The sequence below is a fragment of the Oryzias latipes genome, chromosome 6 (assembly GCF_002234675.1).
Source record: "Oryzias latipes chromosome 6, ASM223467v1".
Taxonomy (NCBI): Eukaryota; Metazoa; Chordata; class Actinopteri; order Beloniformes; family Adrianichthyidae; genus Oryzias; species Oryzias latipes.
In genome coordinates, this window is record NC_019864.2 from 23,257,229 (window position 1) to 23,379,124 (window position 121,896).

Here is a 121,896-nt window from a genome sequence, read left to right on the forward strand (position 1 = left end):
TTGGAATCTCATAATTTTCTGAGAAGAAGCTAAATGTACAATAATGCTGCATGAACATGAAAATTGCAAAAACAAGAGAAAGGATTTCATTTCTTTTATATTAGGTTTAAGGCCTGTGTACTAAAGCCATGCTCAGATTTGTTTTGTGGAAAATACATAGTTTTAAGGTTCTAATGATGTACTTTGTGTGTTTGTGCCAAATCTTTTTCGTTTTTCAACCTGTCACTTTTTCCTAAATGTTAAAATAGTGCATTCTTCTCTGAAAGAATCTGTGCATCCATGTCAACCGTGAGAAAAAGTTAACCAAAAACAATAAAGAAAGAGTATTGCTCTTTGCAGAATTTGTAATGTAATATTCATATTTACAATATGCAGAAATGATAAGGAAATTGTCTAGGACTTGGACTGTACATAAAATCCATTGCCTCTAGTTGGAAAAATACTTGGGGAATTTACATCATCCAATGAAAGACGTTTGATTATGTTGTTGCTTAACTTGTTTTTACACATATTCTCAGCCCCATTATGAAGATTAAAGCTATTTTAAGAACTTTTACTCATTCATATTTTTAGGTTAAACATTTTATAAGTAAAGCAAGTGTTTTTTTAAGAAGGAGAAAACAAATACAACAAAAAATATATATATTTTATATAATGTTGTCATTGAGATATAGTTTTACTAGCTCGTGTCACAATGTGGTGTGACTAGAGTGGCCTGGTTAACATAGGAGGCAGATGACCTTAAAGTTCAGGGACAGGTCTTTTTTATTTTTTTATTTTATCCACAGCTCACCCACACTCATCCTCCTTCACACTGAGCTCCTTCACTTTCATGGGCTCCAGTTAATTGGCTGGCCACGCCCAGGAAGGAAGCCACTTTAACCAAACAATAAAGAAAATATACAACAAAAGATAGAAATGTCTGGTAAATTATACATTTAAAGTCCTGTAAACAAAGACAAAATAAATAAACAAACAACTCAAATCATTAAAACCAGGAGGTATACAAAGAAATCCAAATCCTTTCCACTTCCTGTGCCCAACTCCTAAACAGGAAGTGAAGGCCTTGGCCACCATTTTATTCTTTGGGCACCAGGAAGAGAAGGTGAGAAACATGACAAAATCAAACAAGTCTAAACATTTGGTGGTTGTGTTTTACATACATGATGTGTCTAGAAGTGATGAGCTATGACAGACAGGTGACAGGTAGATACAACTACTTTGTCACAACTTGATTTAAATCATCAGTATATCTATGTCTGTGTCTGCATTGAAGAAAAGAATGCCTTTGCAATTAAGGTACCAGCTGTTTCCGGTATTGTTAGAACAAAAAAAGAATCAGTTGGAGCACATAAGTATACAACATGTGTAAGCAGGGGTGAGGGTGTGTAATATTTGCTGTATGTGAAGTAAAGCCGTTAGTAGCAATATAGGATGGGCAGTAGACAGGGACAGTTTTGAACCTGCGAAAGGAAACCGAAAAACATAAATCTTTACATTTGTCATCACAATTACATTATTTTATACCAGAATGAGGAAAAAACCTAACCAGTTGTCATCAAGTTAAACTGGCCATATCATTCAAAAATATTAATATGCATCTAAAGGTTAAAGATGTGAGTGTCAGAAACTGCATTTTTGTTGTCATTTGGTTAAATGAACTTATACCTTTTGAAAAAATAGCATTTTAATTCGATTTAGTGTTTTGCTTTGGGCATGGTCTGTATCTTACCACGTCCTTTTCATGCATGACTAACTTTTTGATTTTTTTTTTTACCCTATTATGGGTTCAAATTTATGTTTCTGAACAAATGTAATCTTTATTTTTTTAACCTCCATACCGTTTTAGCTCTACTTTGCATCTTTTGTTTATACTTTATGTTCTTACCAAGCTTAAGTATTTTTACTACCTGTTGTTTGTTTTTGACCAACTGTAACCCAACCCACACAATACATTTAAGACTAATTTTGAACTGTTGTCAAAAGCTAATTTATTGCGTAGCCTACCGGTACATGTTTATGAAGAAAAAATCATAAAAAATTCAAATCTCAGCTTTTTAAAAGACCAAAATCAATCCAGGACACTGACTTTAGTTTTCTCAATGATTTCTGTGCTTAAAGCTTTATTTTTGAATCATACAATCATCCATCTCAATCAAAAACAGTTATTTTGCAGACTTTCATAAACTCAGTTTAAGGAGAAAGAATGTGGTTTGATGAAGGGATGTAGTGGGTTTCATCATTCCTTTATTGCCCTAGCAGACTCAGGAGCAGAGTCACTTGTGTGCAGTAAAAACACGCTCGACACCTGCTGGGATGTTGACTTAAAATCTTTATCACCAATATCTAATCGCTGAGCTTCTCTGGCTGATAAATGGGCTCATGTTGGAATTTTTCCCCTCTAACTAAAAGACAAGCAGCACACAGGTGTGTGTGCGTGTGTGTGTGTGTGTGTGTGTGTGTGAGTGAGAGGGAAAGGACGTGCGAGGACGTGTGCATTTATTCACTTATGGCTGGTGAGGTTAATGCTTAAGCAGGTGTTAGAGTTTGAAACTGGATGTAAATAATGGGGCCATGAGCCTGAATGTAAAGACTGAGATTTTATCCAATAATAATAAATAATTGGAAGAGAACATTTGTTGTTGCAGGACATGAAAAGCTATTGCAAATACGGTAAACACAACTCAGGCCAGGCTCTTGTTTGGTGTGTTGTTATTTGAATGGATTTGGTGAGACACACTTTTCCATTTCTGTTTGTTTTCCCAACTTGTCGAGAAATAACCCCTCTCATTGAACTGACGTGATTTCCTTCAACGTGGGCTTAAAACTTTTTCAGATCATCAAGAAACCAGCTTTTAAAAGGGGTCCTAGGTTTATCAACTAACCCATATCTAGATATTGATCTTTCATAAACTTCAAAGCATCTAAAATGTATTATTTCCCTCATTTAATCCCACAAAGTAAAATGAACAAATTGTTTTCTATGACAAAGAGTGCATAAGCTAAAAAAGAAAAAGAAAAGAGGAGTTAGTATAATGTTCTTCTGATGAGTCCATCTGAGTGTTTTTCCATGAGAGCTGTCACTGCAGAAAGCTTTAACTTACAGCTGTTCATCAACACATTACAGGAGACACCTCACTGGGTTGAACAGTACCTTCAGAACATGAAACGGAGATTCTGGATCATAATGACTGATGGAGAGATGTGGCAGTTTCTTTGAAAATAGACAATGATGTTTAAGGCCTCAGATGCATTAAAAAGCATTATATTTACCAAATCCCCCCCCCCCCACTATAAAGTGCACTCGAAAGCCTTAATTTTTTTTTTTTTTTTTTCTGATGTTGAAGCAATCCTTCGAGGTACACAGTGCTCTGTCAAAATGTCAGTCTGGTTTTTTTTTAACGAGTTACTAAGAAGGTTCAGAGTTAATGTAAATACACTAACATGGCAAATGTGTAGTTAGTGTCAGACTGTTTTTTTACACATTTCAAGCAAGGTTGGGAGTTACAGGTATTGTAAACATGCAAACAAGGCGTGTCACACGCAAGAATCACTGTGAACGCAGTTAATAAAGTCTGACTGATTTTTCTCTGACTATTTTGTCACGCTTCATGTGCCTTAAATACGACTAAAATATGAAAATACACCATTTAATGACAGTGTAGCCTATTATCCAATACTCCGTCTTGTAGAGAATATGGTACCTCCAAGTAAAACTAAAGACTTTTCTAGTAGATTTTTTACAGAAACGTCTTGCATGCAACCACTCTTTTTCAAGAAAGAAAAATACATTTATATTATTCAGTGGATATTAACACTAGTGCAAACATCTGAAATATTGATTCCAGCTGATTTATACGTTTATCGAACAGCAGATATATTGGAAAGTATTGGTTAGAGTTAGTAGATCCAGATAAGGAAAACTCCATTCAAAACTACAGCCACGAATGAAAAATTGAGTTATTTTTTTATTTTTTCTTGTCGAATGTTGATACCATAAAAATGTGGGAAATGACATTTAATTGTAATAAGTTAGTCTTGAGGTCACTACAGAAATGCTGATGCAGCTTGTAAGCTTCAGTCAGTGTTGTGAGTAAATCTATGTTCAGAATGTTGAAGTCAACAAACACTCCAACAGATTTTTAACAGAAATCTAAAGAGCAGAGCAGCAGTAGAATCATCTGCAAAAGAAGGAAGAAAAATTTGTCAAAGTCTAAAAATAAATATCATTTAGATGCAACGGAGCAGCAGTGATTGATTATCCTACAGGTCATGTCATGACAATAAGAGACGCAGGAAGAACCTTGGTGATGGTTGAGGACATCTGTTTTAATTGACGAATCAGGATTTTAAGGCTATCTTCTTTTCGTGAATCTGCATTTCATGTTCTCCATGTTATATACCCATGTACTTGAAACATGTTTGTTGATATTTATGTGCTGCAACACTTTGGAAAAGTAAAAACGTATTTTTGTCATGAAAATGTGCTGAGAAGAACCCAAATGCAGAAAAATTGCTAGAAGGAAACTTAAAGCCTTTAATGAATTAAGTGAAACGTACGTTTAACCATTAAAATAAATTTTAAGAAGTGTATCATTACATAAAAAATTTAAATGAGTCACTGAAACAATGGAATTAATATGTCAAGGGGACTAACTAATCAAAACCAAAATGCCAACTTGTCCCAAAAATCTGACAAATTGAACAAACAAAACCCAAAAAAGTGAACCAAAAACACTCGTCAGGAAGAATGACCAAGAAAGTGCTTTGAAAACAAACTCAACTTCAGATACATTAAAACAGAAATGAGGGGAAAAAATTACTAAAAATCCCTGGCAAACAGTCCAGTAATTCTAAATGAATTCTGTTACACAAAAACAGGATAAAGGAATCTAAAAATGTTGAATTATCCAGCCATGAAACAATTTAAAAGTGCCTAAAAACTTAAAATTTTACACCTTTTTCTAATAAACCTTTATCTTAAGCTGCAAGGCAAACAATAGCTTTGAATTTAACTGTTCATTTTTGACAGCTGCTGTTTACTCCATCGCTGTTCTTCAATATTAGACCCGATCGCTATAATACTTGAACAGCCAAAGAGGATTTCTAGGCGTTCAAAAGCATCTTTACAACAATGCTGCTTGAATTTGTAGCCAAGAAAACAAATTAAGGTTTAAGAAAAACCAATAAAATGGGGAAAGAAATTAGAAAAAATGTAACAACAATGAGAAAAATATACCTAAAAATATTATTTTTAGTTTAACCCTTGTGCTATCTTAGATGATAAACTGAGGCAGGCCAGGTGAGTACACACACACACACCTACATGCACACGCAAACACACACAAGTACCTGCAAATGGTGGGTAGATAGGAGGTTTGACTGAACAATAGATGCAAGGCACATTCAGCAGAAGCAAAGAGGACAGCAGAGCAGACACATGCAGATAGTAGCTGACCTGTAAAAAAGAGATAGAGGTGCCGGACCTCCTGCAAACAAGGCCACACAGGATCAACCACATTTTGCTAATGTGCTTTTGTTTGTTCAGAGGGGTTGTAATAGTGGGTCTGTGCTGTTAATCTTCTTTTTTTTTATCAACTGTTGGACATATATTCTCTTCCACCACTGTTTGTGTGTTTGTTTTGCTTTTTGGTTGTTTTTCTAAGACCTGATCCTGTCCGGAATAAAACAGGCAGGCTTGTCGACTGGTTGACCGGTTCATGCTTTTTGCAGGCAGCACTAATCTCTCTTTTAGTGGACTGAGAGGGTGAAATGAGCGGTAAGAACCCTCTCTGTCAGCTTTAACCTGCCAGCAAAAAGAAAAAGTCATAATTACAGGACTCGTTCCGACTGGATTCAAATAAAGCTTTCTAGCCGGGCCCCTATAGACACTCTCTATTACACACACATTCAACTTCAGTAAAGAGGCACTAATCAATCAGAGGGTCCCTTTCTGCAGCTTCATTGGTCCCTCAGTCTGAAAGAGGGACTGACAACCCTCAACCTCCCAGCATTGTCGCACGAGACTGATTAGGCTTCTGACTGGTTACCTCAGCCACCAGAGGGTTAAAGGGTCCCCGTTTGAAATGGACGACCACAGAAAAGTTGTGGACACCTGCTTTTTAAAGGGATGCTTGTCTGTGCGGTTCTGTCCTCCCTTTTTTGTTATCGCAATTTGAGGGCACCACATGGGGAGAAGGGGAGAGCCGTTTGAGAGAGTGGAGAAAGGGGGCAAGAGGGGTGGTGCGTGCACGAGTGTGTGGCTTAAGTTTTTGAAGGGGGTGCTTGGCTGCAGGCCTAAAGCTGGAACAAAGAGGAGACACTCTTTACATGCATAGCCAGACAGAGTAAACTGGTCAGCAGTGCTGCCAGCAAGGCGAGGCATACAGGACACAAAACAGGAATTCAAGAGCAGCTCCACCGTCGACCTGCTCCGCCCTCCAAACGTCCCATCTTCTCTTGTTTTACTGATTAGGAAATGCACTGGACGCCATGCTTGTGGTGCATTCGAAAACACAGGCTGCTCAGATTTTATTGTGTTTGCCTTTAGTATGGAGCTGGGAGGCCACGGGTAAACGGAAGTTATGTTTGCAAACACCCACAGGGAGAACAAATATGGGCAATTAGTGCATCAACGGTGGGGCAGGTGTGAGGGTAGGAGGACAGAAATCATTGGTAAAATTGCAAAATCCAGGGATGTCCTCGTACTGGGTCTGTGTATATACTATGTACTATGTTAGCTTATACAAAGTAGGCCCCTTGGAAATAAGACAAAAATTCTTACCCCATTGCCAGATTTTTTTTAAATATGCAAAAAGAAGATTGGTCTTACCAAGAATTCTTAATTTTAAAAAAATTGTCATGTTTTCTTTGACTAAGATTATTTTACTGTTGGAAAAACCTTATTGATAACATTATTTTTCTTGCAAGACCAAACATAAGAAAATTTTTCTTGAAATAAGGGTCTTTGTCTCGCCTAAAGCACCTCAATGTTATCAGAAGTCAAAAGTTTGGCAAAGTATTCAAGACCCACTCCAATGACAGCATTATTAACATGTTCTTGCTGCATTTTTCTGACGATGGAGGACACATGTTAAGAATGTTAAGCTTGACATTGCATTTCTGAGTAAAATCGTTGGGAATCAGGAACACGTGAAAATATTTCATTTAAAAAAGCTTGTTGCTGTTATGTAGATCCGACGACGGCAAGCCACAAGTTTTCTCCTCTGCTCTATTTTGATGCATCCACATATATGACTAAATCCATCTAGTCTACATTTTCCTCATCCGTGTTGGCATGTGGCTCAAACGGCTGAATAGCCCTAATATCGCTCGCTATTTTTGTTGCACCTGTAATATTAGGTGGGGGTTTTGAGGGGCTGTGAGCTAGAAGGAAGGAGTGTAAACAAAGGGATGATGGGAAGTAGGGGCAGGCTTACTCTGCGCCAACAGTGCTGCCCACAACTCAGGTAAATTTCTAAACTCCTGCTGCTCTGCAAAAAAATGACAGAGATTGTTTGATTTGCACAATCATAATTAAAAGACAACTGGGAAACGCTTTTAAAATAAATCAAAAGATGACTGAATTACCAAAAACAGAAATTAAAGTTTAATCATTTCTGCCCTGTCATTAGAGTTTTTATAGCAGCTTATTCTTCCTTTCTTTCTTTCTTTTTTTAACTGATAATAATGCATCCTGAAGGAATGGCTGGGTTCTTTTATTTTCTAGGCTACAAAAGTCCAGGAATATTTTGTTTGGAGACGAAAAAGAGAAACTGAATAACTTGTTTTTGCTCTGGTTCAGGGATGGAGCAATGCCCTGAAGGTACTTCCAGCTCACTCAAAGATTTATGATCACATGTTAAAGGCTCCAAACATTTACTTTAAGGACGTAAAATTCTGCTTCAGTTAAGTTTAAAAAAAAAAAAAAAAAAAGGCCAGTGGGTTTTATTTTATGTTTTTTGTTTTTTGCCCCATTCAGTTTTTAGCTCGTTTTGCTCTTTACAGAGTAAAGCCACTCAGTCAACAAGGGACAAAAACTAACTCTAACAAAAAGTCTGAGGGCGTTGAACCACGCTGCCATCACCGGGTTCCCTTCCATACAGACTCTGCTGGTGACTGGTAAATGCCACTCTCAGTCTTTCTCTTCTCCTGACTCGTTCCTTTTCACTCCTTCTTTCCCCAGCCCTCAATGGATGTTAAGTATTGTGAATTCTAATGGGAGGCGGTGAGTCAGTCAGGATACTAAAAAAGGAGACCAAGCCTTTGGCCAGATCAAAATAATTAACTCTGGGGGTCACAAGCTCATGAAACAAAATGCAGGCTGAAAGGATTCCTTAAATGGTGCTCACTAATCCTCCCTCTACCTTGTTTCAGGGAGGGGACACAACTCTCTATATATTGATACTCACACATTTGTGTAAATATATTTGTGTACATATATTTGTATTTGAATAGTTTCTGACTCAACAGTTTAAGAAGGTGTTGAATAGTGAGAGGAGGAACTAAAGGGAGGAACTAAAGGTTTCATACCTATGAGGAGAACCACAGATGCTATATTTTCTTTGAGGATCTTGATGTGGAAGTGCAGAGAATTTGTAGATCTAGAGAAAACCTAAAAGGGTACCAACAGAGAAGCTGTGGTTTGTATTAGGAACTCTGAAGTTTGCAGAGATGTACGTTATTCAGGACATGCATCAACTGTAAGACAGTGGAGAGGTGTGCTTCAAGTGTGTCAGTGTCAAAAAGAATGAGAAGAAAGCTGAAAGCTGTGGTGAGAGCAGCCATGTTGTTTGTGTAGAGCAGGGGTCGGGAACCTATGGCTCGCGAGCCATATATGGCTCTTTTGATGGTCACATGTGGCTCGCAGACAAATCTTCAATTTTTTTTTATTCATCAGACCAGTCCTTCTCGGGCGCAATGCGATGCCAGAGGCGCGCAGTAGTAGCGGTGCTTGGAGAGAAGGATCTGCGCCAGCATTATCACTTTACTATTATCTATTATTTCACAGAGTTTGTACCACCCGGAAACCTGTGAATTGCCGTGCCTAAAACTGCGCGCTCCCGTCTCTGAGAAAGAGCGCGCAGTAGCGGGGACGGGATGTGTGAGGGAGAAAGCAGAGGGTGGGGGTGAGGGGTTGTGGGCACGGCCAGTAGGTGAATCGCGCAGGGATTGTAAAAACGTAAAACCTGCTGCCCGTCACTCACTGCAGCGTGTGAGTGTGTGTTTGGCTCCCCGTCTGCATGTGATCAGTCTGTCTCACATCTAAAGAACATTCAGACCTACGATCACGTTTAAAGTCTCAACGCCTGCATGAAGCAGAAACTCACCACGTATCAACCAGACTAGACCATCAGCAGAACTACCACGAGAAATACTCATCATTTAGTAGCAACAGCATAACGATATTATTAAAAAGAATCCACAGACTTATTGTACTTTAGAAGTGTTGAAATTACATCAAATGCACACATTCACTTGTATATTTAGTTTTAAACATATTGTCGCGGCTTGAGTTTAACTGGGTGGCTGTTGGGCCGTGTTATAAGTTCTGGAGTTCAATGAACGCATCATGCAGTGATCTGATTGGCCCCCAGTTCTGTCGCTCAGCCTGTTGTTAGGTAGTTTGGACCAATGGGGTTCAGCTATGGGCCGAATAAGGGAAATGGGAGGGCTGGAGCGGGAGCAGGAGAATATAAAGTTAGGAGAAGCGCTCTCGTCTCGGCGGGAGAGATCCAGGAGTTGCTGAATTAATTTACGTTATTTGTTACAGCCAGCATTAACCAGAATAAAGAACCTTAAAAGAGGTTAAGTCTCAGTGTGGGAAAAGGACACCACATTATTGTATGGCTCTTTCGAAATTACATTTCAAAATATGTGGCGTTTATGGCTCTCTTGGCCAAAAAGGTTCCCGACCCCTGGTATGAATCCATCAGAGGAGCAGCTCATGTTATAGTTCATGAGATAAATGCAGGGAAGCAGATGAAGATGGTTTGGACATGTTCAGAGGAGGGATAGTGACTATATTTGTAAAATGATGCTCAGGTTGGAGCTACCAGGAAAATGCCTAGAAGAAGACCAAAGAAGAGGTTTGTGGATGTAATGAAGGAGGACATGGGGGTGGTTGGTGTGAGTCAGGAGGATGCAAAGGAGACTGTTATGGAGATGGATGGTTTGCTCTAGTAACTTCTAAAAGGGGGCACCCAAAAGACAAAGAAATATTTAAACATCTCTTCCCCAAAATACCAACTTGAAGGTGAATACATTAACTTTAATGGCCTAAACAATAGCATTTATAATTTTGTCTTTAGTTTTTGTTGTCGTTGAACTTCAGATTTGGATCTTTTCCTTGCAGTATAACTCAAATCCAAAGTGTTTCAGTTTTATCAAAATGCCACAATCTTTGTTTGTTAGACACAGTCAGTGGTGTTCTTTTGGATACTGGACATTTGTCTGTAGCAACTTTTCTTCTAAAGTGATTAAACTTTTGAGATTCTGTCCACATTTATATTGATTTTTTGGATAGTTTTTTAGACACCATAAGAATAATCCATAAAGCCATTTTCCACTTTGTCTTTGCATTTGGGCTGATGGGTCTCTTGAAGTTTAGCTGGGGGTGCAACAACAACTTTTATTGTTTGTGTACGCGCTGCCACGTTAATGTCATGGAGGGGTTTGAGAGTTCGAGCGATACTTGGAGCTAAGCTGTAGGGATGATGCCCTTGGTAGGGTCTCCCAAGCCAGACAGGTCTTTAGTGATGAGCCTGACAAAGACCGGTTCAGAAGCCTATATGGTTAAAATTCTTAACCTCTCTAGGATGGACATCACCAGGGCCCCACTGTGGAGCCAGACCTTGGGTTGATCTGGTCCATGTTGAAGTGACGATGTGTGATCACTCCCCCATGTGTCCACAACCTGCAGGAGAGCTCAAAATGGGCTTGGAGGTCAAATGCTGGTACCTTGGTGACCCAACCCCTGGGGCTTTTGTGACTAATTTATCTTTTGGGACTTGGAGTGACCCTTTAGAAATGAGGTGAGAACTTGAAGTAGAGTTGCTGCACCTCTAGATGGCTTGGGCATCTGCTTCAGATACCTCATGGACACTTTACTGAGGAGGTGTTCCAGGCATGCTCCATTGGGTGGAGACCCCAGGAAAGATCCAGAACATGCCAGAGACCCTACATCTCTTGGCTAGCCTGAGTTAAGTTAAAATTAAAGTCCCATTAACTGTCATGCACCCACGTGTGTTAAATTTGTTCTCTGCATTTGACCCATCCCCTGGGGAGAATGGGGGATTTGAATTTCCAGTCACAGGGCAGACACTCTGAGCAGAAGAAGATGGATGGATGGATGGAATTTTTTATCAAAACATCAGTTAGAAGTGCTGCAATTCTGTGTTGCAAACCTTAACTGTGTTTCTGGAATTCTCTAGAATTCTCTTTCATAACCCGCACATTTATAGCTAGTTAGGTCAATGACCTGCAAACATGTAAATGACTTGAATTCTAATTTTCCAGTGCAGTGGTGTATTCACTGGTACATGAAGGAGATATTGACAAAGTGAATCATCACAAATATTGAACAAAACTGAGGATAATATTTGTGACAATAATGACAAACAAGTTGAGAAGCACCTGGGTTACCAGCACTCAAACACCTGCACTTAATGTCTTTTTTGATTCTAAGTCTGCAAGTACTTTCATGTTTCTATTCAGCCTTCACACACAAACCTGCCATGACCAGAGGCGAGTGTACACTCTACTCTGTCACAATAAAGAAGTTGAATCTATTGTGCCTTGCAGAGATTTTCAAAAGTCGTATAAAAGGAAAATATCTAAGTGTCCCACTGTCTGTCTGAATCAGACAATTGGGGATTGAAGCCTGTGATCTAAAGCTGAGGGCCAGGCATGTTGGAGTCTGATGAAACTGTGTTTTGACACTAAGGACAAGTTCCCCAGGGGCAAGCTCCAGCCTGCCGAGGACACTGTATGCATTTGTGTACAGGGAGGGGATGGAACTTGTAAAGAAGAAAGTTTTTCAAAGGAAGAAGTGCAACCTTTTGACATGTAGACAATGATGCACAAGAACCTGTGCTTACCCAAAGTATGAAGACATCACAACTCATTGTTGAGTGAAGGAATGCACCTGATCTAAAGTGAGGCGTCGATAAAAGATATTTAAACACAAGATGAAAGTGTACAAAGACCACCTTTTATTTTTGTGGGAGCTAAATTTGTTTTTTTTATTCAGGATCTCATAAAAAAGATGCTGCGTTATTCCCTTCAAACTTTCGAATGAAGTGTTTAGATCAATCCTGATTTGATTTAGCACAGTACATCTGAAAACAATAGGCTAGGGAAACATGTTAAATCTGCAGCATTTTAAAAGCTTTTTAGCTTTTTGCCATTGAGGTTTCTGAACTTTTTTAAATTTAAAATCCTGTTGGACAGTAATTTGTTTTAAAATTAGCTGTTTCGGCTGTAATGAAAGCTCTTCCGATGATGTTTCAGCACATTAAATATTTATTGCAGTAGGAAAAAAACTGTTCTTAGTTTAATCATTAGCAAAATTTTAGAAAGTCCCACTCTGATCGTTTGTTAATGCACTTTCTTCCCAGTTGTCTTTTTAATAATGATTATGCAATTTTTATCCAAAATTAAAAAAAGACCTGCGTTGTTTAGTTTCTGCAGAGCGGCAGGAAATTTGCCCCTGAGTTGTGGGCGGGACTGCTGGCGCCTAGTAAGCCTGTACTATTTCCCATCATCCCTTTGTTTATACTCACTCCCGCAAACTTACAGCCCAACCTAAATATTGCTGGTGCTACAAAAATGACGAGCAAAATTGGAGCTATTCAGCTACAGTTTTGAGTCAGATACCATCTTAGACGAGTAGAACAACGGCGTACATGAATCTAGCCGTCTACAAGTGGATGCACCAGAATGGAGCAGAGCAGGGAGTTTTTGGCTTGCCGGCTGTAGCACTTACATCACAGCGACAAATTTCTTCCAGCTGCGTTTTTCATCCTGATTCGCAATGATCTAAATAAAGAAATAGACAGAAATGTGATTTTAAGCTTAATTTTCATAATATATGTCCTTTGTTATGACAAAAATGCTGGTAGGATGCCATAAAACACCATTTTCATCAGATTGGGTCTTAAATTCATTGATTAACAATATTAGACTCTTTTTCTAAAATCACAGATATTCGCCAGCGTTTTTCGCCACGTTTTTTGTGTTCACACCCAGGCGATTTTCGCTGACGATGAGTGGAGTGAACATGCAATTTCATTCCCTGACATTAGATGGTGCTTAATGTAAAACAGAAATACTCCTGTACACAAGGTGGCGCTGCGCAACTTTACGCTTCTTAAAGTCGCTTTTCACTCAGAAGAAGAGAGCAAGTATTTACGCGCTTGTCAGAATCAAACAAAGAAAACATGAATATTTCAAGCACCAGTAGCTCCAACTGGTGCTTGGTTCGGGGATGTTTTAGAATGTCCGTCATTATTGCTTCGCGGCTGTGTAGACGCTACTTGGCGTCTATCTTCTTCGCTGGTATGTGTGCTCAGCAAGGCAGTTTTGTGTTTGAGCGCCCCCAAGTTGTGTTTTACTGTAACTTCAGAAGCTCCAGACACGTGAGCAAAAGCGCCATTCTCATTGGTCGAGTAGATTTCGACGCGACGCGTCGAAAAAAAAAAACGAACCCGAGGCGTTTTTTTTTTTTGACGCTTTAACGCGTGGCGTTTTTTCGCGTCGGTGTGCACACTCTCGTTGGTGCCCTTTGTTTAGTCACGAGGCGTTAAACGTCGGTGAAAATCGCCGGCGAAATTCGTCCCGGTGTGAACAGGCCTTTAAGTTCTATGCAAGCGGTCCACTCCAGGCCACGTACAGGCTGCAGTCTGTCTGAACCATCATTACAGTCCTTAAGTAAGAATAAGCTTTGTGTCACAGGCTCCTGCAGCATCCAGTTTAACCCAGCACAATTAGCACATCCGTTAGACAAGAATTACCCTGTAAAATGAGAATGCTCCTCACAGAAGAGGAAGGAGAGATGGAGTTGAAAAAAGAGGGTAAGTTGGAGAAAGGGGGAGAGGGGAGAAAAAAAAGGGAGGACGGGGAGAGATTAAAATTGTTTGAATTGAGTCCACGCTTGCCCCATTCATTTGGTATTCTGCTCAAATCAGGGCTTTTGTTCAGCCCCGCGTAAAGTAGTGTCAATCATCTCGACCCGTTTTTGTAGAATGGGGAAATTTATTATGAATTTGCTCCAGCAAATAATGAGGACTACCCCCTGCCTGCTCTCCCTTTTCCCTTCTCATTCGCCCCCTCAAGCTACCTCTCTTCACTCTCCCTTGTCTCCGCCCCCATATCAATGCTGCAGAATAGGCAATAGAGACTGAAGTTAGCAATCTCTGGACCACTCGCACTCTGGACCCACATCAAAGTGACAGAGACGTCCAATCAGATTTGTCTTACAGGCATTACATGATGAATATGGTGCAGCCAAAGCACAAAAGCGCCTTTGTGTCTCCTCCAAGCAGAGACTATTCACAGCTCGCCACAGCCAGCCAGAGTGGAAGTAAATGGCCAAAAGGGCCCAAGCCAAAAAAAAAAGCACCCAAACTTGTGGAGCACAATGGCCCATGCAAATCACAACTCCGCCACCTCCACCCAACCACACATCCCCACCTCTTCCACCCCGGGCTTGGTGGTTCTTCTTCTGCTGGGTCGTCTGAAGTTTAAAGCCTATTCACAACCGCAGAGAAGTTTCAGCTAAAAGTGCTGAGCTGCATCCACTCAAACTCCTGTTTTGTAGTTTGATTAAAAAGAAAAAGATTTTTGTCTTTTAGAGGAACTGTAGAAAAACAAGGGTCCAATGATTTACTTTTTTGTTCAGAAAGTAAAAGTGAAAATTCCAGTGTACTTCAACTGTAAGGAGGATTTCACACAGGAGCGACTCTCGGCCAGTTGTTTGTTCTAACTACATTTCTTAATCTAAGCTGGCATAGAAAACCTTAGACGTAGTGACATTCTACCTCAATTGCTATTGGTATGAAGCTCATTGAGACGACTATTGTTGTAATATTGGTCTGTATCAATAAAAGTGAATTGAATTGAATTTAGCAGATAATAAAAACATTAAGCTAGAGGGAAACGGGTTGCATTTGCAGCATTTTCCAAAATAAAAGCTCTTTGCCATTGATGATTTTAAAACTTCTAATTATGTTGTAAAAAGTGAGGACTGGTAAAAAAACAGATACTAATAAAAAAAAACGGAGTTACAGAGTGAAAATATGGATGTGGATAAGCACGTAGGGTCATTCGGCAACTGGACACATTCAAATTATTTCCAATTTGTTAAAAACAAAGGCAAAAATATTTCAGTTAAGTGCAAGTTTTGTCCAGGAGATGAACTGCTTTCCACTGCCCTAGTGTCATAGAGCAACCTGTCTATAAACTATGTAGGCTACTATATAATTTACATTTTGTGGTGAAATTCAGGAGGGGATGCCAAAAAAAAAACCTGTTTGCCGTTGGGTAGCATCTATGTTTTATTTAGTGGATTTTGCAAGGCTATCCTGTTTGAAGTAGCTTTATTCCCTTGAGAATTTTGATGTGAGTGGAAAACAAAAAAAGTAAAGTGACGAGTAGTGAATTACTTTTTGAATTACGTAATAAGTCAAGTAGTTTAATTACAATTTTATCCAGTAACTAAAGTAAAGTAATCAATTACTCTTTAAAAGTAACTTACCCAAACCTGGTCCTGGAAAATGACTGTTTTTGTTAAAGTTATGGCTAGAAACTGCATAATTAAAAGGCCACTGTGGGACTTTAATATTGACCCTACCAGTCAAATACATATGAAACTAAATACATTTACATATTCAATTGTTCTTACTTCATCTTGCAAACTTAAAATACAGAAAAACATCGAATTTAAAACATGAAATTAATGGAAGTAGTTTCTATGAAAAGCCTTGTGGAAAAAATAGTAAAATGTGGATTTTTATTTTTGATAAGGTGAAGGGCAATGTTGCTCTTCAGCAGAAGTGCTGCAACAGACCACTCTGCATGAAACTGAGTGCATGAGAGCATGAAACTATGCATGAAAAGGTGATCAAGAAAATCTACTTGTCCAGTGGGGATCAAATTATAATAGTTTTATTATAGGAAAAGAAATATATAAAAAAGATTAAGTATCTAACATTAATTTCCATGTCAGTCTAGCATGTTTACACATCAACTCTTCCCAGATACTTTGATGAATTTCAACGTATTCATAATGAGACTTTTAGAAAGTTATTTCCTGACCTTTTATTTATTTTTTAAGACACAATAAACTAATCCTTCGTTTTTATGTTTACCAGGAAAATGCTTAAAAATCCAAAGATAAGAAACAGTTAATTAAGTCAAGCTTTTGTGATTCTGGAATATTTTAGCCCTGTACACCCTCTTGGCCCTCAAAAAGGAGGGTTAAGAGGTACGGCCAAAGGGAATCGTGACTCATTTTTCTGTCAACATGGCCAGCCGAACTGCCACACTCCCACACTCCTGTGTGTGTGTTTGTGTGCGTGCATCCGTGCGTGTTTGGATGTGCGCGTGTCTATGTGTGTGCGTGGATGTGTGTTCAGAGAGGCAGTACACCAATCTCAACCTGTCAAATGAAACGAATCAATCCTCATATTTTTATGTCAGAATGGTTCTGGCACAATCCCTCTGATTCAGCTGAACTTTTTTTTAGCACAGTCTTAGTATTTGTAAAGAACTTTCACCCCATTTGACTTTTAGACTCCTTAAGTAAGCAGTGGTAGTTTGTTAGGTTGATACTATTTGTGTTCAATATTTTGCTCTGTTTGACAGAGCTTTGGTGGAGAATTGCGCAAATTTACTTATAATAAACGACATACAAATCTCACATCAACAGATCTCAACATATGTTTTAAATTTTCAATTTTAATTGATTCATGTAAAGAAAATTATATTGTATTATTTCAAAATATAACTCTTTTCTGTGTTGTAAATGACTCATAACTTTTTTCTTATATACATTCGGGTTCAGCTTTGTTTTGTTTTTGTGCATGGGTAAAAAATTATTTGAGAGAAAACAATGAAAACCGGTTATTTCTGAATAATTTATCCTTCATCCACAGCTGCTGCAGCACCTGTTACAGGTAGAGCATGCATGGTTTATGCAACCAAATCTACCAGACATTCTGAGTGTTTGTTTTTAGTTTCACCTTGTTCTAAAGCAGTCAGCTTGATACAGAATTAACTTGTATTGAAGCCTGTAAATCCCTTAAAAGTCCCAGGTAAAACTAGCTTGTGTCTGTTAAATTAATAAAATGTAGTCAGGTTTACCACAATGGATTTCAGCTACTTTTCTGAAAAGTAAAAAGTATTTGAAAATTTATATCCATCACAGAAAATAGTCTGGACAAGTATTAACACCACTTTTTGAACTCTACTTGTTTGTTGACCAGCATCTATTTACCTTAAAAAAAACTTTTAAAAAAACTGAAAGTGAAGAGGAAAATGTTTGACTTCCTAGGTTTTCGTTCAGCGCAGCTCAAACAAACACTGGGCTTTCTTATGTTCACGCAGCATGGGCTGATTCTGATTATGCAGAGCAACAGATGACCTCGCGGCACTCCCGTCTCGGCCAGTTTTATTGCATGCGCACTTGACGTCTCCATTGTTTACGCATAGAGCATGGCTTTGCGCACGAAAAGCTGCTTGTGATTGATATTCAGCTACGCTATAATTAACATCGCCCCTGTGTATTGTGAAGCCAAAAATTGCCCATGCACAAAATGACATGAATAAATCCAGTCTTGATCGTGCTCCTCCCCTTTACGGCACAGGGGAGAATGGGGAATTCATCTTAAGGGGACACGAGACAAACGCTTATTTTCACTTTGCGCCCTGGCCTCCGGCTGACATTGAACAACGCTTGAAGCAGCATTTCAATTGAGTGATAAAGGAGCAGCGGGGGATTTTTGCGCTCTACATTGATTTGTCTTTTTTGGGTCTCTGTGGCGTTGGAGGCAATAATGCAGAGGGTAATTAATGTCATTTATCACTTGTTTGATTTTGTCACTGCCTCCACCTGACAGGCTGACATGGGCGAGCCACCAACCAATGGGAGTGCCTGGGCCTTTGTTGTGGAGCGCAGGCACGTGGCTCACACCTGCAACCTGGTGGGTGGGACCGAGGTGGAGAAAGTGATGGAAACACAAAAAAGTACATTTCCCCTCTTTGAGTCTTTCAGTTTTCCAAATTTCTGTCGTGAGACTCCAAAGGAGCAACTTCAGTATCTCGTTCCCAAATTTCTTCTACTCTAAGGGAGCACTGGATGAAATGAAACCCATTACTTCTTGTTCTGCCTCGCTGAATTTGGCATCAATGTTTATTTACAATAGAAGATCTTCCATAATTCGCATAATGAGGCGCAAAGTTTCATACAATGGTGCGCACAATGGGGAGCACAGCACCCCATTTCGCAGGAGATGGGCTTTTTCTTTTGCCTATGTGCGTTTTGAAAAACACAGTCGGGGATACAACTAGTCAACAATCCCAGGTTTTATTTAGATTGATCTCAATCGGGCAGCGAGAATTGTGAGCTGCAGTATTGTCTTCTTGCTGAATCTCCCCGGACTATATTTCAAAGTGTCCACCCTTGGAGTAAATTGACGCCCCCCCCCCCCCCCCCCCCCCCCCGCGCTCCGGGCACTCCGGGATTGGCTAAAGGCAGAGTTTGCAAAGGAAACAAAGCGACGCATGAAATGCAATATTAATCCCCCCCCCCCCCCACCACCACCACCACCACCCTGCACCCAGACAAAGCTCTGCAGAAGATGGACGTTAATAATGGTTATTGAGCGTCCTCCCAGCTGCACTATGTTCTCCATGTGCGCAGCGGAGCTGGGAAAAGGTCACGAGAAGGCGTTGAATGGAGAAGCTCCCTACTTTGCTCAATTACCGCCGCGACAAACACACCCGTGCCGCACGCGCACAATGCACTCCCAACCATACGAATGTCCAAGAAGCAAGCTGCAGCAAAAGCAGATAATATAAATAGATTCGTCTTTATTTATAAAACTCGGTTTACACAAAATATATCTGTTAAAATCAAATATGTACAGGCTACAAGGACAAGTGCATACATTAATAAATGTCTCTTTACCATCTATCAAAACAAAACTACTGTCACAGGTTTATAGCCTCGATATTGCTGCAATCACATGCCTGACGCAGATCAGCTCACTTCCAGCTGGCTGTCCGCTCAAAACACTGTCTGAAAGTGGCAATAAAACTTGATTTGTTTGACTCAGTGTACAAAAAACATGACTTCGTGTTAACCCGCTCGCTATATGATACAGTTTTTGTAATGTTCTTCAATGTTCACCACGAGAAAGTTGTGTTTACGCGTCATCTGAATAAGGCAGTGCGGGAAACTCTGACAAATCCCGAGAAACTTCTGAGGAGGTGCTTCTGCAGCGCCTGCAGCTCCTTTCTAGTTAATTGCACTTATTCAAACATGAAATCAGCAGTTCTTTTCTTCCAGCGTTTTTTCTGAGTCCAGCTTCGTCTCCTTGTGGAGTTTAGAGATGAGTCCGCGCTCATATGCAACAGATGCCCTCTTCTTTCTCCTGCTCTGGCGCACTCAAACCCTTCTTCTCACTTTTGGTTTGCTCCTGCAGAAGCAGTCCCAGTCAGAGAGAGAGGTAACTGATCAGTGAGCACAGACAACGAGACTGAAGTCTTTTATCCGCATCTCTGAAAGCTCTCATGCGCTTTTACGCACAGATGCTGGTGTTGTTTGGACGTTGACAGCATCAGTACCTGTCAAACCAGGTCGTAAAGTCCAACAGTTCCTGTTCTTCAGAGCTCAGAGGCTCATAGCCACCTTCGTCTGATGAGTAGGTGGAATGAGGCGACTCCGGGTCGGCTGAGTAGCTGTTGGAGAGGGTCGGGGATGGCAGTCCGCACTGAAATGCGGCCGAAACGGCGTCATGCTCATCAAGAAGTTGCTGTAAAGCCCTGATGTACTCCACCGCGGACCTCAGAGTCTCCACTTTGCTCATCTTCTTGTTGGCAGCGCCGTTGGGCACGTGTTGACGCAGCGTCTGGAAACCCATGTTGACCTGTTTGACCCGGTTCCTCTCCCTTTCGTTTCGTCTGGCAACTGCCACGGGTTGCTGCTGTGGGATGGAGTAGCCAAGACCGTTGAAGCTCAGGCGCCGCTTGCATCTGAGGAGTTCCGGAGAGCTGGAGCGCTGTCTCTTCAGCACCTTGGTTTTACTCTGGTAGCCTGCAGCGCTGGAGTCCGGGAGAACTGCGGACACTGCGTCCTGGGCCGGGGCGTGCAGGCTGAGGGTGGCGTGTCTTTCGCTTAGTCCAAAGGTAAATGCTGTCTGCGTGGTGGTGATGGTCGCAGTTTCCATCTCTCAGATTTTTCCGACTTGATGGATGCAGGGGGTGCGCGCAGCCTCAGTAGGGGAAAGAAGAGGAGGAAGAGCAGGAGTGCTTGGCAGTGTACAGCTCTCGTGTCCTTCGCGTGGGGACCGTGTGGCCAACTCTAGTCCAAGTCTCTCTTGACTGCTTACTCCACGAGCCGATCTGACCCAAACTTTGGCAGCACTCCTCTTTTTCAACACGCGCCCCAACACACACCCCACCCACCCTCTTTTCTTTCATTTTTCTTTTTTTTTTTTTTTTTGAGAGACGCACACTTCGTTGCGAGGCCCCGCCCCCGCTGTGTGATTCTTCTGCACGCCGACTCCCCCGGGCCAGGCGCGTGGCTCAGGGAGCTCAATAAACAATCCTTTCACTGCGCCGGGAGCACGCGCTGGGCTCATTTACATTCCAATGCCTCCAACTTGAAACCCCATTGGTCGATTCAAACGCCCTGCAACCGTGCGAGAAGAAAGGGAGAGGAAAGAATCCAGGAAAAAAAGGAGAGAAAGAAAAACTGAATGGTTTGGTTCTTTGAAATGCCTTTTGAGGCGGACAATGTACTCCTGGCAAGTCTTCAAATTATCACTCTTCCTCCTCGTCCTTCTTTCTCCTCCAGGTCTTTGCAGTCGCAAATACCAAGGACGCTCCCCGCTGTATCCAGGCTACCGATTCACAGAGGAAAATAAACTCCAAGCGTGTCTCTGAACGGACAGTAATTGGCAATTATGAAGCGCGCGCAGGGACGCAATTCATGTAAACGAGTGGTAGTTTATATGGGTGCTGCACTCCACGCGTAATCGGTGTTTAGTTTGTTTGTCTTAAGAAAGTCGTCCAAACCTGGATCTGAAGTGTCAGAATTTCAGCACCACCTCACCGTGGACAGTGGAAAGAACTTCACAGCATATTTTCTCAATCAATGAAAACATTCTATTGCATCCCATCTTTTTTCTTTTACTTTTTTTTGCGCATTTCCTGGTATTTCAATGATGCACTTTTGGCTAAAACTTTGCTTGAATCCAAAAAGTAACAAGTCAACAAGTCAGGACGGAGATCTAAAAATAAGCAAAAACACAAAAAATGCAGCTTTTGTGACATCTAGTGGTTACATGTTGTTACTACATAATGCATTTATTCATTTACGCATACTATGGGACTTCATCGGAAACAAAACTGGAAGTTACAAAATCACTTGACTTAAATAAAAAAAGTTTACAGAGACATCAATAATGAGCAAAGTACAACTGATTAAAAAGAGATAAAGTCAAAGAATTTATATGTGAAAGCAAATTCTCACATATCCACACAACTAATTTTATAAGTGTATATTGTGTTTCTCATTTTACCAATTTTTTAAATGAATTGTATTCTACCTTAATCTGCTTTTACTGTTTTGTTTTGTAACAATTCTGCAGTGCAGTATTATAAATTTTCTCTTCATAACTGCTCCTGTTAGTTTCTCAAATAGTTGGTTATTTATTTTCTTTTTTTTAAAGGATATTCAGTTTTTTATTGTTAATAGAATGTATTTTGTAAACTGTCAACCTTTTTTTTAGCTTTCACAAATTCTATTTAATGTTTGAAGTTTAACACATCTTAAACTTATTGTAATTTCAGAATATAAACTTCTTATTAATGAATACATGAATTGCCTTCATTGCCATTGGAACATATAATGAAAGAAAGGCAAAATGTTGTTGTTTCTCTTTCGGCTTTTCCCATCAGGGGTCGCCACAGCGAACGAGTCGCATGGTATACTTGGCAATGTTTTACGCCGGATGCCCTTCCTGACGCAACCCTCTCAAAGCAACCGGGCTTGGGACCGGCACAGAGGAAAGGCAAAATACTTGAAGATAAATACAGCCATGGCCAAAAAAATGCATCTTCTGCAGTGGGGGACGTAGCATTTTGGGGGCCCCAGGCGAACAATAACGTGGGGCCTTGTATTCATTTTTTTTTTAACCTTAGAGTAACAACAATTAACTTCCTTACTGGTCCACTTTTAGACAGTGTGAAGAATCAAAATTTAATAAGAACTGAAAAACCGAAATCCAATTTAAATGCAACAGAAATCTGTATTTCATTACAGTAAACCCTTGTTTTTCGCGGGGGTTACGTTCCAAAAAGAACCCGTGATAGGCAAAATCCGTGAAGTAGAAACCTTTGTTTTTTCTTACAATTATTATACAATTAAATACTCTATTATACATTGAAAAGAAAGAACAAACCATTTTACAAGCTTAAGCATTTGTTTAACAAATAAAAGTACTTTAGAAACAAATAACTTCTGTACTGTACTGTCAAATAATAATTTTAATCATCGATGTGAACAGAAGGCTTCAAATCGCGGAGATTAGCCCTGCCCACCACGACCCGAGTATTTGGATTAAACCGGAGAAAATTTAAAATGATTATGAAAAAAATACAAAGTACAGTGGAACAAATAGTGACTCAGGTTTATTTCACTGCTCTTCAGACTGATGCTCTGCATCTTGACTCCTCTGCAGTGTTTTCTCCTTTTGAAGCCCGCGGTGCAGGTGTGTTTGATCGGGAGAAGAACATGATGATTGACAGTTGTTGTCGCTCTTTTTCTATGGGTTTTAGAGAAACTCGAAATTGCAAGATGATTTGCACGTACGTGTTGTAAATTTGGCGAGCTGATTTACGTACGTGTACATATTAAACTGCAGCATTATTGACGCGCAGATAGAGAAGAAGCGGAGTGACTTTTTAGCCAATCAGAATGCAGAACACAATACACGATGCAAATCCGTGAAGTAGCGAAACCGTGAAAAGTAAACCGTGTTATAGCAAGGGATCACTGTATATTATATACAGTATATACATCTTTGCAGTCAGAGCAAAACATGAAATGATGGACGCCTATTGAACTGCAATAACAACCACTGATGTTTTGCTCAAATATTTAGAACAATAAAAAGAAGGGAAAGTAAAAAACATATATAATCAAACACTAAAGGAGTTCTTGTTTAACTGATTAGCTTATCATGAACAAAAGTGGAGATTGTTCTTGTATTTTTACTTTTCCTGAATATAGATGAGCTGAAATATGAGCAGATGTCCTGTGAAACATAAAAAAGAGGAGTTGGATTTTTGAAAACCTGTTTTTCTGAATATAAAATGTCCAGGTATTAAATAAAACATTAGGAACTAAATTAAATATCACCTGAGATGTTTTTCTAATTGTGTATTAAAAGGAAATTTGGTGCAAAACTTACAGTAAAAATTGTTTTTCTGCCTCTTTCTGTCTATTCAGCGCAGCTTCACATCAGATCAGAAATAATATGACCTATCATAAAAGGGGGACGTGGAATTAAAATGTCTTAAATGTATACAAATAATAATAATAATAAGCTTCACATTATTAGCATACGCTGAGTAAACTAAAGGACCAATCAACCTGACTTCACTCAGTATTGCGTCATATCTCGTGCAGCATAGCTCACAGTCTCGCGCTGAAATTAAACAGGAAGCCTGCTAAACAAAGCGATTTTAAAGTTAAAATTTATTAAAATGATTAGAATCAAACTTCTAAATTGCATTTATGGAACAGGTTAGTGTGAACACATATTTATTTTACTATCAGTAGGCTTTACATCTTAGCAACAGGTGAGGAAGGCAACAGGTGAAGAACTGTCTGTCACCTGCCTGTCCCCAGACCACACCCCCGCCTAAAAGCTCAAGAACCGATCCCAAACCCGCCAAAATTATGTCCATCCACCTATAGCAATTTTGCCAGCAAAATCAGGATGAAAACCTCTCCATTGAGCTGGAAACCACCCAGTCTGGCAATGCTGACTCTGCTCAGTTGACAGGAATATACCATTGCTATAGAAGGACGGGGGAGGACCAAACACTTTTACATGATCAATCTTATGCCAGTTGAGGGATTTTGGGTGTTTTTTATGACTAAATAATGATGGACGTAAAATGTATTTTACGACATTTTATTAAATGTTCTGCTCAGGGGCCTTGAGAGTTGGGGGGGCCCCAGGTGATCGCCTATCTTTGCCTAATGGTAAGTCCGCCCCTGGTCTTCTGCTCTCTCTGGGATGGGTGGGAAAAAAGACCCCACTACAAAAAAAAAAAGCACAAACAGGTAGAACAAGACATTGTATGGAATGGAAGGGCCAGGTATGGGGGGCCCTTTGACACACCCTTCTTGAGGCTGCTGCCACATTGTTTTACGTGGAAATAATTCCTTTAGACTTACTTGGTATTAAAAAGTTTCAACATGTTCTGTAGGCATAAGAGCTACTATGTCTATTTATAAATATAATTGAATCATTTACATGTTTGAGGATGTATGCATATATTTTCCAATTATTTCATGACTAATTATCCTGAGTTTGAAAAATCTTTATGTAGAAGTATCTTTCTGTAGTTCTATTTGTTTTTGATTGATTGAAAATAAAACCATTTCTAAGCCCAAATTTCCGGCGTTTCCGACAGCACGCGAAGGCAACGCGGCACATGTGGTCAGTGAATATAAAACCCGAGAAACCTATCGTTTCAAAACACTGTTTACAGAAAACAAACAAAGTGTTGATTCATTCCTTTTCTACCGTTTTCTCCCTTTTGGGGTCACGGGGCTGCCAGAGCCTATGATCCTGGCCACTCGTGGGCGAAGGCAGGGGGGGGGGGGGGGGGGGGGCACCCTGGACTGTTCGCCAGTCTGTCGCAGACAAACAGACGAAAACAAGTGTTTTTGTGTGTAAATAAACAAAAGCAACACATTTCTTAAGTATGTCGGCACTGTGTGTGTTAAATATGTCAGCGGTTTTAGGCGCTCCCGACTTTAATAATCCGGTTTTATGGCTCGGTCAGACTACTGCGTCTTGATGAGGAAGTGTTGCCAGACTACGTGACTCTTGGACAAACATGCGCTGTCGCCCTTCGGCACACGCCCAAATGCACTGAAGCTGTTCGGAAATATTTGCTCACTATTTGGGCTGTAAAAACCACGTAAAGCTCTATTTTTGTGTCTTATATCTCAGAATTATGATGTCACCTGTCCTTTAGCCCCGAACGTTACAAGGAACAGGTGCTTCCGAATAAAATGATCCGTTAGGGGGCGTCGAACATTGAAATGTATTGGGGGGGGGCTGCTTAATTGTTGAACTTACTTTTGGAAAAAAAAAAGGGGGAGGATGGGAGTGAGTTGTCCAAAATATAGATAAAAAATGAGTTGTTTGGTGGGTTAGGTAAGCAGTTTTGACGTGAAGTCATTCTTTACGACCCAGACCCCGCCCTCCCGCGGCGGGTGTCAACCGCAGGGTTCAGGAGTTCTTTCAGATATCAGTCGTCAGGTTCCCCCGAGGAGGTGTCTCTGTTCTCCTCTCTGTGTTCAGTGTTTGCTCCAGGTGGACCTCTTCTTCCAGGATGTCTCCGTCCACGTCCCCCCGCTTCTTCACGGAGAGGGAGGTGGCCCGCCACTGCTCCAAGGACTCCTGCTGGGTGCTGCTGGGGACCCGGGTGTATGACGTGACCGCCTTCCTGCGGATGCACCCGGGCGGGGAGGCGCTGATACGCAGCCGCTCTGGGAAAGACATAAGCCGGGTGATGGAGGGTCCCCCGCACCGGCACTCGGAGAACGCGCGGCGGTGGATGGAGCAGTACTACATCGGGGAGCTGGACAGGGAAAGCGGCGCGCATGAGGCACAGGTGAGCCTGACATCACCTGTAGCGCGTGGACAAACAAACAGGACACCCTTTCTTGTCACTTTTCTAGAGCTTTAATAAGGGTTTAATTAAAAGTTTTCTTATTTGTCTTCACAGAATTGTGTAATTCTAAGTATTTAGAAGCCAGATCACGCTCCCTGACATGTTTTTGTGAGAGCGCTGTGCGTAATGGACTTGGTGTTCAGTTGCTGCACTCAGGCTCTTTGAGTAACAGGTGTATTGTTGAGTGTCAGTTGACTTAAGGTGTTTTCTGTGCGCCATCAAACAAGCCTGCGTGCTCCTCCTCCTCCACCTGTATTGATCCTATGGGAGGAGAACGGGGAGCTGATGGAGATAGAGATGGAGGCTGCTTGTGAAATGTTCTGTGTGGAGGTGGGAAGCAGCAAAGCCGGGGTGGGGCTCACAGGTGAAAAGGTTGGGGATGAATGGGCGTGGAGGGCCGTGCCACACAAATAGGTGTGCAGAGGTGGGGGAGATGGGGATGGAGAGGGGAAACAGGTTTGTCCTGATGGAGGGTCATGACAGGCAAAATTGGTGAGAAACTGGAAACTTTCCAGCTCTTTTTTGTCACATAAAGCCACACCCATTGGAGCTGTTCCTACACGTGTTTGTTGCTCGGAGTTTGAGAGGAGAGTTTGCATAAATCTCCTGCTCAGAGAGCAATATTTACATGCCTGCCCTCTCTCAAACCTGCCTCTCTGGAAAGGAGCCTCAGCTGCTGAAACTGAAAAAAAAAGACAAATTCTAAATTGATTTGTTTTCACCGAATGAGCGGAAGGTGTTGGAGGCGGTTCCAGCGTCACACAGACCTTTGCACATCTTTTTTGAGCTGATGTCACGGCTATAAAAAGCTCCTCTTTGTACGTTCATTTCATTTGACTTTATTCTTTTGTCATGTTTTCTTCCCTCATAAAAGCAAATTAGGGGGAAAAATAAAAGACTGGTATTTGTTGGTGTATAACAAATGAACAAATCCTGAACAAGCTGCTTTTGTCATTAAAAGAAAATAAATCTTAGATAACCCTTCAACAAACTCACAAAGTGATTGAGAAGTTGTTTTCTTGCCTTCAAAGCAGTGATTAGTTCACTCTGACCTTCACAGAACTTTGTCACACTTTCACTGAATGTTAAACTCTGCCTCCGTTTTCTTTAATGATTAGTTTGACGGTGTAAATGTGTTCTTCTCAAGTCACTCCTCTGTGCCCTTGAATGGCTTTTTAATTGTTTTTTCGGCTGCATAGATTGTGGTATTGTGCTAAATGTTGTGGAAAGGATATAAGTTTTTATCTAGGCAGCTCAGCAGCATATCGCACGACTATAATAAGTTCTCAGAAGTGGCAGATTTTCACTCTCAGCAGCAGCTGAGTAAAATTCTGTTTAAGTTTGTTGTCATGCAAAGTGGTGTATAAACAATCACCCCTTATTTCTTTATTGGCATATGTATTTATTTCCAGGAAGTTTTTTTTAACTTGTTTTAATATAAAATCTTGTCCTTTTTTGCTGATAAGTGTGCTGATCCCAATCATATTGGGCGACACTCAAAAATGCATAAACTTCCGGGTGTAACAGAGATAATGCAGAAGGTCTTTGAGCTTTGATAGAAACTACCTGGGGAATCTAATGAAGTTTTAGTTTGAAATATAGCATATTTAGATTATTATTTAATCAAAATAAAGTTGTTGGGTGAAACTTTGAAGATATTTTCCTTCATCAGGTTTTACGTGTTAAACTTGTACTTTAGTCTCATTACAAGCATTTCTTTTTTGGATAGTAACGCAACAATACAGACGTCTCAATTCTAGTTTTTGTCTTTTTTGTTATCCATGTCAACATTTAATCAAATGTCCACCTGTTAAAATCTCAGCATCCTCTTCATGCTTATATTGCAGAGACACACAGTTGCTTTTGACTGATTAAAAAGTGATTTTGTGTCGGTTTCACTTTTTTAACAACTCCAGGAATAAAAAAGGAGAGAATCCGTACTTTTTGGGTCAATACTTTCAATCCAGATTAAGATGATCAAAATAATCACACCGCACAGGAAAGGCTTCACCAAAATGCAGTTTAAGAAAATATATTAAAAAAACCTTAAATTACTTTTTAGATTCTCAATGTATCCATTTCCTGCAATGCAACATTCAAATTTGTTTATTTATTTCTTTGATTTTATTTTTAAATTTGGATCATACAGTCAACCTGTACGAATCATTCTGTACGGAGAACAGGAGACGCTCTTTTTGTGTTTTGCGTTGTGCACATGCATGTGCTTTTTGGGGGCAGGTTTACAACTAAACAGCAGTGCTGTTGACACCGATAACAAATTTAACGGGTTAGTTTGAAAAAAAAATGTAATGTACTTTGCACAAAGTCAATTAGAGAGATTTTCACATTTCTAAGTCAGAAATGACTCGTGGAGTCATTGGTTGCATGATTTAGGCACAAAGAGTTTGGGAAACTGTTTTTTAATTCCACCCACAAAAACACAATTTTCTATCTTTTATTTTTTTTTAAACATTTTTTTCTCATACATGGTTAGAGCTGAGAATAAGGTGGGAAAAAAACGGTCATAAATACATCAACTTAAAAATATTGTTTTATATCCAACATGTGTCATCTCACCCTTCATTGGATAAAGACGGACAATAATTGATGTTTTTAAGTGAAATTTAATAGTGACAACTTCTCATTTACTTCTATTTTCTTAAATTCTTTATTATCAGTTTCTAATCCACAAAAACCTTAAATAATTTGAGAATTAAGAAGTTGTTTTTTGTTTGTTTTTAAGAGTAAAATGATAGGATCTAGTCTTCTCCTGCATTTTTTTCATAGCAGGTTAAGCAAAGACTTTAAGGAATGTTCCCCTGAGCGATTGTTTGGTTTCAGTTACTCCTTTGTTTGGTTTGGGCTCTGGCCTCCTTTTTGCTTGGACTTCAGTGTGGAGATAACCTGCCCAGGAAATCTAAGATTCTTTCTTCCAGCATTTTTGTTCCATTCGACATGTTTTGTGACGCTGCTTTCCTTTGAACTACATCCTCGTTTGGAGCAGTCAATGTTTTCCTACAGAACATTTATCGACTATGTGGCCCTGAAGACACAAATCTGAAATGAAACGTGTCATTAAAAGCAGGTTTTAGAATATGTTTATGCCACTAAGTGAACAAACACTGACCATTCTCTGGAATATTTCAACAGGGACGGTTATCAAAGTGTGAAATATTCAAATTAAATTAAATTCATGGAGGTATGTATTTGTAGAAGTTTATAAGTACAATAATGAGGTGGAGGAATTGACATTTTAAAGAATTAGATGTTTAGCAAGTATTTCTCAAAATAAACACCAACAAAACTATTGTGGGAAATTATGGTCACAGCAATATAAAGGTGAAGTTTGACCTAATTAATTAAGAATGAACGGTTATTAAAAAGCTGATGATTATATTTTGATAGAATAAGAAACAAAATTATGAGACAGATTATGAAGTTCCAGATTTTTAAATGCAAATTGTGCTTTTATTTATGTTTCCGTAAAGATTATTTCGTGACTGTAACCTCTGCCACACAATAACAAATACATAATACAATCGGAATGCAAGAAATTATTCAATAAAAGTGTGAGAACACACACACAAGAAAAAAATGCAGAAGCTTATAAAATATTTATGGTTTTTGAGCCTATAAACATGCAGCACAAAGCCAACCCTGTGACCGTACCGACGTCCACAGACGTCCTGATGAGCAGTTTGTTCTTCATCGTTCCACTCTTTCTCTGAAGCCTCTTCTCCTGCAGCAACTGTCCCTCCCCAACACGTTTATCTCCTTGGTGATAAATTACTCAAGACATTGTTTGTCTTTGACGCCATAGAGACGCTGCATTTAGTACACAGGAGAAGGTCCCAGGTGCAGCTCCCCCCCCCATCGCCACGGCAACACCTGGAATGGAGAGAGGGCAAGGTACAAGAGCGCTCGATAGGTGATGGAAGGAGATGGGAGTTAATACAGACATAAAGAGTTTTTTTTTTTTTTTTTACAGAAATTACTTGATTTTTTATTTTAAAAATGTACAGAAGAAAGATGTTTAAAATGTTTTGATCCATAAGACTTAATTGATATAATTAAAGCTGGTCAATTTGGCCGAATCCGAATTCTTCCTCTACTCCCACGGCTTCTCCCTACACCTACATTTAGTCCTCCAAATGGAGGCTATGTCCGAATTATCCATCCAAACCCCTAACTACTAAAAAACTATATAGTGCGGCACAATATAGTGCCCTGATTTTAAAAGCAATTCGGACACCATGCTCACCACTTTTTTTTTTTAAACGGCGGATATGACGTCATTGATTTCATGAAGTTAAAATCGAATAAAAACGAGCGTTTTGCGACGATTATTTATCAGTCCACTTTTCTGTAGATAAAAACATTGAAGGTTTATTACAAAAATACATTGAAATACATTTTTGGGGGAAAAATTGTTCTGATGCAATGCATTGTGGTCTATATTCGCCGATCATCGATGAACACTGACATTTTTTGATTTTGGAATATTAGATCCAGACAAACACACTAAATAGTGCACTACATAGTGAGTAGGGAAAGAATTCGGACACTACGGGAGAGTTATAGAAAAAACTGTTCTACTGCGGATGTCACTCCCACTCGATGATGTCATCAATAATCGTCCAGATTAGAGAGTAGCTGCCAGCATTTGGGAGTTGCATAACAACATGAGTTTTAGATTTTTAAAAAGTCATGCTAAAACAAAACCGTCATTACTTACATTTGCATGTAAACACCTGTGCTTCAGAGAACACCCATGTGAAGAACTTTCCGATTAACCTCGCAGCAGAGGGATAGAGAGGCCTCCACTGTGAGGTTTTCCCATTCAAATATTCTATTTCGGACACCTCCAAATGCCACCACAGTTGGAGGGATAGGGAGAAGCCGCAGGGGTAGCATTCGGATTTGCTCTTCAAATCAATTTAGTTGTTTCAGTTTTGTGTCACCAAAAAAATTAGGAACTTTTAAGTTATAAGAGTTGATTATGAAGCCTGTTAAGTCCATCAATAAAACTATTTATTGTGTGCCCTATTTATGCATTTCATTTTAGTTCTGCCAGTTTCATGCCTCCATTGTTTGCAAAGTTGCCTTTTTTTTAAAGCATTTTGTGCTCCTAATGCTACATTTAAAAGCAAACTGAAAACCCTATTAGAATTTTAACGATTAATTAGGTGAAAAAATAGGTTTAGAGAAAGTGGTGGATTTCCATGTTTTCCATGTTTGCAGACAGTGATGTCGTGTTGAGCAAAAAAGGGAAGAGCAATGGAGCTCAGACTTCCTTCGTCTAACGGTCAGGAACGTGAAGTTAAAGGTAGATAAAGATGGGGAGCTTGAATCTTTTCCTTCCCTCCACAAACAGACAAAGCAGACATTTCCAGAGAAGAGAGCAGGTCATGAGCCAACCTAAGGATTTGTCGGAATGGATTTGTGTAGGTATTGCCACCGTTTTCAGTCGAAAAGGATTTTTAATATTTGAAAACTTGTTTGAACGAAGAAGCATTTATCTCCGCTTTAAAGGAAGCAGCTGTGAGTGGAATGCCGATTCGTAGAGTGAGGATACCCAGAAACTTGCTCCGCCTTCTTTTCTTTACATCAATGCTGATGTTTGCCGTAGTCGTATTACATTACACACGGCTACACCGCTTTGTTTTGTTGTCAGAAATGAATACTGTGAGGGGGAAACAATCTCAGAAACACTTTGTGATCCAGTCGCTGTTTAATGAATTTGCTATAAGAAAGGAACGGAAGTCAAATAAAAGTAACTATATCTAAATGTATATCAAAGAAAATTGGAACATTCTATATTTATCTTGGTGGAATAATGCTGGGTTTTGTTGGTAATCTTCTCTGTGACACTAATTGTTTTCTTTTTATTTCACACGGACACTTAGAATCTTCTTCTACCTTCAAATAGAGCATGAAAACACATTAAAAAGACTTTGATTTTAGCAAATATTTAGATTATTTTGTAGTACCGTATCTTCCTGAAGCTGACGTTTCACTGCAGGACTTCATGGTTTGCTCATGTATTCCATCCACAGAGTCTTGTCTGCATGGTTTTCTGTTTCCTGCTAAAAAAAAAAAAAAAAATCAACCTTAAGATGCTTCTTCAGACCTTTTGTTTTTCTGTACCCCTCTGAGTAAATAACTTTTCACCAAATAAACCTGTTAATCCCTGCAGCACTTAACCTATTTACTCTGTTAATCCTGGCCTGGTGCTGTTTTTACTAGTTTGACCGGGTGAGTTCAGCCTTCGTATGGGACCAGAAGTGTCTAAAAATATGAAGAAAATTATTTCATATCTTTACTGCAGCTTTGACTGATTTGCTTTATTTTAAAGAACTTCACACTGTTTCCAGACTTTGTGCAGAAGAGGTGTAAGACAGGCCACGCTTGCTCCTCAGATTTCTCCTCCATCTAGCAGCAAAAGGGAAACCAGTTCCCTAACATTTGAGTCACGCTTGTGAACGTTTGCATGGCTTATCTTTGTGCACATTTATTGGATTTTTTTTGCAGGAGGGGCAACTATTGAAATTCCCACTGTAAGGTTAATTAATCATTAATCATTAGTGAATCCCATTGATTGGCTAAAGGTTTGCTTTTCTGCAGGGTTGTGGGCCCACGGACTGTGACAGCAGAGTCTGGGGGTTAAAATGCTGTTTAGCTCAGCGTTTGCTCTGAGTGTGAACAGTAACGTGACACCAAAGCTGGCTGCAACACAGAGCCTCTGATTATTGCAGATGCTCATGCAGTCCCAGCGCAGCCGGCAGGGAGACGGAGGGCGGATTCTCGAGTCACGGATATGCCGGCCCGACCAGTTCTTATAGTGGTGTAGAAAAGCTGTTTTGTTGCCTTATCCTACAAACGTGAACACACAACCTTCTGTCATCGAACTAAGCTTGATTCACACTATCTATCAGTAAAGTAACGCTCACATACATAAGATGAATGAGTTTTTCATGGTTGCAATTTTAAGAATTTAAACAGAAGAGTGCCTGACTTTAACATGCTTGCAAAAGAAAGAAATCTAGCTACATTAGAGGTGCTTTGTGGCTTTTATTTGCTTTGTGACACTCCGACAAACATGAAAACATGGTCAAAAAGAAAGAGGTCATTGCTAAAGCCACTCAGTTTTTCTTGTTTTATGGTTGTTTGTGTGGTTAAAATCTAGAGAGTGCCCTACATTGTTTGTGGTTTAAACCATGGAACAAAGGTCTTTTAGTGAAACCAGAGGAAATGTGCAGCCAATTACCTTATGCACAAATACTCATCTTGTTTAGAAACAGAGTAAATTTGAGAAGACATATTCTTCTTTCTTTCAACTGGTTTCCAATCAAATTTACCTAATTAAAGTCCTGCTCCAATCATCTTTTGATCCATTTTCTTTTGATCTATCCCAATGCTGTTTTAAAATGATGAATATGATGTTTTTAGCCAAAATCCTAAAACACGTGTCGTTTTCTAGAACACAGTCTGCAGAGCGGCAGAAAATCATCCCAAATTCAGCTCTGAGTTATGGGTGGGACCATTGGCATGAAGCAGCCCTGCCCCTACTTCCCAACATCCCTCTGTTTACATTTTTCTCCTGCTAGCTAACAGCCCCCCAACCCATCATTTCCAGTGCAATAAAGACACACTGCAGGCTGAAACGACCCAATTCCCATTTTTTTGTCCCTATGCGACCTGTATCTGATCTTTTCATGATAGTGACATACATGGATCTGAATGGAGCAGAGCAGGGAGCTAAGTAAATAATATTAATCTGATTTTTCTTGTGTCTGTGGAGTTCATTACTGAAGCTGGTATGACCCTGAAGCATGAGATTGCCATTATTTCACGCCTCACTTAATGCTGGAGGGTTTGGCCGTGTTCCTTTAGCTTCTGCTCCATCAGTGCAGCGAAAAGTTTGAGGCAAGGTGTGGTTATAACCAGTCTGAGTTAAGATTTGTGCGGGAATTCATTCTTTAAAACTCTGATTGCTGATTTTTTCTTTTCTTTCTTTCTTTTAGTTTTTTTTTTTTTTTGCAAAAATGCAATGACCACACTTGTTTTTACACTTTTTGTTGCACTTTAACGCCTCTGTGTCTCATCCCGCTATGGAACCACTGGTGTTAAATTCAGTCTTATTAAACAGAACTCATGAATAGGCTATTCTTCCTGTTAAATGTTTAAAAGGAGAGGTGCTTCGCCCCTGAGCGACCAAAGGTAAACATGAGTTATGACCTTTTCTGTTTTTTGAGCTTTGTGCTAAACTTCAACCCTGGTTTTACCGTTGGCATCCTCCATTAGATAAGTGCTGCTGACACACCTTAGAACAAGCGCTGCTGCAAACATACTACATACTACATTCATACGTTGAACTTGAACTATTCCCTCCCTGCGCTTAACTCCAAATACCAGTTTGTGATGAATGCATCAATAAAAATAAAAAAAATCAAAACCACATTTTTTAAATTGTTTTTGGCTTCTTGAGCTTTAAATATTTTTATCAATTAATCATAAAAGTTCAAATGGAACGCAGACTTGTTCCCTGGAGTTAAAAAAATAGTTTTCAAACCTTGTGTGATTTTCAAATATGTACTTCCAAAGTTTTTCAAACATTTTTGACTGAGGGACTCAAAGAACCTGAGGCGATCAACCGGAAATTCAAGTTTTGGCACCAGAAGACAACAAAGCGTGCCCTTGAAGGAACTTGAATCTTAACGTGGGACAAATTATTCATGAATTTGTAATGTGATTATTTTAAATATTAATTAGCTTTTTTTATGATCGCTGCACAATTTCTTTCTTTTTTCTTGACAATCGCACAATGTTTGAAAACTGCTTACATGTAACACCCAAAGGGCAGCAAAAGGCAACCTTTGCACGCATGTGGAGTTGCTCCACCCTTAATCCCAACCCGCCCTTTACTGCTGGTCATATAAAGGGCAATAAAGTTTAACGACAAAATCAGATTTTTTTTAAATAAATGTTAAAAAAAAGAAATACATCTAAAGAGTGACAGTTATTCAAAAGAGTTGGTCAGATTTTCATTTTTTCCCCTTTTTATTAGTGAAATATTTAATTCACATTTACCTTCATTGCTTTTATTGTGTTTAATCATTAACCCTCGACACATGTTACATGAAATGATGCTGGGAAGTTGATTTAATCAAGATGGAACTGATCATCAGTGACCCTCATTTATCGGTTAACTAGTTTACTGGCCAATCCACGACAGTGCAGAGAAGCAAGTGACTCCTGACATAATTCAGGATCGTCCACAACAACAACGACAAACGGGTTCTTGTAAATATTTTTCGAATTACAGCTGTAGTAAGAAAACAAGTGGAAAAAGGATGTCATTCAGATTCTTGGCAGAGTATTTTAGCAAAGTCTGTCCTTCTAAAGATGGGTGGATCAGTAAAAACACCAAGCGGTGTTAGAGGAAAGTCATTGGTGTGTCAGGTGTGAAAGTTCACCTGAAATCTGCTCTGTCCTAAAACGCAGGTTTTGGTTTGTTTGCAGGTGAATTCTGGTGCTGTTCTCTGCAGTGTGAACACAGAAGGACTATCCAGAAAACCTAAAACAGATTAAGGAACAAAGGTGGTTTTGTGAGGAGGTGCATGCACTTTTTACTACATGATTGTGAGGTTAGAGGCGGTACAAACTGGTTTTCTTCTTTGTGCTTTTTCCTTTTAATTGATCTGGGCTTGTCGTAGATTTATGCACCTCCCAAATTTCCGGTTGGTTTGGTTTGGTTAGCTCCTTTGAAAGGGTATGAATGTGAACCAAAGGAAATGAACCAGTAGAATTTATTAACTTTCTTGGCTCCAAATGAACCGAATTTCAGTCCTGATGTGCAGTGGTCCCTCTCGTTATCCCACATCACCATTTGTGGTCTCGCAGATTTTCTTCAGTCCAATTTTGTAACGGTGAATTGTGTCCTGCATCCTGATTGGCTGTTGACCTTGTCAATCAATCTCCGTGCTGTATATCATGTACAGAATGCGTTCAGTTTCCTAAATGTACATAAATCTTTGATTGCGATCAGATTTTTGAATTTTGATTTTATAATAAGGGTAAGGGTTAGGTTTAGGGTTTGCGGCGCCTTCCGTCCGTGAAACGAGGGTTCGATTCCGGGCTGCTCCCAATACCCTTCTCTGCTACTACGCCGGTTCCAAGCCCGGTTGGATTGAGAGGGTTGCGTCAGGAAGGGCATCCGGCGTAAAACATTGCCAAGTTACCCGTGCGACTCATCCTCGAGGGAGGGTTGTGTCGCTGTGGCGACCCCTGATGGGAGAAGCCAAAAGTGAAAGAAGATCTGTATCATATCTGTATAAGCTGACACACTGAGCTCCACTAGACATCTGTTTATCATGATTTGTAAACAGTTTGTCTTCTCTGTCCTTATTATTTCATACTCTAAGTAGTTCTGCCTTTTGCCTCCCGTCGTTTGCTGTAGATCGCTCACCGTTCCCCTGCTTCTTTGTTTTGTCAGGTCAAACTTGGTTCCCAACATATTGATCCTTTCTGACGTTTGCAGTCAAAGTCCATCCTGCACTCTTCTCTAACTCCTTCCCATCACAATCACTTCATTCACCCCCCCCCCCTTCCATGCTGTTGACACTGACTGCAGTTTGCGTGGAAATGGTACCAGGCCACATTGACTCCCCGCTCCAACGATCGCCTTTGTTTTTGTCTCGTTCTTTCAGACTTTCACCTCCTCCAACAAGAAGACCGAAACGCTGCTTCTTTTTGTGTGAAATGAAGGGATCCGTTTGAACTGGAATCTGTTTATTTCAGCCAAAAAGAAAACGGCAGAAACGTCCTCAGTTTGACTGTTAAAAAGTGTGTTTCTGCTGGAGGGAACATTTTATGGAGTGATATTTCTGCCACCATGTTGCACACAAAACTTTCTAAGTTGAACACAAAACTTTCTGAGTTTTTTGCTCAAAAATTATTTTTTTTGCTCAAATTTTTTTTTTTTTGCTTTCAAAAACGTTTTTTGCGTTTGCAAAACACATTTTTTTACGTGCGTTGTGTCAAATCTCGCTTTTGTCCTATCTTTGATTTTGCTGACTACTTTGAGCGCGACTTAGCGTGATATGACTGCCACTGGCATCGCCAAAAAGAAATTCGCATGCGTTGTGTGTCATCTCACTTTTTTCCTATCTTTGCTAAGTTAAGTTTCGATTTGACGTCACCAAGCTGCCATCAAACAGCTGCTGATTGGTCCAGATTCTAACCAATCATATCGCCATATGAATCTAACATGGTGTCTGCTGCCGAGGCTCAGAGGCTGAACCAGCTCTTTTTACGCTCATTTTTGGATGAAGACGTTTTCATTTTTAAAATAATTCATAATAATTCGTACTTTCTTTTTTTTTTAGCATTCGTTCATTTGTATGAAGTCAGATTTGTGAATTTATGGCTGAGGATCTCCTGAAAGTGTAAAGTTTATCTGCTGACATTACATCAACAGGTCTGTTTGATCTGTGAATCCTGGAGAGCAAATTATTAGTGAAAAGTGTGATTTTCTTTAAGGTCTGTTTGTTAAAACAAAACAATAAAAAATTTAAAGCACATATTATTTTATGCTGCACATGTGTTTGGGATCAGATGAATAGCAGTAATAAGCAGAAGAATGATGGCTCACCACAGGAGACTCAATGCATTTATCAGAAGAAGCATTTTAACTTTTATGTAAATTTTCACCAGTGTCTCATGTTTTAGAACTTGTGAGCGTTTGTCCAAAGTTTTAAAATATTATTCATCAAAAATGCTATTTTCTCTTAATATTTCAACAATTATTTATTAAAATAAAACAAAAGTTCAGATACAAATCTTAAAAAGTTTAACTTCTTCCAGCTGGATGGAGTCGGAGCTCGGACGTTTTTTTTTTTTGTTTTGTTTTTTTTGCTGCAGACGTTTTAAACACGTTGGTCTTTACACAGACATGAATAAATACTAAACTCTGTTTTATTTTAGTTGCTTTGCTGCTTCTTCTGGGTTTTACTCTGAGACAAACGGGCCAGAGTGGTTGAAAACGGCAGAACCCCGTACAAACAGAACCGACACAAAGTGCAAAGTCAATGTCAGCCTCGGAGCACCGTCAATATGAGACAGAGACACTTGATTAGTTAGAATCTGGACCAATCAGCAGCTGTTTGATGGCAGCTTGGTGACGTCAAACCGAAACTTAACTTAGCAAAGATAGGAAAAAGGTGAGATGACACACAACGCATGCGAATTTCTTTTTGGCGATGCCAGTGGCAGTCATATCACGCTAAGTCGCGCTCAAAGTAGTCAGCAAAATCAAAGATAGGACAAAAGCGAGATTTGACACAACGCACGTAAAAAAATGTATTTTGCAAACGCAAAAAACGTTTTTGAAAGCAAAAAAAAAATTTTTTGAGCAAAAAAATGTTTTTTTTGAGCAAAAAACTTAGAAAGTTTTGTGTTCAACTTAGAAAGTTTTATGTGCAACATGGTGGCAGAAATATCACTCCATAACATTTCAATAGTGATGTGCGTTTTACCTCATCAAATGCTTTTTAACCTTAACTCTGAAGTGGACCAGAATGATTTGGGTCCTGTTTTAAAGTTAAACGGGTGCAATTCCTAATAACACAATGGATGCAATTCCATTAGTTGTCTTAAGTGAGGAACCCTCATGTAAGTGGTTGAGCATGTTTTTTCTGTTTGATTAGGAAACAGCTTATTTGTTCTGCACCTTGTGACTCAGCGCTGAGGCAGCTCTGCAGAAACGACATCACGTCAGATGATACAAACAAAACAGAAACACAGGAAATGCTTGTGGGCAAAAAACAAAAAAACAAAAATGTGAGTGACACAGGACAAGCTGTGATCCAGCAGACTTTATCTGAAGCATCACTTTGTCAGTATTATGCATGTAGAGTGGCTACCCAACATTCAAATGAGTAAATAATTGCTCAATTTCATGCTTAGTTTTTGTTGGTGAGTAACTGCAAAGAGGAACTTTGGCAGTTTTCTCCTTCCTCTTTATAAGATTATGTGATGTTGTTACTTTTATGTGGTTTATAAATAAATTAAAAAAGATTTTTTTTTTTAAATATAGTTTATTTGATACCTTCAATTTGTTTTCCTGGTTTGCAGGGATTTTTTTTCACATTTGTGCATTTGAGATTCAACCGCTTGAATTTTACAGAAGTATTTTAATAACATACTTTTAAGAAATTATGCTCATTTGAAAATAAATTGTATTTTTGAAAGTGATCTTTTAGAAAACCTGTTTTCTTAATTTTTTGATAAATAAAACCAAGTTATAAAGGCTTTCTAACAATATGATCTCATTTTTAAAATATATTTCCACTGAACTTCCATGCAATGTCTTTAGTATTTTGAAAATGAATGAAAATTACACCATAATTTACAATTTTTTAGTATTGTTTAAGGAAATACTGCTATATATGTAAATTCAGTTTACTAATTTTATTTCATTTGGAGTGTTAAATTCTCTGATTTAAAATATGTTACCCTTAGCCGATGCAAGGATTGGATTGTTGTTAAGTAAAACAACAATCCAATCCAGGCGACAGTGGCTCAGGGGGTTGTCCAATGACCGAAGGGTTGGTGGTTCGATCCCCGCTCCCACCGGCCAAAAATGTCGTTGTGTCCTTGGGCAAGACACTTCACCCTCCTTGCCTCCAGTGTGGCTCCACTGGTGTGTGAATGTGCATGAATGATCCTGGTGATGGTCAGAGGGGCCGTAGGCGCGAAATGGCAGCCACGCCTCTGTCAGTCTGCCCCAGGGCAGCTGTGGCTACAACCGTAGCTACCATCACCAAGTATAAATGAGGAGTGAAAGAATAATGGACACACTGTAAGCGCTTTGAGTGACTTGAAAAGCGCAGATAAATCCAATCCATTATTATTATTATTAAAATGTTTGTTCAGAAGCACATCTCTTCAGAGAACTTTTTTTGTATTTTATTTCTGCACTTTTAGTATCCAAAACCATTCATTTTTTTAAGTTAAACAGCACTTACACATTAATTGTTAAAGTATACATAAGGCTGTATAATTTCTTTCCAGACCAATTCAGAAAAAAGAGAAGCAATCAATTTTTTTTACGTTCCCCTCATATAATAAGGATTTCAACAGTGTTTAACAGTGTTGTGCAGCAAACCAAATGAATCCACATGTTTTTGACATATTTTTACGCCTTTTTCTCATAGCAATGGATTTGCACAATGGAAACCTAATAATATTGAGGTTTAAACAAATGCTGGGCTCCTAGCCACAGCTTATAAACGTGTCAACCCCCCTTCCTCCTCCTCAAATAAAAAAAACAAAAAGCCACACAGGTTTGAGTTTTCAGAACGTGTCTTTTTTCATGTGTATCACTCAACATCCATGTTGATGATTAAATCCCAAACTGCCCGGCTGCCACTCGATCTCCGTCGACACATTCAAATATAACTCTGACCGCAGTGAGGCAAATGGATGCTCCTCCTGCTGATTTTCCTGGAAGTTGTGTAGCTCTCTGATCAAAATTTGCTTGTTGGTTTTTAATTGAGGCAGATAACAATTGTGAGGCTTTTGTGTGAGTTAAAATCTGACTGCGGTGGTATTTTTTTAGGTCTAATCTCTGCAGCTGGTGGCACAAGTTTTTTGGCTCTGGAAGAAAACAAACCTCCGATTGTGGGGGAATGTGACCTGAACTTTTATCTCTTCGACGGTTTCAAAGGCATTGATCAGCTCCACACTGTAGATGATTCTACAGTGTGGAGCTGATGTGAAGTGCAAAGTTGGGGTTGTAGCTCTAAATCGAGGTCATAATGTGGACATTGTTTTCTGTCTCTATTTTTCCTCACCAATATGTTGCTCTAAACCATTTTTTAAATAGCTTTAAATGGAGCGCAGAAAGAAACAAAAGCTGACCTGCAAAGATCTGCTGCCATGTGACTCGCTTTAGCTTTTAATGGTTGAACCATTTTATTTGGCTTATCTGAAAATGTCAACTCACTGGCAGTTTCATTGAGATTTAACATCATTAAAACCTGGAGTAATTAAAGTGTACTAGTAAAAAAAAGGCCTTTCAATCAGAATCTGCTGTTACAGAATAAGTGACCAATAAAACAGCAGGACACGTGCTGCATGGCTACACGGCTAAGCTTTGCTTAGGGCTAGTTTGGGTTTTGGGATATTATCATTTAGTAGGGAATTTAAAAATGACAAACACATTCCTGTCTTAACCAGAAGACAATGTTCTCAGCAGGGAAAAGGTGATGGTGGCTGTTTGATCTGAAACTCTGCGGCACGCCTGGATCTCTGTGTGCAGACTGGATTTGCAAAGATGGTATCGGCACAGGCGTGTCACAAACAGTTAGGCAACAATTTCCTTCTTCGTAGAAATATGAAAGAGCTCTCAACTCGGGCTGGGTATCACTGCCACCATATTGAATCAAAGTTTGATTCAGTTAAAAAAAACAATTTATTTTTCCAATTTCCAATCCAAAACAGCTTTTCTTTGGTTGTGTAAAACAGTTTTCACACAAATCGTGTCATAAACTAAAAAAGTAGGAAGTTTCAGTGATAAATTATAAATTCTTGCATGCAATATTAACTAAAAGATCTTTATTAAAAAAAAATCACAAGGAAGTTCTTTTTAAGGTAAATTGATTAATGATTTTTTAAATCTAAATGTAAAATCAAATTACCATCACATGTTTTTATATTCTCAACTATTAAAAAAGAAAATAAAGTACAGGGGCACGTAAAGGAGGAATATTTCATGCTGTTGAAAATACTGTGCCACTTTGCATGTCAATAATAGTTAAAATGACAGTTTATGAAATAGATTTGGTCGTTAAAAGGGGTTTGCATGATCCATCTCCAGGAGAGCAAATGCAAAGTTGATGTAAAATATAAATATAAATAAATAATTTACCTTAAAGTGACAGAAAAGCAAATAACTAACCCTAAGGCAGGGGAAATTTTCTTTTAAACTTCTGCCCCAGGTCCGTATTTCAAAAATACTTTTATGCGAACAAGTGTTTTTTCCCCTAGTTTTGAATAAACCAGATTGAAGTGCATTAGCTAGAACTAAAGTTGCATCACAACTGCAACAAGAAGTGCCCTGCAAGCACAACAAGAACCAAGGATGAACAGAAATGCAGCTTTTCTTGTTTTTTTTTCTCTTTTCAATCAGCAACACAAAGATTTAAACAATTCAAACCCCAGCCCCGCTGGTTCATTGAGACGCGTTACAACATTCACAGTTTAGTTTCAGATCTAGTGAAGGTGGCCTCATGATGTGATCGTAACTGGGGTTTTTTTGCTGTACATCATGTTCCTCTTCTCAGAATCTGAAGATGCTCCAGTGAATTGAATCACTCCTGAGATTTTCTTTTGAAAGATGTTTACCAACTTGCCTGTGTGAGTCTGTACCGGTAACAAAACGGATTTCATGCAGCCCTGATTGTCACCAATTGAATTGGTTTGTCTCCTTAACTGCCAATTCTCAGCTCCTCATGGAGCTGGACACTGTCATTTCATATGATCAGACATTAATTACACATATTTAATTATATACTAAGGACAATGATCTGGGTGGTGACCTATATAAACTCAGCAGGCAGACATAATCTATGATATTTATCTTTGGCGCATAAGAATGTCTAATCACTGTTAGATCTGGCCTGTGCCACACATACACTACAAATCCCACAATGCACTACTAACGTGTATTTTTTTAAAGGCCTCTCCGAAGGAGTTGTCATAATTATCATAGGAGTTGTGCTAATGACAATCAGTATAATCCTAAGGATTTGCTCAACTTTAATACCCACTCACACCATCTTTTGAGGTTTTTAAAAGCGTTCCCAGTGGGTTTTTTTTGTTTATTATTCTTATTGTTTATTATTATTATGCTGTTTTTAGGCAAAAGATTTTCTACAGATGAAACACAAGTTCTGGCCAATAGAAAAAGTTTTCATTTGAAACTATTGGGAAAAGCTCTGGATAAGAATTTGCTGTAATTTTTTCAGATGTCGTTCATTTCAGGCTAAATTATTGCAAGATACTTGATACTTGATGAAATTTTGCTATGAAAATTCCTGAAACAGTGTTGTGTCTACTTTACTGATATAGTATTATGTTTTATTCATATGAATGACTTTTATAAGTAACATAATCTGCATATATTTCAGATGAATGATCTGCATTTGCCATGTTGATTTTTGAAATAGTTATTTTTTACATAATAATTAAATAATTCATCTTTTTCATTTGCTTTATCGACACCTTATGATTTTTAATTCTGTCTGATAAAAACTGGGAACCGGATATTGATAAATCATGTAATAAAATGGTTATAGTATAACGGGGTGGGATTATATAAGTTCGCTTCCTTCCACTCCCTTTCAAGCAATATTTATTAATATGTCTAATTATCCTAAGTTTGATTAGTTACTGTATGAATGTATAACTGATGATTGTATTGCTTTTGTGTATTATTTCTACTTAATTGCTTGAAATAAACCATTTCAAATCAAATCAAATTCAAATCAAGAAGTTAATTTGCAAGTTTTCAAAAAACCAAAGAATCAATCCCTCAAATTGAACACTATTTTTTAAAATTTGACCTACTGTGTATTTGAATTTGAAAGCCCCGATTTATATAATTATCTCCTATATTATAGTTAGGTGGAGAAGCAACACAAAACCCAAATGAAAGCAAAATGTAAGGAGCTTTTAAACCACTTTCTGTCAAGGTTAGATCTGAATAAAGTTTTTTATGATTTGATTAGCCTTTACAAGTGTTCTAAAAGATGATTAATGAATCAACGAATGCAAAAATGAAAAACCAGATTAAAGAAAAGAGCGAAAATCAGTTTCCTAAAGTTTGTGGCAGCATTTTGAGGAACCTTCTACAGGTTTTGGTCGCTACAATCATTAATCTTAAAACAGAAAAGTGGCTAAGTAAATCTCAAAAGTGATGGTGTAGCTGTGATTTCTATCTTTATTATGGAAGATAAAGGTAATACAACAACATAACCACCTCTTTAGATATAGTTTGAAGCCACTGAAGACTTTTCCACGTGATTCCAACCTCTACGTGGGACAATCGTCGGATAAATGACGCCTTTATCTGCGGGCTGCAGTTCAGCAACGGGGACCATAAAGATTTTTATCTGACCCGAGACATAAAGTTTTTTGTTGAGGTTGCATTTTTTTGGTTGATGTTGTTTTTTTTTTTTTTCTTTTTCTGGTTTAAGCATCATTTAGTGACATTTACATCCCTAGAATCCGGCCACATCCCCCTGAACTCCAGTTCAGAGGCGATGCCCGTGCAGGTGCACATGCAGTGACGGGGGCGAGGCGAAGCTCATTAAAACGCCACACGGCTCTTAGACTCACGTAGGCCATGGTGGCCACAGATACAGAGGGAGTGCCGGTTTATGACATTCACCACCATAAAGCTGGCTCACTGCTTGCTTTGGTGTGTACGCATTTGCAGGTTTGAGGACTATAGGATGTCATGGAAAACTGTGTGAATGGAAAGAAGAACATTTTCTAGCAGTGTTTAGTGCACCACTTTTGGTTGAGTGTTTTTAAGCTTTATTTCTCCTCCACTTTGTTGCATCTTAACTTGTCAATGTGTCCTTCTGAAACTGATTTATAGGCCAACTCAGTTGCTTATTGTCAGCCTTCCTGCCATTTTCTTTCTAACAAACATTGTGAAATTCTACAATTTCTCAAGAGAACGGACGTTTTTTTGTTTTTTTTTTAACCCAAAGAGACAATAAAAAGCTTAAACATGTTTTCTTCCAAACAGGTGTTTTAAATTTTATTTTTAAGCATGAAATTCACTCTTGTAAAAATTGAACTCATAGAAACTGCTTTATTATTACAAAAGTTTTATTACATGTTTAATATTTGTAATTATTCATTACAAAAAGTCTAATTTTATTTTGAATTAGGAAAGGAAAAATATCTTTATCTATACATAGTATCTAAAACATATGGGGGTAATCTGATTATTTTATTTCTCTATTATTTATACAGTTTCTAAACATTTTAATATTTGTGTCTTTTTCTGCATCCTTTCTATGTTTTTCCTTCTACTGTAGCACCAAATCAGAAGGGAAATATCACCTGATGACCAGAGCAAACAGATTTCCAGGTGTGGAAAGACTTGAGTCACAGGGTGCAACAGTTGGTGCCTCCTCTCTGTATGCTTAGCATCAGTGTCCTGCTGGGTCACCCAGTTTCAGCCGAGCCTGTAGGTATAGTCAGACGGTTGAAGTTAAGACCACAAGGATCACATTTGAAGCCTCGAAAACTCAAACCTTCCTTAAAATTCTTTTTTTCTTTTTCTTTTTCCTTTGAGAAGCTGAGAAAGCAATGATCTAGAAGTCCTCTGAGAGAATAAAGTACCACTCCAACCATCTTTTGATGGTCTTTTAATTGTGATGGTGTTGTTTTTAGCCAAAATAATTAAAGATAACAACTGTTCCTTTCTAAGAGTTGGTTTCTGTAGAGCAGCTGTAGTTTATTAGAAATTCGACTCTGCCTTGTGGGCGGGACTTGACGTGGTGTAAGCCTCTGCTAATGTCCCGTTATCCCTTTGTTTACACTCTCTCCTGCTAGCTTACAGCCCCTTCAACCCCAGTGCAACAAAAATAGCCAGATGCCAACAAAGGAATCTATTTGGCTGCAGCTTGATGCATCAGCAGAGCTGACTGTAGCGCCTGCGTCACATCTACAATCTTTTGCAAATGGCATTTTTGCATCTGCTCCTGATTCACAATGATTTGAATGAAGAAATACTCAGAAACGCAGTTTTAATCTTAATGTCCTTTATATATGTCCTCCATCAGAAAATCCTTCAAGAATGTTAAAAATGCTAAAACATCATTTTCATTCAAGTAGGTTTTTGAAAAAAAGTCACAAATTGTGTAGACATACCTTCTTGTGCCTGATTTTATAACCTACTATGACAAAATTCAAATGATGTTATTGTGTTATAGCTTAACCTTAACAGTCTTCTGCTGAAGGTGATTTTTATTCTATTCCATTGAAGTGTGTTCAGTATTCGTCACTTTTCTGGGAGGAGCAACATCCCACATTATTATTTGTTTTTTTCCCATTTATGATATCAGGCTTCTTTCCTTGATAGGACGCCGGTGCCGTGGCGTGACATGGTTGTGTAAACATGTGTCACAGTTTTCGTTGATGATCGGTTGGATGCTCAATCCATTTCCCTTTCTAGCAGTTTCGCTTTTGTGTTTGTGGATTTGAGCAGCCTACTATCAATCCATCAAGGAAATAAAATGTGTTTCAATTGTTTGGAAAATGATTGAAACATTTTGAACGTCAACGTTAAACACAGGATGAAATTATGCGTCTGCACTCCTAACATGTTAGGCCTGTGCTCTCCTCATACTCTTCAGTGAGTTAACCCTAAGTTAAATTTCGCTTATCCATGGCTCAGCAATCACTGATCAGTCTGCTCAGTTTCTGTTCATTGACCAAAACTTCATAAATGTTAAAAAACACCTTTAAAAAAATTTGTTTTTGTATTTTTTAGTGTATTTTTAAAGAACCTGGAACATCTCATCAGAACCTGCGTGTTTTGCCCTTGTTTTGTTTGTTTTTTGCAGTGATAATGTCATGGTATTACCTTTCTACTGTAGGTGTAAAGTTTCCCCAGGATGTCTCTGCACATGTCTCACAATACTCAGGTGCTGAATATTTAACTTGTCTGGCAGCATTAAGGGATGTGCAGCAGCTATTTGCAGTTCAGAGACGTCCTGAGGAGTCCTGACAGTAGAATATTGTTAAAATAATATTATTTTTAGGAAATATTTGTCAAATTAAAGGTGGTCTCTTTAAGAAATATCAGGACTTTAACGGTGTCCAGCTTAATGCTGATTTGATGGCTGATTTTGTCCCAGCTTCAATCTCAATAGACCAATAACAAACATACACATCTTTATTTGTTTGTTTGTTTGTTTGTTTATACATTTTCACCAACAGGCAGAAGACCGTTAATAGGGAGAACCCATTCATTACAATGACTAAATCTTCATATAAACATACCTAATAAATGTATTAAAACAGAGAGGTGCATTAATCTACAATTTCACAAACCTTTGATAAATGTTAAAAAATAAGTTTTAAAAGTGGAGAGTCAAGCAGTGAGAAAGTCAATGTGAGTACAAGAAGAGATGAAAGCATCTGCCAGAATACAAATATGACAAAATGTGGACTAACAGTTTGTCGAGTGGCACATGGAGTCCAACTATTATGGCTCGCAGCAGTCACTGGCTGCAGGGACTATGTTTTTATTGTAACAACTGAAAAAATTAAAGAGGCATAAAAAGCCCCCAAAAGGAAAGAAATTTGCCCAAACAAACATTACCAGCATTTTATTATTTATTTGAAAATAATTAATGAATTCTGGACTTTTTGTCAAAACTCTTAATCACTTTTTGAATATTTTCATATTCAGACTGGTTCCTTATTTCAGTTGAGATAATTGCAGTTTTGGGCTTCTTTTAATGTCTTAATTTATTCGAATTTGAATAAGTAATAATGATGTTTCTGATCTCCACAATTTTGCCTTATACTGCACAGTGGTGCAGTGGGTGGCGCTCTTGTCTGACAGCGAGACGTTTGAGTCCCGGCTGAGTCCTTTCTGTGCAGAGTTTGCATCTTCTGCATACGTGGGATTTCTCCGGACACTTCGCCGTCCTCCCAAAATCCAAAAACGTGCTTCATAGGTCTCCACATTTTGCTTTGGTGTGATGGTGGAGCTTGTAACTGATTTTTAGCCACCTACTTAAGGCGTACCCCCGCCTCTGCCCAACAGCAGCTGGTTTGGCTCCAGCAACCCCGTGACCTCAAAAGGGATTCAGCATGTTCAGGAGTTGATGGGTGGAATTTTTTTGTATATCATAATTGCACAACTTTCTGGAATTCAAAATGTGTTTCCTAAAAGTTGCAGAGCTTGTTTGATTGCACTCCTTTTTATGAACAATCTGGTATGTTTTTCTCTCTTTCCTGGAATATAAAAGGTCAGCATCTTCACAATTTAGCAAAGCTGGTTTCGGCTTTTATGCAGCAAACCTCTTCAGAGTATCGAACGGCCTGCTGCTACAGAGAACTGGCACACCTATGCGTTTGGGGCAGACTAACAGTTTCCCACATGCCACCACACCCTTTGTTGAATAGTTGCAGCAACAGTTGAGGGACATCAACTCACTCCTATAAGGACAAGTCTAAGCAGCGAGGTTACCAAACTTAAACAGGTAGACGAGGGTGCAGTGCTGAATAAATAAGGGGCTGTAAAAATGGTGATAGGGCAGCACTCCGGGTATGAGTGTTGTAAATGTAAAGCGCTGGGTGCCGTGCATGGTGATAACCAGACAACTTGGCGATGGCCCTTTTACGTTTAGAACAGGGAAGAGCAAAGGGCATTTAGCAAGCACACTGTGTGACTCACCACACACACACACACAATGTTTTTTCACCTCAGCTAAGCCTGAGATTATTCAAAAGTTATTATATTGAAAAGCTTGTGTGTATGTTTAACAAAAACAGGAGGATGGCCACCCCGATTCTGTCTGTCCTCACACTGTACGTTTCTCTTTTCTGTCAGGTTCTGAGGGAGAGGAGGACAGCCACCGAACAGACAGATGAGAAAACGGCGCAAAAAGTGAAGACGGTGGACAAAGAGGACGAGATTTCCCCTTTCAGCAAATGCAGTCCTGTGGACCTGGACAAGGTGTGTGTTTGTCTACGGAGAAGAGGATTTCTTCATCCATAATCTCCTACTGCCTTTCTGTTGAAATTGTGCCGGATTAAGAGCCACAGACAGTGAGGCAACACGAAAAGGGTGTGCATGTGAACATGTGTGTGCTAGTAATGGGGGATAAAAGGGAAATGACCGGCAATCAGGTTATTCACCCCTCCTTATTTGAACCTCGGCGTGTCTCTGGAGTTCAAACGCTGTCAGACTAAAGCATGCGCCAACAAGCTAAAGCTGACTTCCACAGCAGCTTCCATGAAACTTCTCCAAACTCTCAACCCTGAAGGAGCCCGTCCGAAAAGTGTCTTCTTCTACATATCTCACGTTTTGTAACCCAAAAGCATGACGTCATTCTTCAGTGTGTGGTTACGCAACTCGTACTTTTCCATCTATATCAGGTCATTGCACAGCCCTGTCAGATAATGACAGATGTAACCAGCCTGTCTTGCTTACTTTGCCTCTGGGCAACACAGTATGTCATAAGAAGAGTTTTTTTTTAGATTTCTCACTCAGGTTAACAAGCCATGTAAATCTCAGAGCCTTCAGCTAAGCTCAGAGCCAGCTACAACCAATGCCGCTCTACTTGAATTGTTTGTTTCTCCCCCAAGAAATCTCCACCATTCCAAAGATTCATGAGGTGTTTGTGTTGGAATAAAACAATACTTGAAAGGCCAAAAACATCAGACATCAGCTTTGTTTGGAGTAAAATTACAGTTTATTCAGTTTATGTATTGGTTTGATGGCTCCATCTACAGTATTATGACTGAGCTCCTGTATTTTCCTTTAATGGCAGAAATCTCAAGTGAAATTCAGAATACATTTTATCCCATCAATCTTTTTATTTTATATAATTTTATTACAAGTTTGTCAAAAAAGGTTGATTAATTGCTTAAAAATGAGTGGAGGAAGCAAATTCTTGTTATCCATCCCCCTATATGCTTTACTTAACTATTTTTTATAGTTGAATTTATCTTCAAGCATTATTACATACATTCAGTATGTAATTTAACACTAAAACTGTTGCCAGCGATACCTTAATAACACAGATTTACATGCCACAAATCTTCATCCATTTATGTTAACAATCAACGTGAACCAGCTGATTCTGATGCTGAGAAAAGCAGCTTTTACTTTCGCACACTGGTGCAATGCGCATGCGCTAATGCGCTCATTAATTCAAACCGCTGTCTTTGCGACAGATTGACTAACAGCAATTTAAATGCTGGAGCCCTGGGAATGCTGGAGCCTATCCGAGCTGTTGTTGGGTATATTAGCTACTGATGGGCTAGACTCATGGCTGTTGGCTTATCCTACCTGATTTTGGACTATCCTAGCTGTTGTTGGCCCTTACTAGGCATAGTTGGGTTATACCAGCTACTGTTGGGCAAAGGCGGGATACCCTGGATGGTTTGCAATTCAACCACAGGGCCACACAGAGACAGACTACCACACACGCCCTATATGTAGAGCGAGTTTTTCTGCCTGTGGGAGGAAGCCGGAGTGCCTGGTGTAAAACTCACACATGCACGAGGATGCCATGCAAACTCTACACAGAGAACACCCAGCTGGGATTTGAACCAAGGCTTTCTCGCCGTGAGGGGAGACTGGTAACCACAACAAAACCATGCCCACCGGGTGAAAAGAAATTCTTAGCATCAATGCGATAAGTCATGTCTTACTTTCATTTAGTTTGTAAAAAAAAAACAGTTGCTGCATTATTTTTAAAGTTTTTCTCTTTTTGTTGTTTTTAATTGTAATTTATGCTGAGATATTATTATATTTTCTTTTGCTGATTAAAAAAGTAAACTCTAATATAAATAATGGATCTAAAATGGCTGTTTGCTGAAAGACTGCTTGACTTTTTGCAGCACAGATCTGTAGTTTGTTTGTTTTGCTTATAAGTTAGTTAGAATGTCAATAAAGTTTTATATATTCTTTGTTTAAGCATTAATACCTTTTACATTCATTCATTTTCTATACCGTTTTTCCCTTTCGGGGTCACGGGGTTGCCGGAGCCTATCTTGGCCACTCATGGGCAAAGGCAGGTGATGCCCTGGACAGGTCGCCAGTCTGTCACAGGGTAGAATATCCACAATCACACATCCATTCACTCTCACAGTCATACCTATGGTCAATTTAGAGTTGCCAATCAACCTATGAAGCATGTTTTTGGACGGTGGGAGAACCCACGCATTCATGGGGAGAACATGTAAACTCCACACAGAAAGGTCCCCCATTGATGTTGTTTTTCACGTCCCCCAGCCGGGACTTGAACCAGGGGCCTTCTTGCTGTGAGCCAAGAGCGCTAACCACTGCGCCACTGTGCAGCCAGCATTAATACCTGACCCAAAAAAAAAAAAGGAACATTTTTTAGTAAAAAAAAAAAAAAAAGCCAAAACAGTACAGAAAGGTTGTTACACCTAGAAGCAATTTAAACCCCAAAACATATTAAAAAAGATTTATCCTATTAAGTAGAGATTTGAGGCTGTTTGGATTATCAAGATCAAATGGGAAGCATGATGGGGTTAAAGAAGGGCTTCAAATAATTGTATAATATAAATGTTGCTATTACTTTTGTCAAAAAATCATCCTCATGTTAGAAATGTCAAACTTAAGTTTATGCATGCTATTAAAAAATATGATCACAGCAAAATCATAATTTTCATAGTATTAGCTAATATTAAAAAGAAAGAAATCAGGAAAAAAATCCCAGGTTCTTTGGGTTAAGAACTAAAACTATTCTGATCCATCTGTTGTGGTGACTCATGAATCACCACAAGCACCGTGTTGGTAAAGTATTCTGTCCTCTGAACTCAGTGATACCTTCTCACAGCAAGCGGTTGTGAAGCATTCATGCAGAAGCTCATGCTCACCTGCTAATAAAATCAATGAGCCTGCAATGTCCGGTGACCTAATAATTCAACTAGTTTTTTACTCTCTGCTGCCCCCTGCTGGAGTGAGAAAGTACCTACATTTTAGGTTACTAACGTTTTGGTGCATCCACAGGATTTGGTCGACTGGCGGAAACCTCTGGCGTGGCAGGTGGGTCACCTGGGAGAAAAATACGACGCGTGGGTGCATCAGCCTGTGGACAGACCTATCAGACTGTTTGGAAATCCACTGCTGGAGGCCGGGACCAAAACCTCCTGGTAACACCAGATGCTGCTTTTCTACCTTACAATTAAAAAACAACAACAACCACAACAAATAAGCCACAAAGGTTAAAAATTCACATTATTTTTGTATTATTTTTTATTCCATTCTCAGCGTTTTTCTGACTACAGAAGATACATTTAGAGACGGTAAAATTTTACCCAACTTTCAGAGCTAATTTGGCTTAAAACCTCCTTTAAGTTTATAAACTCTAGCAGTGTTTTCAACCTTTTATAAAGCTGAAAACAAAACATAAAACCGTAGCTTCGTATCCTAAAAAATGTGACTCTTTATGAAGTTAGTTGAGAGGCTGTTTCAGGAGGATTTTTGCTTACGTTTTTGATTCAAAATAATTAAAAGATAGGAATGTTATTATCAGCTGATGACGTTTTCTATATTACGTTTGCAGAAATTGTTTGTATGTCTGCATCTTTTAAATCAATTTTGTTAATATCCATATATCAAAGTGTTTTACCATTCTGTGCACTATTATAATAAAATATGAAACAGGGAAAAACTGACATTAAAAAAATAAACTAATTGTAAAATAAAATAAAAAGATAAATGCGTTATTAATTCAAATATAAGATGGAATAAATTAATTCAACAAAAATGTAATAAAAACTTTTTTTTAAAGAAGGCGTGACAAAAACAATGAAATCTTCTGCTCTGTGGCTGCAGGTACTGGGTCCCGGTGGTGTGGCTCCCGATTGTGTTCTATGTCAGCTGGCATTGCTACACCACGATGGCACAGGGCACCTCCAGCGTGCACATAACTTCAGGTAACATGCAGCTGTCCCAAGCATACACTCATCGATGTCTGTTGTCATCATACCTGCATGTTCAGCATGAATCAGCATCATCTGTGTGCCTGTTTGCCCCAGACTTCTCCATCCCCATCCATAAGTACTCGTTCCCCGTGTTCTTCTTGATGGGCTGGTTCTTGTGGTCGTTCATCGAATACTGCATCCATCGCTTCGTCTTCCACATGAAACCGCCAGCTCACAATTACTACCTCATCACGCTACACTTTCTCCTGCACGGACAGCATCACAAGGTACACAGACCTCTCTGCCCGCAGCCTGGACTCGATCCCGTTTGCTCCGTCGCTCATGACGCGTCCTTTCTGTCCTCAGTCTCCATTCGACGGCGCTCGGCTCGTCTTCCCCCCCGGCCTGGCCTCTATAGTGGTTGGGGTGTTCTACATGACCCTCCACCAGTTGCTTCCAGACATCATCGGCTTGTCCGTGTTTGTTGGAGGTCTGTGCGGCTACGTGGTGTACGACATGATCCACTACTACCTTCACTACGGCTCTCCGAAGAAAGGCTCATACCTGTACGACCTGAAGGCGTACCACGTCAAACACCACTTTGAGCACCAGCGATCAGGTCAGAGCAGTTTCATGGTTCCGTGAAGACAATGAAGTTAGATTTGTTGCAAAAATGTTACAAGGTTTCATACTTGTAATAAGAAATTTGTGTGTTTGTAAAAAGATTTTGTATCTGTAGAAAAAGATTGTTGGAGTTGTCAAAAAACAGTCCATCCATAAAAAAGTTCTTAACTTTCTGTCCATAATAATGCTTTTGTCCATGTGGGAAACTGTTAAGATTTTATGTAGTTATCATTCACTCACACAGGGATTTATCACCCTAATATGATTGTGTGGCAGCTCTGTCTTTCAGTGAAAACACACTGACGTGAAAAGAGCTGATCATACAAGATATGATGTTCCTGTTCTGCCTGATTGAATGACCCACTCTCATGTAACCAACCCCTGCCACCAATATGAAAACAAACTGGATACATTGGGAAGGCAGAACTCTGAAATAGTCAAAACCCTGACAGAAACATCACATGCACAGACAATCATGTGCATTTATCTACAATAACAAAACCCAAGTTAGTCAACAAATGTGTTTTTGCTTCTCATCTGATCACTTCCGGGGTTTTTTTCTCTGCAGGATTTGGAATTACCACCACATTCTGGGACCATCCCTTTAATACAGTCATCCCCGATGAGAAGTTTTAATGTACAAAAGGGCTCTCTCTGAAAGAGCCACAGGACCTGTCAACGACCCTCTTCACAATGCAGACACCCCACCAGCACCACTTTAACTCATCCATCCTCACATCAACCAGCAGCTCGTTCTCCTCCAGCTTCCAACGTTAACTCACTGTCATCATTTCTGTACAGCTTTGCTTCAATGAGCCCCCCAGTAAGAGTACCCTGTCTGCGTGGAGCAGAGGAAGATTGGGACAAACTGAATCTTTTTGATTGTTTTCATAAAAATCTAACAGCAGATGCACGCAGGCAAGGAAGTGATAGATGGCAGGAGGATGTGGAAGACTGTCTGAGAAAGTGACCAAGGAGTCGGATTGTCAGAAAGCCCCCAAACATCTCGCCAGAGGAACCCAACTCAAGAAAGAGTTACTCCAATTTGCTCCGCCCTTCTGCAGGTTTTCAGAGCTCTCCGGCTGCTGCAGACGTTTTCACTTTTCTATAGTTTCATTTTCCCGTGAACACAAGTTTGGATTCAAACATTTGTATGAGATTCAATCCAGAGTAAAGCTTTAACTTATTGAACACGAGCATCTCTGCAGCAGTGTGGTTTCACTGTGGATACGTAAAGCCGAGCTCCGAATGTTTGATTCCAGTGTGCACATTTATTTCTCTCTGTTCAAATATCTGATGTATTTTGTTTTCCTCCCCTTCTTCTATGACTCAGAAAATGTGTAAAAACAAAAAATATATATACATTTAAAATACTTTGTACAGAAAGGGAGTCGCTTTGACTGCACCAGCTTTATGTTGTGACTGTGTCGGTGAATGGATGCTGTATGAGTGGATTTGAATGGATGTTGTCATGGCGATGGAGAGGCAGAGCTGAACGTATGAAGCCAGGCAGGTCAGACATCCTGCTGATGGGGGGGTCTGAGGGACAAAGATCTTATCCAAATTTTAGTGTAAGAACATCAATTTGTTGAGACCACTTGTGTCGGAAGTGCACCTTTTTTTTTAAAAAGAAATGAATGTGATACTTTCAGAAGCACTAGAGACACCTAGTGGCCGTCAATTGTACTGACACTCTTCTTCACGTTGAATAAATCTGTGCCGGATTTTCCTAACATTCGCATCTTTGTCCTGGTCTTTGGCCCCCACACTTCCCTACAGAGGATGACGATTTAAACATTTGACTCGACGGCAGGACGTCTTGGCAAAAACTGGCGGATCTTCAGCATGCCTCCTCCAAACGCCTGACATGAGAGTGATACAAGAAGCAGAACAAAATAAGATGAAACCTTTGTCGCACAGATAACAAAAGTACGGTGGAGGTTTCAGTGAAACGGTCTACGAGAAAAGTCATTTAAAAAGAAAACACACACCTTTTTTTGCTTCCTTTTTCAAGAATTTGTTGATTCGGAAAAAAATGTTCAAGAATGTGGAGGTGGGACTTTACTCCAGAGGTCCAAAACTACCCCCCCAAACCAACAAATTTTACTCAAGAACTGCATTGAAAACTCAGATTATTAAATTCAATAATTCAAAGAAATGCATGTAATTGGAGTTAAACATTGTTTTGCATGCTCATATATTACTACTTTTTTATTCATAGGATGTTTTAGCCATTCAGACCTAACGTTTAACTACAACCAAATGATCATTTTTCTTCTCCTAATTTGTAAAAAAGAAAAAGAAAAATTGGATTAAAAAGGCCTGTGCGTTTTTTTTTAAATGACTGCATTAAAAAAGAAGAAAAAAACACTTTTTATTGACTTTTATAACTTTAAAAATGATCCCTGCTTGTCAATTTCCACAATTTCATCCAGATTTGGTGCAGCAACAACAATGAGATGGTACTGCTGAAGTGAAAGAGGGTCTGCTGGGAGACGTTTTTACCTGGTTGGCTTTAAGGGATGAGCTCGAACTGATTCAGCACCTAAATGTGTCATGTCATCTCCAGATAACCTTAGATTCAAACTCAAACCGCTACATGATGCTGCTCACAAGTGATGATAGAAACAAATGTTTCAGGTTCTCAAAAGAAGGATTTTGTTTCTCACAGAGATGTCTCTCTTTTAAAGAACCTATAAATATATTTTTTGTAATATTTGTAATGATTTTGAAAGAAGTTATGAGGAAACTAATAAGAAGTGTACTAATATGAGCTGATTGTGACATAGTTCCATCTTTTCAAGAATAATACCTGCAGATTCTATTTATGTATATTTATGTGATAAAGATGAAAACAGCAGCTTGTAAGATTTGATTTTTCACACTTCCACTTTTGTGCTGAAAGATACTGAATAGAATATTATTTTTCATCAATCTGTTTCCTTTTATGTCTAAAGTTTTATTTTGGAATTTTAATTTTTTGTGCAAATACAAAAGCTGTTTGTAAATAAAAGTCTGTATGTTTCTGATGACAGCGTGTCCTGTTTGTTTTTTATTTTTGAATGATAAGGCTCCATTTTTCTGAAAAACAAAAATACATGAAAGTACTGATATCTCAAAACCCTAACGGACTGTCTTCCTTAAAAATGTGAAAATCATAGCAGCAAAATTTTACTTTTGTTCTTTTATTGTAAGCCCACATTTATTGCATACATATAAATATATATATATCCCTTGTGTTATCTTAGATGACCCCACCCTTACATTGACGTGTTCTCCCTACCATGACAAAGATGGATAAAGGTGGAAAGATTTCATGTAATCCATTAACACCAGTGGAGATCACAAATCATTGAAGAAAAAAGGTTCAGCGCACTGTCTAGTGGGTCTAGATGACCCAACTTGCCTAGGATAGCACAAGGGTTAAATAAATATACAGTATATATATATATATATATATATAAGTATAGGGTATAAGTATATATAAGTTTACACACTAATACAGTTCTCCGTGAAAAACTTGTTTACATGGTAACACAGTTCTTCGTGGGGAACATGGATGACTTTTGCATCGAAATTTCTCACTATATATCACAAGCCTCCGAACATTTATTGCAGGACGAACGCTTTTGGTACCTACACCGGCCTCTTTAAAAAAAAAACTTGTTTTTCAATTTTTTCTTTGAATACTATTAAAGAAAAAGTAACGCTTGATCAATATGTCAGATTAAACACACCACAACTTGTAAAATATTTGAAAAAATCTGGATTCATTGACACATTTAAACAAAAGTATACATGTAACCCTTGTGCTATCCTAGGCACTTTAACGTTGGGTCATCTAGACCCACTAGACAGTGCTCTGAACGTTTTTTCTTCAATGATTTGTGAACCTCACTGGTGTCCATGGATTACATGAAATCTTTCCAGCTTTATCCACCTTTATCATGGTAGGGAGAACACGTCAAAGTAAGGGTGGGGTCATCTAAGATAGTACAAGGGTTATACGAGTTTATTTTAATATTTTGCAAGGAAAATTAATAAGAATGTTTTAACAAATTTGGTAACGGTCATATGAAGTAAGATGTGTTACTTTTAGTAGTTTTACTTAGTTGAGTTTTTGTTTCAATACGGAGTTTTTGTTTCAATACGGGGGAAAAAAACATGTTAGTGTTGACTAAAAGGTTCTTCATGTTTAAGTGACATAAGTTCTACCTTTGCGTAAAACTGGTAGTTTAAAATTAAAGTTAAATTTGACATTTTTATAGGTTATTGTAGCCAGTTACTTATTGTAGTAACATTTCACATGTTAGGTGCACACATGTTAATTAATAAATTTAAAAAATCCCAAAACGCTTTTCGTTCTCCATGTAGACAGGTATAGTTACGTTCATTTGCTACTTTTTAAAGTCTTTTTTTATTTTGCTACTTTTGCGTAAATACGTTATAGCTGAAAGTTGATAACAAATACATGGGCCCCGCTGTAACAGAAAATAATTGAATTTCTTTTGCGACATCGAAAAGGAAGGAATCTCCAACTACATTCAAAGAGACAGGAAGTTGTCACCGAAGAGGAAGCAGCTATTTGACTTTCAAAATAAGACGCCAAGTGTCGGGGTACAACTTCTTAAGTTTATTTAGAGTTTTGATAGATTTCGATATACCATGAAGCTTGGAAACGAAAACAAACAATTCCACTAAATAAGTTCGTTAATAGTAAATCATGTTTTTTATTATTTGAATTAGCAAAACTTTTTTGTTTTGTTTTTATTTCTGATGTAAACTCTGGTTTTTGTGATCACAGCTAAAACAGGAAACAGATCAATACTTATCATGTTGCACTATGTACTAAAGTTGCACGAAAGCAGCTCAGATGCAAATACAATAGTTAAACAGGTCCACAGAGGGAACTTTGTTCAAGCAAAACAAAATGCTGTTCACATGTTTCAAGTACAACTACAATGTTGTTAATACCACAATAGTGGTTCATATTTACCTTCTCAATGATTGTAGTTAAGCAGTTGTGTAACATTTTGTTTAATTTTTGTTTTGTTTCGTTTTGGGTCCTTGCTTACAGCACTGTTATGTCACTCAGAAGAAACAAAAAAAAAACTGTAAATCCACTTTTTAGTTTAATGTTAAAGTGATATTTATCAGATTGGGTCAATACTTTTGCAAACAAGAAATTTTTTGGTAAAAAAAAAAAAGAAAAAAACAACATAGTCTTTTCATAGTATTTTTTTAAATAAACTTTAATAACAATATATTGCACATACAAAATACCAAACACAAGACTCCACTGTGTGCAAAATACAATCTTCACATTCGCCATGAGAATGAACAAAAAACCATAATAATAACCATGTAAAAGAGGTTATGCAAAAATAAAACAAAAATAATAAGGCAAAGGAATCTGTTAAAGTTTCAGGAGAGACCATGTTTCAACTTTTCTGACAGCTTTTTTGTTAGTGGAAGATTTAATACTGTTCACATACAATACCATTTCTTTCTGAAAAACATAAAACACTGGTTTTTTGTTGGCATATTTACACTTGTGAATAAAATATTTAGCCATAATTATAAGTAAATTAACTACATATACTTTTTCTGCATTAAGTCTTCCTTGTGTAAAATATCCAAAAATAATATGCTCGTAAAATAAGCTATAATCTTCACATAGATGAGTTCTTATAAAATGTATCACATCTTTCCAAAATAGTTGAGTGAAAGAGCAAAACCAAAAAAGATGAGGCACAGTTTCTGGTGAGGAATGACAGAATGAACAGTTTATGTAAAGATCTTTTTTAAACTTAGTAAAGAAATGTTTCACTGGATAAAATTTGTGAAGAATTTTGAAAGAAATTTCTCTGATTTTATTGGTGATGAAATACTTTTGTGGCAGGGTCCAAACCTTTTCCCACTGAATTCTACATCCAAAGCTGTTCCAGTCTTTTCATAGTATGTCTTGCTGACTTGTGTCTTACCTTTTTCAGTTTCACTTCCTGGGTCAAAGGACCCGACCTCCTGGTTTGGTAGGCTTTTGTAGGGCCTGAAAGTCTGCTCAGAAGAAGACTTCACTGTCTCCTTCTTTGCCTTTTCACTGCTCCCCTTAGGGGTCACCACAGCAATTCACCTTTCACCATCTAACAGTGGTTTCAAACTCAGCATCCTTTTACTGTCATAATCGATGTCCCTCCTTTCAAACATGTTCAAATCATCTCAATCTGGCTTCTCTAGTTTTTTTTTTTTAATTGGACTTTACAAATGTCAACAAAAGAACACATGAACATAAATATAAAACATAGAAACAACATTTAGAACAAACTACTTAGTTACATCACTAAATAAAGAGAGGACAGCACAACAAAGACATACAATTAACTACGATTTAAGAAAACACATGAATACTAAAGGTTTTGTCATTGTCTTTAACAAAAGTGAAAACTGCCCTTGCTTTTTTATTTTTTATTAATTTTAATGAATCAAAATATTTAAAAAAATCTCTTTTTTTCTAATTAGTTTTGTTCTTATGTGTTCTGAGCATCAATATAACAGCAGCATATCTTCAGATACTTGTTATTCAAAATCTTTTACTAAGGGTTACTAATACCTCTGTTTTTACCGGAGGTTGACTGACTGATATGCATTTCCTGAGTTTTATTTTCACTTTCCTGTGTCTGTTTGCTTCCACCAGCCCTTGCTCTGCAGCGGCTTCATGAGGTTTCTCACTGAACTCATGCTGTGTGTGCTCTCTGACGGAGGGCAGACTCACACACACACACACAGTGGTGCAGTAGGACCCGGAGCTGCAGAGGCAGCAATGTGACAGGGAGGTGGCTGCAGGGAGGAGCTTCACAAAAGGCCAAACAAGCCTCCACACCCTGCAGCCTCTGGGAAGTTGATCTGCATTCTTTGAATGTACAAATACACACACACACAAATTTCTGTCCAGACAGAGGGAAGGCTGGGAGGGCCCGCTCAGCAAGGTTGGGTAGGTATGCAGTCAGTGAGAGTGTGGCGTGGTTCCTGGTTCTCTTTCTGGGAGATTCATCTGAGCTTTTTCCTTTTATTGCTCTTCTCTTCTGTGTGCAGCCAGTCAGAGGTTTGGAGGGAGCCTGACCGAGACCTGGAGACCAGAACTTCATCATCAGAACCCTGCCAGCTTGGTATTCCAGATTGTTTTGCATTTTAAGGTTTCTCTCCGTTCCCACCCTGCTCTGTCTCACTTTCTGTTCTCCACTTCTGCTTGTATGTCTGTCTTGTAGTCTGATTTCAATGCAGCAAAGAGTTTGGTTTGAACTTGCTCTTGAACTAGCAATAATGACAGTTTCCTCGAGAGTGGAGGAAGGCTGTTAATCTGATCACCAGGCTTCAGCTGCTGTGTGTTTGTTCTGACATCTAAAGTGAAGGCTCCACGTTGACTCTGGTAACATAGCAAAGGATGCAAATACTGACAGGAATAAAGGTGCTATAACAGTCGTCTGACTATTCAAATAGGCAAAGATGGATGAAAGAGAAACATTAAAGCAGCATCAGTTTGAAGGCTTTTTAATAGCAAAACGATCAAAACAGCTTTTTTTTTAAGAATAAAAAAGTGAAAGTGTTGATAACAGTGATACAACAAACATATCCTGAATTGTGTTTTTTATTCTAACTTTTACTAGAAGAATTGAACTTGTTGCCATTGATTTGACCATGATGGATGCTAACTGTACGCAAATTAAGCTGTTATTGATCATTTAATAATTAAGCAACTATAAGTCACAAAACTGTATGTGAAAATCACATTTTTGTGTAGGAACTCAGAGGAAAAGCAGCAGCTGTTTTCATGCGGTTTGCTTGTTTTCAGTAAGCGAAGATACTAAGAAGACTATTGTCAATGCATACCCGTCATTCTACCATGATGTAGATAGTAAAAATTCACATTGCACAATATTCAAGAACAGCTCTAGAGGTGGATGATAGACTCTGCAGACCTAGCGATCTGAAGATGATATGAAGAACTGTAATTTTTTTATCTCAGGAACTGTCACAAGAACAGGCCGACTGCTGGTTCCAAATCCAGCAGGTTTATTAGCCCAGCTAAAAGTCCACAAAGCTAAATCAGGGTCAGGCCGGCAGGGGTCAATAACAGGCATGAGAGCATCAGAGAAGAGACAGGGGGGGTCAGGATCCAGCCGAGAGTCGGGGCAGACTAATAAAAGAATCCCACATTTTTAGGTTTTGCTGCTAAAATCGCATCGACATTGGAAAGTCCTGTAGTGTTAATTTTATTTTGTTGGGTTTATTCTGGTATGGTGTGGAAAATGGAAATGGTGGTTGTATTTGTCTTTTGACCATTTTGATCATTTGTTTTGCAGTCTCATCATGATGAAGGCAGGGGACGATGAAGGTGCAGCTGGAGGCCGATTGGGATTTTTAAAACAGCAGGACAGCGATGCTAAAGAAGGAAAAACTCTGAGCAAACTGAGTTCCACCCCAGCTAAAGGAGACTGGACCAAAGCAAGCTGCCCCTGCTGCGAGTCCAAGCAGGTCGAGCCGCTGGTTCTGGTGAAGCTGGGAGGGAAGGTCGGCCCAGAGACGAAGCGGTGGCTCATCAGATTGATAGGTGCCCAGCAAAAAGATGGAGGTGAGGCAGAGGTTTCGTCCTCACAAAAAAAAAAAAAAAAATCCAAGAATCAGTTGATTGTGAAATGTTTCCTTTTTGAAAGAAAAACATTTGCAGATGAAAAAAATCCTGAATGTTTCTAACTTTTTAATTTTCATCTAGAGTTTTTAAAACATTAACTTTTAGGTTTTTAGATCACCTCCTCATTGCAGCGGTTTAAATTGATGGATGAAGTATTTCAAAATTATGAAATCATCATTTGCGTACTCTGTATTTCCAGGTGCTGGATTATTGGCCCACCCAGGTGAAGACGCACAAAGCAGCATCATCGTGGTGTCAGCTCCCCGTTGCACGTTGCTGCGAGCCACAGAGGAGCTAGGCCTTTGTAAGACTTACCACACCGGAGAGATGGAGGCCTTCTCCTACAATGACAGAGACAACTTCAGAAATTCAAGTAAACTAATCATTCTGCTTCGTAATCCTTATATTATTTTCATTTTCATGAGGCAGCACATTCATGCCTTTGTTCGTATGTGTGACAGACAACATGGAGGCGTTTCTGACTCTGGCAGAGCGGGAGTACATCGTAAAATACGAGCTTGAAGGGCTGCGAGCCCAGAAGGACCTGAGGATCCCAGGTCTTCCTGACAAATACACCCTGCATAACCGCGACAACATCTGTGAGTAGCTTCAGAGCCCACATGCTCCTGAATCATCCACTGATAAAGTAGGAGGAGGACAATCTACCCGTGTTAGCCGGACACACGTGACTTCAGATGCTGAATGTTACTTTATAAAAGGCCCAAGTCACACAAACTAAATTAAAACAATGTAGTTCAGTAACTTCTCTGTGTGCTGGCTGCAGATTAATACGTGTTTAATTTGAGTCCACCTAAATACTTATTGATGTTCCTAAAAATGTCCCATATTTTAAAACTCATCTTAACAAGAACTCAGATATGACTTTGTCCCTTAAATTTTTTTTTTCGTGAATCATGCAAAATCTTTGTTCCTGTTGGGAAACATTACTATTGTTGATGAAGACGAGCTACCAATTCTACCAGACATTTGCAAGCATAGGACTTCATCCTCCACCAAAGGGTTGAAATCTCTGTTCTAGCTGAACTGACCAATCATAAATCAGCCATCTGACACAGGGAGGCATCAGCGACATCAAGCAACATTTGGACAAGAGTTAGCATTTCTTCTGTGCTTGCATGAAAACATGAAAAGGGTAAAACTGTGCATTGTGGTTTAACCCTTGTGCTATCTTAGATGACCCCACCCTTGCATTGACGTGTTCTCCCTACCATGACAAAGGTGGATAAAGCTGGAAAGATTTCATGTAATCCATGGACACCAGTGAGGTTCACAAATGATTGAAGAAAAAAGGTTCAGAGCACTGTCTACTGGGTCTAGATGACCCAACTCCCAATGTCAAAGTGCCTAGGATAGCACAAGGGTTAAACGTTCTCAATATGGTCCTCAGAAAAATTGACCTTGTGACTCGATTTTCAGTTTGTGCCCCCATCAGCTGGTCTTTTTGGGTAATTTTGGAGTCTGTAAAAATGGAGACTCCTCAAAAATTGGTGTAATTTCTATTCAATTTCTCATTTTACACTTCTATTGAGGCCGTGTGTTTTGAAAGTTACTATTACACCAAAATAGAAGGACTTGTTTGGATAAATTTACCCTTAATGCAGAAAGCTGCCACTTGTAACCAAAAAATTGGTTATTTGCTATTTAATATATGCAGTAAAATGTTATTTGCGTGAATAAGGACAATTTTTTTAAAGATTTGTACGTTTTTAAGTGCCATAGACATCAAAACAGCTGTCAGAAAAACCTTCGTCTTAATTAGATGGAAAAAAAAGTACATTTGTTATTTATCCTTGCTCATTGCAGAAATTATTTTGTTTGTATCCCAGTTTTTTGCTGTGTTTTTTTCTATTTTGACCTGATAAGCCTGAATGTCCTGCAGGGCAGAAGCTCTGTTCAGCCGGTGTGATCGTGGACATGTTTCCTCTCCACAATTCGGAAAAACTGAAGCAGCTCAAGGAAGCCTGGTACCTGGGGAATCAGCTCTCCCAGCCACTTGGTGGGTGATAAGCCGCACAAACAGTTTTTTTCATTATATGAGCTCTGATTTACTATACTGTTTATTTCTCCAGACTCTGTGAATGAGTATTTTGGGAACTCAGTGGCTTTCTACTTCAGCTTTCTCGATTTCTACACCTGGTCTCTGCTCCCACCAGCAATTTTGGGTCTGTCCATCGCATACTTCTCAGGTACATTTCTCTCAATGCACAACTAATTATTCTGTCCTCCAAAACAAAGCAAGAGTCAAACTGGGTTTTAATGTTTTCATTTTGGACAAAAAGGAAAACACAAGTCGAAAGGAAGCAGAAGCTCCCAGCCAGTTTCTCTGGGGTCGTATCTGGTTCTCTGGTGTTATTCTCTAAATCAGCTTTTTTATTTTGATGAAAAATGTGGATAAATTATAATTTGAAGACCAGATCTGGATAAAACATTCTGCCATGCAGGCAGAGTGGTAACAACATTACTTCACATTGAGTGAGGCTAAGTGCAGTGCTTATGGTGTTAGTGATTTGGCGAATTAGATTCAGCTGTGCAGCACTCAGAAACAGCACGCTGGGGTTGCTGGGAGATGTAGTGCATCTGTAACTCTTGAGACAGTTATCATATCCCAATATTTCCACCATAAACCTGAAACTGTACCAAAAAAACTCAATTCCAAGTGGCAAATTTAGTATTTTTTTGCTGCAAAACCTACTTGTTTAACTGATTTTATTCAAAGCAGTGCTTTGTAAAAACAGGTGAGGTCCAGAAGGAGATGGTGGAGTCGGTCTCCAAGTCTCAGTCTCCGGACATCCAGGTTGACTCGGGTCTGATGGTCAGCGGTCACATGATCCAGGCAGTGTTCAGCATGCTCTGGTCAACGGTGGTGATGGAGCTATGGAAGCGCCGCAGTGCCACTCTGTCGTACCGCTGGGGGACCCTGCAACTCGCAGAGCGCTTTGCAGAGCCCCGCCCCAGTTTCCATGGCAAACTGGGAGTCAACCCTGTGACAGGACGTGTGGAGCTGCTCTTCTCTGAGTGGCAAAGAGACCTACGAATGTTGCTCGTGTCCGTCCCAGTGGTGGGGCTGTTTCTGGGTAAGGTGCAAAAACATGGCAGACAATTATGGAATTGAAAGAGAAAAAAAGAGTGTTTTAACACGTGCTACACTGCCCCCTGTAGGGCTGGTGGTTGTGGGCATGATGTGCTTTTACTGGGGGGAAGCTCAAGTTAAGCAGCTGCACAAAGACTGGGACTCCTACCTTTCCCAGACGTTCCTCTACATTCCCTCAGTGCTCCATATCGTCTACACAAACATGCTGGGGAACGTTTACAGAAACGTGGCACAAGCCCTGACGGAATTTGGTAAGGAGGGTTGATCTTTATGCTAGTTTGCATGGTCAAAGATATACTCGTGGATTACGATAAAGCAATAAGTAGTTATAAAACCCAATCCCTTCTAAGGAAAGCAGAATAATGTGAGAAGCACTCAGATGACTTCTTTTCGTGTCCCTTTAGAGAACCACAGGGAGGAGTCAGCCTTTGAGAACCACCTGACAGCCAAAGTCTTGGTGGTGAGTTCCTCTCCTTCACCAGGTTCCTCCTTAGGCACTTAGTGTGGAGTTTCATGTCCAATCTTCTCCCCTCTCGTCCCTTTAGTTTACCTTCTTCAACAACTTTGCAGTGCTCTTCCACATTGCCTTCTTCAAGCAGGACGTGTCTCTTCTTCGAAAGGTAACACTTTAGCAACTTCTAGAAAGTTTCACTGCATGAAATAATGGGTGTTAAAAGATATCTTTTACAGTAGTCTGGGAGACATTAGTGTAAAACTTGCTAAAAGAATAATTCTACATCAAAATTTACGTCAAATTTAGGCCCACTACTTTTTAATCTATATATGCTGCCACTTGGGGGAGCATGAGGCATGGCGTTTGTTTTCACAGCTATGCTGATGACACACAGCTCTACATTGCTGTGTCTCCTGATGACAAAGAGCCAGTCAACATGCTCTTAAATGCATTTTAGATGTGATGTCATGGATGGCAGAGAATTTCTTACAGCTCCACCAGGACAAAATCATCTTAGTGATCGCATCTGAGGACAAGAGAGAGATTGTTTTTTCTAAACTAAAAAGTTAAAAAACTTCTCAGTGTGTGAGAAACCTGGGTGTTATTTTTGACTCTGAGATGAATTTTATTCCACAAATTAAAAATATCACAAAGACAGGATTTTATCATCTTAACAATATTGCCAGAGTCCGCCCATTTCTCTCTCTTGCCAGCAAAGAGGTGCTAATGCATGTTTTTATTTCCAGCAGATAATTATAATATCTATTTATTATTGTAATATCCTGCTCTTTGGTCTTCCCAGAATAAGAATATCAAAACTTCAACTGCAACAGATACCAAAAGAACTATTGGTTATTCTTTGGTTAGAACTTAAACATTCGGCGAGGCCTCTTTCAGTTTTTATGGACCTCTCCTTTGGAACAGCCTCCCAGAGAGCCTCAGGGCCGCGGAGATTGTTCATGTTTTTACAGACTTACCTTACCTTACCAGAGTGGACTTGTGTACATAGTTTTACTATTTTTTACTTTACATTTACATTTGAAAATGCTCTGCGAGGCCTGCAGGGTCCGAGATGTAACTCGTTTCTGATTAAAAGATGTGAAAGCTACAAAGCAGCCTATGTAACCCTTGTGCTATCCTATGACCCCACCCTTACATTGACGTGTTCTCCCTACCATGACAAAGGTGGATAAAGGTGGAAAGATTTCATGTAATCCATGGACACCAGTGAAGATCACAAATCATTGAAGAAAAAAGGTTCAGCGCACTGTCTACTGGGTTACTGGGTCTAGATGACCCAACTCCCAATAATAAAGTGGCTAGGATAGCACAAGGGTTAACAGAGCCACTGAGTAACAATCCTTTTTTTTGTCTTCCTAAAGCGACTGGCATCTCTGCTGATCGTGACCCAGCTGGTGAATCAGGTAACAGAGGTGGTTATACCTTTCCTGGTGGACAGATTCATTAGCGCCCCCCGGAGGAATGAGAAAGAAGATGACCCACAAGAAGACAAATTCAGGAACCAAAGATCCCTGCCTCCTTTTCCTGTGAGATAAAAGTTTAGCAAACCGTGTATCTGACCAGAAAAGAATTAAAAAAAAACCTGATAGTTTACCTTTCTCCTCACAGGGACTGTTTGCAGAATACATTGAGCTCCTGGTGCAGTTTGGGTATTTAAGTCTTTTCTCCTGCGTGTTTCCTCTGACTGCCGTTCTGCTTCTCCTTAACAACGTGACAGAGATCCGATCAGACGCTTATAAGATTTGCAAACTCTTCCGCAAACCCTTCTACCCCCCTGTGGCTAACATGGGCGTCTGGCAGGTCAGCACTGAACACAACAACAACAACAAAAATGGTTTCACAATACCACTTCACAGGAAAACGTTCTGTGTTTCAGATTGCCTTTGAGATCTTGAGCTTTGCCTCTGTTGTGTCCAACTGCTGGCTGCTGCTGCTGTCGCCACACGTGCAGGTGTGGGGGCAGGAGAACGGGTTGAGCGGCGGCAACCTCCTCTTGATGGCCGTCATCGTGGAGGTAGGAGGTGGAGACAAAGAGCCATGTGCAATCACGGTCATTCTAAGTGTGATACCATTGTTTTGTGTTTTCAGCACGTCCTGTTCTTGGTGAAGTTCATCATAGCAGTAGTGATTCCAGATGAGCCCTACTGGATCCGCAAAAAGAGGGAACATATGGAATATGCCTCCATGTGGGCCCTCAGACAGATGGTGAGCCTCAGCTGCACGCACCTTATTCTCAAATCTGGTTGTCATCTTTTTGACTGCTTTTCTTTTTCTTTTTTCCAGACACTTGAAGCTCGAGAGTCCTAAGTTTGTTTCAAGAGGTGGTGCTGGTCTCACAGTGTCCCACAATTTTCACCCAAAAACGTGACCCAAAAGAATTCCAATCAAAGGTCATTTTGATTTCTTCATATCAAAGACTTCTGCAGGTCTGCAGGTTTGAAGTTTCATGCTTGAAGATTTGAATCCTCTAATCTAGTTCAAGACCACAAAGCCAGTATTTTGGCTTGATGTGCTTTCAGAGCTTATAGAGCTCTAATGTCTGGATCCACAGTTTTAAAATTTTAATGCTGTCAGCTGCATCAGCTCTAAGAAGAGAAGTAGAGGCATAGTTTAAACTGCCATCTAGTGTTTGGTTGTATTTATTTGCCAAAGTTGGGGCTCCATCCATTTTCTTTTCTTACTGTGTCTTTTGCAGGGTCACAAGGGTTGCTAGACTAATTCCCGCTGCTTCAGGGCAAAAGCGAAATAAACGCAGGGCCACACGCCTGCGTGTATTTCGTATATATTCACTCCTAAGGGGTTAGGGTTATCTCTGTTTAGGGTTTAGGGGTTTATCTTTGAACTAACATTGATTGTAGTTGCATTGTGACACACCAACCAGATGACATTAAAGGTGGTTGAATTCTGGTTTATAGGGAGTTTAGAGCTCAAATCTAAATCAAGCTTTGCCATTCTGCTTTATTTATACATACCATCTTCTAGAACCCAGATAAATAGTCAGAGGTTTTCTGATAATAATAATAAACACCAGCTTTGTGCTTTGACTCGATTGAAAGTGCTGAATTCCAACTGTGCTCCTGCAGTTTCCACAGAATGTATTCCGCAAGTGCGATTCACACAACAGCTTCAAAGTGTTTAATTTTCAATATTAAGATATTTTTGGACTGCATGAACTTTTATTATTTTAAGAAATTCCCTTTGTTTCTGGATTCTAAAAATGTCTTAAGACAACATATTGTAACTTTAAAGTATGAAAAAGTAAGGGGAAAAAATGCAAAAATGGCATATTAACTCAATTTTCTGGCAAAAACTGATTTTATCACAGAGTCTATGAATAACATAGAGCAATACCCCAAGTTCATCAAATGTATTTTACAGTTTCTGCTGGCAAGTGTTCTATTCTGAGTATTACATTTGTAAAATAAAAAAAATGTTCCTATCAAAGCAAACTTACTGTTTATTCTAGAATACTGTTTCCAAAAAAATGTTTGTTTGGTTAATACTGAATATCAAAAGAAAGCTGAAGTGAGAAAACCAAAGTTCTTCCTGTTTTTGTTGTCTTACCACCGTTACCCTTATTTTGTATGCAAATTGTACATTTACGTCAAATATTTGTTGCTGCTCTTTTGTAATATATTTGATGTTCCTGTATTTTTTTTAGACTGTTTAGTATTAGTTATTTTTTCACCCACCAGGTGGCGCTATACACTATCATGTCTGTCAGTACATCTATGGTTCAAGCAGCTTGCTTGTTACATGTAGCTGTGAGTGCAGCAGGGCCGCTGTGCAGAATCATTTGGACAAAGAGCAGATGATTCGGAGACTGCATGACGTAAATCACTAAACTGTAAAGAAATGTGGTTCAGAATTTTAGGTTTCCCTGTGTTTGCTTGCAGTACAATAAACTCTCAAAAGAAACAAGTCGTTTTGATTAGATAAAAGAACTTCTACAGGATTTTGTGCATTTAACCTTGACACCTAGGCACTTTAACATTGAGAGTTGGGTCATCTAGACCCACTAGACAGTGCGCTGAACCTTTTTTCTTCAATGATTGGTCATCCTCTCTGGTGTCAATGGATTACATGAAATCCTCTTCACCCTTATCCACCTTTGTCATGGTAGGGAGAACACGTCAATCTAAGGGTGGGGTCATAGGATAGCACAAGGGTTAACGTATAGTACTTTTTAAACATACTTAATTTTTCTTACTGCAACGATATTTAGTCTTTTTGTCATGAAATTATTGGGAATTAGTTCAGTTTAACCCTAGTGCCATCTTATATGACCCTCCTTTGACGTGTTCTCCCTACCATGACAAAGGTGGAAAGATTTCATGTAATCCATGGACACCAGTGAAGATCACAAATCATTGAAGAAAAAAGGTTCAGAGCACCGTCTAGTGGGTCTAGATGACCCAACTCCCAACATTAACGTGCCTAGGATAGCACAAGGGTTACGCGTAAATGAAAACCCATCATTTTGTCATATCAAAATTAAATGAAAATATGCTGATCATATCAAGAAGTGACAAGCCATGTGATTACGACATCAGACCCATGTACAGGATCCTATCTTGAGTTTATATCTGACATGTTAGATCCACTTTGCTCCTTTTTTTGTTCTGATTTTGACGCAATGTAAATGCAAAACTCGCTTTTGCTATTCTCAGTGGAATATATCCTTACATAAAAAAAGTTTTTTTTTTTTTAAAGTTTTCTTCAGGAATGTTTGAAATCGTTAAAGACCCACTCAGATTGAAATTGTGTTTTTTACATTGATTTTTTTTCTAATAGAGGACTTATATTAAGAAAATTAAGCTTAAAATTGAATTTCAGATTACTTCATTGTTCAAATTATTGTGAATCGGGAGCAGACAAAAAAATGCTGTTGGAATAAGATCTTCTTTGGGACGTAGAAACACGCTTCCCCAATAGTCCTGCCCACAACTCGGAGATGAATTGCTGATGAACTCCTGCTGTTCTGCAGAAACTATATCCTAGAAAACGACAGGTTTTTGGAATTTGGCTAAAAACAGCAACATCATAACTAAAAGGTAGATCAATGGTCTTGAAAATAGATCAAAAAGGGATTGGAGTAGGACTTTAAACAAAAGCGAGGTTGTAAAAAGAGTAGCTCCGTTTATTAATAGACTTTCTGTTGAAGGAATCAGCAGCACGTTTTGCATCACATCTGCTTTTGATTAGCAGATTAGGAATGAATGTTCTTAACCTTTTTGAGAAAAGTAAACACTCTGCAGACACACGGTTGGTTGAGTTTATCCATTTTAATAAATAATTACAGAAAAATAGGTTCCTCGAAAGGCGTGGTCCTAGTTTAAATGCGGGTCAGCAGACAGTGAGGGGGGACGAGCTACAACCACACAGGAACTCATTCTTTTATTTCTCTTTTGCTCATAATATAAGCTCCAGGCGGATGATCCACGCGTCATAACCAGATTTGACGCCACAGCCTGTCCCGATTTAAGCAGGTTGCCACCCACTGTGCAGACTGGTCCTTCTGTTACTTTACAAAAGGAAAACAGAGCTAATGTTTGGAGAAAAAACAAGGATACTTCATGAGGGAGACTGCTGGCTACAGTTAATACTGTGCTGTTCATCACACAAGAGCAACAACTGTTCCATCAGAACACGTGCATGTATACTGCCACAAACTACATGCAACATTGCACATCTGGTCTGAGAATCAATATCTTAACAGTGTTATAAAAGAACAAGACTCGAGATCCTCACACCTCAAAATAGAAACAGCTATGGTCAGATATGAAATGTTTGTACTGAAAACAGACTGTGGGAGGCCCGCATCCCAGTTATTGACCCCATCAACCATTAAATTAAGAGCCGTCAGAGCATACTTGATTCATGGCTGTGAAATGTACAGCAATATCAGAGCTTACATCATAAAAACATTTATTTTTAAGAGCTAGCTTCTATTAAAAGCTTTCAAACCAGTGACGAGCAAGTTGTGCAAAAGAAGAACAAGTGCTACCCTGCAGCTGCACATAAAACAGTCTTAAATAAGATCTTCACACCTATTAAAGTGTTTGCATTTGCAACACACAGGACTGACGTTTAGATCAACACTAAAATGACCACAAAAAAGAAGTCTCAATAAAAAATTAGGATGAAAAGTTTGGTGGAAAAGGTGTGGAAAGTTACGTTGACACCGTGCATATGATGCGCTCAACGTGCATTCGTGAGTGCTCATGATGAAACGCATGCTTAGCCCATGGAGTTCACACTGCAGGAGCAGGGAGGGGCTTCTTCTTTTCTACCGCTTCCTAGCAGCTACAGTTGGAAGAGACGAAGCTGCAAAATGTCGAAGCTGCACAAATCTTGCTCCAGGCTTTTTCTTTCACAGCTTTATTCCGATTAATGACCGACTTGGTGACATAGAATTCTGGCAATTATTAATTTCTCTTCCATGATCAATTTTCAAACAATTGGCATTTCTGTGAATTAAGGAGTCGTCATTGATAATCTCTACCAAATCTGAGTCCCTGATTGGTTATAAAGTTTGGTTTCACTTTTAACACAAGTTCAATGGCTGCGCGTTTTGTTCGTGGAGCCCGAGAACGGTCGTAACAACTTGTGTAGCGACGCCCGAATGACAGTTTTAAACACAGAAGCCCGAAAAAGACTTCATCAGAATTGGTGGCTTGAGGCAGTGTGAACGTAGCTTTAGACAGCCTTTACAAACCAAGACTTATTTTGTAAGGATGCAAGCTCTCAAACCGCAGATCATCATCCAAGCTCAGGTGGTGATGATGATGATTTGAGGATGGACCAAATGGAGAAAAACCAAACGCAAACATTGTTTAAAAAAGCTTAGAGGAAGAATCTCTGCTGTGGTCACAAACTAAATGAAAGACAGATTCTGTCAGTTGCAGATGCAAAAACTTCAATTTAGTTGCATTAAAGTAATCCTAAAGCTGTTTCTGTTTCTGTTCTTCGTTCAGGGTCTAATATCAATGATTCTACACCCAAATACAAAAAGGACATTTCCGTTTATTTATATTAAGTTCTGTGTTTCACTGAATAAATATATCGGAACATATTTTCTAACAGGCACCTTCAAAAACAAACAGAATTAGCTTATTCCAAAACCACTTCTTGCAGTCGTCGTCCTCTTGTTACTGAGCTTCCAGGCTCCGGATGGGAAACCGCGTCTGTTCGGGTCGCTCCTGTACACAGCAGCAAATGGTTGACCTTCAGGTGAGTGTGACCGCTGTGCAGCACGCCATCTTCCACCACAGCAGAGTTTCTTCATGAGCACTGAGTGTTTGTGCGAATGAAGCTGAAGTGGTCCCCCCCCTCGCCCAGAGGCACTTGCTCATCCCTGCGTTTGGCCTGGCAGCTCCCCGGCCTCCATAGAGCGTGCAGCACAGCAGGCAGCGCTCGCCGCTCAAAGCACATGGCAGCAGTTGTACTGCGCTAGCGGCAGGATCTTGGGCTTGTTGTGTGTGGGTATGTTGAAGGCCAGGGCTTTCTCGCACAGAGGGAACTGGAAGAGTCTTTCACGCAGCTTGACGCTGTGCCGTTTGCCGTGGTCCGCCCTCAAGGCGGACTCATCCCGCGTGTCCAGCACACTCTGCGACTGGGATCTCTCCTTTAGGAGGTCATCTTGCATACATCCGCCCGATTTGCCGTGCGTTCCATCCGGACTGGCCGAGGACGCAGGGAGGCAGGAGTGGCAGGATGCGGAGTGTGGGAGAGCGTGAAAAGATTTGTTGGTGTTGTTGTTGGGCTCTTCATCCTGCCCCTCCTCTTCAGCAGAGATGTATGGCTGACTTTGACAGCACGACACGGCAAAGCTGCGCAGGGACGAAGGCGGGGCTTCGGGAGTCTGACTGAGCGACTCCTCCCCCTGACTGACAGGTTGATCGGAAATCACACATCCGCTGTCTTCATTTGTGTTTTCCAACCGTAGCTTCTCCTCCTCCTTAACTTGTTCATTGCCTGCTAGTTCCACCGTCTCCTCAGCTTCTCCTTTCACCAGACTCTCTTTTTCCTCCTCTTCCTCCTCCTCCTCTTCCTCCTCCTCCTCCTCACAGATCAACTGAAGGGCTGGGAGTGTCTTGCTAACAGGAGGCTCCTCGGCTGGTGGAGGTCGGAGGCTGAAGCTGAGGCTGGGCTGCCACGGTCCCGGGAAAGCCTGCCGAGTCGAGGGCTTGGCAGCGAGGAGGTCCCCACACTCAGGAGCTCCGGGGCAGGGGGAGCCAGGTGAGAGGGCCCCGGAAAGCCAGTGTGGCGGGGGCTCTGGACTGAGGAGATTGTTATCTAGACCCTCCAGCCACTGATGACCCTCGATCTCTTCAAGTGAAGCTCGGCGAGAGGGATCCCTCTGCAGCATCCTGGAGATCAGACTGACAGGAAAAGGGTTTATTGGTTGGTAAATGGTGATTCAACACAGCACAGAGATTTTTGACACCAAAAATGACCCAGTTTGGATCAGATTTAGGCCATTCATAGACCTGAATGTCCAGGAGCATGTTTTTGTCTCTTCCCAAGCGTGCGTGCATGGTCATGTGAATCAAAGCAAAGTCATGAGGAGTGCGGGTGAGATGTTCCAGGATAACGCGCCCTTTGACTGAGGGCAGTTACTTCTTTAAAGCTCAGCTGACTTGAAAAGAAAACAAAGGTGTGAAGATGTTTATTGATGGTAGAAATGGGGTATGTGTACGCAGCTTTTTATCCTCTTCAAAGCCTAAAGCGCTCACAGTCCTATTCCCATACACACTCATGCACTAATGGCAGCACAGCTACCGTAGCCAAGAACATATAGGTGGACAGAGTAGGAATCGATTGTGTGACCTTATAATAAGAGGTGGACCGCTCTACCCCTGTGTTACTATTTCCCTGCATCACAGTCATGTAAAAAGGAACTTCAAGGGGACCAATCACCGCAGAGCAGATCCGCGGTGATTGGTCCTGAAAATGCTTCTTGCATCAGTTTTGATAAATTTCTATTAATCCAGAATATGTAAAGTTTTTTAAACATAATTTTTACCTGAACTGACAACTAAAAAAATGTATTCATGTTTTTATTTTTTTTTATTTTAAATACTGCAGGCTGAAACCCAATTCTGATTTTTTTCCCCTATGCGACCTGTATCTGATCTTTTCATGACAGTCTAATGACACAGATCCGATCTTTTCAAATGCGACCCAGGCCACTTGGGTATGTGGTCCTAAATCCGATACGTATCCAAATATTTTGAAATGCGACCTCTGTCTGAAAGGCCAGGCCACATGAATCCGACCCGTACGTCATCGATACGCTACAAAGGTCATAATTCTGTGTTGAAGTAGGCGGGAACGAGAACATAAACATCAACCATGGCGGACGATGCTGCTGAGACCAGTCAGTGGAAGGGAAGCAAGGTCACCGATTTCATATATATTTGGGGTGACAGCTCTATTCAGGCCAAACTCGAGGGCTCTTATCGCAACCGGGCGGTTTTTGAAAACATTTCCAGCGAAATGGCCGAGCGTGGTACTGAACCTTCCCCGTGGTGACTTCTTTTTCCTTTCCGACCGTGGTCAGAAGCGCGGGGGAGACCTTCTCCAGGCCGAAGGCGGATCGTCCTTCAGGGTTCACTTTCACACCAGATTCTCCAGAGCGGGTTAATAAAGAGTCAATAGCATTTATTCTAGGGGAAGCCTTCGTCTGTACCCACTGTGGGTACAGACGATCCCGGCTCCAATGCCTTCTTAAAATGAGAAGATTGTTATTGTGCTGGCTCCTTCGTGAAAATGAATGTAATAACGCAAAAAGAGCTCCGCTGTTGACAACACTGTTGTTGACATCCATTGTTAACGTTAGCTACTTCCGCAAACAACGAGTTCACCGTTGAGTACTCTTCTGCGCATGCGGGTCACTTCTGGGTCATTTCACGGTCACACAGGAGATCACAAAAGTTCACATTTAATTGGAAATGTGACGAGCCTTGCAAAAAAATCCAATTTTTTCAAAAAAATCGGAATTGAGCATTAAGCCCTGCAGTGTGAACGTAGCCTCAGAGCATTAATCTGCTTTCCCATTTTATTTGACGTCAAACTGTGATTCTTTCTCCATTCAGTCCTGGCGCCTGAGTCAACAGAAGGCTAATGAAAGCTCATTTAAAGTGAAGAGTCCGTGCTGTTCTTTGCGTAAGTTTACCGTGTGAGCGGAGGAGTTTGGACTTGAGGTGTGAAGAGTAACGGTTAACTGAGAAGATGGACGAGGTCCTGAGAGTCTGGTTTTGTACACTGATGTAACCCCTTCAAACCCGACGCCTTCTTCAAAGTTAAACAAACACTCTGTCAGACACTCGCCTGCTGGTCACAGCTAATAAGCAAATTTTGAGTTTTATTTTTCAACCTTTAAAAAAGAAAAGAAAAAAAAGATGCTTGTGGATTTGCATTGATTTAAATGAAGACTTGCATTTTCAAACAGTGATAAACCCCTTCAAATCAATGAAGATTTCTCTCTTTTAGTAGTAAAACTACCAAAACTTCAAAGGTCCAACAAAATCAATTTAAAAATATTCATCACAAAACCCTATTTTTGCTTATTTAATGAGTTTTAGGTAGTAAATTAAACAAACCCCATATGGGTTTTAGGTGAGAAATTATTATTTCTGACATCAAAAACTAAGAAACAGATTTTGCTCTACATAACAATAGCATTTTCTTAAAAGGAGATTAACATCTACACTTTTGATTCATTTTACGGAGAGATCCATTTGAAAACCTGCCTTCTTGAACAATTGTGGTTTGGTACTCACTCTCTGCAGTTGGCAGAAATGTGTTCTGGGACGGAGTAGCGACAGTCCAGGATCATGACCAGAGTCTCACTGTCGTTGGTTTCCTGGAAGGGAGGGACTCCACACACCAGCATGTACAGGATGACCCCCAGCGACCAGATATCTGGAACACACACAAAAGAACACACAAAAAACTCAGTCCTCAGCCCTCCTGTCAGATTTGATGTAAATAGTTCAAAGTAAAGATCCTGTTTTCAGGTTAACGGGGAAAATAAATCTCAAGATCCCGTCGGAAGAAAGGTTTAAATAAGGAAATTTCAGTCAGACAACTCATGCAGTAAATAAGGTTTAATCCATATTTCTTTTAGTTTGGCAGAATATTTATTCCGTATTTCTTTTAGCGTGCCATAAGGCTCCGTTCAGAGCCATAAAACAAAGGTCTCCATAGAAAACTTTGGGTATTAAACTACCCCTAACGTAGCTCACAGGTGGAAGCCGGGGAGGGGGGTGAGGTGATGAACACAGAGCTTGCGGAAATGAAAGAAGAGGATTGGACCGCACACCTGGAACTTAAGTAAGACGCTTAACAAGCGAGTAGATTAGACTGAACCGCCCGCAGGGAGGAGTAACCAGGTAAACGCGCTGTTCGAGTTGCCTGCCAGAAATACTCCCAGGGTCGTTCACTAGTTGCGCTTATTTCCAGCTCTAACAACTTGATTTATTAATATTTTATTTTTATTTATTCATATAGCCCAATATTACAACAATAGTCGTCTCAATGGGCTACATACTGGTAATGGTATAATAAATATGAAATCATAAAGAACATGAAGGTAGTGGCTAAACTAAACTAAACAGACTAGGACAAAGTGGGCATTCTTGCCCTTAGACCCTTCTCAGTAAGGAAAAACTCCTAAAAAATAACGGATTTTGGAAGAAAAAAATAAAAAGAAGAAACCTCAGGGGTGTTCACATGAAGGGGGGATCCTCTCCCAGGATGGATTTATGTGAACATCAACCAGCAGTTTGAATGGGCTTGGCACTGTTGACCTCTGACACAACAAGGCACATGCTGACACTTCCCGTTCCCTCCCTTTCCTTCCCCCATGGTCCTCCTCCCCTGCTGTGAGAGGAGGTTCATGGGAACTGAGGACATGTGAGAATACAATGAAAACGGCCTTCAGCCACTGGGCTTCACGCAGCACTGAGCTATTTTGAGAGATCTTCCAGCTGTCGGAGTTATTCCCCAAACACTGGAAACAGGAACGGCAAACACTGTAGATCTACATCCATGAAGCCCCGTTGCTACTGATGAAAGACAACACCTTTCTGCTCTATTAACTACAATAACCCTGATGACATGTGAAAAAAAAAGTTACCATTTAAGCTTCACCATGTTTTTCAAATGTAATCATTATTCTTAGGTTGTTCCAGAGTTTCTCTAAAAAGCCTCCAGCGGATCCAAAACACTGCAGCAACAATTCAAATGAGAAATAACAATTGGAGACCATTTTTCACCAGTGATTGTTTCTCCTCATTTGCTGCCTTTTGAAACAGGAATATAAAATGGTTATAAATATGTAGCAGACATTGTCCACCTTCTCTCGAAGAGCCCATGTTTTCCCATACAGACCAACTGGTCTCAGTATGAAGGATTCCCAGTTATTCCTAGAATTACCAACACTAGAATGGGACACAGTGCCTTAAGCCATCACCTCTTTTCGAGAAGTAACAACATATTCATCACAAAACAACATAATCCCTCCTTTGAAGAGTGGGACAGTTTTTGATCAGGTTTGAGATCTAGGTTGGTCTGGGCGACCCTGGGAAATGCTGTTAGTTATGCCAAGAGGACCTTGCTGCAGACGTCAACATCTAGAACCAGATATTGCTTACAAAAAACTCTATTTTAACTGGTGGTCCCAACAGTTACAGTTTTCCACATTTTAAGCTTCAATTTAAGTTTTTTTTCTATGATTCTCAAGACTTTAGGGTTACGGTAAGTCGCGTCATTTCCTCTTCCAGTTAATGATGACAGCAGCCGGGTCCCTCTCAGTTATTCCGTTTAGAAATGTAGGTCGCTGAGGGTCATTCTGGGATGTTTTTATTCACCTTCGCACTACTGGTTACTACAGATGGTCAGCCTTACAGTCTTGTTTTTCCACAAGTTTTTTTTTTCCCTTCTAGAGGAAATAGTTTCTACATGGATTGAGCCAAAATTACAGCCGAGTGGGATATCACACCAAAAACCCCTCAATTTAATTGGCTGGTTGCCTGCAGACTATTATTTTGAACTAGAATCCACTTTACTGTGTGCAAGAAACCTGGTTGCTTCTTACTTTAGCATGTAACCTAAGCTGCTGATAAACTGATCAAGAAGTGCACAGTCAGCAGGATTTCCATCTGAGTCCGTCAAACTGTTTTTCTCATTTTCCACCAGCATCACACAGGGCAGGTTGGTTTTGCACCGCAAAAACAAGTCCCTTAGAAAAATTTGCACAGTCTCATTTCTTTTAAATAATCAAAAAAATAATTACCCTGCCATTGGGGCACGAAAATTGGTCCTACCAAAATGTCTTGTTTTAAGAAAAAGATTCTAGTCGCTAAAACATGTTTTCTCAAACTAAGATTATTGTACCATTAAAAAACCTTTCTGATAAGATTTTTTTTTCTGCAAGACAGAAAATAAGACTTTTTTTTTTCTTGAAACAAGGTCTTTTTATTTTCTTAAGATCCAGTCTCTTCTGTCCCAGATAGAAACCTGACGGGCTAAAGCATCTGCCAAAACAGATGTGACTGTCGAAGGTGCTTACCAAAAAGGAGCCAGCGGTTTAAAGAAACCACTGACTGTGCATAACACTCTTGATGTTTCAGAAAACCTCAACCTTTCCTGGAAGTGTGTTACAACATTTAAGGTAACTGAATAAAGGATCCTGCATTTGGATAATTCGCTGTGAATCTGGGTTTTCAAAGTCTCTACGCACGAATTCAATGTTATCTTTATATTATTTCAAATACACCTGGGGGTCATCACTTAAAGACTTGAGGGAAATGATGTGAAACAGTTATTTACAGAAAATACTCTCCCTAAACTCGTATCTATGAAGTGTAGCTGAAAGCAGTGTGAGTGACAAGCTATAAAAAGAAAAGTTTTGAAGGAAAAGCAAAAAGCGTTTTGTCTTTTGGACATGAAGGCATCATGAAACTCATTAGAATTAATAGTTTAGGTTACACAAAAGTATTTTAATAGTACTAATATAATGTTTTCTTCTTAGAAATACGATTGGAGGCAGTGTTTCACTGGCTTTCTGTCAGCTCCTCTTCTACCAGAGACTTGCACTTGTTCAAAATCTGAGTGACAAAACATACAGCTATTGTCCTACATAGGAGTGATGAGGGTCCAAACAAGAACCCTCAGTTCTCACCAAGCGCACACTGCGTGTCATGTCATCAGCTCTAGATTATGCAACAGGGAGGAGACGTTTCCCTCACACTGGGGAATGTCACACATTCTCACCACACATTAGCGTCCCGCTAAGGACGGAGATTAACCCAAGATATGCGAGCGCACAGACACCAACAGAACCTATACACTGGTTATAGATGGGTGGATTCAAATGTCAAATGAGGCCTCGGTGTAAATGCTTTGGCTTAGAGTCAAGCAGTGATGCAAACAGAGTGAGCGGCGGTGGTTGCATGGCTTCTGTCAGAGGCCACTTCCTTTGCAGTGCACATTTCAAGAACAAGTGCATCATGGATGAACAGAGCTGGCTTTGTTACAAGACGTCCTCCGAGTTCAGACAAAATATGCAGCCTTTTGCCCACATTTGGAAAGCCAGCACCGTCACCCGGCCATGGCTGGCTGGCCTCTCATTTTCCATGCACAATCAGGTCATCAGTCGCTGATTATTACACTCAATCATTTGAAGTGAGTTCATTATAAAAACAGACTGATTAATCTTGAATCTAATCATTCTGATACCAGATCTGTTTGTTCTGATGAGGCTGGAAAAAAGACTTAGTTCATTACTGGAGATTTTCTTTTATATGACAATTTCCATTTTTACCATTTTAGGCCAATTTTCCCAAAGACAAAGTTCCAAAAAAAGTATTTTCTGTGTAGTTTGATGATTTTAGAGACTTTGAGGAGCTGTTCAAACTGTAAACGGATTCATAATCATTCTTCCCCACTTTGATAGCCTCTCTAGACCATCACCGGAATGCAGAAAGCAGAGAAAAAGGAAACCAATTTGGTCAGTAAGAACTTTTTTTCTGAAATAAAAATCGTTGCATCTCATTTCCACATTGCGAAATAGCCTTTTTGAGAATAATTAGTTGCTGTTTGGTTATTAGAAGATGTTTGATACAGTAGAAGACTGAATCACCACCAGCTCTGTGGAGGTTTTTTTATTGGCTTCAAAGAAATTGAAACTGCTGTTGACAAGATTTTGTGAAGACAGGGGGGAAATACTTACTTAAAATTGCATTTCTTTTAAATACTTATATATACTACATATAATACTTATATATATATATATGGCGATTGTGGCCACAAGAAGTTAAGTCATTTGGAGGAAAATTTAGGTGAGGTTGCAAATTATGAACAGTGAGATGGATTTATAATATCTTTCCTGTCCAGCCTTGGATAGAATGGTCAGGGAAAGCTGATAAGATTTACAACTTAATTTTGGTTTGGTTTTTCATATATGTGATTTTTATCAGGAGGGAACCGCGGGCTGGAGCGAAGCATAGCATCTGGAAATCCCGCAGCTTTAACAGCTTCTCAGTTGGAGAAAGTTTTGCCAGAAGCAAGCAGCAACCAGACAGAAAGACAGTAGGAAAATTGACACATAGGTGATATGAACAACAACAAAAATCTCCACACATCCTATTTACCCACAAGACTTTCCAACTTTTCAAGCATGCTTCTTCAAATTGCTATTTTAGATTTTTTTTTTTCCTGTTCGTAAATCACGTCACACATCAATTATTACGTCCTCCAAATACTCAACTTGTATGTTAGACCCAATTCCCACCAGACGTTTTAAAGAAATCTTTCCCCTAATTGATGATTCCATATTAACGATAATAAATACCTCTCTGGAAACATGTTATGTGCCACAGTCTTTTAGATATGCAGTTGTCAAACCTCTTCTGAAAAAGCCCAGTTTGGATCCTAGCAACTTGGACAACTATGGATCGATATCAAACCTCCCCTTTATTTCTAAAATCCTAGAAAGAGTTGTAGTTAAGCAGTTTTACTGCCACCTACAGGACAACAGCCACTTTGAAGACTTTCAGTCGGGGTTTAGACCTCACGACAGCACCGAAACTGCACTAGTTAGAGTCTCTAATGACTTATTACTGGCCTCAGAAAAGGGAATACTTTATATCTATCGACCACAGTAGTTTACTCCAAAGGTTAGAGCATGACATAGGGATCAGAGGATCTGCCCTCCAGTGGTTTGAATCCTATTTATCCGACAGGTACCAGTTTGTTAATGTAAATGGACAGTCCTCTCATTGCACTCGAGTTAGCTACGGAGTCCCACAGGGCTCAGTTTTAGGACCCCTCCTGTTTATGCTTTATATGCTACCCCTACGATTTAATTTTCATTGTTATGCTGACGATACACAGTTGTATTTATCCATGAAACCTGACCATAATGACAATATAGAAAACTGAATGCCTGCATCAGAGACATCAAGACCTGGATGACAATTAATTACCTCCTCTTGAACCCAGAAAAAACTGAGGTCATTATACTTGGTCCTAAAAACCTCAGAGATGCTCTGTCTGATCGGATAGTCTCCCTGGATGGCATAAGTATAGCCCCCAATTCCACAGTTTGAAACCTTGGGGGTTTATTTGACCAGGATTTATCATTTAAGGCTCACATATCTCAGGTGTGTAGAACTGCCTTTTTTCACCTGCGGAATATTGCTAAGATCAGAAATATACTTTCTAAGAGTGATTCTGAAAAACTCATCCATGCATTTGCTACGTCGAGGCTGGATTAATGTAACTCTTTGTTAGCAGCGTGTCCTAAGAGTTCCTTAAAAATTCTCCAGCTTGTTCAGAACGCAGCAGCTAGATTGTCAGCAGGAACTAACAGAAGCGATCACATTACTCCTGTGTTGGTTTCGCTCCATTGGCTCCCAGTTGATTCCAGAATCAAGTTCAAGATCCTCTTGTTAATCTATAAGGCCTTACATGGAATGGCCCCGTCCTACATTAAGGACCTCATAGTGCTTTACCAACCAAACAGAGCACTTTGTTCACAAAATGCAGGACTGCTTGTGGTTCCTAGAATTAGTAAAAGTACGGTTGGAGGTAGAGCGTTTAGCCACCAAGCCCCTGTTTTATGGAATAAGCTCCCAGCTCATGTAAGAGAGGCCGACTCAGTTTCTACATTCAAAGTTAGACTGAAAACTCTTTGGACAGGCTTATTGTCAGACTAGTTAGTATTCAGAGATTATTTAACTTAATGTTAATATTTTTTCATTAAACTTAATAACAATAAATATTTGTTTTAAAAGGCTGCTAGAAGTTGAGGCTGGGGTAACTATGGTGCACTGGTGTTCTGTCCTCTTTTCTCATCTACTTCTCCCCTCCTTCTCTTCTCTATTTTTGATCATTATTCATCATTTAGTTCCCTCTGTTTTGTGCAGTGCGATTCATGTACTCTCCGTATTTCCCTCTCCCCTCCTGGGGAGTGGTAGTGCTTCCAGATTCCAGTTGGCTTATCCGTGCTCCTGTTCCTGACCGTGTACCTCGTCTCTGCTCTTGCTCCTACACCTGGCTGTGGATCCTGCCTACGGCTTGACTCCGCGCCCCCCGCCATCCCCCCAACTTTGGCTGGACGAAGCTCGTCTGCTGGACTTTAAATATGTAGTTGTAGTGTTAGATACTTTAATTCTTCTCTATGAGTTCTGTTAAATCGCCTGTCCGTCCTGGTGGAGGATCCCTCCTTCATGTGGGCACCCCTGAGGTTTCTTCGTTTTTTGCGGGATTTTTTAGGAGTTTTTCCTTACCGCGAAGGGGGGTCAAAGGGCAGGGATGTCCAGTTTGGCTTAGTCAGTTTGTTAGTTCAATTTAATATTTTCTTATTGAATTCTATGTATTCATGATCCTTTTGATTTTATGTTTAACTTTTTCAATTACCTATACGACAGCCCATTGAGACGACTGTTGTTGTGAATTTGGGCTATACAAATAAAACTGAATGAATTGAATGTTCACATCTTTTTGGTTTAAGTCTGCTCTCTAGTTCAGAAAAAGCCAGTGTGTTGTCATACTGAAGTAAATTGTACCAGAGTTCGTTTGGAAAACATTTTTTGAGGAAATGCACAAACACAGAACATCAGTTTGAAATATTCTATTGACTATTAACTGCAAACGGACTCAAATCCACTTAAAAGGCCTCCAGCCTTTTGTTTGGTTTTCCTCCAAAACGACGCTGGATCACACTGGATCCTCTCTGTCTCATTAATTCACTCATGGCTTATTTAAGTCACAATTGCCTTACATAATCTAAAAATAAAATTAGACAAACAGCCAGTTACATCAGAACAGCACAGTACATAATATGTGCCTCCAAATAAAGTAAATGACATTTGGAGCCTTGTGACAGGCAATTTGCTAAATTTTGTTATAGTCCATCAATACACTTTAAAATACGGAGACTGAACTTTCCCCGTTTGACCCGGAATTCAAAGCATTCTAGCGGATGCAGTTCTAGATCAACCCCACAGTAGTGTTTAAATTTCACTGCAAAAAGATTTGATTTGTTTGCTTTACTATTAGACTTCACTGAATGCTTTCCAGTGTGCTGGTCTTGGAAAAGCAAGTGCTGGTATAAACACGCCACAAGCCTTCAGGTTGATATGCAAACACTGAAAGTCATTCTGTCTGGAAAGTCTCTCCGGTTGTGCTGCTCTTCCTTGATCCAAAATAGGATGTTCATGGGGGCTTTCCATGTGCTGCTCCCAGCTGGGTAATGAGCAACCAGCAGCTTCCAGCATGGAGGGCAGAACAGAGTGGTGTATTGTGTGTGGTGGCACAAAGAGTAGATAAGGGCCATTTTCACACTAGCTTAGACATAACCCTGAGGAGCCGCATGTGCTGCCATTAGTCCTGCGTTGATGGGGAGGTTACAACACATGAGCAGAAAGAGGGGCTATGTCCATTTAAAATGGAATGAAAATGACACAAAAACAAGAAGGAAAAAAACGTACAATGGTAGAGAAGCAACTAAATCTGACTTAAATTGAGAGGTTTCTATAAGTTTGCTTTGGCTTAAGTAAAAGATATTTATCTAATAGAACACAACTGTCCAGAAACTTCTGTTCCAGTTACAGTCAAGCCCAAAATTGTCCACACCCTTGCCAAATCTTAAATTAAAAGCTGAATATATTTTTCCTGAGAAGACTTCTTGTGCATTCGTGGTACTTTGTAAGAGACCCGTCTTAAAGAAAGGGGTCAACATTTGCCTGGACATTGAATAATTTCAGGATTGATTGTATTTCACTGATGACCAATATGTTTTTACAGCCATTTGTCAACTACCATATCCTAAAACCGTAACTGTGGCCATTTCTATGCTTGTGTATGATGCAATCATTGTTTTTCTTCCCCTTTGTACATTACTTTTAGTATTGTCCTTCTCATTTCCTCATCCTCATGCTTGTTTCCAGTTTTTAGACTTCTCTTCTGTCTATATTACACAAAATTAACATCTTTTGTTACTTTGCTTTACTACAGACATATCTCTAGTTAGTTTATGAAAGCGAGTCCAATTTGCTTTTTTGTTTTTTGCAAACTGTTTCTTTGAATATAAATGGCTGGCTAATAAATAAGGATTCTCACCTTGCATGTATACTGCCCAGATGCAACATTAAATTAGTACAAATATATGTAATAGAATGTTGAGAAACAAAACTGAAAACTAATGAAAAAGGCCATTTACTCTTTGACTCAGTTTATAGGAAAATCTACGTATTGATCTCATCAAAGCAAAGTTGCATTTTAGACATCCATCCAGTACATAAGAGCTACGAAGAATTCAACAAAGTATCAAGGAAGAAAAGGTCAAAAAGAGCAGTTGTTTCAACTCTACCACACAGCAAGTTTTTGCTGTGCCAGCTTCGTCTTTCCATGACGAAGCAAATTTAACAAACCAAAAACAGACAAATACAATAAAGAGAAACTAAAATGTCAAACTCTGTTGGCTTCTCACTCCGTAGTGAAGCTGCTTCCATGTGAAGATGGAGATGGAGGGGAACCTAACCTCTAGACACATCTTAGATTTTGAACCAGAGACAATAAAGTTATTAGAAAATCAGGAAACTTTAACTTGTTGGGACTATTTCCATCATTTGTAAAAGAAGAAAAAAAATAAAAACAGCAAATCATCCCCAACGAAACACCCTAAAAGTAAAGATTACATGAACACTCAGCAGACCTTGAATCATTATTTTTAACATTATACAATTCAGAAAAAAAAAACTTTTTCCTGTTGCTTCGGTGTTTATAAAGGCTCTGAAATATTATAAAAAATCTAGTAATTTCTCTCACATTTTCAGAATTGTTCTACTGTTCTGTTTGTAAGTGGTACAACACAGCAAAGTTATTTAAACCTCGAATGTATCGGAGGCCGTGGGTTCACACCTGCAGTGTGAAGCAGTCGGGCACGCTTACAATAATCTCTCAGAGCAGAAGTTCCTCCTTCAGAACGACACACGCGACCAAATTGGCTCTTTATTTCTTTGCGTCTTGACATTTTCTCAAAGTATTATTGCCAACCTCTGTGTGATGGACTGTCGGATGTCTTTAGGCGCACAAGCAGAAACTTCAGTTTGTGACCTTTTCCTTTCAAGACATTACCACACATTACCACAATACAGCAGGTTGGTGTACACAATTGCAGGCTACACTAATGACAAAGGCAAACAAATGATACTAGAATGTGGAACTTTTTCTTGAAATACAACCCTAACCAAACTGGTTGCTGCGAGATGTTATATAACTGCAGGCACTGTTTATCTTCAAAGGCTGGAGGCCTTGTGGACATTTCTGTCTCTTCAACATCACATGCTGATCATCAAGCATACACACAAAGCAGAGCACACAGTGCGAAGGAAACAGTGAATTAAACATCAGGCTGTTTATGAGAGCCAGAAATATCAAAGAGACACACAGAGCAGCCCGTGTTTGTGCGTCTGTGTGTGTGTGCGTGTGTTCAGGTTTATGAGTCATCTCTAAGCCGAGATCACCGAGGGACATCTCTTTCTGTGTGCAGCTCAGGATTACACACTCATCCATAAATACATACATGTGCATATGTGTGGGGACGACCGACAGAGCCGCAGACTTCTATCCTAATGATGACAGAAGGATATCAACACTCCGAGTCACGTTAGAGAAGGGCAGCTAATCTGCAGAACATGGAAAGGCATTATTGAGTAATTTAGGCTGACAGGATTCATATGAACATTTTTAGAAGCAGGAACATAAACTAGGAACTAATGAAACATGAGAAACATACTGACAGTTGTGCATGAAATGTCTTCATCAGTGCTTGCAATAAAGTGGAAAAAAAACAAAAACAAAATCCCAACTTTTGACCCGTTTTAAATCCATGTTAAATCCCAATGAAGTAACCATGCAGCATTAATACACACGTGTGGGAAAAGGGCACACACACTGCCATCATAAAAGATGCAGCACAGTATAGTTAGGTAGTTGAAACCACAAACCCCCGGTGGGCCCCCCAGCCATTATCAACGCATCTATCATATTACAGAAGAACAGAATGCATGCATCTGTCCGGCTCTCCTGAACACATTCTCTCTGCAATGTGAGCTGCGAGCATTCGGGTGTTAGGTTCCTCTGCAGAACGTGCCCAGTTGGCTCATGACTGTCGGGTCTGTTGGGACTGACCCAGATAGGCACAATAATCCTCAACAGATGCACAAATGCACTCAAAGCATGATCCATATGCAGCCACAATCAGATAGCAGCACCTAAACATGGAAGGTTGAACAAATGGGCCATGAAGAAGGGAGTGGCCGTGTGAACAGGAACCAGCCTTATGGTCACAAACTCTTATGTACATGTATGTAAAAGTGATTGTGGATTTGTAAGACAAAAACTCATCACATTTAAGAAACAAAAATACTTTAAACTACAATTAAAAGAAAAAATATGCAGCATTTAATTCCCTTAGAAGTGAAAATCCCGCTCTTGTCACTTTTTTGTGGGAATTTATAACTGGATAATTTGATTTATACACACTAAAAGCGAAACATTTACAACCCTGATTAGGGAACGGGACTTTACTGTATCCAGCCTCAGGCTACACTCCAAATGCATTCAGTGTTTTAGTCAGAAGCAGGGCTGCAATGCAGATGCAAGCTTGCAAAATATTTTTTACAAATAATTCCCAAAAACTTGTAGAAAATGGGAAGTCAGACCAAACGAAGAGTAAAAAGTATAATCTTTTCAATGTTTTGAATTTCTAACCATAACTTTAAAAGCACTATGATTTGATTTGTTTGCTTTACTATTAAACTATGATTGTCAAATTTGTTTTAATTAACTTTATAACCATTTAATCTTGTTCACATTTGTTTTTCTAGACATTCTAATAAACCAAAGTCCATCAAAAATACCATTTCCCCCCTGATCTGCTCATAGAGAATGGTCACTTTAGTTTGAAAAAAATAAAACATTAAAATATAACTTGATTTCAAAATATTCACTGTGGACGAAGAAAACTTCTTAAAATCAAATATTTTGAAAAAAACAAACAAACTCATAAACAAAGTCAGAGTAGATTGGTTGATGAGGAACAATCCAGGAACTTCAATGCAACACAGCAAAGTTCTTCTAAAACCATTGACCAAAATATAAATAAATGAATGTAAACGTGCATAAAGCGACCAGATGACAAATGTAATCCCATAAATACATGTCACTTTCTGTTCGACTTACCAACAGCTGGGGCGTCGTACTCTTCTCCCAACAGAATCTCCGGAGCAGAATACGCCAGCGACCCACAGCTGGTGGCCAACATGATGCCAGGCTTGAATAAGTTGCTAAACCCAAAGTCTGTCAGCTTCACGGTTCCCTGCTGGGGGAAGAACACCACATTCTCGGGCTTCAGGTCCCGATGCACCACGTGCAGCCGGTGGCAGTACGCCACGGCTTGGACGATCTGGGCGAAGTGACGCTTGGCGGTTCCCTCGGCCACGCCCCCGTCGTGACGGAGAATGTAGTCGTAGAGGTCACCCCCTTCTGCCAGCTCCATGACTAGGTAGAGTGTGGTGGGGGTGTCGATGACCTCGTGGAGCTGAACCACATTGGGATGCTGTACCAGCTTCATGCACCTGAATGCAAGACGATGACATTAAAAAGAATGTCTCAAATAATGTAAAGTAGTTGGTCATTTTGAACTAGATTCATTGACTGTATAAGAGAACTGGACTGAGTAACCATTTCTCCCTGTGTTCCAAACAGGAAGTACCTGCTGGCTCAAAGTAGCCAAAATCTATTGAGAAAAACAAATAAATGTGCGAGCATAACCCTTCTTTCCAAGTTACTTTTTTTTTTTACGTTATTGATCATCCTTATTTTTCATGTCATCTTTTCTGCAGTACAAATTACTCTCATTACAAACTGGCCAATCAGATAAAAGTAAGTGGTCTCACATCAAACGTTTGACAAATTTTGTGTAGTCCACTTTTAAGGGGTAGGGGTGTGGCCTTCCAACAAGCTTCTGATTGGCAAGAGTGCTTGGCATAGAAATGTTTACTCAGACAAGTCATTGCTTACTGACTTTTTCCAACATGGCAACATCTGTATGGCAACTTTCATTTGGTTGGAGCTGGAAGTAAATCCTTTCCTTTGGGTGACATCTCATCACTCGGTCCAGTTCTCATGTACAGTCAATGACTACATTCCAAGTTTCCAGGTCTTTACCTGACTTCCTGTAGGAGGTGGCTCGCCGCCAATACATCAAGTTTTGTCTTGTCAATGATCTTCACAGCCACCAGCTGTCCGGTGTTGACCTGACGTGCCAGTTTGACCACGGCAAAGTGGCCTCGGCCCAGCGTCCGACCCACGCGGTAGAGCCCACTGAGATCAGCGCGACCGGGACTGCTCCTCCGTTCCACTAAGCCATCCCCGGCTGAGCTAGAATCTCCAAGGGAGTCCATGTTTAAAATAAAAGTACCGAGTTGTTTCTTTTTTCCTCCTCAAAGTGACTTAGATGACAGAAGTTCCTCAGTCTCGAGTAGAGACCTGGCAGGGAAAAGAGGAGACAAACCAGAGACAGAGAAAAAATGTCAGAGGATAATTTTGGCTTAAACCCAAGGGGGGGAAAGCTTTAGACATGGTCAGCTGCTGCTGATGCCACAATTCTTTAAAGGCAGTGAGCCAAAAGTAGTCCAGAATTCCACTTCATTAAACACAGAAGTCAGAACATGTTTAGATTAAGAAGTGAAGACCAGATCACAGTGCAGCACAATGAAAGCAGCTGAGGCAGAAATATTCCGGGTTTCGTCTCTGTTGTTTTAAAAGCTGCATCTCAAATATCCCCATCAAGCACAAGCAGCGCACCGGATCGATACTGTAATAGTAAACCTTAATGTATGTTTGTGTGGAAGCACACTTGAACACGTGCTTGCATATCATCAGTTTTGTTCGGTGGTCCAAAGATGGCATTAGAGTCGATTATCTCATCATTTTTTCCTCCCCCAGCGTAGAAAGTTCAGCAGCCATCTCCATTACCACCTCTGAGCTTAGTCCTCTAGATGAGTTCATTCGCAGAGCTTTCCTTCTGTAAAAACTTAGGCAACCTTGCACCGCTTGGCTTTGCCCTTCGACCATTTACAGAAAGTTCATCTGCACTCAGACTTTTAGGTCGTTGCTTCGTGAAAGCGAAAGTAAAACAGTTTTCTCTTTGAGTTCAATCACAGTTTGCCTTATCATTTTAAATTTGAAAGCCAGAAAAACCAGTACTCTCTAGAGTTATCCCTAAATAAAAGTGGATAATTAAACCGTATAAATGAGCAAAACAAAGTAAAACAACACTCAAGTGAGATGGATTTTTACACAAACTAAGAAGTACCTTGAACATTGATGTCATCCAGAGAGCATAACTGTAACTCATTACTCACAGAATTAAGCCAGTTCTCCGGTACTTAAAGATTTGTTTGAAAATTGTGTTTTGGGTGTTTTTAGCATATTTATGTGGCTATTTTTTTTTATAGTGGAGAAATTTTTTAAAGAAGATTAAGCTTAATTTTGCAAATCTAAGCATTTTCATATTGTTTTCCTCGTCTGAGATGGCATCTGGCTCAAATATGTACGGCTCCAATATTGCTCGCCATTTTTCTTGCACCTGTGCTTTTTAGGTTGGGGTTGTGAGGGGCTTTAATGTAGCGGAGAGTGTGTTAACAGATGGATAACAGGAGTTGGGGCAGGGTTGCTTTGGGCCAACAAAGCTTTTACAATTTATCAAACGATGGTCGGAGCGGGATTTTAAAAAGGCAGCAAATGTGTGACATTAAGAATGGCGTCCATCATTTAAGTGTGCAGTTAATGTCAACTGAGCTGGATGTCTAATACAATCAACATCTTACTTATAAAACCTGAAATTATGCTTTGATCTTTCTTTGATGGCATTTTGCAGAGCTCAAAGTTTGCCTTTCCACTTCCTTTTTGCGGTTTAAAAGACTTGCAGCTGCAGCTTCTTCCTATTGATTTCTGTGAAATAACTGCTGTTGTTTGGCACGCCTTTGATAATGTTTCTCACACACACACACAAACATATTCAGCTGTTATTTTATGTCATGATGTTGCAGTTATGAGGTTGTTGCAAGTCAAAGCCTTTGCATTTGACTTATTGTCAGGATTGAAATCCTAACATTTTTGTTCTTAGCCAAAATCAAAAAGCCATCTCGTTTTCTAGAACATAGTTTCTGCAGAGCGGCAGTAGTCTATTAGAAATCCACCTCTGAGTTGTGGGCAGGGCTGTTGGCGCTGAGCAACCCCACCCCAACTCCTGTCATCCATCCATTAACACACATTCCAGCTAATTTACAGCCTCTCACAACCCCAACCTAACATTAGCAGGGAAACAAAAATGGCGATCAAGCCGAATATTTTTTGGGCCAGATGCCAGCTTGGACAAAGAAATCGAAGACGTACATTGATCTACTCTCTACAAAGCGATGCATCAGAAAGGAGCGCAGCAGGGAGCTTATGGCCCCGCCCATTGTAGTTTCTACATCACAAATAAGCTCTTTATCAAACGGCATTTTTCGTCTGCTTCTAATTTAGAAAAAAATAAAAATCTTATTATTAATATATGTCCATCATCATCACAAAAAGCCTCAAACACAATCCATGTCAGAGTGAGTCTTCAAAATGTTTAATTAGTGTCAATAAACTGCTTTTAAACTAGCCGTGGGGACATAATAACAGTGAGTTGGTGCTTTTGTATCTTTATGTAAAAGTCCTGGAGCTACAGACAATAAGATTTAAAAAAACAACTTTGTTTTCAAGTCTCTTGTTTTCAAGATAGTGTTGACCTAAGGCTTCATCTCTGCACCTGAGAAGCTCAGGCTTGAATATAATAGCTTTAAATCTTGTTTGGGCCTTTTTGATTAATTCTAACCAAGCTCTTTGGCAAAAAAGTTTTGCTACAGTATGCACTCTTGTTTTGAATCTCTCTGGTTTTGTATATAGAAACCTTGATTCTCATTGAAACTTGAACAAAAAATCATTTTATTACTCAATGATTTTCATTTGAAGGCATTTCTTTTACTTTACTTTTACTGTTGCACTTAAGAGTCTTTAACGTGCCATGTATCAAAATGATGTTTTAAGGTATAAAGAACGTTTGTGACACTAAATGCTCATGTTAACTAAGGATTTAACAATTAACATGAGAGCATTGCCTTTTCTTCAGTAAATCTGGATTTCCTGGCAGCCTAGGCATCTTTAAAGTTGATTTTTATTTTTTGTTTAGTCAATACTTACATCGTCATCACTTTTTCAGAGAGTCGTATAAATCAGAACATGACTGCAGCCTTTTCCAACACCAACAACCACATTTTCTGGGTCCACACTGACACAGGCCTCGTTGACTTAAACATCCACCAACAACATGTCCCGGACTGTTGTGCTTAGTTTATCGCATCATCCCAGCTGAGCTGGACCTCAGGCCAGCTCTTCTCATGGCCTCAACCGGAGTCCCAAGTTGGCCCATCCTGTCATCCTCGGGCAGCAGCCCGTAAACAAGCAGCAGACCCCTGTGCAGGACCGCCAAACCGCTGCGGGGCAGAGAGGCAGTTGTGACGACACGAACCACCGAGCAGCTAACTTACCGTGTTCGGACGAAAAATTCCCGTAACTGTTGTCCCCGTCATTCCGCTGGCCCCCGCTTGCTGAATTTAGGCTCGAACGGTACCGTGAAGACGCTCTGTATTAGCGAGCTCCGCGCGGACATACTTTCCTCCCGGGCAGCCGCTTCTCCACTTGGCTCCGACGAATGACCGCGTGCCTGTTCCGCGCAGGCTGAGAGGGGAGGGGAGAGGAATTAGAAAAAAAACCGTCGCGCGCGCGCGCGCACCTTCTGACGTCAATTCCATGGTGCGCGCGGCCGCTGCGCCAAAGGGAGAGACAGCAGCCAGCGGCGGCGCGCCTCTGGTTCACAGAGGGAGTGAGGAAAACAACTGAACGAAGTCTGAAAGAATTATGTAACTGACGCGTTTTTGTCCTTTTTTTGAGTCAACGCACAGGAATCCAGAACACTGCAGAAACACAAACTCAAGGACGGACTGTGTGTTCACCGAATGCTTCATTTTCTGGGAATTGTTTATTTTCACCTAAGGGTTTTTGTTTAATTTTATGATTTTATATATATATATATAAAAATTGGAAATAGAAGCTCCTTCATTAAGTGTATGGTGTCTGATCCAAAAGTGTAAAATCAGATGTTTTTGGAGTTCGTTTTTTTTCAGGTCTGTGTTGTTTTGCATAATTTTAAAAAAATAAATTGTTTTTTTGAGACATATTTGTAACTCTTCTGTATTTTTCTTTTCAATTCTGCATCTCTTATACTTTTTTCACATCTCATTGGCAGTTCAGTGTACTTCCTGCTCATTTTGCCTAATTTTATTTTATTTTATTCTATTTCATTTATTTATTTTTATTTGTGCCAATAAGTCGATTTTAAGGCCCTTATGACATTTAAAGTTTGATTCTCCTCTGAAGCTGTTTTATCAATTTGTCTATTTATCTAGGTGAATCAATGCACCCAAAATATAGTCTAATGTTTAATTTGATATATTTTCCTTCAATGTGCAGTTGGGGCTGGATAAGGGATGAAAAACAGTCCAATATATATATATATAAAAAAACGCCTCCCATACTTATTGTACCCAAATATATGTCTAAGAACAGCCAGATCTGCTCTCGCTGCAGGACATAAGAAAGGTTTCTGTTTATTTCAGAATAAATCAAGGTTTTGTCTTCTTCTGCGCTAAAATTGGTCTTTCTTCATTCCTTCATGTATTCATTTGTTGTCTTTCTGTATGCTTTGTGGGCTTAAAATGTGGATATTCACAAAGAATACTTGCAGAAATCTGATCGAGCGTTAATTGAGTTGTATTTGTGTGTATGTTTTACGATGCAAGAGAGTGTGAATAGATTGTGTCTATTCATTAGACTTTGCTTTCATGCTTGAGTGGACTGGAATTGATTTTAGGGTTTGTGTTTGTAGGTTTGAGGTTTCAACTATTGTTTGACTGAAGCTGCATCAGTCTGCAAGATGATCTCATCGCTGTTGCTCTTTGTTTGAGCAGCACAGCAGAATAATGGTACCATCTAGTGGTTTATTTCTTGCAGTCTCCCAAACTCACATTCAAAACAAACGAAGGATAAAGTTTTTACTTTTTTTAAAACATGAATTGCAGATCTTGTGGTGACTTTTTCATAAATTAATCTGTTTTTTCCCCCCTCAAGACTTTTAGGATTTGTATAGTTTTAACAACATTACTTGCTACTTTATTCATTTTACATTTTCTACAACATTTACATTATTTTATGCCCTTGACATTTAAGATTAAATGCATATGTTTTAATAGATGCTTGAAACAACGCATTTAGTTCAAATAAACAAAAAATATAAAAAAAAGTTTTTGTTTTTTACAAGCTTGCTTTTGGCGCCATCTAGTGGCCATATTAAGAATAACCATTGGAAACATAACCAATTTGTAATTAGTCATCAGTATTAGGAAATATACAAAAAATTAGGGAATTTATTGGCTATAAAATTAACTAAATATCGGCATACACTCATCAAATATCATTTACAAAAATGCAATTAAAGAAGCCAAGAGAAATTTCCAACACCATTTGTCAAGAAATGCAAAAACAGACAGAAAATAACCTGACAATTTTTTTCATTATGTTAAACTTCCTTTAATCACAATTAAAGATTAATAAATACATTGTAATTTGTTAAAATTATATATAATACGTTTTAACCCCAATCGTTGCAAACAAGTCCCCAGTAGGTTTATCATATTGATGTGCAGATTTGTTAAGATAGCTATTAAAACTGTTGCAAAAACGTTCAACATTTTAAAAAGGATTGCGGCCATAAAATCTTCAAATAAAGACCCTAAGTAACAGAAAAAAAACCTACACCTTTGATGTATTTTCAATTTTGAAAGTTTAAGTTTACGTTTAGTGTGCACGCAAACAATGTCTTCTACTTCAGTTAATTGTGCATTTTCTAATGATAAGTAAAGAAGTCTTACAACAGCAAAACTGAGCTGCATCTCTGCCCTGCACAGACTCAGTCAGACAAACGTTCCTCCTCACTCGAGAATGTTCTCTCTGCTTCCAGGGCCTGAATCAGCCTGTCCCTCATGATCTCTTCACTTGAGTATGAGGGCAAATCCAAAATATAGTAGCATGTCAGAGATTCGGGGAATTGCTCATCGGGTGATCCACTCGAGATGATTTTTAACCGAACCCTCATCTGGATCTGACCCATGCCAAGAATTGGAGCTTTTCTGGAACCAGTCACGAACCCTAAAAGGAGAAGACAAGCTGCTGACTGTGGATCATTTTAGTTGTCATTTCCGCGCAATATTTTTTATTATTTATAATAAAATATACAATATATATTATATTCAAAATATAAATGCAAACATTGTAACTATTATTATATAGAAAAAGAATATCTTGTCTTAGTTAACGACACAAAAACAGACGCTGGGCCAGTTTTATGACGTAGTTCTCTACAAGATCCCCTGCTGTGAGCCTGAACGTTTTAGCTTTAAAAGCTCTCAATAGCACCTACAGAGGAAATCTTTCTTCTGATCTTCAGTAAGGTCATCAAAGACTTTCCAAAACATTTGCATGGTGGGGTTTTGCAGATGGCTGTCAAAGCGGGCCAGCTGGCCACCATTTGCTGACAATGGTAATAGCTCATGCAGTGTGTTCTAAAAAGAAAAGAAACAGAAACTGTAATTTGTTGAAGCAAAAACCAAAAATACAGAGTTCCAAACAAGAAATTGCTGTACCTGCTTTAACTTTTCCCAGTCGTAGTCATCTTGGCCAACCATCAACCTCTGCAGCTCCTGTGGCTCAAACATCCTCAGAAGGTCCCGATCGCACAACTGGAAGAAGCCTCGTTCAAACTCCTGGAAAACACTCTCCACAGACTGGTTGAAGACATAATTCACATAGGCATCCACAAACTCCTTCCTGTGGGGCGGAAAAGAGCCTTAAATTAGCAAACATTTAAGAATTTTGGGTGTGAACGCACATGTTTAATCCATACTTGTTTTGGCTGGTGACTGGCTTTCCTGGATTTTCCGGATCAAGGTCAATGACTGTGTCATCCCAGGTAATCTGCACACAACAATTATGAAACTGGTTATGAAATCTTTGGAGTTGTAATGCCTGACATTGATAAAAGAAGTAAAGCTAACCTCAAAAAATATGTACTGGTCTTCTAAGTCATCATCTTCATAGTTCATAATGTACTGCAGGCTCCTTTAAATACACAAAATAAAAGGAAAAGAAAAACAATGATTACAATAAAGACAAGCAGAAAATAGAACATAAATGGCCCCAAAATTCTAGAAATATAGGGAGAATAATTTTTTTTATTTTCAGGACAACATCTTCTGTCGCAATATGTTGGAAGAGTGTTTAAAGAATGGAGAGCAGCAAAACATCTTCTGTTTTGATGAACCTTTGAATTTTAGCTGCCCTGAAGAACAGAACCCTAAAATTGCGGCAGTGTCTGAGTACATTTTAGGGAGTTAAAAACTGTTTTTTCTCCATCCAGTCAGGTTTTGTTTGTTAAAATGCATTTAATTATCACCAAACATTGTTTTTAAACATAATAGGTTGGCATTATAATAAAAAAAAACTAAAATCTTTCTAATAAATTTACTACTGGTGTGTCTTCTAAAAGCAAAAAAAAGCATTAAGGTGCAGAGATACATTTTGTCAACCACATGTTGTAATGTATTAGTATATTATACATACATTAAAGTATCCCATATGGATATATATATATATATATATATATATATATATATATATATATATATATATATATATATATATATATATATATATATATATATATATATATATAAATATGGATAAAATCCAAGCAGAAATGTATTTGGCTGTACAGTTCTACATTTATTTATGTAGAGAGGAGATTTGTTAAGTAACAGATCTAATATGTCTTTAGCTGAAGGTGTGTTGGAAAATAAGACATCAATGTTTGTAAAAAGTTCTAATTAACCAGTGACAAGTAAGTCCTTACTTTCCAACCTCAGGGCAGAACTCCATCATATCCTGAAGGGTTGGTTTAACGCCAAGCAGCTTCTTGAACAGAACCAGAGGGAACGGCACAGGAAAGATGCAGTCATTGTGGAGGGCCAGTCCACACAGGAGCCCAAACAGGTACACGTCTGCCTTGATCCTCTCAGGTTCCTGCAAAATACAAATACAAATCTTGTCATTTAAGTCAGAAAATAGTTCAAATAAGACTCCTGTTTTGGATGCTATTCCTACATTGATGGAGAACCAGACCAAAGTTTCAGAGTCGTTGGTCCTGAACATTTCTGGTTTCTCTTCCTTGATCCTCGGGAACAAATGGTGAAAGAAATCTTTTTTGTAGACGTTTGTGATTTTTGTGTCTCCATCAAAGTAAACCTGAAAATGAAGTCGCACGATGTTTAGTTCCTCTCTGACTGTGTCCTACTCATTAGAGGAAAATAAAAAACTCACCACAAGAGCTTTCTTGATGTCTGTGGGAGGAGCTTCAGCCAACTGTCTGAAGGAGTCTTCCACAAGGGATGATCGCCTAAGATTCAGCTCAAAGTATGATGGGGGTGGAGGAGCCAATCCCTGGAAGTAGTAAAGCATCCGTTCTTGTTGGACCTCTTGCTGAAAAAAAATCCATAAATCACATATCTCAGAAATACATTTTTGATCTGGTTTTTGTTTTTTAATGTTCGTGGGATAACGTCTTTTTATTGTAGTTGGATGAAATCTTTAAAAATTCATTGTCTGTTTTGTTACCAGTCAACAGGATTAACATGATTGACCTTATTTGGTCTAAATTAGTAGTTTAATCCTAATCTTTTTTAAACTAAAAGAATGAACAACAAATATGTTATGTCCAGTTTGCAGAGCGGAGCTGCACGCTAAAGGCGTTGCTTTAATTACCACAGTGAAGTAAGAGTTGCACTGAAACACCAGTTGTTTAGACTTGAAATCCATCACAAATGCAAAGCTGCAAAGAATGAGTGGAGGATTGTCCACAGCCTAAAAAAAAAGAAAACCTTATCAGAAAGTGACCAAAAAAATCTGAAAATCAAAGGGAATCAATGAAAAAGAAAGAAATCAAACCCACCATAGATTTTGACTGCTGACGCCAACGAGTCACCTCCTGCTCTATAAATATTGGGCTAAACTCCAGGCAAAAGGTTGTTTCAGGGATCTTCATCTTCCTCTTGTTGACCTTGACAATCAAAAACGTGTAGTTTATTTTATTACCGGTGATAATAGATTTCTGACGACCAAAGTGAATAGAATGATGGCTTTCAACACTAACATTGTACATATTCTGCAGGATCTGCAGGATGTCTTTGCTTGAGCTGTGAGGAAAAGCCTCGATTCCTAGAACCTCTGAAAGAGCTGTCCTCCACACGTTCACATGTCTGCTTTTGTTCTTCATCATGGACAAAGTCCACCAGTTTGCTGAAATTTGAAAAAAAAAAAGATTGGTTAAAACCTCTGCAGCTTTGGAGCTCCAGGGAGCCATGAGAAGAACCTCAAGTCACACTTCAAACTGCAGAAAACCTTCCCTGGAGTGACCAAGGCAACCGAAATTACTCAAAGAGCACAAGTGGAACTCATCCAGGAGGACGACAGAGAGGCAGAGCAACGTGAAAAGAACTGCAGGCCTCACACAATAAAGTTCAGAATTCAGCAGTAAGAAAAAAAAAAAAGAGTACAAGACCAAAAAATGTGGGTTATGTCCAAAACCTTTGCACAGAATTTCTGTGAAATGATGAGATTAAAAAAAACGCTTTTTTAAAGGATTGTGAGTCCTGTTAAATCTAAAGGCAGTGTCACACAAGCCACTATGTACATTTTGGGCATATGTCATATATGAAAATTGGTCAAATGTTAACATACCTGGAAAATGTGAGAAAAGTTACGGTCTTTACGTGAAATTTCCACAGATGTATCACAAATGAACCACGTTAGACCTGTCGGCTGAAACCCTCGACACAATGACGAATGACGAACGCAAGAAACACTTCTGAATTATTGTGCATGTAACACCAAGGCTGAAATTTCATACTTGAAAAATGCTCAAAATGTACTTAGTGGCTTTGTGACACGGCCTTCAAGTCAAGCTGTATTTCCAGGTCATCATTGTAAATGAGAAAGTGCTCTTAACTGATCTTCCTGTTAAAATAAAGTATAGATGAAAATAAAAACATTAAAGTTTCAGTAAAGCATCATCAGTGATAATCAAACATGGTGGTGCTAGTGTGATGTGAGGGGCAAACTTGTAGCTTTATGATAAACTGCATTCAGTATTTAAAACACTATGTCTTTTTTAAGTTTACAGATTTGTGATGTCGCGATAAAGAATTATCTTAAACACTTTGATCAAATAATGTTTAACAGTCTCATAACATTCAGCTCCAGGTTTGGTTCTGCTTCATCTGGATTCTAACACCAAATGGGTATATTTATTTAATAACCGGGAAAAATACATATTTCTAAGACCTAACAGGTCTTTAAACCAATAATAAAAAAGAAACAAACAAAAAAAGATTTCAGTGAAGTCTCCATCCTGGTACCTGTGATCTGCAGGTGTTCAGTAGACAGACTTTGGACAGCGGCAGCAACCTTCATGGCGATCTCCACGCCATGAAAGCCCCTCCCAGTCTGTGGCCCCTCCCAGAGACTCCCATGCCTGAGTGTCTGAATCGCATAAAGAAGCTCGTTGAGGATCAGGAAGACCCTCAAGCCTTCAACTCCGGCTGGCTTCTCGTGAAGAGAGGGAAGCATCTTCATCACAGCCTTTTCCACCTGTTAAAAGAAAAAAATGCATTTAACCTGAAGAACACAACTCTAAGACTGTGATTGAAAATCACATTTAGTTGAATGTTTTTGTTTTGTACCTCTATTTGAATGGCTTCATTGCGCAGCAACTTGTTAAAACCACTTTTGCAAAGACACAAATCCAAACCGGAGTAGGTTGAGGATGTCTGGAAATGTTTGCTGAGAGATAAATAAATGTCAGGGATGCAGTTTGAAGCCAATTTACAAGATCCTGTTCATAAATTCTGTACCTTTGGTTAAGGAAGCTTCTGTTCATCAAGGACGCGGAGGAAAATCTCTGGTCAATTTCCCTGCAGGGATTCATCCAGTAAGATTTTAAATGCAAAGTCATGTGTGGAATATTAGTTTGCCAGTTTAACTTACTGCTTTACTTTTGTTTGCAGCTTTGAGTCCCATTCAGAGATCCATCTGTCCACCAGTATCTCAACGGGCACTTCAGACACATCCTGTTTTGGGACACTTTTTAGCTCACTATGCATCTCCTGCTAAAGTAATGGTAAACCTTTTTTCTTTTGCTGACAGCATGGTCTGCCTTTAAAACATGTTTGTGGTACCTGCTCAGGTCTGCATGTTGCAAATGAGCTGTCTCCTCCTGCAAAGATGTTTTGGATTATTGGCCCCTCTGTGGAGTAAGAGCAGAAGAAAATACTTCATGTCTTTGAATGTGTTTGGCTGTGAAAGAACAGCACATTTTTCTTGTATTGTTTGGATAAAAATCGTTTAATCCACAGCAAGAAGGTTTCGACCAGTCCCAAGGAAACTAATCTCAAACTTGCTGCACTCAATGTCAGATCTTTATGCAACAAATCATTTTTAATCAATAATCTTATCTCTTCTTTTAATCTTGATTTTATGTTTTTAACTGAAACATGGCTTGACAAAAACACAGGAAACATAGTTCTAGTCGAATCAACTCCCCCCAACTACAAACATGTATCAGAAATACGAGAAAATAAAAAGGGTGGAGGCGTTTCTGCACTGTTTAGAGATAATATTGCAACCCGCAGACTATCATTTGGTGTGTTTTCATCATTTGAGTATGTGTCCTTTAAGATTGAGTTAAAACAAACTCCTCCCTTACTCTGCATAGTCATGTACAAACCTCCTCAGCACAGCCAAAGTTTCATTGATGATTTCACTGAAATGCTCTCAGTTGTGTGCACAGACTTTGATGGTCTAGTCATTACAGGTGATTTTAATGTTCATGTTGATAATGTCAATGACAGAAATGCAAAAGAGCTCAATGCTGTCCTTGAAACCTTTGATCTAATTCAGCATGTAAGTTGCCCCACCCACAGCAGAGGGCACACTCTGGACCTGCTCATCACAAAGGGGGTTAATATTTACAATGTCAGTGTGGTTGATGTCGCCCTCTCTGATCATTTCTGTGTATTCTTTGACCTGTCTGTTACTCCCAAACCACCGCCTGGCCCTGCAGTTGTCCAAAGGAGACAAATAAATGAGAGCACTAGGGCACAGTTTGTAGAAATGATAAACCCTGAAAACGCCTCTGGTGCCAATGTTGATGAAATGCTGAATTCTGTTACTTCTAGCATCTTGAATGTTCTGGATGCCATTGCCCCTATGAAGGTTAAATTGAGAAAACATAGACAGAAAGCTCCCTGGAGGAACGATGATCTAGTCAGAGCACAGAAACAACAGTGCCGCAGAGCCGAGCGAAAGTGGCGCAAGTCAAAACTCCAGGTTCATTATGAAATGTATAAGGGGGAGTTGTACGCTTACAACCAGATCTTATGCAGAACAAGGGAAAGGTACTTCTCTGAAATCATTGGAAGTTGCAGCAGCAACTCTCGTGTCCTGTTCACAACAGTAAACAGATTAACTAACCCCTCCAACCCAGCTACCAATAGAACTGGTTTGCACACCTAAATGTAATGAGTTTGCTGTATTTTTTAATGACAAGGTTCAGGGCATTAAAAAAGCCATCAACTCCACAACACATATAACTATCGAACGGCCACCTACTCACTCTAAGCTGACTCACTTTGTACCTGTCACTGACCAAACTGTCCAAGAGACCATCACCCGTCTGAGCTCGTCTACATGCTGCCTTGATGTGTTACCCACTAGATTTCTAAAGTCTGTCCTGAACAGTGTGTTGCCATCAATTACTCAAATAGTTAACATGTCTCTTCAATCTGGAATATTTCCAGAGGCCTTAAAAACTGCAGTCATTAAACCTCTCCTGAAGAAGAGCGGTCTTGATCCCACTGTACTGAATAATTACAGACCTATCTCTAATCTGCCATTTTTAGGAAAAGTCCTTGAAAAAGTTGTCTACCAACAGCTCACTGATTTTCTCTTATTAAACAATTCATTTGATGTTTTCCAGTCAGGTTTTAGACCCCATCATAGCACAGAAACTGCTCTTATCAAGGTAACCAACGACATCCGCCTGAACACTGATGATGGCAAAGTCACTGTCTTAATCCTGCTAGACCTGAGTGCTGCCTTTGATACTGTTGATCATGGGATCCTTTTGCACAGACTCCAAGACTGGGTTGGCATCTCTGGATCTGCCCTAAGTTGGCTCAAGTCTTATCTAGAAGACAGGAAATATTTTGTTGAAATTGGGAGTTGTGTCTCAGACTACATGGCCTTGACTTGTGGTGTGCCCCAGGGATCGATCCTGGGACCCCTTCTGTTCAACCTCTACATGCTGCCACTAGGGCAGTTAATATGCAGTAATAACATATCTTATCACAACTATGCAGATGATACTCAGATCTATGTGTCACTGACAACAGGTGAATATGGGCCGGTGGATTCACTCAGCCACTGCCTCCAACAGATCAGTGCGTGGATGCAGAACAACTTTCTCCAGCTAAACTCAAACAAGACCGAAGTTATTGTTTTTGGCCCACAGAAACAAAGAGAAAGTCTCAGCAGCTACCTTCATTCTCTGTCTCTTAAACCCTCAAATCAAGTCAGAAATCTAGGGGTAATCATGGACTCTGACCTGAACTTTAACAGCCATATCAAGTCAGTAACATCAGCGGCATTTTACCATCTGAAAAACATTGCCAAAATCAAAAACATAGTGTCAAAGCCAGACCTGGAGATACTTATTCATGCATTTGTCTCCAGCAGGTTAGACTACTGTAACGGCCTGCTCACCGGCCTCTCAAAACGAGCTGTAAAACAGCTTCAGTACATCCAGAATGCTGCTGCTCGAGTCCTGACCAGAACCAGGAAGTATGATCACATTAGTCCTGTGCTCAGGTCTCTGCACTGGCTCCCTCTACCTCAAAGAATAGACTTCAAAGCAGCTCTGCTTGTGTACAAGTCTCTCCATGGCCGAGCACCAAAGTACATCTCTGACATGTTAGTGCCATATGAACCATCTCGTACTCTGAGGACCTCAGGGGCCGGCCTCCTGTTGATTCCCAGAGTCAGAACTAAACAAGGGGAATTAGCGTTTCAATATTCTGCAGCTAAAATCTGGAACAGCCTCCCTGAAGGCGTAAGACAGGCCTCTTCTGTGTTCATGTTCAAATCTAGACTTAAAACATTTCTGTTTAGCCGTGTATATGACTGAAAGGTCCTATCTGCACTTTTCTTTCATTTCCTTCCTTTATTTTTAAATCAGTTTTCAATTTTTTTTTTCTTTTCTTTTAAAGTAAATTTTATGTTGATTATTTCTATGATGTATTGTGATTTTAATGCATTTTTCTGTTTTGTGAAGCACCTTGAATTACTTTGTGTATGAATTGTGCTATACAAATAAACTTGCCTTGCCTATTGTTTAAAAGCTGCAGATCAGTCCAAAACTGAAACCCACAAGAAAGAGACAAAAAAAGTAAAACATCTGGCAAGAAAATTGCCAAAAGGTAAAGGGCCACAACGCAGGAATCCAGGGTTCAATTACCAGAGGGGAATAAGCAATAGTACTGGGGGCAATTACCATATCAATGGCGAGCAATTCACATCACCCAGTGGGGGTTCTTGGGCAAGACCCTTAACGCTACTGCTTCCCGAGTTCGTCTGCAGCTCACCGCTCCCCCAGGATGGGTCAAATGCGGAGAACAAATTTCGCACACCTAGGTGTGTGACAGAAAGTAGCACTTTCTTCTTTTTTCTATCCACTGCATACGAGAACTGCACTGAATGCACATTCTGGCTCCAGTAAATGTTTCTATGTTGGAACCAGACAATGTCCGCAGTGATTGGTCCGAGTCAGTCTTAAGCTACGTTCACACTGATGATTGTGTATAAAACTCTGCATATATTATATTTTTATATTAATTTAAAAAAACGTGTCAACTCCATCCTCTACAAACTTTCTTGCTAAAACTTCAGACCTTGTCAGTTTTGTCAGTGGATTCACAAGACTCCAATACTCTTTAGGGGACATTGACATCTTGGTGGACATAAGTAGGAGCATATCAAAGAATTCTTAACAACAACTACCGGTAATCTCAATCAGTTGATTGATTAATTAAGGTAGAACATTACTTTATGTAAGTATACACCATTTTCCCATTATTACTCATAATAATAGATATGCTGGAGTGCACCTGTTGATTTTATAAATCTGAATATTTTCGTTGTATTTAATGTTTTCCATCTGATAGCAGCAGTCAATGTGAACCTAGTAAAGTCTATAGGCTTTGTGTGAACTTCATGAAAAGTGTTGCATTTAAAGAGTTTCTATGTTCATATAAGTTTGTGTTTAATTTATACTTAAATCCTTTATTATCATTGTTTGCATTCTGTTATGGATTTTAACAAAATGATTTACCTCGTGGCAGCTGCACAGGCAGCGGCACACATGGATGAGTCTCCTCTCTCGGTCCCAGCTGACCGTGTTCGTTACACCCAAAGGAGTACACCTTCATGTGGTCTGTCAGGACTAATGTGTGATATCTGCCAGAGAAACCAAGAGAAGCTCCTTCAAAAGCTAGAAAGACTTTGCTAAAGGGCAGCATGACAAACAGAGCATCCATGTCCCTCTGCAAAACAGAGAACATTTCAGTTTGACGTTGCAGTAACTCTACCTTCCACAAGCAATCTTGGTGACTTTTGCCCCCCAGAGCTCAGCAACAAGACGAGGGCAGAGCGCATTCCGAAACGAATTGTGTCCGAGTTGTCCGTAATGACCGGAGCCAAACGTGAAAACGGTACCATCCTAAAAAAAATAATAAGAATATAAAATAAAATAAAAACTCTGGTTCACTTCACAATTCACAACGACACGTGAAAAAACTTTAAGTATATGTTAACATAGTCATACAAAAAGTATATAAAAGGCAACAAAAAAGTCATAGGATTACTGCTTACTTTTCTTTTTATTTGATTTTTATAAAAAAATGTTTAAATTAGTTTTATAGAATATTTCTTCTCTTAAGGTGTAATAATTAAAAAAAAGGTGCTTAGAATTCACAATAACATAAGATGCATTTTATTAAATATTTAGTTAAAATAAAATAAAAAAGAATAATTTTAGACACACTGTTCACTACAGCTAAACAATTCCAAAGTTTTAAATAGATGAATAAAACAATCTATTTGATTCTTTTTATGTATTTTTAACTCAATAAATGTCACTTCCACCCAAAAATACAATCTATAAAAATGTGGTTTGGTCTAACAAAATATATATATTTTTAAAATAATGTCAATCACCATTGTTAAAACAGCTGTGTGATCCTTCCCACAGGCAGCAAAAACAGTTTTCTTCATGTTCAGATAATGAACAAGGGTTGGTGTTTCTCTATCTGCGGAAAAACAAATTAAATGAAAAAATAAGAATCAAGCTTGAAATGTCTTACAAGGAAAGGTTTTAAAGTTCTACTCCGATCATCTCTTGATATTTTCAAAGTGTTTTAAGTGGTCTTTTAATTATGATTATGCCGTTTTTAGCCAAACAGTTCAAAACACCTGTCATTTTCTAGGGCCATCGTTCCCACATGTAGGCAGTTGTGGATGGGACTGTAGGTGCGGAGTAAGCCCGCCCCCTTTGCCAGTCATCCCTTTGTTTACATTAACTCCTGCTAGCTTACAGACCCTCACAATCCCTAACCTAACATTACCGGTGGAACAAAAATGGCGAGTAATATTGAAGCTATCCAGCCGTACAGTTTTGAGCCAGATTCCAGCTCAGACGAGGAAAACGAAGACGTACATGGATGTAGTCGTCTGTAAGGTGATGCATCAGAATAGGGCGGAGCAGGGAGCTTGTGGCCCAATGATTGTAACTTGTACATCACAGCTAGAAGCTTTTTCAAATGGCATTTTCTCCTCTGCTACTGATTCAGAATGACTTTTATAAAGAAATACTCGGAAACACTGTTTTAAGCTTAATAAATGTCCTGAAAAATGCCACGAGAACATGTGAAAGACACCATTTTCATCGGTGTGAGTCCCTATAACACCTTGAAGACATTGTAATGCAACAAGTTTGGCAATTTGCAAGTGAATTTTTGTTTTTGATTATGACAAATTTGAACAAATTTGTTTGTTTTTTTAAATGTCAGTACCTGTAGTATCTCCCAGTCCGAGCTGTCCACAGTCGTTTCTCCCCCAGCCGAACACACTTCCAGACACAGAGAGGGCAAAGCTGTGGTCCCCTCCAGCAGAGACCTGAACCACAGGCATGCTGGACAGAGACCTGACGCATTGGGGTGAACTGATGCTGCTGCATCCTTCCTTCCCCAGACCCAGCTGGCCCCTGGAGTTCTGGCCCCATGTGTACACCTGACCATCTGCAGGTCAAAGTACCATGACTGCTCTGACTAACACGGCTGACTCAGTCACTACAGTGTGTACCTGTACCTTTGCTCAGCACCACCGTATGCTGACTCCCACACGCCACCTGGGTCACTGTGATGCCACTCAAAGCCTCCAGAGACCTGAAACGACAGGCAGAGCTTCAGGATTTTGTCCCATGAGAATCACACCAGGCAGCATCAGTAAAAAAAAAAAAAAAAAAGTCACACCTGGGCGTGAAGGGGGGGTGAGGGGAGTCCACGCAGAAAACCACACCTGTGTCAGAAAGCAGGGTGACCCCATCGTCCGTGCAGCCCACAGCCGCAAGCCTCTCCTCACATTCGACAAACTCTGCAAACACACCGCCTTTTAATCCCAACAGCAATGCAAGGCACAGCACAACCCCGCGGCGCGGCGCGGATGCTCACTCTGCTTCCGCTTCTCCCGCGTCCCGGCTGCGCTCTCGCTCACGCGGATGATTGACGCCTCGCCGCTGTCCTTAATGAAGGCCAGCACCCGCAGACCCACGCACAGGTCCGCGACGTGGAAGCTGAGCTGAAGGGAGCGAACTCCTCCAGCCACGGGCGGGACGGCGCTGCCTTTCTTCAGGCGGAAGCCCTGCTGGTAGTCCTCTCCCCACGACAACATGTCTGAGACTGAAGCGGCCAGCTGGCGGAAACGAAACTTTCCTCCATTTATGACGTAAAAATGAAAAACGAAACTTTGCTCAATTTATGACGCAAAATGATAAACGAAACTTTCACGCGGGGGCGTGACAACAACAACACTCCTGATAGGGAAAATGAAACCAAAAGGGCTGATATCTTTTGGAATGTGAAGGTGGAAACTTAGCCATAAAATCTTAAACAACCGACTTAATGATTCAGCATTTGATGAGCTCCTGGAGCCAGACTATTCTCCAACATTTATATTAAATATAATGAAAAGATTCTGCCTATATTACGTTCCATGAAGATATACATTTTGTAAAAAAAAAACAATTCAAATATTCACGTCTTTAATTAGTGAGTTATTTTTCTGCTAAACTTGGGAATAACCAGCAGAGGGCGCTAACACCAAATATTAAACATTAAAGACTCACTTTTTGGTGTTTTTGTGGCATTTTGTGATGATGGAGGACAAATATGAAGAAAATTAAACTAATTTTTAAACTCATAAACTCATTTTTGTTATTATTATTATTTTGTATTTCTTTATTCAAATCAAATCATTGTGAATTAGGAGCAGACAAAAAATGCAGTTTGATAAAGAGCGTATTTGTGACAGAAAATACACAAGGCTCCATTCCGCTCCATTCTGATTACAGTTTGTAAGGATTCCTTTCAACAATGACTCATTTCATAATTTGTATTTTCTGATCCAATTCGTAGTCGATGTTGGTTCTTTTTGAAGCAACAGTAAAATGAACCTAACAATTCTCAATCCAAATGGTATTTTCCAACATTATCGATGTATCTCATTATATATCAGTTTCTTCATGGTTTAGGCTGATTCCATTAAACAACTTGCCTGTGACAGATCAATCTGTTTTGATTTTATATAGAAATCCGTTCATTGCTGAAACCCTAATTTTGATGCATCCACTTGAATGTCTTTGTTTTCCTCGGCCGAGCTGGCATCTGGCTCACAAATTCTTCTAACTAGACGTAGCAGTTATTTTATCATCTAATATGTTAGAATGAATGATTTTACTATAGACTCAGGGTCCAAATAACACGAATTTAAAAACAAACAGAAATTCCTGCATAAAAGGTACAGTAGAAATAAATATAAAAGTGGTAAAAACAGGCATAAATATCAAACTAAAAACAGAAATTACAACCTTAAAAACTGAAGGGCGTAAAATGCCTCCATATCTCCAGACTAGAGACTGATATTTAAAAAGGCTGATTTTTATTGGTGAGGGCTAAAATAATTTTATTCTCAGAGGAATTAAGACGTTGTATAAAGCCATAAATAAAATATCATCAAGGGGCCTGGAGAGTGTGAACTCCTGCACCAACAAACATCTCACTACTAGCACTGCACCACTGATCTATTTTTTATTTTCAGGGCATCATCAAAAGTAACTTGTAACTTTGGGGTGCCCTGTAGTCAATCCGCAGGTGAGCAGTGCAGTAAGATTTGAATAAAAGAATTATAACATGATGAGAAAATCAATAAAACCTGAGTCCAAGTTAGAACTTAGAGTTCTTGAAAAATGTTTTAATGATTTAATTTGGACCTGAATCTTTCTTTATTATCTTTGTGTACAACCTCTTTATTTTTAATTAGACTTCTTTGCATTTTTAAAATGCATTTTTGAAACATAATCGAATAAAGCAAAGGTGCTTTATTTAAAAAAAAAAAAGAAATTATTTTTTATTTATTTATTTGCCGCCTGTGGAACTTTTTCGGCCTGTCCAATTCTGCAGCAACCTATAAAAAATAGCATTCACAAATAGATCAGAAATGTGTTGTACAGATTTATTCATTATTTGAAATAGAAATGAAAGAAAATCACAAGATATAACATGACAAGTGAGAGAAAAATTTGGAAACTAACATGGATGTAAAAATGCACAAACAGAGGAAGATCATATCTGCAGGGGGTGGAAAATGACCAAAACGTCACTGTATGAACATTCCACAAAGAAAAGAATAGAACCAAAAAAAATCAGACGACCCTCTAATGGTGTGTTCAACCAAACAATAGTGCACATTATATATCTATATTTTATGATTACATAAAAAACATTGATTGTTTTTAATAATCCCCAAAGGCAATAAGCAGCAGAAAAAAACTGATTTTGTCTCGGTTGGGTCGTTAAAGGGTAATGAAAACATAAAAACAAAACAAATTCTTCTTTGCCTTTCGTGTCATTTTCTGCATTCTCCTCCTTCACACCTATAAACCCTCATGTACTTCACACCTTCACAGGACTCTGGAAACAGGGTTCAGCACTGACTGATTTTTCTGTTGCTGCTTAGCGCTTCCACCAGTTTCTCTGTCATGATCTCCTTCGATGAGTATAAAGGCAGCACCAGAAGCCTAAAACAAGTCTCTGACTCTGGGTAGTACCGGTCCCCAAAATCCTCACTAATCTTCTTTGTGGAGATTGTGATTTTCTCCAAAGCTGAAATGGGCAAACGCTCATATCCTGTCACAAACCCTGGTGGGAAAAGAAACTAGTAATCATTAGATGCTAATATTGGCACATATTCAATACAGGGAGATTTTCCAAAAAGAATCCAGTTAAATATTGCTGAAAGAGGAATTATTCTATCAATTTGAAAACTTATTATGCTGCAATACATTTTAATTAAAATAAGTGTATGTTTACTATGGTAAAATGTGGTCCACTACTTACAGACAAAAGCCATTTTCTGATTCTCCGACAATTCGTCAAAGACCTCCCAAAACATCAAAATATTGGTGTGGCTGGGGTTGTAACCCCCGTCATACAAGGTGTTCTAGACACAGAAAAGGAGCTTTTGAAAATCTTTAATGAAACAACAGTGTTAAATCCAAATTTACCACAAATGTATGGTAAAAGAGCTTAAAAAAGTGCTGATACCTGTTTCAGCTTTTCCCATTCATGGAAGTCATTTCCCACCAGCGCCCTGTGCAGTTCCTCTGGTCGGAAAAGTTTCACCAGTTCCCGATCACAAACTTTGAAGAAGCCTCGTGCAAACTCCTGAAAAATTCTTTTCACTGATGTGTTGAAGGCATAATTCACATAGGCATCCACAAACTCCTTTCTGTTCAAAACAGCAGAGAAAATCCACAAGATTCAACTGCAGAAAGCTCATATCAATAAATGTTAACTTATCTGGGTGTTCTTGTGTCTCCTCAAGAGGTTCCTAGTCACATGTTTTGCTTCAAGTTCACTTTAAGGATTTTGTTTTCTTTTAAAAATGACCTTTGTTTTTATAAAGGGTAAAATTTCTATGCAGACAATGCAGCGATTTTCTACATTTGAAAATAGTTTTGTCGTTTTCAGAAAGACCAGTCCTTTTTAACTTTTGCAATATAATTTTGTGATTTTGGGGCCAAACAAGACTGATTATTTGTCACTTTTAGGTACCGTATTTAAATTTAATAATAGACAAGAGGTTCTGTTAATGCATTTTGAGATTTACAGAAAGGTAGCGTAGTCATGGGGCAGAGCTGGAAAGAAAGAAGATTTTGTTTTATATAAGAAAGGGGAAAAATTGTAAAGCAGAGAGATTTATTGGGCTCGCCTTAAATCATTCATTGTAAATTTCTGTGAATGTGCAAAAAATCCTACAAGAGGTTAAAGGATATTCTACCACAAACAAAAGGTCAGCCTCACAAAAACTACTGAAAATACATAGATTCCCCCCCCCCACTTTTAAATAGATCCTTCATCTAAAACCTTTAGACAATATTTATATTTAATTTCTAATATTTTGTTGTCAACATGTTTTTGTTAGACCTGAAATGGCTTAGGTATTGACAAAAAGGCTACGTTCACACTGCAGGGCTTAATGCTCAATTCGGATTTTTTGAAAAAATCCGAATTTTTTGCAAGACCGTTCACATTTCCAAGTAAATCCGAACTTTTATGATCTCCAGTGTGACCATGACACGACCCAAACGAGACCCGCATGCGCAGAAGCCAGAAGAATACTCAACGGTGAACGACGTCACTTGTTTGCGGAGCAGATGTCAACAACAGTGTTGTCAAAAGCGGAGCTCTTTTTGTAATATTAAAATTATTTTCACGAAGGAGCAGCACAATTACAATCTTCTCATTTTAAGAAGGCAATGGAGTCGGGATCGTCTGTACCCACTGTAGTGGAAGAGGAATGTGTATGTGTTGGGCCCGGGCGCCCCGTGTGTGTGTGTGCAAGCGCATGCCGCGATAGAGAATAGGGGGGGGCATTCATGTTGTGTGTTACGGAGGACGGTAATAAAAGAAGGTTTCCCCCAAAATAAATGCTATGGACTCTTTATTAACCCGTTCTGGAGAATCTAAGGATCAGAACAGAGAGGAGGAGGAGGATCGCCTCGGGTCCCCCGCGCTTGAGCACGGTCGGAAGGGGAGAAAGAAAAAAAAGTTATAGCCGTAAAGGTTCAACACCACGCTCTGCCATTTATCTGGAAATTTTTTCAAAAACCGCCCAGTTGCAATAAGAGCCATGGAGTTTGGCCTGAAAAGAGCGATCACCCCAAATATTAATCCAATCGGGGATCTCGCTTCCCTTCCACTGACGGGTCTCAGCAGCATAGTCCACCATGGTTGATGTTTACGTTCTCGTTCCCGCCTAGTTCAACGCAAAATGATGACGTTTGTTGCGTGTCGATGACGTACGGTTCGGAATCAAGTCGCCTGGCCGGTCAGACGGCGGTCGCAATTGAAAAGAACGGCTACAATTCGGAATCAGGACGGCAAATCCACGGGGCCTGGGTCGCAATTGAAAAGATCGGATCTGTGTCATTCAGACTGTCATGAAAAGATCGGAATTGGGCCGCTTAGGGGCAAAAAATTCGGAATTGGGTCGTTTCAGCCTGCAGTGTGAACGTAGCCAAACACTGATTTTGAGACTAACTTTCCTTAAATTACTTAAAAAAAAGTATATACTATTTTGACTTTTGTTCTTTTTTGAATAGTACTCTGAATGCCACATTTTTCCGACTTTAAAACTGGATTGTAATATTAACGCTAATTAGAAATAATGTTAGAACATAGACGTAAAAACATTTATTTTCTTTTTCTCTAGCAATAAAATAAATGACTCATTAACATAAGCAACAGTTAAATAGGAATCACAGGTGTAAAACTTTGCCCTAAACAGAAAAATTTGGGACGTATCAAAACACATTAAACTCTTACTTGTTTTGACCTGTTACTGGCTTCTCAGGGAAAGCAGGGTCAAGGTCAATGCAGGTTTTATCCCAAGTGATCTTTAAAACAAGAAAACCAGATATCAGGTCTGTGAGAAAGCTATTACATAAATCATTCATAATTGAAATATTCTCAGGGATTCTCATTTTCAGAGCCTCAGTCATCATATCTGTGGAGTTTTGAATCAAAGTTTTGCAACAACCTTTCTTTAAATATTTCATTGTGGGCGTCTCAAACCGGTTACAAAAAATGAAACTTTTGCACTTCTTTGTTCAAGACATTCTTCTTATGGTGGTGTGACAGTGTGAAGCAGCAACTCCTGTCTATGCCCCCCCCCACGGCCCCAGACAACCCAAAAACATGCAGCACCTATACGGGTTATACGAGTGCCAATGACTACGGCTTAAGTCATGGTTATGTTGTTTTTTATTTTTTATTATAGGAAGTAAAATATGCATTGGATTTCAAAAACCAGCATCATGTTGCATGTTCAGACAGCAGGTTTCTTATAATTGGCATTGTTTGTATTAATAATGCTAAGCGCACAACTATACCCTGGCTTGAAGTCTAAAAAACCCTTCCTTTAAGAACAAAAACTGTCACTATCAGCAAGTATTTGAAAATCTTCAAAATACCAACCTGAAAGTCAATGAAGAGGTTTTCTAGGACATCATCTGTGTATTCATAGAGAATGCAATGCAGAGTCCTGAAAGAATGCAAGATCCCATGTTTCTAGGAAAGACTGAAATTTGCAAAAGTAGGGAAATCAGTTGCAAATTTCCACTTACTTGTATTCACTTGGGCTGAATTCTCTCAAATCTTCCAGTGAAGGAGTTACTCCGAGCAGTTTCTTGAACAGTACCAGTGGGAAGGGTAAGAAAATGATGACCTGGTTGTACAAAGCCAACCCACACAAGACTCCAAACAGGAAGAAACGTTGGTCCTCTTGTTGTGCCTAATGTTCATGACAGATAGTTACCATCTAGAAATGTTTTGGTGTGTAAAAGTCTGTAAAACTGTTGTGATAAAAACCTAAAGTCGTACTTTTGAAGGGAACCATGCCAGCGTTTTAGAGTCATTGAACATGAACATCCCATATTCAGGTGACACTATCTCATGAAAGACTTCGTAAAAGAAGTCTTTTATGTACACCTCGTCGAACACAGGATTGTCATCAAAAATGACCTACAAGTCAAAAGAGTATTTTTTTACATTTAAATGCAACTGGAACTGTGTAGGCTAAGTGGCAGGGAGACACAACTGCCCCCCCCCAAAAAAAATAAATAAAAATAAAATAAAAACAAACAAACAAACATGAAGACATAGAGGAGAGTGTTTGGAATGGAGTTATGAAGTTTTGTTTACCACAAGTGACTTCTTGTAGTCCTCTTGTTGGGTAGCAGCCAGTTGCTCAAATGTGTCTTCCAGAACTGATGCTCTCCTCAAATCCAGCATCAATCCCGGTAGGTTATTTTGTGTGTCCCACATGTAGCTCCATAAAAGAGAACTAAGATCACCCAATGCTTTCTCAACCTGTATTAATATTTTTTGTTATATCTATGCAAATTTATTTGTCATTTTAGTAATAAAGAAGTTAAAACAAGTTCTGAAAAGGCCACAGGTTACCTTTGTGGCATCACACATTTTCTGAAAAATCAGCATCTTGGCTTTCAGATCCATCACAAAGGAAAAGTTTGGAAGGACACGAGGCTCAGACATCATGATCTACCAGAGAAAAAGAGCAAATAAAGAAGTTATCTGATTCAATTTTTTTTTGCAGAATTGTGAGAATACAGACAAAGAAGAAATACATTTAGGTAATTTGCGATTTTGGTTTTGATTTACCTCGCCATGTGACCTCAAATACCAGCGAATTCCATCCTCGTCAAGAAAAGCTTCACTGAGTTTCAAACAAAAAACGCTGTCTGGCAGCCTCTGACACTCTGCAACCCTGCTGTTGACCTGTAACCAAGACATAATCATCGAGTTTGCGAACAAAGTTCTGACAAGAAGAAAAACAAGTAGTCTTTGATAATTAAGAAACTGACATTATACATATACTGAAGGACAAGAAGCAGGTTTCTCACTGCAGGAGTGTGAGAACCATCCTCTGATGACAACATTGCAGAGACAGCTTTCTTCCACACGTTAACATGTCTAACCCTCCTGGAGGGCATCAGTGAGGACCACCAGTCCCCTGAAAGAATTGTAAACATAAAGCTTCATAAAGGTGTTTAATGGTACAAATTCACATCATTTCTAAATGAAATTATTTGGGCACAGTACCTATGACCTGGAGGTTTTTCCCTGACAACCGTGTCACAGCGGCAGCAACCACCTCTGCCAGCTTTGTGCTCTGTTGTGGATTTTGTGTCTGGGTCGCTCGCAGGAGCTCGTTGAGAAGCAGGTAGATTCTCAGACCCTCCACCCCGACTGGATTCTTGTCAAGCAGAGGGAGCAAACGCAGCAGAGCAGCCTCAACCTGTTTGGACGATGATTTAAAGCAAGCTATGGCAGAGTGTCCAAGTTTTATTAGGTGCTTGGAGGCCATCAGGACTTCTTTAATCCCCAAAGCCAAAGATGTCTACTGTACATGCTTATCAGAAAATGTTCATTGAAAAAAGAGGCTCACCTCTTCCCACACATTCTTCTTCTTTACTAGTTTCTTGAAAGAGAGTTGTGCTCGTTTCAAGTCCAGTCCGTGATACTTTGGTGAAGTTTGGAAATATTTATCTCTGGTAAAAAGACAAGGAGTTTAGGTTAATGTGAAGCTTAGTTTAGGGCAATCTGAGGTGCACAAAAACACAATAGAAGAGTCAGAAAAGAAAACAAAAGCCTTTGTTCACAGGTAGCTATAGTCAAAGTTAGAGCAGAGTCAGCAGGTTTTCTTTTCTATTTGATGAAAATTATGAAGACCAGCAGTTGGAGCAGCAAGACTTTTTTGGGTGCAGAGTTTGTTTATGGTTCATTCTTGAGAGAGCTGTTTGTGCTAAAATGAAGATGTAAATTTGAATCGTCTGAATCAACTTCACTGGATTTTCTTGGCATTAAAACACCTTCCGGAGGCTAATTTGAATACAGGCAGAACATGGAGGTAATCTCAACCAAACACCAGGTAAAAAATGGACAAACATGAAAAACAATTCCTTACTTTTTCTCCAGGAAGCTTCTGTTTAAACAGGATGCCGAAGAAAAAGTTCTTTGGATTTCCCTGTAAAGCAAACTGCATTTATACACTAAAACATCAGACCGCTTTACGCTTTACTGTGGAGTAAAACCTACTGTTTGGTCTTTTTCCATGTCTTCATATCTGATTCAGATGTCCACCTTTTGACCATGTTTTCAAGGCAAAGCTGAGCTTTATTGTTGGCGTTGTCACAATTTGAATCTCTGTGAAATTTCTGCAACAAGATACTGTAAGTTGTTTTTTGCAGCACTCACTGTTCAGAAAAAGTGCCCTAACAAATAAAACTGTGATCTAAAATTTTTGTTATTAAACAATAACGTTAAAAAGGGGAAACTCCTTTTATAATTCACTGTTACACAGATCCTAACGCATCAGTCAAACCTTTTTTAATAAAATATAGTTGGGTTTTGAAGACAAAAAAAGCATCTTTTGCAGACAGGAAGTGCAACAGCAGAAATAAATTGATTTTCAGCAGACATAGAAACACATGCATGTAAAAGTGTAACACAAATTAGTACTGTGTAGCATAACTCTCTGTGTTTGAGTGACAAACCAGATCAAACCAAATGAACTCAAATCAAATTACCTCATCTGTTGTTAATGGTGCAAAAGAACAATTTTCTCCAGCAAAGATTGTTCTAATTTTGGTGCCGCCAATGTCTGAAAAGAAAACAAGAGCTGTGACTGCAGTCATGAAAAGCAAGAATCTTCACAAATAGGTTAAAAAATGTTCAATCTTCTGTCATTTTTCCAATTCCATCCAGTTTGACTTTACCCTGAGGCAACAGAACAGGCAGAGGAACTGATGGATGACTGTCATTGCTGCGTCCCAGCTGATTTTGGTCATTGCAACCAAAGGAGTAGATCTTATTGTTTTCTTGTAAGACCAAGGTGTGGTATCTGAAATAGAATATAAAAGCAAAATATAAAAATGTTCCCATTTATCTAATGTTAGTCCATCAACATAAAGTCATGTTCATCAAGTCATTGGCAGCAAATGAAACACTATAGACAGTAAAAGAGGAAGACTTCAAAATGCTAAGTTGGATGTACCTTCCACATGCAATCCTGGTGACTTTTGCCCCCCAGAGCTCTGCGACGAGCCGAGGCCGGAGTTCGTTCCGTGAGGAGTTGTGTCCGAGCTGTCCAAACTGCCCAGAGCCAAACGTGAACACGGTGCCATGCTGATCAACATATGTAAACAATAAGGGTCAATATTGACAGTAAACACATTCTGGTTGCACAGAATCCAAACGCAACAATCAATGTTTCAGTAAAAGACATTTTTATTTCATATTTTAGCAACTTAAATAAATGTTTCCGATATTTAGAGAGTCTGTAGCACTTAGCTAAACTCCGTCATCTTTTCACCACTAAGCTCCCGGCAGAACTATAGACATATACACGCTGGGCGGGTCATCTCTGATGTCATCCTGAACGGGAAAACAAATCCAAAAGTAAATCCATATTGACTGAATTCTGTCCCGCCCAACTCAACAAAGTTCTAGAAATAGCTGATTGGGCGGGGCAAAGTAAAGTGAGAGTTGTGTTGAGTAAAAAACACACTCCCCAAAAAAATGATCAAGCTTGTGCTTTAATAGAATCAAAACCAACACAAACAGTTGTCATGAATAGAATAGAATAGAATAAACAAAAACAAAAACATGTATGGGTTATTGCCCTTTTGAAACCTGCCTCCAGTGGTACTTTAAGGAACTGCAGCAGCTGTCGCTTTTTGTCAAGTTTGCAAGAATTGTGCCATTCTTAACTTTGTCTGTGCCCAACTCTAATGGTAAGCACATCTAAGTAGCATTTTTAGCCATGCTTTCATTTCGTCATTAGCTGTCCCAAACAAAAGCTTCAGGGTGGACATCCTACCATTTGGCCACTGAACTGGTTTGATGTGCTCGGCTTGAGTTTGGGAAAAACAAATACAACATTAGCTCATGATAAAGAATAGACAAACCTTTGTCAGAATGGCGGTGTGGTCTTTACCACAAGAAATGCTGGTGGTTTTCTTCAGGTTCAAACTGTCAACAGAGGTCGGTGTACATCTGTCTGTAAGAAAAACACAGTTCCTGGATCATGAAGACTTTTTGAGTGAATAAAAACAGCTCTTTCAGAAAGAGGTTAGGACTCAGCACCTTGACTGTCTCCCAGTCCGAGCTGTCCACAGTCGTTTCTCCCCCAGCCGAACACACTTCCAGACACAGAGAGGGCAAAGCTGTGGTCCCCTCCAGCAGAGACCTGAACCAGAGGCATGCCGGACAGAGACCTGACGCATTGGGGTGAACTGATGCTGCATCCTTTCTTCCCCAGACCCAGCTGGCCCCTGGAGTTCTGGCCCCATGTGTACACCTGACCCTCTGTGGGAAAATTAAACCATTTCAGCTGCACACTTCTAAAAAGGTTGAAGGGAGCCATGATCCTCAGCCCCAATTTTAACACTGCACACCTCCTTAAAACCCTTTCAATGAGTGTTGCTGTTTTTCTTCTTGTTTTTTTTAATTTATTTATATTTTTAATAGTATTTTCAACTGGGTGTTTGAGGGGATAGCCTATTTCCTTCGACTTGCTCCATGGCTTGGTTTAAAGTGAAGGAGAGATAAATAGTTCAAAAAGTTGTAAATGTTTCACCCTACAAACGAACTATTATGAGGTAAATAATGAACATAAAATATACGTTTTTTACATTTTTAGATTAAAACAACTCTGATATATAATAACAGGTTGTCATAAAGCTAAATCTTTAGTGGTTTTCTGCACAGACCTTTGGTCAGAGCAACTGTGTGCCGACTCCCACAAGCAACCTGAGAAACCGGGATCCTGCAGAAGGCCTCCAGCATCCTGATGAAAGAAGCAAACGAAATAGCACACGTTTCCTTTTTCTAAGAACAAAAATGTGACACTGGTTCAAATGACTTACGTGTTTAGTATCTAATTACACTAAACTCATTTATAACTCACTACAAGTTACATCCATTTCGTCATTGTGGGTGCCCAAAAACAACAGGGACACCATGAAGTTGTGAAAATGAAATGTACACATTTTTGACATAATTTCTGCAGAATCTTTAGTGCAAAGATGAAGAATTGCTGATCCACAAAGTTTTTGTCTAAATCTGAAGTGTGCATTGCTTTAAACCAGGCATGTCCAAAGTCCGGCTCGTGGGCCAAATGCGGCCAGTATTCAAATTTCTGAAAACTGTGTACAAACAACAGTGTTCAGTTTTTGTTATTTTCCTGTTCACGTGTTTTCTATTTAGATGTTTATACTGAACATTTAATAATACACAGTATGTAACATTTAACATGAACCCAGATTTAGTGTTGACAATAGTTTTTTTTTTCCTTTTTCAGACAGACTTTTTCTAATGGGAGGTAGCAGGTTTGGTTATAGGTTCAGTGTGTGCCATCAGTATGTGAATGAGTGAATGGGAATGTGACTGTAAAGTGCTTTGGGCCTTCTAAGAAAGAAGTAAAAGCACTTTATTCTTGTCTTTAAATACAAAATTCACAGTAATTTGGTATAAAATGTATTTAGATTTCTAAGCAAAAGTAATTTCATGAAATAGTTCCTTTGCATTCATTTTATAAGGGTTCAAAAATGCTGGCTGATTAACCCAGCACTAGTGAGATTTGGAAACCATTCTAAAAGAATTTACAAGATGAATTGAATAAATGACACCTTAGTTTGTATATTCTCCCTATCTGCATGCCTTTTTTTCTACTTCCTTCACTTTTGTTTGCATGGTTCTCCTTTTTATCCTTTGTGCTAGACACTTTAACATTGGGAGTGGGGTCATCTAGACCCCACAAGACAGTGCGCTAAACCTTTTTTCTTCAATGAACACGTTAATGTAAGGATCGGGTCATCTGGACCCCATTGGATAGCACAAGGGTTATGCTAATAGCTTATAAAGTTGTTCACATATGCCGACTAAACTGTTCTTTTAGCATCTGGATTTGAACCAGATTTTGTTTACTGTTGAAAAATCAAAACAAAATTTCTGTCCGTCTTTGCACAGAGTTTAGATGCCACTGGTTTGAACGAAGCACAACTTGAACATCTGTGTCAATCATCTGTCACATTTTACCCCCTAAAACCTTCCTGGATAGGATTCTCCTCACCTGGGCAGGTAAAGAGCTTGAGTGACGTCAACGCGGTAAACTGAGCCCTTCTCAGAGAGCAGAATGACCTCATCATCTCCACAGCCCACTGCTTCAATCTTCTCCTTACACTTCACAAACTCTGCAGAGATATCAGCAGCAGATCAGCTCTAGACTCTGAAGACGATAATAACTTGGAGAACCAGGCTCACTCTGCTTGCCCCGCATTCTGGCTCCGTTTTCGCCGTCACTGGTGCGCATGACAAACGCGTTCCCATTGGTTTTGGCGAAGGCCAGCGCGCCACGGCCCGCAGACAGATCGGCGATGTGGAAGGAGACGTGGAGAAGCTGAACTCCATCGTCGCCGCTGTCCATCAGCCGGAAGCCGCGCCGGCAGTCCTCTCCCCACGCCAGCATGCTGCCTCAGAACTGCATCAGGACCCGCAGCGCCGCCGCGTCACGCAGGACCGTTTCAGCTAGAAGCGAAACTTAAGGCGAAGGTCCGCGAAGCGAAACCGAAAAAACAGCTGATCATGGACGGAGAAGCATTCCGCGTTTCTGCGCTCTTTTCCACAGAAAAGGAAACTGATTTTTCTATTTGTTACGGTGCAGGAGGAGGTGGAGAAAAGTTTCATTGGAAAGAATTCCAATACGAAAGAAATATAGCAATATACCGGGATAACGAAATGTGTTTAGATCATCAACTTATTTTAAAATATAATATTGTAAAGTATGGATGGAAAACCCATTTATTTTTACTGATTCATATAGATTTAAAATCCATTGGGGTGCAAACAAGTTTAATGTATACATAATTGCTTAAATCTTGGTTGAAAGTTTTGTTTTGTTTGTATATTACGCACGGACCCTGAATTTTTAATCACTGTTAGGTCCTGTAGGGACGATGTCTTAAATCATGTTTGTTAGTCTGTAGAATTATTTAAAACATACACAGTTGGGTTAGAGAAGAACTGATGTTTGGAAGCACGGCACGAGGCAACGTTAAAGAACAGGTCGTTGTTCAAACGGGATGTAGTATAACTGAAAATCCAACTAGTTTAAAGTTAAAGGAAAACTGGACAAAGGCTCCTCACTTGAGTTCAATTCCTTCTGGGTTCTCTGTCCACTGATTGTACTAATGCTGACTCTCCTGGAAAGACCTGCCTCGTTTTCCTTGTTCCAGTGACCGGGACTCGTCTGTGTTGCTGTGACCTTCATGGCTGCTGTGACCTTCAGATCTCCTCCAGAGAGAGTTGGCAAGACCTCCTGAGTCCAAATGTTGGTGAGTTGTTATCCTAGACAATCACTACAGTATGTAAAAATTAAATGTACCCAAAATAAAGGTGTAGATGTTACAGCAGTGTCACTTTCTAACATGTTGTTCTTCTCTTTTCTTCAGGACTCCTCGGCATGGTGGCGGTGCTGGTGGGGGGGTTCTTACAGTGTGCTGCTTGCACACTTTTTCTGCAGCTCCTTTAACCCCCCCTGCCGTCTGTGGAAAGGAGATCTCTCTTTGAATTGCCTTTCCCGAGGGTTCTTCCTAAATTCAATCTGGCCTTCAAGGGAGTTTTACCTCGTCTTCATTGAGCTTGGGCAGGAGAGGAGCGTGCTCCACCCAAACCGGGTGGATTTAATTGGTATAAAGACAAACCTAAAAACTAGGAAGGGGGCGTGCAAAAACCAGACAGGGCTTTTTAATTCATCTCTAAAAAC

The 121,896-nt window shown here is 39.5% G+C and overlaps 6 protein-coding genes across 7 annotated transcripts; 2 read left to right on the forward strand and 4 right to left on the reverse strand.

Annotated features, from left to right (window-relative positions):
- Positions 1 to 19,069: 19,069 nt before the first annotated feature.
- On the reverse strand, positions 19,070 to 20,701 carry LOC101171241 (achaete-scute homolog 1b). The gene has a single exon (XM_004069734.4). The coding sequence runs from the start codon at positions 20,445 to 20,447 to the stop codon at positions 19,839 to 19,841; it is 609 nt and encodes a 202-aa protein (XP_004069782.1). The 5' UTR covers positions 20,448 to 20,701; the 3' UTR covers positions 19,070 to 19,838.
- Positions 20,702 to 25,665: 4,964 nt separating this feature from the next.
- On the forward strand, positions 25,666 to 56,579 carry fa2h (fatty acid 2-hydroxylase). The gene is made up of 7 exons (XM_023955940.1): positions 25,666 to 26,142; positions 48,851 to 48,976; positions 52,007 to 52,149; positions 52,835 to 52,935; positions 53,038 to 53,210; positions 53,290 to 53,542; positions 54,116 to 56,579. Exons 1-7 carry the CDS (start codon positions 25,861 to 25,863, stop codon positions 54,181 to 54,183), a joined length of 1,146 nt encoding a protein of 381 aa, XP_023811708.1. The 5' UTR covers positions 25,666 to 25,860; the 3' UTR covers positions 54,184 to 56,579.
- Positions 56,580 to 59,804: 3,225 nt separating this feature from the next.
- LOC101160554 (anoctamin-10) lies at positions 59,805 to 69,741 on the forward strand. The gene is made up of 16 exons (XM_011476311.3): positions 59,805 to 60,538; positions 60,640 to 60,713; positions 61,908 to 62,176; positions 62,436 to 62,609; positions 62,698 to 62,835; positions 64,137 to 64,253; positions 64,327 to 64,443; positions 64,993 to 65,331; positions 65,417 to 65,599; positions 65,753 to 65,808; positions 65,894 to 65,968; positions 67,185 to 67,349; positions 67,432 to 67,623; positions 67,700 to 67,837; positions 67,912 to 68,028; positions 68,107 to 69,741. Exons 3-16 carry the CDS (start codon positions 61,915 to 61,917, stop codon positions 68,128 to 68,130), a joined length of 2,097 nt encoding a protein of 698 aa, XP_011474613.1. The 5' UTR covers positions 59,805 to 60,538; positions 60,640 to 60,713; positions 61,908 to 61,914; the 3' UTR covers positions 68,131 to 69,741.
- Positions 69,742 to 71,089: 1,348 nt separating this feature from the next.
- Positions 71,090 to 93,203, reverse strand: LOC101160808 (serine/threonine-protein kinase SAPK3). The gene is made up of 5 exons (XM_004070107.4): positions 92,985 to 93,203; positions 89,572 to 89,892; positions 88,585 to 88,979; positions 76,611 to 76,752; positions 71,090 to 74,207 (listed from the first exon to the last, which is right to left on the reverse strand). Exons 2-5 carry the CDS (start codon positions 89,805 to 89,807, stop codon positions 73,247 to 73,249), a joined length of 1,734 nt encoding a protein of 577 aa, XP_004070155.1. The 5' UTR covers positions 89,808 to 89,892; positions 92,985 to 93,203; the 3' UTR covers positions 71,090 to 73,246.
- Positions 93,204 to 95,064: 1,861 nt separating this feature from the next.
- On the reverse strand, positions 95,065 to 108,101 carry LOC101161054 (probable E3 ubiquitin-protein ligase HERC4). The gene is made up of 23 exons (XM_011476312.3): positions 107,442 to 108,101; positions 107,244 to 107,364; positions 107,080 to 107,156; positions 106,785 to 107,009; positions 105,931 to 106,022; positions 105,303 to 105,433; positions 105,047 to 105,171; positions 100,839 to 100,906; positions 100,648 to 100,730; positions 100,515 to 100,574; positions 100,344 to 100,443; positions 100,020 to 100,251; positions 98,756 to 98,901; positions 98,555 to 98,662; positions 98,368 to 98,466; positions 97,927 to 98,085; positions 97,711 to 97,851; positions 97,460 to 97,629; positions 96,606 to 96,669; positions 96,455 to 96,525; positions 96,195 to 96,378; positions 95,972 to 96,113; positions 95,065 to 95,700 (listed from the first exon to the last, which is right to left on the reverse strand). Exons 1-23 carry the CDS (start codon positions 107,659 to 107,661, stop codon positions 95,462 to 95,464), a joined length of 3,057 nt encoding a protein of 1,018 aa, XP_011474614.1. The 5' UTR covers positions 107,662 to 108,101; the 3' UTR covers positions 95,065 to 95,461.
- A 1,385-nt stretch (positions 108,102 to 109,486) lies between these two features.
- LOC101161309 (probable E3 ubiquitin-protein ligase HERC4) lies at positions 109,487 to 120,689 on the reverse strand. Of its 2 annotated transcripts, none has more exons than XM_011476314.3 (23): positions 120,396 to 120,689; positions 120,205 to 120,325; positions 118,844 to 118,920; positions 118,218 to 118,439; positions 118,040 to 118,131; positions 117,127 to 117,257; positions 116,849 to 116,973; positions 116,660 to 116,733; positions 116,169 to 116,287; positions 116,038 to 116,097; positions 115,519 to 115,621; positions 115,173 to 115,368; positions 114,974 to 115,083; positions 114,732 to 114,848; positions 114,513 to 114,611; positions 114,252 to 114,419; positions 113,931 to 114,071; positions 113,675 to 113,841; positions 113,526 to 113,592; positions 112,875 to 112,945; positions 110,592 to 110,775; positions 110,385 to 110,487; positions 109,487 to 110,186 (listed from the first exon to the last, which is right to left on the reverse strand). In XM_011476314.3, the coding sequence occupies exons 1-23, from the start codon at positions 120,598 to 120,600 to the stop codon at positions 109,972 to 109,974; spliced, it is 2,967 nt and encodes a 988-aa protein (XP_011474616.1). In that variant the 5' UTR covers positions 120,601 to 120,689; the 3' UTR covers positions 109,487 to 109,971. The 2 variants fall into 2 exon arrangements, with proteins under 2 accessions (XP_011474616.1, XP_011474615.1); XM_011476313.3 differs by having other exon boundaries at positions 114,935 to 115,083; positions 120,396 to 120,688.
- Positions 120,690 to 121,896: the final 1,207 nt, after the last annotated feature.

What these genes read in the sequence shown, in the direction of transcription:
- LOC101171241 (XM_004069734.4), bottom strand. Translation starts at nt 20,447, where the DNA reads ATGGAAACTGCGACCATCACCACCACGCAGACAGCATTTACCTTTGGA.
- fa2h (XM_023955940.1), top strand. Translation starts at nt 25,861, where the DNA reads ATGTCTCCGTCCACGTCCCCCCGCTTCTTCACGGAGAGGGAGGTGGCC. An exon ending in GCCGGGACCAAAACCTCCTG is followed by an intron (nt 52,150 to 52,834) that starts GTAACACCAGAT and finishes CTGTGGCTGCAG; the next exon opens with GTACTGGGTCCCGGTGGTGT. An exon ending in CAGCGTGCACATAACTTCAG is followed by an intron (nt 52,936 to 53,037) that starts GTAACATGCAGC and finishes TGTTTGCCCCAG; the next exon opens with ACTTCTCCATCCCCATCCAT.
- LOC101160554 (XM_011476311.3), top strand. Translation starts at nt 61,915, where the DNA reads ATGATGAAGGCAGGGGACGATGAAGGTGCAGCTGGAGGCCGATTGGGA. An exon ending in AGACAACTTCAGAAATTCAA is followed by an intron (nt 62,610 to 62,697) that starts GTAAACTAATCA and finishes TATGTGTGACAG; the next exon opens with ACAACATGGAGGCGTTTCTG. An exon ending in TGTGGGCCCTCAGACAGATG is followed by an intron (nt 68,029 to 68,106) that starts GTGAGCCTCAGC and finishes TCTTTTTTCCAG; the next exon opens with ACACTTGAAGCTCGAGAGTC.
- LOC101160808 (XM_004070107.4), bottom strand. Translation starts at nt 89,807, where the DNA reads ATGGACTCCCTTGGAGATTCTAGCTCAGCCGGGGATGGCTTAGTGGAA. An exon ending in CACCTCCTACAGGAAGTCAG is followed by an intron (nt 88,980 to 89,571) that starts GTAAAGACCTGG and finishes TCTTGCATTCAG; the next exon opens with GTGCATGAAGCTGGTACAGC. An exon ending in ATTTCTGCCAACTGCAGAGA is followed by an intron (nt 74,208 to 76,610) that starts GTGAGTACCAAA and finishes TTTTCCTGTCAG; the next exon opens with TCTGATCTCCAGGATGCTGC.
- LOC101161054 (XM_011476312.3), bottom strand. Translation starts at nt 107,661, where the DNA reads ATGTTGTCGTGGGGAGAGGACTACCAGCAGGGCTTCCGCCTGAAGAAA. An exon ending in GCGGGAGAAGCGGAAGCAGA is followed by an intron (nt 107,365 to 107,441) that starts GTGAGCATCCGC and finishes GTGTGTTTGCAG; the next exon opens with AGTTTGTCGAATGTGAGGAG. An exon ending in CACCCCCCCTTCACGCCCAG is followed by an intron (nt 107,157 to 107,243) that starts GTGTGACTTTTT and finishes CTGTCGTTTCAG; the next exon opens with GTCTCTGGAGGCTTTGAGTG.
- LOC101161309 (XM_011476313.3), bottom strand. Translation starts at nt 120,600, where the DNA reads ATGCTGGCGTGGGGAGAGGACTGCCGGCGCGGCTTCCGGCTGATGGAC. An exon ending in ACACCGCCATTCTGACAAAG is followed by an intron (nt 117,258 to 118,039) that starts GTTTGTCTATTC and finishes TATGTTGATCAG; the next exon opens with CATGGCACCGTGTTCACGTT. An exon ending in CCAGTAACAGGTCAAAACAA is followed by an intron (nt 110,776 to 112,874) that starts GTAAGAGTTTAA and finishes TGTTTTGAACAG; the next exon opens with AAAGGAGTTTGTGGATGCCT.